This window comes from Panthera uncia, chromosome D1, assembly GCF_023721935.1.
Source record: "Panthera uncia isolate 11264 chromosome D1, Puncia_PCG_1.0, whole genome shotgun sequence".
Taxonomy (NCBI): domain Eukaryota; kingdom Metazoa; phylum Chordata; class Mammalia; order Carnivora; family Felidae; genus Panthera; species Panthera uncia.
Window position 1 is genome coordinate 81,579,056 of NC_064808.1, and position 142,923 is coordinate 81,721,978.

Genomic DNA, 142,923 nt, shown 5'->3' on the forward strand with positions numbered 1-142,923 from the left:
GCTTCCCATCTTCTCTTGAACTCAGCATCTTTTGCCCTCTTTCCCCTCTTCCTTGGGAGTGGCTTTCCTTGACCTGGTGCTCTTAGTATATCCATTCACTGGGCTCATCCCTGGACACAGTAAGGAGGGTTACACACTGGTATGACCACTTTTCCTCTCAGAAATGTGGATTTGTTCTCATTAATACAAATCCTGGTTACTTGAGGCTCCTGCTGGCGCCACCTGCTGGTAGCTGCTACCCAGCGTCATAACAAGTTGGGGGTGGGGAGCTGGGCACCCTAGAGACAGAATGTAGGGTGAAGTCTAGGGCAACCTGGACACTGGGCTCAGGATGAGTTTTAGGAAGGTGGGTTTCATGTGGACAAGTCTCCTTGGGACATGAATTGGCCAGTAGGAAGAGAACATTCTAGGGACATCTATGCTGGGAGTTCTGGTATGGGAAAGCAGGAGATCTCACATACATATAAACTATGGGTCAATGTGTGTCAGCCTTGTGATGCGTGAGGATATGGCATCCACTTGCCCTTATGAGCAGCTTAAGAGGATGTGGACTTTGGGGGCGTCTAGGTGGCTCAGTCAGTTGAGCGTCCGACTTCAGCTCAGGTCATGATCTCACAGTCTGTAAATTTGAGCCCCGTGTTGGGCTCTGTGCTGACAGATCAAAGCCTGTAGACTGCTTTGGATTCTGTGTCTCCCTCTCTCTCTGCCCCTCCCTCGCTCATGCTCTGTCTCTCTCTCTCTCTCTCTGTCAAAAATAAATAAACATCAAAAAAAGAGGATGTGGACTTTGTAAATATGTACAGATGTAGATATGACATATGTGTGGTTATATGAAGAGATTCTGCCTTGAATGTGTTCATAAGAGCATCCTGCATTTATGTGTGTGATTTTGCATATGTGTATGTGAGTCCTGACAGTGGGTATGTGTGCAATGGTGTATGTGTGTGTGTGTGTGTGTGTGTGTGTGTGTGTGTAGAATGGAGGTTTTAGTTGTCTTAACTTACCATATGGTAAAAGCCTGGGCATTCTTAAGTCAAATTCTTCAACCTAGACACAGGGCCCTGAGCTTGGGAAGGGTCAACATCTTCTCCTACAGTGTAAACTCCTGATCCCCCCTTCTCTCTACAAGTACTCCTCAGTTTTCAGTTAATACTCAGTTTTCTCCCCTTCTCTCTCTTTCTGCCCTTCTCTAAATACCCATAGTTCATGGGGTACAGTTAGGCTCTGGAATTCCTTATATAGAAGTTTCTCAGCTACCATCATCTCAGCTGACCTAGCTTCTGACCTCTTCTTGTCTTCTAGGTGTACATCATTTGCCTTGATGATGAATGGCAAATCATCCATTCTGCCCCTGCCCAGTGTGTTTTCTCAGGACTCATGCCTCCAAAGAACAGCAGCCTAGGGCAGAGAAAGGCCCCTTTTCCCCACAGCAAATGCTCTTTTCAAACCAGCCTCCCTCTTGTTGGAATGTTGCAGAGGCTTCTTGGTGCCCCTCCATTAACCTTGGGAAGTTGCCAGGAAAGCAGCCGTCATGGCAGCCTGCCCCTTTATCCCCCTTCTCTCCACATTCCTCCTTCTATCAACTCATTGTCTGGGATTCCCTATGAGACTCTCTTTTCAGTGCCCCAACTGGCCTTCTTCCATAAGATACTCCTGTCATGGGCTTCCCTGGGATCTGTGACTACCCCCAAGTCCACAAGATTTTCCAAGTTGGTTTCCTAGAAAGGGATTGGGGAAGGAGCTTAGCTTTTAAACCCTCAGAAGTCAGGGTTCTGGATGAATTATTCTCCTTTCCCAAATAATTCCTATCACCATTTATATATTTCTCCCATCCTACCCCCAGGAATACACCCTTCTCAAGCACATCCACCAGAATCTCCCACATATCTGAACCTTCCTAGATTGGGCAATCTTGTCTCCTATGCAGATAAATCTTTAGTATCTCACATTGTTCCCTAGTTTCTAACCACCTAGAAACAGACACTGGGCTGCAAGCAAGGTTAGAAGTTCAGCAGCATCTTCTAATTTTAAACCAGTGTTGTAGCAGCTGCTACATGTATGTAGCAGCTCATATCACGGGGGATATGAGGCCAGACTGCTCTCCTTACTGGGATTCTGAAATATTTTCTGTGCACAGTGCCTCTTGAATACCTACTATGGACTGGCCATTGTGTTAACCCTTTAGCTCACTCTAGTTTTCTGAACAACCCTACTAGTTATTAACTGTAAGTTATATGAAGGCAAGAACCATGTCTACATTGCTCGTCCTGTACCTAGCAGAGTGCTTGACTCATAACAGGTACTCAATACATACTTGTGAATGCCAGCTATTGATTAAATGGTTGGACATTTGTGGAATTCCCAATGAGGCTTAGGGAAGTTACACAAGTCACTTCAGGATATGTTGTTGGTGAGGTAAGTCAGGGATGGAACTCGGGTCTTCTAACTCTGAGTCCAGTAATTGCTCCTTCATAGCATATTTACCTTGTGGCCAAGCACCATGGAAACTTGTTGCTGTGGTACCCTCTGCCATGGGTGTTTTTTCCAAGAATAAATCCAGTTCTGTCTCCAGGCTCTCCACACCACTCTAAAGCCCAACAAAGGGAGGAATAGAGAGGAAAAGAAGGAGAGAGGATTGAGAAGTGAGGTCTTGTGATACAGGGGGCAGTGAAAGAAGGATGGGGACAGGGACAAAAGGGGAAGGGGTAAGGATAGGGTGTCACTGATGGGGAGTTAGAGAGGAGGCAGCAGAGAGTAAGGGGACTGGAGGCAGGGAGGATGGAGCTGACATTTCCAGCCGACCTCTGGCTCACATCTGGTCCCCAGCCCCTCTCTTCCTGTTTCCTGCACCTGGCAGAGCGATACTGGAGCCAAGGCTCTGGGGAAGGGGTGGAGGGGGAGGCAATGGAATAAAGATGCATTTGGCATCTCTTAGCTCTCCCACACAAGGCCCTTTTGTGTGGGGGTTGAGAACTAAATGTGGAGGGGTCCAAGAATGAGAGGTCTGGGGGTCGAATGTGTGCCAGAAATAGACCCTGTAAAGCCCTCCAGCTGTGGCTCCAGAATCTGTTCTCCTCCCCCATCCCCAGCCCATCCATCTGTGGGTCCAAAGCAGAAGCACAGACCCTTCCCACACTATTTATTGGACTACTTGTCACTCCCCATCCCCCCAACTCCTTGCCCATTGGTTTTATTTGAGCCAAGAGAGAGCTTTTGGCTTTGAGCTTTCTCCTCAGCTTTTTCTTGGGCCCAGACTTGTTTCTCACCACCTCCCTCCTTACCTTTCTAATTAACCCTATACGCACTTGTGTTACTCCTATTTGCCTACTCCTCCTTCTCACCTTTCTTAGCTGACCTATTTTCTCATTCCCCCTTAACATAGTCTCTGCTCTAAACATGGAAGCTTCTGCCTTATGCCACAGACATGCCAGCCATGTCATTTTATTACCACTTCTGTACACTCATTTCCCACGAATCTCTATTGAACATCCACTACGTGCTGGTACTAGGATACTAGAGAGCAGTAAACTAGTAAACTCTTTGCCCTCAGGGGGTGACAGACCAGTAGTTACCCTTGACTGCAGTGCCTTGTTTCATCCATCCTGTCTCTTGTTCTCCTTTTTCTGAGATTTGGCTCACATCTCACTTCCTCTACTTAGCTCTCACCTGTTTCTACCATCTCCACCTTCTTGAGGTTCTGCAGCAATTCAAGTCTGGGCCACCATCTCTCTCTAGGTTCCATGTTGACAGAGTTTATTAAGTGTTGCTCAGGTGGTCATGTTTATCTTTCCAACTACATACTAAGCTCCTGAGTGATAGGGATCCTGGTCTGTCACTGTTGTGTCGTCCTCAATACTTAGCACAGTGCTGACTGTGAATTGCTCTTCAGCGGCTACTTGTTAATTGGAGAATTCCTTCTTCTGGTGTTTCTTGACCTAGGTCCTTGATCTCTCCCTTCTTGCATTCTAGCATGACCTGTTTCTTGGCTGATTCCCCACATCTTTCTGATATTCTGCTCATGTCAACATTTTGCCAATTTCAATGATGCCAGCTGCTCTAGTCCATGACTCCATTTACCTCTGTGGAAGCTTCTATACTGTACTAGAATCCCTGAGAATTCAAAAGTCTTGGGGTAAAGCTAGGTCCAAATTTCCTCCTATATAGTATAACAGGAGCGTGGAGTTGGGCTATGGCTTGAGACTGTTTGGGACTGAGACAGAGCAACAGCACATAAGAATCTTTAGATTCTTTTTCTGCAGACCTTCGGTCTACTGTCCTTTCTGCAAATTGGGAAACCATAACTCAGACAAAAGAATGACTCAGAACACCAACTTCCTAAGGCCAGAGCTGGGATGGTTTGGCAGAGTCCTGATTCCTAGCTGTCTTTTAGACTTCTGTGTAAGGGGGGTCACTGCAGTTTCAGCACCTCACGGCTGGGCCTTTAGCTTTGTGTAGGCAAGAGTATACTCAGGTGGGCCAGAGTTGCCTAGGAGTCCTGTAAATAACATTTTATATGATGCAGTCCTTGGCAAGGTGAGAGGTTGCTGAAGACTGATGGCAGCATATTCTTGTGGGGCACCTCATAAGGAGGGCTGTCATGGGGGCACCTGACTTCTGTGGACAAATTTGATATAAAACAGAGAACCTCCTTTCTGCATTTTTAGATTAAGCCAGAGAAACATGAAACATGCCTTCTTTGAGATTGTTCATAGCTGGTCTGGAAAACCAAGAAGAAAGAGGAGAGGAATTTGGTATGGCTGAGGGGGCTATGTATCTGGTTTTCAGATAAACTTATCTTAAGTAGTGGATCTACTTTCTTCCTTGGACAAGAACTTGTTCCTTTGTCAGTCAGACAAGAAATGAATATAGTATGGCTACAGTTCCAGGAACTGGCACCTGTGCACACATATATGATCAGGGCATGTTGTGGGAGAATGTCATCTCCTTCCCATTCACTGGTGTGCTGTATCTAACATATGCACATGATTGATGACTAGTGTATAGTTAAGCAATGTCCTACTGCCCTTCTATAATAGATAGTTTCTCTTCCCATGCTTGGGGACTCATCTGGGTGAAATATCATAAAATGATCCTATGGTGATCAGAACAAGTGTCTTAAGCCATGAAGGACTGGATCTGTCTCTGGGCCAATCATTACCACCTAACCAAGATGTAGCCTTTAGGGAAAGTGGGAACAGACTAGGGAAAGTTTTGAACCTCTGAAAAGTTTGAATCATAATTCAGTTTGAATTTTATTAAGACATAGTCTTCAGGAATTTATTTTTGGAGAGGGCAAAGTGGATTGTTAGAAGAACTACTTGTGTCCAGAAAAACAATTTATGACCAGGGGCCACCTGCCCAAGAGGGATCTGGGAGAGAAGTAAGCCAAGCAAGGTGCCTACAAAGTTTTGCAAGCATTTTGAGCTGAGATGGAAAATTCTTATGATAAGAAGTTTTGAGAATCCTGTAAAGTTTAATCCACTTCTCCTATATCAGATTTTAAGATTAGATATTTATATTTTCGAAATCTAATTTCCTTTGCTTGTTTTCTTCTCTCCTTACAAGTTCTTTTAAAACATGCTGACTGGTCCCTGGAGTATTAAGAGAAAACAAGGTGAAAAGATTTGCTTCAAACATGGGCTAGACTTTTATAAGGGTGAAGTTTACATTCCTGTGTGCCTGGGACTAGTGGCAGCAGCTTGAATTGAAGTGAGAAAATTCTAAGATCTAGATAGTGTTTGCAAACCCTTTCTTTGTAGGAATTTTCTCTAAAGTTCATTTTTGTCTTGCAGTCCCTATCAAGATAACACGAGCATTCTTCTCAGAGCTAGAACAAGCAATCTTAAAATTTGTATGGAACCAGAAAAGACCCCGAATAGCCTCAGCAATCTTGAAAAAGAAAACCGAAGCTGGAGGCATCACACTCCCAGACTTCAAGACGTATTACAAAGCTGTAATCATCAAGACAGTATGATACTGGCACAAAAACAGACACTGAGATCAATGGAACACAACAGAGAACCCAGAAATAGATCCATAAACATATGGCCAACTAATCTTTGACAATGCAGGAAAGAATATCCAATGGAATAAAGACAGTCTCTTCAGCAAATGGTGCTGGGAAAACTGGACAGTGACATGCAGAAAAATGAACCTGGGTCACTTTCTTACACCATACACAAAAATAAACTTAAAATGGATGAAAATGGGGTGCCTGGGTGGCTCAGTTGGTTAAGCGTCTGACTTGAGCTCAGGTCATAATATCACAGTTTGTGGGTTCAGGCCCCACATTGGGCTCTGTGCTGACAGGTCAGAGCCTGGAGCCTGCTTTGGATCCTGTGGCTCCTTCTCTCTCTGCTCCTCCCCCACTTATGCTCTGTCTCTCTTCCTCTCTCTCAAAAATAAATAAACATTCAAAAAATTTAAAAAATGGATGAAATACCTAAATGTAAGACAGGAAGCCATCAAAATCCTAGAGGAGAAAGCAGGCAAAAACCTCTTGGACCTCTGCTGCAGCAACTTTTTACTCAACATGTCTCCAGAGGCAAGGGGAACAAAAGCAAAAGTGAACTATTGGGACCTTATCAAAATAAAAAGCTTCTGTACAGAGAAAAAAACAATCAGCAAAACTAAATGACAACAGATGGAATGGGAGAAGATATTTGCAAATGATACATCAGATAAAGGGTTAGTATCCAAAATCTATAAAGAACTTATCAAGCTTAACACCCAAAAAACAAATAATCCAGTGAAGAAATGGGCAAAAGACATGAATAGACACTTCTCCAAAGAATACATCCAGATGGTGAACACACACATGAAAAAATCTCCACATCACTCATCATCAGGGAAATACAAGTCAAAACCACAATGAAATACCACCTACACCTGTCAGAATGGTTAACATTAACAGCTCACACAACAACAGATGTTGGCGAGAATGTGGAGAAAGAGGATCTCTTTTGCACTGTGGTGGGAATGCAAACTGGTGCAGCCACTCCGGCAAACAGTATGGAAAACATCTTCCATTTGATTTTGTTAGATTGGCAGCGCTTGGAACCCAACCTCCATGCTGTGAGGAAGTCCAAGCAGCCTGTAGAAAAGCCCTCATGGAGAAGAACTACAGCTTTGCCTATAGCTTTGGATAACTAGCCAGCATCAACTTGGCAGCTATGAGAGTGAGCCATCTTGAAACACGGCCTCCATCCTCCAGTTGGTCAGATACCATACAAAGTAGGCAAGAGCTGCCCCCACCAAGCTCTGTCCAAATTGCAGATTTTTTTTTTTTTTTTGGAAATAATTGACTCTTGTTGTTTTAAGTTACTACATTTTGGTATGGTTTTCTATACGACAAGATAACTGATACAGTTCCCTAATTATATAAACACTAAACATGCTTAAACATGGTGCTTATTTTGGGTAAATTGCTTTGACTTAGAGTTGCCTCTCTTCCTCACAGGCAGCTGTCCTAACAACTGTTCTAACCTAGATTCTACAGAGATGTCTGCAACTGCTGAGGAAGCTAAATGATGACAGGTGAGTGAACTATTGTTTTTGAGTCCCACTTGCTCAGTGGATATGAGGAAGGAGTACGGATGGTGTCCTCTTCTCCTAGATATGAAGCTTCTGTCAGCTTCAAGGGCCTATGGATATATATAGGTAGGCAGCTAGATGTATTTTTTTTCATAGAGTAACTGATAACACTAGCATTTTGTATTTCCAAAAAGAAGGGATGCCATATACTCCTATACCTGATATACATACACTGCATTTATTACTGTCATTGATTATTAATCATGTACCTAGAAGCTGCTCATGAGAGAGGCTCCATTCTTCCCTAACATCCCTCTTGGACAGCTGGGGTCCATGCTTATCTCAAATACTCTATTGGATGTGTCCATGCCAGAGAGGGTCTGCCATCCTTCCTGGGTCCAGAAATTAGCCATATGCCAAGAGGTGAAGGTTTACTGGGACCTATTCCTCACTGTGACTTGGAACAGTATATCTCTTTTGATCTGAGATGAAACCAAACTGAGACATATCTGATGTTGATGATGATGATGATGATGATGATGTTGGTGGTGGTGGTGATGCTATTAACTTTTCCCTTTGTATCTCAATTTTATTTCCTTTGCTCTCTGTCTTCACTCCCTGTTCCACCCCATCTCCAATAGTCTTATTCAGAAGAAATTTAGCTTCTTTTTTAGATAGTTCTTTTGTACACATTCCAAACCCAACTCATGCTATCAAGCTCTTTATGGGTTTTTTCCCCCTCCTGCCAACCTGACAGTTTTAATTCCCTAGCAGAAACCACTACAGTGAGTAGGACAAAGAAGATTGCCAAGCAGATACAATCAAGATGGATGGTAAGAGTGGCTCCATATTTTTCCTTACCCTGCATGCCACTGGAAGAATGTTTACCTGAGCACAGATGCTTTTCACCCCTCTTTCTTCCTTATGGAGTTGGGGCTTGCCCTTGGGAATTCAGCATTTCTCTCTACCCCAGTTAGCTGCTTGGAGGTTTTGGAAAGGGAAGAATTCTCTTATCACTATTTCTGCAAATGGATCCCAGTAAGGCTTTACAGCCCCAGAACTCTGGGAAAGTGTGTGTGTGTGTGTGTGTGTGTGTGTATGCTGAGAGTGAAGTTGTTATTCTTTGGCATACTGGCTGGAATTAGCCCATCAATGGGGTCTCAGAGCTTCCAATTCAATTTATATTCCCAAGAAAGGCATCTAGGCAGAGAAAGAGAAACTAAAGCAAAGGCCCAAGGAGAGATGGCCTCAGTGTTATGCACCTTGAGTGTGTTTACGTGACCGGAGTGGGTGGGTAGTGGTAGGATGTTCTGGTTCTCCAGATTATATCCAGATGTTAAACCTTTACCATGGGTTTGGTACTCTGCGGTGGGGAGGGGGGATCCCAATTTTCCACCTCCTGGCTGACTGTGAGCTAAAAGGTCTCAGGTTTCAGAGAAAGCTGTTCCTCTAGCACTCAAGGCCAGTTTTGATGCATGTTGTGTGGATGTGTTTTCCCAGAAGCAAGTATCCTTCTTGCTCTTTTATGAGCTTCATGTCCTTTTAGGAGCTTCATGTCTCAGAGCCAGTGCTTTGTGTCCAATGAATGCTTTGAGAGGGTGAAATTCCTTAACTCCCCTTTGCTGCCCCTATGTCTTCCTTCCTTGGCCCACAGCCCATCCTAGGGAACTGTGCCACTCTCACATTGCTTTCACTCCTTGAAAGAACAAACATCTTCACTGCAGCCTCAGAACACTGGTGTGAGGTGATTGTTTATAGTAGATGTTTCCATGACACTCATTTATTTCTTCTGCAGATACAACTGTGTTGGGGGAGGGGATGAGAGGTTAGAGTAGAGAGACTGAGAAATATGGAGCCTTGCGATTGCCTCATCTGTCTTCCTCTGTAGGAGTAAGAAGTCCATCAGCCCCTTTCCCTGGGTCCCTCCATCCCAAACCCCTAAACTGCTCTACAAATCCATCCTGGCTTCATGATGCTGAGATGGGACTAAATTCTCAGATAGGTGAGCAGGGGAGGAATTTTATGCATGAAGAGGCAGCCTTTTTTAAGACAAGGAAAAAAAAAAACACTTTTATTGCTCAAAGTAGAGATTTACTAATGATGAGCAACAATGACCTGCACTGGGGGTGGTAGTGTGTGTACGTGTGTGTGGGGGGGAGAAGATTCTCTGACACTCCCTCAGCTGAGCCAATGACTCATTCTAAATTGGAGTGACTTTTGGAGGTCATTTTAGTCATCCCCCTGCCTTCAGGCCGGATGGAGCTTAACTTAACAATATCATGTTTGGGTGGAAGGGGTTGCGTTGTTGAGGGAAGAATGTCCGTGTGTGGAAAGGAGTGGCGCGGGGGCGGGGGGTATTGTGTGACCTCTTTGAAAAGATCTCCAAGTGAAGGACGTTCCCTAGCTTTCCCAGGCTGCCCTGCCCGTTCCTGGGTTTCCCCATCATTGAATCAGCATGGTCCTCTAGGGAACTGCTTTTTGCTGGTTGGAAACCGGATGTTGGGTTCCCTGGGTGGGCGGGGGCGACGTCCCTTCGGACATTTCTGGGGTAATTGAGATTCCCAGGGTCCCGTTAGCAAGCCCGAGAAGCTACCATTCCCTTCACCAGGAACTTGCCATGCAGTGTGAGCAGAGAACAGAACAGAGCAGAGACGCTACAACGCCTTCTCCCTGGCAATGCGCATGATTCTGCGGCTCTGAGCTCGCCACACTTCAACGCACCTTGAAATGGGCTCGTCTCTTTCGCGCCACGATGGACAGACTTTCGAGCCAATCGACCCCCAGGCTTGCGAGCAGTGTCCAATGGGAGGGCGGCGGGGGCGGTCCCGGAGGCCCGGCCCTGGTAGGCTTCACCGTGGAGCTGGCTGCGCTCTGCCTGGGCTAGTAGTGCAGGTGCCGCTGCGCCGGGGGCCGGGGAGGCTGCGCGCCGAGCCGAGCGTAGCCGGGGAGGGATGGAGAGCGGGCCGGCGGGGCTGCAGGAGCACCGGCGTGGGGCGTAGGCGGGCGCGAGCGGGCGTGAGCAGGCGCTCGGGCGCGAGAAGTGTGCGGGCGCAGGAGCACTTTGCGATAGGATGAGGCTCTTGGCTGGCGCGCGGTAGTACTATGATTTGGTATGTGGCCACTTTGATAGCAAGTGTGATCAGCACCCGAGGTCTTGCGGCTCAAGGTGAGTTGAAGTGCAGCGCCTCTCATCTGGCCCTCCCCGGCGTCAGCCCTTTCTTCTTCGTTTCGGGCTCCCCGTCCCCGCTGAGCGTTGCGCCTTTCCGCGGGCGAGGCTCTGGTTCGGGTGAGGAGCGCTCCGGAGCACTGCGGGGAAGCGCTGTGGGCCGCGGGCCGGAGGGGCCGGGTGGGAAGGGGCCCGAATCCAGGGGCTGCCTGGCACTCGGGAAAAGATCTTGGGATCCGGGTCGACTTTGTCCACCTTCGGCCTCAGGGTTTCATACCGGCGTGCCGAGCCAGGTGCTCTTTGCCGGAGCAGCCGCCTTCTCTAGCGCTGGGGAGTCGGCGGCTTTCCTAACTCTGGCTGCCGGGTAGTTTGTGGGTGTTTGGGTAGGCTGCAGCACGCACGAGCCCCGCGCAGCGCCACCGCTCCACAGACCAGCCTTGGGACTCTCGGCACCCACGGCTAGCTAGCTAAAGGGACTGGTTTTTCGACCCTGCGGGCGCCCCAACTCCAACTCGCATCCCTTCTGATCACACATCCTGGCAGCTAGGGGTTGGATTCCCCTTGCGGGGCTGGGGGCGCAGGCAGCCCCGAAAGAGAAGAGCAGGTTAAACGAGGGAGTCTCTTGGCCGGCTCAAAGGAGTGTCCGCTTTTGCCTAGCCCTGCCAGGCGCCCGCGCCTGTCTTAGCCTCACCTGGGCCCTGGCCAGGCAAAAGTTCCCTAAGAGCGGGCCCCAGGCGTGCGGACTCCACGTCGCCCTCACCGGCTGTGAGGCAGAGCTGGCTGGGTGTGAGGGTGGCGGGGTAGGGGTCCCCACTGCCTCATCTCGGAGCGGAGGGAGGTTTCTCTTTTTCTGGTTTCTCTGTCTGAGCTGGGGAAGAGACAAGAGGGAAGCCAGCGACTTGGTTGATGCGTGCGTGAGCGCGCGCGCTTTTGCTTTGGAGGCGGGCAAAGCGACCTACAAGCCTCTGGGTGGCACCCCAGGCTCTCGGCCCTTGTATGGAAGTAGGAGCGGAGCCCGGAGGGTGCGAGGACTCTGAGCTCACCGTTTTCACCACGCAGACACGACCCAGCTGCGGGCAAGTTCACACAGCTGGGAGGAGAGGAGTGCGGGGAGAAAGCCCGTCGGTGGGTGGAAGTCAGCAGGGAGGACCCGGCAAAGAGAGAACCCGCTCCCAGCCGAGCTAGGGTAGAGGGGGTTCGCTGGAGGCGCCTTTTACAGACAGGGTCCTCTCTTGTCTGAGGGTGTGTAGGGGGAGAAAGGAATGATTTGAGAAAGTTTCTAGAATGGAATGTCTTCCATGCTATTGGAGGAGGGGAGTGAGTCTGAAAACCGAACCAGAGGAAGGTGAAGGGAGGGTAATTTTATTAAATGGTACGTTGCCTTGGATGGTTTAAAAACTCCATTTGTCAGGTGGGAAAACTGAGGCCAGGGGAATTCAGAAGCTTATGAAATGGGGGTAGGTGTGAGATCGGTCAAGTTGTGTGTGAGAAATTGTTCTTAGCTTCAGCCTCCTCCTTTCCCCTATTTCCTTGTAGTCTTCCAATGCCCTCCTCCTCCTCCCCTCCATTTTTTGGTACGTTCCTGCTATGGGACTGTCGTTCCTGCTATGGGACTGTCGCTGAAAGCACCAAAAGGAGCTGCTGGGATCTTTGAATAAAAAAGAGACACTGAAAGGAGGCTCTGAAATAGCTCCTAAACTGGAGAAGTCAGGGTGAGGGAAATGGACTTTGTGCAAGTTTAAGCACAGAATAAAGGCAAATGGCAGCAACACACAGAATGGCTAGACAGAAGGAAGGACTTCCAAACAACATTGAAGGTTATTGGGCATGAAGGTTATACCCTCTTTCTGGGTGTGGAGAGGTCCTTCTGTCTGGGATGGCTTGACATGCACCCTTGAGCCTGCCACCTCTGTTGGTCTTGGAGTCCTTTTAGCTTAAAAAGCCAATATATATGGTAGTTGAGGACCTAGGTATAGAGTCACATGATCTGGTTTCATATCTTGGCTCTGCCACTTGCTGGCCCTGTGACCTTGGATAAGTTGCTCAACCTTTTAAATGTCACTTGCCTCAATGGAAAAATTGGATTAACAGTATGAGCTTGCAGGGTTTTTTGGTGAACATTAGTGCTGTAAAGAAATGAATGACTACCTGTTATATAGTAATTGCTCAATAAATGTGAATATTATTATTATTACATTCAGTATCTCTGGAGTTCCAGGCCCCTTCTCAGTTTCTTTCCCTTGGACCATTCAGGGCATTGGGAGCTAGAAGTGTGTTGAGGGAAGTTCAGAAGACTGCCTCTGTAGGAATCAAGTACCCTTTCACAGGCTGACCTTGCCTGGGCAGAACCCCTTTCTCCTCTGAATCCCAGGGAGGTATGCAGAGGGTGTGCAGACCTCAGGACTACTTGGACATTCTTTGAAAGATCTGCAAAACTCAGAGTTTGTCAGTGGCCAGAGAGGCTTGTGGGAAGGATGCAGGGAGCCCAGGAGCCAAGCAGGTCCTAGCATCACAGACTCTGGGGGGAGGGGGAGGGGATCTGTGTGGCAGGGTTTTGGCTCATATGGGAAATACCAGTCACTGTTCAAAAGCTGGCTCTGTGTGACAGCTCAGCTCTTCTCTGACTGGCAGAGGTGACTTCTGGGGAGATTTCTGACAGGGAGGGACTTTCAGATGCCACCTTTAGGGTTTGGCCAAAGTAGGGGCTGCTTTAGCAGAGGGGTAAAAGGGAATGGGCCCCTAAGCCAGTGTCGGGTTGGGACAGTTAGGGATGGGCTTCCCATCTGACTTTGATCATGTGTGTCTGGGAGGTGATTGAGGTCAGTGGAGAGGTTGGGGAGGGTAGGGAGAAGATAGGCATCTGGAATCTGGAAGATGGCGATTGAAGCCTCAACATCCTAGACTGAGGAAACTTGGGGCAGGACCTTGGGCCATGCCTAGATGACTCTGGACCTCCCATAGGGGAGAAGAAGTCTGGACCTTTATTCCCAAGGCTGCCTCCTCCTGTCAACCACAGATTCTGTGGTTGGACTATCCCTGACTACAGCGTCCCCAAATAAAGTGGGGTTCTGACTCAGATCCTGCTGGTAGAGTGCCTGGCCTTAACTCTCCCTTCTTCCCTTTGCTGATGAAGATGAGAGAGAGGAGATTTGGACCAGGAGGCTGCTAGCAAGACCCCATGGGCAGTCCATCAGCAAAGGACTCTGCTCAGCAAGTAGCCAAGTGGTGTGTGTGTGTGTGTGTGTGTATGTGTGCGCGCGCCTGTGTGTGTGCATCCCCCGCACACTTGCCAGAGACAGGGGTGTGTCTGGCAGCACACACCCTGGGAGAAGCTGAGGAAGGGATGTGTTGGAAAGGGCATGGCAAAGGGGCAGTGGGAAGAATCAGCTTTCAGCTCTTGACCTGAGGCCCAACACGTGCCAGACTTGGAGTAGGCAGGTCCCAGAGCTCAGTGGTTTCATGTTTGTGGCTCTGAGACAGAAAGCTGGGATCTGGTTACCCAAGGAGCAGAGGCTGCCTAGCTGGGGAGATGCTGAAACTCAGCATCTCTCTGCTCCTCCCTCTTTCCTGGCTCCTGGCACTGCTCTTCTGATGCCTGCGTTTTCTCTCCCTTCTGCCCGCCCAGCCAGGGTGCGGCTCTCAGAGCCTGGCCTGCTGCTCTCTCTTCTCCCTTGGCCCTGTCTTTCTCAGGCCTGCTGGCTGCTTTCTTCTCTCTCCCAGCCTTCCTGTGTGCTGGCAGGGGGAGGGAAGTGAAGGCCAGGAGATATGTCCTATACGGGGCTAGGCCTGAGATTTAATGCACTTTTCTTCCCCTTGAAAGTATCCTCTTTTCCTAGACACATCCTGTGACCTTCTCAGGCTGGGGCCCAGGGTTTCAGGGGGGCAGTTTTCTTCTGTCTGCTCCCTAGCATTGGTTAAGCAGCTTGTGTGAAGAGTGGATCTGAATTATGAAAATAGCTGTAATTGGTGTGAGCTGTCTGGAGATGTGTGCACATGCCTCTATGTGTGTGCATGTTTGCATGTGTGTGTATGTATACATGCCTGTGCTTTTATGTGTGTGCATGTGTGTGCACACACCTGTGTGTGTGTGTGCACTTGAGTGTTTGCATGCACGTGTATAGAATGCAGGATGACAGGGGGACAGTTAAGCTCCAGGCACGAGGTGGGGAGTCACTCCCCTCCAAGTGCTATAGTTGGCAGCCAGACTGTACTCAGAGCAGATGCCTTACTTTCCTTATCCCCCTGCTCTGTACCTGAGTCTAGACAGCCCAGAAGTTTCCAAAGTTGGAGGCTTAGCCCAGGGACTGGATTGAAGGATGCCTGATGTCCCTGAGAGAAAGCCTAAATGGGGGACAAACCCAGACAGAGCTCCAGGGGACAAAAAATGGGCCTGTCTTACTACAGTGGGCTCTGGCATCAGTTGCCTGTTAACCCAGTGCACTCTAGATAGAGTAGAGAAGGGGCTGGGTCCCTGGGGATATGGGAGAGGGTGCTGGGACTGCAGAGGCAGCTTGTAGCCTGGCCCCCTCAGGGGCACTGCCCACGGGTGCCAGCGTGATCTGCCCGAGGCAGCTGACCTATTTTTCTTAGGAATCTTCCTGCTTTTCTGTTCTCTCTTGCGTGAATAAGCAGGAGACTGGTGAGCAGAGACAGGGCCTCTGTAAGGGTTTTGGAGAACAATTCCATGTGAGCCAAAGCTTTGAGGGAAGTGGCAACCAGCTTAACTGTCCTTCTGAGAAGAGAGGGGATTGGGATAGTCCCCTCTGCCTGTCATTGTATCTCCAGCCCCCCCTCCCCTCCACATTTCCCCTTACCTCCCTCCTGGTCACAGGCACCCACCAGGAAGGTCTGTGGCAGACAGCTTGCACACAGGCCTGCCTTCACAAATTGTATAAGGTGAGCCATTGTCCTCATTTTCTGGCTTCAGAGTAGGGAATGCTGATACCTTACTGTAAGTAAATATGGAGCTTCAATTTCCCCCTTTCTTTCTTATCTTGTCTTCCTTGAGGAGAGGAGGGTGGCCTAGTGGCAGGCAGAGCTCGTGGTGCCCTCACCTGGCTGGGCTGGCCTGTCTGTTTGCTCTGGAACACATGTGTGCACATGGCCACATGTGAGTGTGCAGGGTGCAGGCCTCCGCCCAGGTGGCAGAGGTGGGGTGTGGCTTTACCTTTCTGCTGAGGAGCCATTAAAGGAGCAGAGTGGAGGTTGAATTACTGACTGCTTCCTGTCAGTGGCTCATGGGAAAAAGGCTCTTGGAAATACAATCTAGCTGAGAGCAAATTAAGGTTGCTAATAGCATCACTGCCTCATGGGCTTCGAGGGGAGCCCAGCCAAGAGGGTTAGGAAGGAGTCACCTACAGGAGGAAGGAGGCCTGCAGTTCCTGCCCCTCCCTCCTCCATGCCTTGCTGTTTGGAAGATGGGAGGGTTTGCTGGCTAGGGCTGGTCTGGGCTCACCTGACCTCTGACTTCCCACCCTGAGAGGTTTGATGCGGAGTGGGGGCCAGAAGGGCTGGGAGGACACTGATGGAGACCATGGAAGGTAGGGACATTTCTGAGAACCTGCTTAGGCTGGGTGCGGGGGCTCTTGATGGAGGCAGAATGATGGCCAGATGACTTCTAGCCCACCTGCCTTCTGGAAAGAACAAGGACATGGCCAGATGTTTTGGACACAGGCCTCTTGTCTATCTTATATTTGTAGAGTGTTCTTTGCTTTGGGCAATAGGGATTCTGTTCTCTGCTTTCTTCATGCCATCCCTCTGGGTGTGTACCTCTGTGGGAGGCTCCTTGGGAGCCTGAGTCCCCAGCTTCCTGGAATCTCCTGGAGCCTTCTGGCTTGTTGGGGAGGAGTGATTGGGGGACTATTGGGGGCTGTGCCTTTTTTGGACTAGCAGGGATTATTTTTAGGCTGGCAGATGGAGGTGGCGGTGGCTGTCGCTGGTATTATTAGACAACAGGCCTGTGGTTTGGGAGTCTGGTGCCCAGAGGATGAGGGGGCTGGGGACAAAGAGGCGGGGCGGGGGGGGGGGGGGAGGGGGCGGAGGAGCAGGAGGAAGAAGGGGAGGAGGAGAAGGAAGAGAAGGAGGAGGCAGCAGCAGCGGCTCCAGTAAGGATTTGTACTCATGAATGAAGGAGGCTGGTCCTCACCCGGTGGTCTTCCCTTATGGTAGCCACTACCGGATGTAGCCAGAGGTGCTGAGTAGTGCTGAGCCCAGAGCCAGCCAGAGAGCACCAGCTGTGTTCTGAAATAGACCCACCTTGTCATCCTTTTCTGGTCTTGGGCTGCATGGGTCTGGCTGTTGGAACCTAAGCAGAATGTGTAGTGGAGAAGGTCTGCCCTCTGACTCAGGGAGGAAAGTGTCTGGGATGTCTGGGATGCAATGTGGGAGAGGCTGTGGTACCTGGGCCTGTGGTTGGTCAGGATATTGTCAATGAGTGTGGGCAAAGAGGAGGAGGAGACACAGCAGCTGGAGCTTGACTCCCCTACTTGTACCTGAGTGACTTGGCTGAGCCAGGTAGCCTCCCAGTTTGCTCATTTGTGAAAATGAGCTGGTAGTATTTCTAATAGGTGGGCATTGTGAGCATTAAGTGAAATTTGTGTTACACGCCAGGCACAGAGCCTGGTATGTGGTAGGTATTTAGAGGAAGTTTGGTTGTTTGACAGCTGAAGCTCTCCCTGGCCTGGCTCCTAGAACTTCTTAGGCATTTAGTGTTTCTCATTCTCAGGTACCCTTCCTCCCCCAGCCCTGCTCTGGTGGAAGAGCCCCAGGCTGTAAGTGTGGGGCACAAGGGCTGTGCCAGAGCCTGGCTCCTCATGGTTCTATGTCCACAGGGGATCCAATGGCAACCTGGACTTGGCTGCCTGCTGGGCACCACCTGGCCTAGAGAGCAGGAGACCTGTACCCTATGGGCTTCCTGAAAGGTCAGCCAGACTGCAGGGGCTACCTCATCTTCCTTTGTTCTCCTGCTTTCTCTACCCTATCCTGGGAAAACAACTCCAAAGTGGGCTGGGCAGAGCCCCAAGATGCAGATTTGCTCGGCTTAGGGTATTGCTGTTTCCTGCCTTCTCTAAAACAGGTATGTGGAATCCAGGGCACCTCATGGGCTCCTACCACCCTCACTCCTGCAGATGCCAGTTTCCCCTCTGAGATTGTTGCCACACCTCTTTGGGCTGCTGTAGGCTTCTTTGGTGGGGAAGGGGCCTGGGGGTGTCTCTTCCTCTTGCAGCCCCTCCTCACTTCAGGTCACTTTCTATCCTTTCCTTCTCCTCCTCTTGCCCCCTGCCCACTGGCAGTTGCTCCAGTCAATCTGCTGGGGAGAAGCCCACTTGCTTCTTGAACGAATAGCCTCTGCTCTGTCTTCCTGATTCTGGGCTCCTATGAAGGCCTATGTCTTTGGGTCCTCTGTGCCCCAGAGTTCTCTTTCTTGCTGTGGGCTGGGCTCTTCCTGTGTCAGGTTTGCACTGTGTCTGTCTCTGTGTCTCTCTCCTTCCTGGTTTCTTGAGTCTCTTTCAAAGTCTTCAATTTGGGTTTGGTGTCCTAGGTGAGAGTTTCTCCTCCATCAAGCACCCCTTCCCTATTTACTGCCACCCTGTTTACTTTTGTTTCTTGCTTTGAGCTTTTCTAGAGAAAGTGTCTTATTAGACATGCTTTGGCTCAGGAAGGATCAGGCTTAGGAAGAAGTGCTTGTAGGTGATGGAGTGAGAGTGCTGTGTGTGTGTGTGTGTGTGTGTGTGTGTGTATGTGTGTTGAGGAGTTGAGGAAGGTGATAAATACTTCAGGGTTCAGAAAACCAAATGGGTTGAACCAAGTGCAGAGGCTGGGCCAGGAGCTCCCACGCCTCTGCTTTCTTCTTGGGAAACTCCATCTCTTTCTGCCTTGCTTATCATATTTGGGATGCTTATCTCACTGAGTCCTCTCTCCAGCTGCTTGTCCCTGGTTGAAAGGGTCCTTGTGCAGAGATGAGGGATGGGGCTGACTGGCTTGGGGGTGGGCCTTGGGTTGGGTGCTCAGTCCTGAGCCCAGGGGCTGGCTGGGGGTGGAAGTGGAAACCTGGAGCCAGCCCCAGTGCTGGGGGAGGTGTGAATGAGGCTGCCTCATTGCCAGGAGGTGAGAATGAGGCAGCACTGAGCAGCAGGCACTGTGGGAACCCATTTTGGAGCCAACCTACCTCCTGGCATTGCTCTCCAGAGCCCTCAACCCCAGTAGCCATGGTGCTACAGAGCCGAGCTTCACTGCTAAAAGTGGGCAACCACCTGCTCAGCAGAGCTGGTCATTTCCTTTGCCTCTCTGCCTCTTGCCTTAGGCTCTAGGGGCCAAAGCCCTGGGAAGGGGTCCCCTTCTGTGGAGAGCCTCTGTCCTGCACACCAGGTAACTAGGCCCTGGAATACCTCCTTCCTCTTCTCCCAGGCTCCTGTATTTCCTCCTTTACCCTCCTGGAAAGTCTGTGCTATACACACACAGTCACAAACGTATACACACTCACACATGCAGCACCCCTCCCCCCGACTCATCCTTGTCCGTTTGCTAAGAGCTAGTCATCTGCACACAGGCATGTATCCACATATACATCCTTTTGCCAAGAGCAGCCTCATATACACATTCACATATGCACACACACATTGCTCCCCCTGTTCACACATGGTGCCCACTGTTTGCCCATTCTTTCTGGGTCCAGGATCAGCCTTTGTGCTCCTGGAGGCTAGGAGGCAGGCTCTGTCCTTATCCAGGTGCCTCTGGGGCTGTGGGGGAGGTGCCTGCTGCAGCTGGGCCTTCTTGGAGCTTTCCCTGAGGGGTTGGAATTCAAACCTAGCCTGAAGCAAGGTTGGGGGTGGGGGTATTGGGAAACCTGCTGGGGCCTCTGGCAGGTGAGTGCAACACTCCGCTCTGCTCCAAAAATACTCTGTGATCTTAGCTCTTTCTCTAGAAAACAGTGATGTCACCAGTAGCCAATCAGCTTCTAGAAGGGCTTGCCTCCTCCTCCTTCCGCAACTTAGGGAGGAGAGAGAGAGGGAGAGGGGGATGGGGAGGGAGAGAAGGAGAGACACAGATGAACAGCCAACATGCAGACCGACACAGAAAGACGCAAACACAGAAACATAAGCACATAGAGGTATCTCCACACAGAAAAGCAGGCAGAATCCCTTCTCAGTGCATAGGTGAAAAGAAATCCACATATTTCCCCCAATACACACACACACAGACAAACCAAGAAAGACAAGTAGAAGCATCCACATAGAGGGAGAGCTAAAGAGGAAGAGACAGAGACAGAGAGACTTGAAGATTTGAGATGGAACAGCACAGAGACACATGAAGAAGGAGTAGGAGAGAGACTTCTGTCTCAGAACCAGAAGACAGAATCAGAGAGACAGACACATAGAAAGAGCCAAAGACACAGAGACATGAAGCAAAGAGAGAGATGAGAGAAGGAGACAGGCAGTAGCACACAGGGGTCAGAGATGCAGTAAGAGTCAGATACAGAAGCACCATGACAGATAGGCAGACAGACAGACAAACAGACACGCTGTTCTTCTGGGCATCCTTTCTGTGTTGGGAGGGTCCATCAGCTCTTGGCTTTGCACTGCTAGTAGAGCAGCTGCTGTCCTTGGTGCTGCCTGGAGCGGCCCAGCAGGGACTGGGAGGGGAGGTGAGTTTGGATGGGGAGAGCCGGGGAGGTCTCCTCTGTAATTGTGTTGGGTAGTGTGAGGGAAGCCAGGAAGAAGAGGCCTCTCCAGGCTGTCCCTTTCACTGGGAAGCAAGCTGGACAAGGTGACTTTGTGGGCACGGAGGCTTCATGCGGGAGGGAGCAGTTTCAGGCTGGAGGTGGGGGTGGCATGCCTCCTGTAGGGGCTCATGAACAGGCTGACCAGTGAGAGAAGCAGTGCCTGAGTTAGCCTGTCCTCTGTGTCCTCCAGCTTGTGGGTGGGGATGGGTCTCTCTCCACTTTGCCCTTCTGCTGCCAAGAGGATAGGTGCACCCTATCCAGCCATATGTTTTATCATCTACTAAAGGTGGGATGATTTCTCCATAGCTGGCTGAATTTAGCAGCCCCAGGATCCCTGCTCTGCCCCCAGCATACTGCTATCCTAATGGTGATGTCTTGGGCTTGGAATTTGGAGGGCTGGAGGACCCTTCTGTTCCCCTCTTTGTAGCAGGTGCGGTGGGGCGTGGGAGGGAGGAGCCTGGAGAGGCTAGTCAGGCCTGTGGGGTTTTCCCTCTGGTGTTGCCATGAGCAGCCTCTGCTCAGCTTGTTAGGGATTCCCCTGCTCCTGTATGGAGTACTCTTGTTTTGTGCTGTGAACATCAGGCTGAGCTGGGGGTGGGGCGTAGGAGGAGGCTGGCTCTGCAGCTCCTACCAGGCTCTGGTGGGAAGCATCCTGCACAGGAAGAGATTCCATGTTTACCCTCCGCTACAGCAGGCTTCTGTAACCCAGGCTGCAGGTCTCCACAGAGAGGCTGAGGCCCCTTTACTTTCTCAGTAGCCAGACTCCTTAGGACTGTTGGGAGTTCAAAGGAGGAGGATATGGTCATGGATCTGCTCTTTGGGATTGGGGAGGGAAGGTTTGGCATGCAGGACTGGAAAGAACTGCTTCTCTCTCCTCTTCTCCCCTTCCTACCTGTCTCAGGTTCATGGATAGCTGGGGCCCCCAGAGCTGTGGGAGGTATGAGCAGAGAGGGGATTAAGGGGGATAAAAATGTATTGGGGACCTTCTGGGAAGTGACTGGACTACTTTTCAGGAGGAGGGCTGGGGTGGGCCGCTGGCCTTGGGGAGGAAGTGGGAATGCAGAGGTCCCTAGACATGGGCTGCCTCTTGGGCGGCTGGGGCAGGATCTCCTTGTCATTTCCCTTTGTGCATCCCAACTCTGCTGACCCATTAGCTGCCCACGGCCTTCGAGAGGAGCCTGAGTTTGTTACTGCGAGAGCCGGTGAGGGCGTGGTCCTGCGATGCGACGTGATTCACCCAGTGACGGGACAGCCCCCGCCCTATGTTGTGGAGTGGTTCAAGTTTGGGGTGCCCATCCCTATCTTCATCAAGTTTGGCTACTATCCCCCTCATGTGGACCCTGAGTATGCAGGTAAGTTCTGGGCTGCAGGGGGCTGCTTGTTTCCTCTCCTGGTTTTTGCTCTCAGTGGTTATGGTCATGGCACTCTTCCTCCTGCCTTTCTATTGCTTCTTATCTTTCTCACTGGTCTGTTATCTTTTCTCCATAGTCTCTGCCTCTTTCCTCCCATCGTTTGCACTTTGGTAGGTTTTAATTAAGTGGTGGGGAGGAGAGGGAAGAGGAGGTGGTGCAGACACAAAGCATCACTGCACAGCTATGGATGTGTAGGGGCAGAGGCAGGAGTAAGGACAGGGAAGCCTAGAGAGCCCACCATGCAGGGGAGGAGAGCTTGGCAGAAGGGGAGCTCTGTGCAGAAAGAAGCTGAGTCAGAGCCCTGCTGCCCTTGGCCACGTGTGCTGGTGGCACTGTAGACTTTGTTCTGTCTGCCTTTGCCCACTCCCTCCCTCTAGCTCTGAAGTTGGGGCCTCATCCCATCCGTGAGCAGTGGAAGTAAATGTCTGAGGCTGGTCCGGGCAGTGCTGTGGCTGTGGCTTGCACCTGCTGTATGCTTCCTCTGCTGCTCCAGCCTCTCTCCTCCTGGTCCCCTTGGTGTCTTGCTCTGTGGTTCCACCTGCCAGAAGGGGCCTCACTGTGAGTCATTGCCAGTGCCTGTCTGCCAGCCTGCCAGGGAGGAGAGCATGGGACATGCATGCGTGTAGGAGTGTGTGCATGCACGTGTGCATATGTGTGCTGGAATTTTAATGGAAGACAGGAAGCTGGCAGGACTTTGAGGTCAGACTTCTGAGGTCTGATTTGCATCTCTCAGAAAGCTTCCATTTATCTCTCTCTCTCACTCTGTTTTTGGCCATTTGATGCTCTGGTTTTTAGGCAGATTGCCAGTGTTGAGACAGGATGAAAACTGAGAAGGTGGTGACATGGCATTGAGGGCTGGGCTGAGGTGGTGGGTGAGGGGAAGGTGGACCCTGAGGGCTGCTTTGTATCCTCATTTTAGACTCCCATTCTGCTTGCTCCTGCCTCAATTCTTACCATCTCATCACCATGAGTGAGACAAAGATGGCCTCCTAATGGGGAGGAGGATGGAGTTAAGGAGGGTAGCTGGGGGGCCTTTGCTCTGCTTGCCAGCCCTGTCCTCATTCTTGGGCTTATGGGCTCTGGCGTCTTAGCTCTTGGGGACACTGGGTTCTGGCTAGATGTGCAGTGCCTCAGGCATGGGCAGCAGCACCTGGAGGGGACCTCTCTACCCTGGTCCCTGGCCTGCCTTTCCTCTGCTTTATCATAGGGAAGACAGGCAGAGAGATGCTGGTGGTGGGGACCCAGGTGGGAGAAGGATGTCACTCAGCCTGAATTGAGGTTTAGGGCCTGCTCTAGAGTCCCATACCTCACCTTCTTCTATTTGCACCTTTGCTTCCCTCCCTCGCTCCCTCCCACTCTCTTTCTTCAGCTCTGCATCCCCCATGCCTTTCCTTTATCCCAAGAGATCTCCAAAAGAATAGGAGTATTCTGAGGGACTGAGGTTCTTCCCAGGGCCAAACCCAGAGTTACAGTTGCAGTGGGGCTGGGCCAGCCGAGACTGGGAGAGTGGCTCCACGGCAAGGCTGCGTGCCTTTTCCTTTCAGCCTACTGCCTGGGATTGGTGCGAGGTGTTATTTTGGGGTCCTATCATGGGAAATGGCTTGAAGGTTACAATGGGTCCTCTGCCTTTGGCAGGTGTCACACTGCTAGCCTCACCCTGATGGCCTCCTGGGCTTTTGTCCACTTTCTTCCTGCAGGCCGGGCAAGTCTTCATGATAAAGCATCCCTGCGACTGGAGCAGGTTCGCTCTGAGGACCAGGGCTGGTACGAGTGCAAAGTGCTCATGCTGGACCAACAATATGACACCTTTCACAATGGTAGCTGGGTCCACCTTACCATCAATGGTGTGTATGGGCTTATTCCTGGGGCTGGGCGGGTGGGAGATGACCCAGAAGACTGCTCTCTGAGGACCTGCTTTAGGCGAAGCCACTATTCCTGCCCCAAATCTCTGCCACAAAGAGGAGCCTCATCAGGGCCGGGCCCCATTGCATTAGTAGCTCTCACCTCCTACGCCCCTTCAGTTGTCTTCCTAGAGCCTTGGGTTAACAGAGGTGCATAGGAGGAGCAGCTCCCTGAGCACGAAGTGGGGTTTGCTGTGGGTGGTGGAGTCAGAGTTCCTCAGAGGGAGGTAAGTAGCTGGTTCTTGGAACCAGGAGGTTTAAGGCTTTGTCGAAGCCCAGTTTATACCCTCTGGCACCATTTCCCAGCCTTGGGAAGACCCTGCTAGTCCAAATAATGGCTTCTTGCTCTAGTGGGATTTCTGGAGCCCCACCATAACCATTTTCCTTTTTAGGTTAATATCTTGGTTCCTTGTTAAATATGTTCATTTGAGTGATATGTAATGAGTGTCTGTTGTGTGCCTAGCCTTGCACTAGGGGAAGAGAAATGATGGTGAGCCAACCCAGACATGGTCCCTTCTTGTGCTGGGTTTACTGTCTAAGAAAATGTAAGAATCCTGTGAAGAGTAACCGTTTTAATGGCTATCAGTTATTATAGTTCAGTTAAGTTAACTGCTATGTGTTGATGCTTTTCAAGTGTTTGGGAAAAGGCAACAAAGCCCTTTGCAGAGGCCCAAGTGACTTAGTTGAGTTCCCAGTGCTGGTGCAGGCTGGGGGCCTGATTCTAAGGCTGTGACCACACCAGGGGTTGGGCCCTCTGCGTGCATTCCACAAGAGAGTCTCTCTTATGTCCCTGGGAGTCCTTACTTGGGAAGAGATACTCTAGAGGAGCCAGGAGAAGCTGGAACTGTGGAGAAAAATCTGGAGAAGTGGCATATATGCTTTGGATGTGCCACACAGAGCTTGGGTCCTTGTGGTTTTGATATCTGTGACTATAGATGCTGTGGTTGGGAGAGAGAAATTGATGTTGTTCCTGGCTTGGAAGTTTCTCATAGTATTGATCTGCTCTGAAGGATGGCTCTCTCTGCCCTACCTTGTGGGGTTGGGTCATTCCTCCCAAGGGGGCCAGACCATGTTCCTTGGCTTGAGAACCTCTCCAGGGTCCTGAAAGAACAGAGTATTTTAGCCAGGGCACTGTTATCTGAGAAGAGCAGAGTTAACGATGGTGGTCCTAGAACAGTGTTGGTCTAGGCTGCCCAACCCATTAGATATAGTTGGCTCCCCTCAGTCAGTCCAAAGAGACTGATTGGAGGCTTACTTTAAGTCTTGGGTGGGCTGTCCCCACCACATAGCAAGCTTTTGAGTCACCTCCTTTTGATGCCAGCTGTTGTGTGTGCCGAGAATGAAAACTCATCTTAATATTAGCCCAAGCAAAACATAATTAGGAAGGTAAATCTGCTGCTAAAAGCTTCGCTGATTGAACACCGAGCCAAGAGCCCCCACGTTGCTTTCTTTCTCTCTTATGCCCTTTCTAAACTGGGCTATAATCTCCAAGAACCACCTTGTTTTCCCTTCATGTCCTCCTGGCAGTGCCCACTTCAGTGACCTGAGACATCAGGTGTTCAGTAGGCACTCACATGACAGGAAGGTAGAATTTAGTTGGAGATTGTGTGTTGTATTACATCTCTATATTAGTTTGCACGAGTGGGAATTGGTTCTGTGAGAATTCACAATGACTTAGAGTGGAATAAGCATGGGAGAAGGCCTTGAAAAGGTTTGGTTTATTTCATGCATTCAGTAGCTGTAAGATCCCAGGCAACTCTCTGGGCATCAACTCCCTCAGTTACCAAAACCAATGCCTGTTTGCAGAGCTGTTGTGAAGATCAGGTGAAATGCTGTGTAAGAAGGTGTCCTGCCCAGTGTCTGTGACATTAATTACATGTGGGTCAGATGCTGGCCATTCTCTTTCTCAAGAGAGAAAAAAGATGAAATCAAATGAAATAGTAGTGGCAGGGAGGTGGTATACAGGAAGGTCCTCAGACTGGAAGATGCAGAGGACTGTAGTAGTTTGAAAGTTCTTGTAAACTCACCAATAATTATCCATTCATAACACATCTTGAGTCTTGGCTTTTAGTATTTACATGAGTAACCTGTATATCCTGGGCCTGGAGATCAGGCTGGAGTGCTTTTTGTAGATTTTGTAAATAAAGGGAAGTAACACACACACACACACACACACACACACACACACATCTTGGATATTTGCTCTGTGGCAGGCTCTGGGGACACAGCAATGGGCCCAATCCAGACTCAGCTTTAAGGAAACTTCCAGAGGCAGTAAGTCCAGAGAAAATTGCAATATGGGCTTTGGGAGAACAAAGGAGGGAGAACTTCTTTGAGGGAAGGACTCCTGTGCAGAGACCCAACTAGGGAGGAGGAGTTAGCCGGGTGCAGGGGTATTCCATGCAGAGGGAACAGCATGCCCAGATGCCCAGATGGAGAGTCAGTGCATTCATAGAGGTTGTTTATAGAAAGTGTTGGCCAGAAAAGCTAAGAATGTTCCCTCATCTGCTCCAGGGTTTAAACTGGGGCTTTGCCCTTACCAAGGAGCCTGCCTCCCAAGTGGATAGATTAGAGCAGACACATTTGAAGGTGAAAGAGCTGTCTCCCTTTATTCCCTCCTGCTTTCACCCCCAGTTCTGAGGTTCCTTCCAGCATAAATATTTCCATCATGGAAGGAAAGAGTCTGGAGTGCCAGCATTCCATTGCTTCCAAACTAGAATGTTTAGTGTCAGGCATTTTCTGACAGAGATCACCTTTGGAAAATGAAAGGCCAGTGAAAAATTAGAATTACAAATGGTCTCAATCTCCTTCTGTGTTTTCTTAAAGACCAGTTGGGTGGAAACAGACCCAATTATTCCTTTATCACATAAAATACCCAAAAAGCCCAAGCCAAGTCTTGCTTTACATTGGTGAATTACTTGGAGGAGAGGCCAGTCTATTTCTAACCTGCACTATTAATTATAGAGCACTTGTAAAAAAGAATTAAGCCTAGAAATGCAGCTGGCAAGCTAACACCTAATTCTGTAAATAATTGAGAGTCAAACCATTGTTTTCCTGAAAACTCGAGATTGTTCAAAGCACTTTCCTGATTAGCACCTAAATAATAAAGTAATTATGTAATTAGTAATTAATTTGTCACTTCAGGACATAATTTAATTTATTATCTTTTCTTTTAAGCTTGACACCAGAGGTAATGAGGCTGTGGCTATATTTCCAGGGACAGGCCTGGCAAGAGGGGCTCTGTTGGAGATGAGCACACATTCCAGAGCAGCACGAGAGGCCTGGAAGCTAGAATTCCAGAATCCCTTTATAAGGATTTGGGATGGTTTTTGCCATCATTTTTATTATATTAGATGCTGGATGAGTATTGATGTGCTTGAAGGTGTCCATTGTGTGTGTTTTGTGTGTGATGAACTATGCTTCTTAATTCACTCAGTATTCACTCTCCAAGTGCCCTCTGTGTGCCCACACTGAGTTAAGGGCTTTGGAAATGATGGAAGAAAGTGGTGTTGCCATGGTCTTGTTACTAGGAAGTTTTATGTGTTTGAATTTGTGTTGGTCTGTAGGTGTGTGTATTTATGTACATTTAATTCATTCATCCATTCAGCAGACATTTGTTGAGTGCTCTGTTACAAGCTAGGAACTGTGCTAAAAGCCAGGCATGCAGTGTGATCTACTGAAAAGATCTTTGTTCTCAGGGAGAGTCAGTGATCAGTACTTTAAAGAAAATAAAATAGTCTAAGGGGGTAGAGAATGTTAGAAGTGCTATCTTAGATGGGCTGACCACTTAAGGCAGAGATAGCATTTTAGCGAAGATTTGCATGAACCAAAGGAGTGAGGTCTGGGTACAGAGAGGGCAGCAAATGCAAAGGCCCTGAGGTCGGACATTCTTAGCACATTTGAGAAAGACAAAGATGGCCAGGTTGGCTAGAGCACAGTGAAGGGGTATATGGTAGCAGACGAGGTTGGCAGAGCAGGGGGCAGACAGTACCAAACCTCAAAGCACTCTGACTGGTTTTCGGGGCAACGCTGTCTGGAGAGGTGACACCTATCTCAAAGCTTCTCTCTCTCTTTTTAAAATGTTTATTTTAGTTTTGAGAGAGAGTGTGAGCCAGGGAGGAGCAGGGAGAGAGGGGGACAGAGGATCTGAAGCAGACTCCAGGCTGACAGCAGTGAGCCCAACGTAGGGCTTGAACTCACAAACTGTGAGATCATGACCTGAGCTGAAGTTGGACACTCAACTGTGTGAGCCACCCAGGCGCCCCTCAAAGCTTCTCACTGATGCCTCAGATGTTTCTGGGGAGATGACAATGATGATAGTCATGGCAAAATAACCAACATTTCACACGTATCTACATTCACAAGATCCCTTTCACAAACCGTATCTCACTTATTCCTCACCTCAATACTGGAGGGGGCCAGATTTGGGTAAAGCCCAGAGAGGCTGAGTAACTTGTCCAGGGTTACCCAACTAGTGGCAGGCTGCACTGTAACTTGGTCTTGACCTTTGGGTACCTTGAGATGAGCTAAAAATGTCCTGCCTCAGCCAGGCATTGTGAACCCTAGGACTCAAGGTTAAAAGTGGGGCCCCTTCTTGTCACTTCAAAAGCAATGAAAGTCCAAGAGGTTAAGATTGATCTGATTGCCTCTACAAGCAGCTAAGACTGATGAGACTGAGTCTCTGAACAGTTGATTATCCAAACAGGATGGATATTGGTCAAAACTACAACAATGCAGGTGGTAGTGTGGGGATAACCTGGCATAATCAGAAGAAAATTAAAAAAGGAGTAATCTGCAGAGTGGGCTGTCTTTCTGTCTGGATGCCAGAAAAGGAAGAAGGTGGAAAATTTTCTCTGCCTAATCTGGAAGAGTGAGATTCCTTGTCACCATGGCCTGTGGTCTGTAGTAGGCCTAGATGGAGCTCAGGTGGGAGACATCCTGGAAATATGGGGCCTGACTGGGCTGGGGTTAAGGAAGTTGGAGTATCAGGGATGATCTTTAGGTGAAAGACTGGAGTGGGGGGTGATGGAACAGTCTGGAGCTAGTAGCAAGTGTGTGCTCTGCAAGTCATGGGAGCTGTGCTGTTTATCGCTTTGTCCTTAGTGCTGAGCATGGTGGCCTCCTTGTAGGTGCTCAGCAAATATTTGTTTATTGGGAATTAGCCAAGAACAATGGGAGAATATTAGAATTTGCACCCAGCCAGACTGACTTTGAAATTCAGGTCTCCTCTTCTCCTGTAAAACTCAGGCACAGAGGATTTTACTTGTGTCCCCCTTCCTTCCTTTATCCTAGCACCTCGCGGAAGGTTAAGTATGAACACAATGGCCATGGTGCCTAGCGTGGGTGGGCACTGCATGCAGGGCGGTAGCCTGGCTAATCCCACCCTGCATCTCTCTGCAGCTCCTCCCACCTTTACGGAAACACCCCCCCAGTACATCGAGGCCAAGGAGGGCGGCAGTGTTACCATGACCTGCACAGCTTTTGGGAACCCCAAGCCCATTGTCACATGGCTGAAGGAGGGGACACTCCTAGGTGCTAGTGGGAAATACCAGGTAAGTGTGGTTCTCCATTGGGGCTGCTGCACTTCTCCTTGCTTGCCCTTCCTTTGCCTCCTCCCTCTCCACGGTGGTCCCCTGCTTCATGTGACCAGTAACATTGCACAGCAGGCAGCCTTGTTGGTGTCTGTGGTTGAAGGGAGATGAATGGAGTGCCTGGCTCCATATCCCCCTAGTGCATGAGCCCTGAGGCTATCTCTGCCTGAGGAGATAGCCCCTGGTGGGGCCCCAGTGTGGGTGCTGAGCTCCATCTCTCTTTGGCCCCAGGTGAGTGATGGCAGCCTGACAGTGACATCGGTCAGTAGGGAGGACAGAGGTGCCTACACCTGTCGCGCATACAGTATCCAGGGGGAGGCTGTTCATACCACCCACCTGCTTGTCCAAGGTAAGAGAGATTTCTCTGGCTTCTTCATGCCTCAGACCTTTTACAGGGACTTCCATCCCATCTGAGCTGCAGAGGGGTTTGCCCAGGGCACGACTGGCACAGCTGAGGTAGGTGGAGAGATGGGCAGCTCATGAGGAGTGGGGTTGGGCTCCCCCTGAGCATTGTGTAGTTCATAGCCCGAGTGCCCATGGTGGCCTGTTGTGGCCATCACACGGGATGACAGGAGGCACCATGTTGATGGTTACTCTGTCTGAGTAGTGTCCTGCTGTACCTCCATCTTCCCCAGGGGAGAAGACCTCCCTTAGGTTTCCACCCTGTTAGTGACGGCTTCAATAAATAAAGATAGGAATTCAATCCAAGCCTCAGACATTTAAAATAACACTGAGGGCATTTGGCAAAGCTGGGGTCTGCATGGTCAGCACTGGGAAATGCCAGTCTTCCCTGCCTGGGGCCCCAGTATGCCCCAGAAGGACTAGCGTCAGGATGGCAGAATCTCTTTGTACTGAGCCCATCCACCCTCTTTGCCTCCCACCTGCTGCCTGCTGAAGGAGCGGGTGAGAGCTAGTGGTGGCTGTCTGGGCTGCCAGGCCTGCTGAGATACATGTTCTTTCTGCCTCCTTCTGACTTGGAGTGTTGAGTGGCAGCATGGACCAGAGGTCCCTTTGTAGATTGGAGAAGAGTTGCCCACTCTCAGGAGAGAGCCAAGTGGCAGCTGTGGCCTATCTGGAAAGCTAGCACCAGGGAGTTCTGGGATTTCACTCTCTGTTTACTCTGCTATCCCCCTGCCTCCTCTCCCCAAATCTGCCCTCTTGACCTCTGGTTGATAAGCAACACAAGCCTTTTAACTCCTTTAGAAGCAAGATTATTCCTTGCTCTGGATTGAAAAGAGTGGCCTTTGTCCCTCATACATGTCCCCTGCTCAGGTTCTGCTGGAGAGAAGGATGAGCAGGAAGGGGTATGTATGTCTATGTGTCTAGGGGTGAGATGGCTGGTTTGGGGAGCTTGTGCATGGAGGCAGGGTGCAGGTATACACCAACAAGAGTGTCCTGCAGCTGGATCAGGGGGCTGGGGCTCACTGTGGTCACACCCCAGGACTTTTTGCATCTCTGGGACCTGTAAGGAGAGTAAGAACGTGAGTGCTAGCAGTAGCTGGAAGCATCTCTGTGGCGACTGCCCAGGGTTGTGCTGTTGCCTCTTGAACCAGTGCTACCCTCCAGCTCCCTCCTGGAGTTTAGGCACTGCTTGCTGAGACCTCTCAGAGCTTCCTGGGAGGTCCCAGCACTGCTGTGCTCCCCTCCCATACCAGGTAAGGTTATGTTTATTTCCTATTCCCTAGGGCCTCCCTTCATCGTTTCCCCTCCTGAGAACATCACTGTCAACATATCCCAGGATGCTCTGCTCACCTGCCGGGCAGAGGCGTATCCCGGCAACCTTACCTACACCTGGTATTGGCAGGACGAGAACGTCTACTTCCAGAAGTGAGCATGCTGCCCTGCCCTCTCAGTGGGGTCCCCAGACACCAGGCCTCCCAGGGGCAAGGCCTCTAAGCAGGGGCTGCTGCAGGCTGCTCTTGGGCTCTAGGAGCTTGCAGAGGGGAGGTCTAATCTGTCCCTCATGCAAGGCCAGTGTCTGCACAGAGTGGCCTTGAGATGGGCCAGGAATATGAGGAGGCTCTGGCTCTCCTTGCCTCGTTCACAGAGAGGGGACTCCTTGCTGCCTTGCTCCACTGTCTCATGGAAGACCCTCTTCCCCCACCCCTCCTTGTCTCTTTGTGTGTTTGTAGTGACCTGAAGTTGAGAGTGCGGATCCTGATCGATGGGACCCTGATCATCTTCCGGGTGAAACCTGAGGATGCAGGGAAATACACCTGTGTTCCTAGCAACAGCCTGGGGCGCTCCCCTTCTGCCTCAGCATACTTAACTGTGCAGTGTGAGTAGGGATAGGGAGAGCAACACGTGGTGGGGGTTCCGGAAGATCCAAGCCACATTAGCCAGACTGGAGGCTGGAGGATAGTAAGAGACCGAGTGTCATTTGAGGGAATGTGGGCAGAGGAATGACAGGAAGCAGGGATAGCCCAACATGAGGCCAAGACTTGGGCTGGTCAATTGAGGTGAAACAGTGCTTGCTGGGTGTCCTCTATGGGCCAGGCATCACTACAAGTGTTAACTGATTCATTCCATCAGTCAACAAGCTTAGGTTGGATTCAAGGATCGGTAGACCTTTTGAGCAGTTGTCTTTGTATCGAATGCTAGCCAACTCCTCTCTCTGGATGTTGAATGAGATGGTCTCTGGTCCTTTTTTTTCTCAGGTATATGAGGGAGTGTAGGTGAAGCTGAAGTAGAGTTAGATTTCCTGCCAGCTCTATGCCTTCCCCCACTGTGGACAGCTGTTTGGAGTGAAGGGGACAGAACCCTCTTCTGGGGTGACTTGATCTAGTTCTGCCAGCATCTGGCTCCCTCTTGGCTTTCTTCTAGCTCTTCTCTAGGGTGGTCAGAGATCCAAATGGATGAGCTGCTCCTCATGCCAGAACAATTGAGGGCTTTTGTGCAAGTGCAATAATTCAGTTTGCTAATCTTGAATCCGGCAGTGTAGTCGATGCTTTCCCACCCCCTGGCAAGCTGATCATTGTGAGAAAGAGACAGAAGGATGAGTAATGAGGATTAATTTCTTTCTTTTGATTTGTGGATGGCCCTGTCACTCAGACAACAAAGGCCCTGCCTGGTTACCGTAGGTGACAGGCTTTTCATCACTTGAGGGCTAGTGTGGGAAGACTGCTCACCCGCAAGGGCATGCCGTGGCTGGGTGAGAAGTTCAATAGCCTAGAGATGCCCTGGTCAGCATGTGAGCTGAGAACAAGCAGAAGGACAGTTGATGACCCCAGGAAGTGGGGCTGGTCTCCAAAGCCACTCCACACAGCTGGGTGTTTGCACTTGTCTACTGCTGAGTGGGCGCTGTGGTGGTGGAGCCAAGCTGGACCTTTGAGCCCTGTCCAGCTTCTCACCTCACATGCTTATTGTTTCCTTCTCCATGCAGTGATTTTGCTTGTGGGGACAAAGGCATCATTTTTCCACTTCCATTGTCATCAACTTAAAAAGGGCTTTTAGCATGCTGTATGATGAGTCTAAGTTTTTAAGGGCTATGAGGCCCTAGGAAAGCTATGTGGTGTGACCCAGGACATCAAGCACATCCCACCCTGACCTGCAGTAGGAAAAAGGAAGTCAAGAAGCTATTTAAACATGACTTACCATGTGCCCCAAGCTGTGCTAGATGTGGAGGAGCTAAGGGCAGGGAAGAGTCCACTTGGAGTAGCATCTTGTCTAGCTATGTCACTTGGGCTAGAAGGTGGAGGGGGCAGAGAGAGAACCAGCAGGGGTAGTCTTCAGAAGGATGAGGAATGTAACCAAAAGTAAGGCCCCCATCCATGAAGCCATGGGCCATTCTGTGCTGAGAGGGGTGTGCGGTTTCTGCGTCTTTCCCCAGTGCCATCACCCACTGCAGCTTGTCCCTTTTTACCTCCTTTTTGCCTTCAGAGGGAATCCGGGGGGTGAGATTTTCAGGTGGGTGAGACAAGGATCTTTATTTCTGCTAAAAAGCAGCGTTCAGAGTATTTCCCATTCATAAACCCTTTGAAAATCTTGGAGGAAAAAAAAAAAAAAAAAAACTCTACATACAAAAGAAGGAAGCTATGTCTAAATATATAACTCGGCCTGATATTTATGTAATGCTGTTCTCTGAAGAGCTCCAAATGCTTAAAACATACCAGCTCATTCATCCTCACTGCCTCACTGGAAGTTCTGGATCTTTCTCCTGGTCACCCTCAGGGGAAATTGGGGAGAATGGAAAGGTGATGAGTCACCCACATCACAGGATGTGCTCCTTTTGCTGCTCTCCTGGGAAACTTTCATCCATTCTGTGGCCAAAGCTGATTCCGTATTCCAGCTGCACAGAGGGGAAACTGAGGCCAAGAGGGGCTGGACAGCTAGCAGAATGGAGAGGAGAGGAAAGAACCACTGGTGGTCATGTCTCTGAACACAGAATGTAGAACTGACGTTCCACTTTTGGTTTAGGATGTGGAGCGAGAGAGAGCTGCTTGGTGTCCAAGAGACATTTGGGATGAGGAATGGTCGGTGGAGGATAGGGTCAAATGTTGACTTTGAGTTTGGAGTCTAGGGGCTGGGGAACTGGACATCCAGGGTCCTTAGTCTGCAGTTCAGTCCATGTGTAGGAGCATTTGAGGGGTGTTAGGGATTTAGGCAGGTGAAAACATGCCTTTGGGTGCCTCCAGACATTTGAAACAGAAGTTCTTAAGAATACAGTAGGCTGGGCAGATGAAAAGCCGCCAGCAGCCCACACTGCACTGGGGCAGCCTGATGTGGCCTCCGGGCTTTGTCCGTCTTGTTCCTCATGGTGGTCCAGGTACCTGGCACTGTTGTGAGCACTGAGGACATAGGCAGTGTTTACTGAATGGGTGGATGGGTATGAATGGCAGTTCCTTGGAGTAGGAGTGTCTGTATGAGACCCCGGGGGTTTATGTGGTGGCTTGGCCCCCTGCCCAGATCTCTCACTCCTTGACTGCCCTCCTGCCTTTCTTCTCTCCCACCCCATGCTACCCCTCTACAGATCCAGCCCGTGTCCTCAACATGCCCCCTGTCATCTACGTGCCCGTGGGAATTCACGGCTATATCCGATGCCCTGTGGATGCAGAGCCACCAGCCACCGTGGTCAAGTGGAACAAAGATGGCCGCCCCCTGCAGGTTGAGAAGGTGCTGAAAAGATGCATGTGCGGTCACAGTGAGACTCTCCTGATGCTGAGCTGCTGCCTCTGAGGGTCTGGTTCCCTGTAGGATTCCTCTAGTCCTACCAAAAAACTCTGAGAAAGCAAAGAGCTGCTTCCTGTGGCAGGTCTACACTCTAGTAGAGCTTTTGCCATTCTCCCAGGGAACTTAGACAACCCCTTACCCCACACTAGCTGGTGCTGTGTCCAGGTCTGCGAAGTTAGGTCTGGTCTGGTGGGGGCTGGGACCGAGCTTCTGTCCCCTGACCATTGCTCCCTGTTTTGCTGTCTGTGCTCTGACAGAACCTGGGTTGGACCTTGATGGAGGATGGCTCTATTCGGATTGAGGAGGCCACAGAGGAGGCTCTTGGCACTTACACCTGTGTGCCTTACAACACCTTGGGGACCATGGGCCAGTCTGCTCCTGCACGGCTTGTCCTGAAGGTGAGGCCCAGGGCTGAGAGTGGCCTCCATGGGAGTGGGCAAGCTGAAATGATTGACTTCATGGCCTTGCTGTGCTCTCCCTAGGACCCCCCGTATTTTACGGTGCTACCAGGCTGGGAGTATAGGCAGGAGGCTGGCCGGGAGCTGCTTATCCCCTGTGCTGCTGCAGGGGACCCTTTCCCTGTCATCACTTGGAGAAAGGTACCTTCAGGTTCTGGAGCTCTTGGGAAGTGTGCTGGAGGGGCAAGACCTGGTAGTGCTCTGTTGTGACCGGGCCAGGTGCTGAGCAGTGGGGCTGACTTCTAGAGTGATGGGTGCTCTGGAGGAGGGGCAGTGGGGGTGCGGGCTGAATGTTCGGGCACCACTTGCTCCTCCTGTTCTTGAGCCTCTGATGTGTTGGTGGCTTCTCTTCTTCCCTGCTGACCCGGCTCCTCCCCTGCCGACCCGCTCCTGCCTTCCTCTTTGCCCCCTTGTTTGGCCAAGGTAGGGAAGCCCAGCAGAAGCAAGCACAATGCCCTGCCCAGCGGGAGTCTCCAGTTTCGAGCCCTGAGTAAGGAGGACCACGGGGAGTGGGAGTGCATCGCCACCAACGTGGTCACCAGCATCACTGCCAGTACCCACCTGACCGTCATCGGTACGGGGGCTGTGGGCAGGAGGGCTGTGGTCTGGGCACCGGACACTGTCTACCCTTTCTGGGCATCTTTCTTGAGCTGGCCCACCCCTGAATCAGGAGCCTGCCATGTGTAACCCTAGCCCTCTGTGGACTCTGTACAAGGGAAGGTGACATGGGGTCTGTCCTGGGGAGATCTTTTTCTGGCAAAATGTACCCAGCAACACCCCCCATAGAAATGAGGCATGTGTGTGGGCAGTAGCGACTGTGTCTAGGCCTAGAAGGGGAGCTGGAAGAATGGAATGAGGGGGATCTGGGAGGGGACCAGTGTGCTGAGCTCCAGCAGCTGGGCCTGGCCTGGAGGTTACTGGCGTTCCCATTTCCTGGGTGCCAGGGGTTATGTTCCCACTTCTTTTGCCTGAGGTGTGTGTCCCTAAGACCTCAGCTTGTAGCCTGCCCCTCTGGGGACTGATAGCTAGTTGTAACAGTGGCCAACACTTCGAGCATTTACCACCAGTTTTAGGCTCTGTCCCAGTTGGTGCCCTATCATTTTTAACCTATGAGGTGAGAGCTGATATTTCCCCAGTGTACATCATTGAAACCAAGGCTGGCATGGATCACACACCTTGCCGAACATCACATCACTAATAACTGCTGGGTCCCGGACTCAAACACAAGTAGAAGTTCTTTTTTTAAAAAAAAAAATTTTTTTTAACGTTTATTTATTTTTGAGACAGAGAGAGACAGAGCATGAACGGGGGAGGGGCAGAGAGAGAGGGAGACACAGAATCGGAAGCAGGCTCCAGGCTCTGAGCCATCCGCCCAGAGCCCGACGCGGGGCTCGAACTCACGGACTGTGAGATCGTGACCTGAGCTGAAGTCAGACGCTTAACCGACTAAGCCACCCAGGCGCCCCGGCAAGTAGAAGTTCTTAATAGTTGTGTTGTGCTGCCTCTCACTTTGATGTTCGGGTGGAATATGGCTACCTTTCATGAGGCCAGAGAACTTTATAGGAGAGGGGCTTTTTAGCTTGGACTGTGACCTTGAGGGAGAGTGTTTCTGTATTTGCCAGGTGAGCACAGGATTTTGGCCTGGGATGACGAAGGTTCTGGTTTCCCTTTGGCCATGTTCCTGATGTTCGTGCCATATCTTGCTAGAAGGACTCTATGGCACAGTGGGATGGCTTTTCTTCTGCAGTCCTACTGTTCAGGGCATCAGCTCCTCAGCATCCCTCACCATTCCGCGCTCCACTTGAGGCACTGCATTTTGCTACTACGCAGTGCCACTGTGGGTGCCCAGCTCACTGGGCCCAGTTCATTTCAGTCTGAGAGCACTCCACTTGGTCTCCAGGCACCAGCCCCCATGCCCCGGGCAGTGTCCGGGTCCAGGTCTCCATGACAACTGCCAACGTGTCCTGGGAGCCAGGCTATGATGGAGGATTCGAGCAGACATTCTCAGTTTGGTACGGACCTCTGTGAGTCACCCCCGCATGCTTTGCTCTCTGCTTCTCCCTCCCCCAACCCCTGACTTCAGTCAGTCCCTGGGGCGGGTGGACGTTATGAGAAGGATACAGTTCTTTGCCTGCTAGACCTCCAGTCAGTGAGGTGTGTTGACATAGTGACTAGGTCTTGTGGGGAATGGGCACGTCTGTGAGGGATTCGGGGCATTCTGCGTTCCTAGCCTAAAAGGTTTGGATGCCAATTTAGGCTGTTGCCTGAATTGACCATCACCCTCTGCTGCTCTCTCTTCAGCTTATCTCACTACCCCTTTTTGTGTCCTTGGTTTATGCTTCTTTTAGGTTCCTCTGTCCTCTGGAGTCTGGAAGAGACTCCCAATCTTCAGTGGCATTGAGAAACAGCCCAGCTGGAAGCGTAGAATCTAATTTTTATTCTCTCGCTTTCCCAATGGTTCCAGAAACTGACGTGAAGTGGTGCTTGCCTTCTGGCCTTGTCTTCAGCATCTTCATTTTCTCTAGGACCCTGTGTTTCTATTGTGTTTATATCTCTGCTATTAATTTGGCCAGATGTAGTGATTTGAGATCTTTGCTTAAACCTTGGGGTAGGTAAGGGATCTTAAAGATGCATACATAAATCAGGCTGAGGTCAGGAGGCACAGAAAAGGTGGAGAGAGGGGCTGTAGTGGACTTCCTTCCCATCACGCAAGGGTTTTTCTCCCCCACATTCCTATCCTGAGCCAAGAACTGGCCACCTGCAACATGGGACATCCTTGAGTGGGAAGGATGAGCCCTCTCACTTCCTCCTTTTCAGACCTGCCTCATCTGGCTATGTATTCCCAGCCAGGCTCGATCAGGGCCTAGGAAGGAGGAAATATTCCTGTAGAGGGAAACTCATGGAGATTCAGGGAGAGCCCTTGATACACTAGTCAACATCAAGGGGGGTTAAGAGGAAGCTGCCCTCTTTCCCATCATGATGTTTTGGTGGGTACATCCTGAATATTCTGGATGTTTTGAGTTCTGACTAGGCAAACAACCTAGATGATGAGTGTGGGGAACTCTCTGAGTTGCAACCAGAACATCCTCCACCCCTTAATCTCTGTTCCTCCCAAGGCAAGGTGGGGGGCTGGGCGGGGGAGGGCTCCTGACAACCCTGCCAGGTGACTGCTGCAAGAATCATGGTGCTGCTGGGCAGCTGTGTGTCCAGGGAAGGGCCTTTGGCAAGGCCAAGCCATCTTTGGGGATGTCCAAGTGGCAGGTCTGGGTGTAGATTGGGGTTTCCCTCACTGCTTGCGGTCCTGCTCCATGCTGCTGCTCATCTGCACCGCTTTATCACACTTTGCTCACTTGCTTTGGTGCCCGGGGCGGTGGGGTGGGGGCGGGTGGGAAGGGTAGTTGCAAAGTTTGGGGAGGTCTTCTTCCCTCCTGTTGTTCTGATTGCCTCTGACTCTCCACGTATTGACTCAGACATTTGGCACTGGCCTCTTTTTGCTGTGCTTTTTGCTGCCTCAGCTCAAACTCCTAAGCATTCATGGTAGTGAGCATTTAAACCTAGAGGGAACCCCGTGAGCGGGCATCCACTAAGTTGTAGCTCAGGGCTGCAGGAAGAAAGCTGCCCAGGGTCTCAGTCCCATAGGATGATGTCTCCTCCCCGTGGTGATCCCAGGGCACTGCACCTGGAAATAGCAGGGATGGAGAGTTAGGTGGGAGGTGTAGAACAAACGCTAACCTTCACCCCTAGTTCCAGGGTCCTCCATGCACAGTGTGACCTTGCCCTTGATTATGAGTTCTAACTGTTAAAGCCTTAAGGATCCTGGTCCTCACTGTGGGGAAATCCCTGCTCATTTTTGTCTTATACCCTAGGCTTCTTCAGGTGACTCAAACCTTGTTGGACTGAGTGAGCCCTCTGGGTTACTTTACTCCCTACTTTTCACTGTCCCTGGGAGGGTGGGCAGCTGAGGTCACCTGGATTTCTTCCCTAGTCCTGCCATTGCTGAATTGCTCATCCTCACTTCCCCACGATGGTACCTGCCTTGTTCCTACTGTCCTTACTCTCCCAAGGCAGATGTACTCTTAGGGCTGTGACCAGGATAAAGATCCCCCGCCCCCCAGTGCAATTGGTAGTTTGACCAGTATTGTAAGCCTCACTTATATCTAAGGGTTCCTTTTAGTAGAGGTGATGCCACTGGTGGCTGGCGACCGGCGTTAAAGACTGGCACAGCCAGAGTTGGGAAGGTCATCCCACCTTGGTCATTTCCTCTTTCTATCCTAAAACCAGGGAAGGCCAGGTCTGCCCAGTGCCACCTCCTTGAGGACCTTGCATGCATTCTCGTGTCTCCAGTGTAACCCACCCCACCTCCTTGTCCCCGATCCTCTCTCTTTCTTTTGGCCAGGATGAAGCGGGCACAGTTTGGGCCCCATGACTGGCTATCTTTGCCAGTGCCACCGGGACCCAGCTGGTTGCTAGTGGATGCCCTGGAGCCTGAGACAGCATACCAGTTCAGCGTCCTGGCCCAGAACAAGCTGGGAACGAGCGCCTTCAGTGAGGTGGTCACTGTGAACACTTTAGGTGAGGACCCCGGGCTGGGATGTCTTGAGGATATTTCCTGGAGGATCTGGGTAAAGACGGTAATGGTGATGATCCTAGCAGATAACATTTACTTCTTACTATGTGCCAGGCACCTTGCTACATGCTTCAGGTAATCATGTCATTTGATCTCCCAAGAAGGACTTCTCATCCCATTCTTTGAGTTTTGCCTGGACCATAGTGCCTTGACCCACATCAGAGCACTTTGGGCCAGGTTCCTTTCAACATTTATCCTTCCTTGGTAATCCACATGTTTGCATCTTCCTGTGGCTTCACAGGGCAGGCTAGGAATCCTTCTTCCTCCTTCTGCACCCTTGCCTATTCTTTCCTCTGGCCCTTGGCCTCATTTGGTGGCTGGTGTGTGGCCAGTTCTCCCTGTCAAATCTTAGTCATGCTGACTCTTCCTTCCTGGACCCAGTGGCTTACTGCATTCCACCTGGAGAGTGGCCGTCAACAGGTGGCACCCCTCCAGCCTGTTCCTGGATCCTTTACTGCCACTAGGGGGTGCAGCAGTGATGGGATGCTTACCCCTGCTCTGGAGCTTTCCTCCTTGGCCTTTTTATTCCCCACCTGTGCCAAGAAGGCAATTGAGAGTAGACAATGTGCTATGAGAAGACAATTCTAGCTCCTTGGAAGAGAACATAAAATACATTTTGTAGTATCTTTTTAAAGATACTATCTTATTTAAAAGATTACATTTAATTCTCCCATCTCCTAACTCTCTACACGACCCCCCCCCCCCCCCCCCCCCCCCCCCCCGGGTTTTTTTTTTTTTTTTTTTTTTTTTTTTTTTTTTCCATTTGAGACACTTCATTCCCTCATCTATGTTTTTAGAAGTGCTGAGAAAGTAGGTTCTTGTGGCTGTGGGCCACTTCCCTTGGGTGAGGAGGGCTCTTTTGTGTGACACCCTTGTCCTTGAAATGACTCCTGCATGGCAAAGTGACCATTGCCTTGGGGCCACAGTGCCCTAGAGACACATGCTGAGCCAGAAGGCACTTTAGAGAGGTGAGGGTACAATGATCTCGGCATCGCCACATACTTTCCCTCTCTCCCCTCTGTGCCACAGCATTCCCTATCACAACTCCAGAACCCCTGGTGCTGGTTACCCCACCGAGGTGCCTCACAGCCAATCGGACCCAGCAGGGTGTGCTCCTGTCTTGGTTACCCCCTGCCAATCACAGCTTTCCCATTGACCGCTACATCATGGAATTTCGTGTCGGGGAACACTGGGAGACGTTAGATGGTGCCATCCCGGGCACTGATGGAGACTTCTTTGCCAAGGATCTGTCACAGGTGAGGTGTCCAGCCTTTCCTTGCTGCTGTTCCCAAATTCTGGAAGTGTCATGACTCTCTGGAGTCACTGAACGCTTTGAGTGAGGTGTACAAGTCAGGTGTACAAGGTGTACAAGGTGTACAAGGCTGAGCCATGTGCTGCCCCACACCGTGATTCCTTTATTCTCAGATCTGCTACCGAGGTCTGGGATCCGTAGATCATGGCAACTGGGGTCCTACAGACTCAGGACCAGTGTTTGGCAGTGGTGACTTTTATTGCCTTGAGGGCTTTTTCCACATACAGACATAAGCTGGAGCCAGGCAGAGCAGGTTAGGAGCCCAGATTGTGTAAATAGACAGTGACCTCATCTCCCTGCTAGGGGTCTAACTTGGGCTGGGTGAAGGATTTCCCAGAAGGATTGTCTTCTAGCTTTGCCCAGGGAAGGACCCCTGCTTTAACAATTTAGAGTCCTTAGAGGAATATACATACATACATACAAATATATATATATATATATATATATATTCCAGCTGACCCCCTGCTTTAAACTTTGATGTCACTCTAGCTGGAGAGAGGAAACAGCTTATTATTACATGGATATAGATAGCCTCATCTATCTTTCTGTCTTCCTTCCCTGGACACTCATTTAATGATAGCATTGGGGCTCCTGAGAGCCTGTGTGAGCATCTCTTTCCAACTCTGCTTTCAGTGCCCTCACTTTTGTAGATTGAAATCTGCCATGGTAGGAGTATTTTTATCATGGAAATTGGCAAGTGCATTTTTCAAATCAGGACTTTTTTCTTTTAACCTGAGAGCTGGTTGTTCAACACTTGCAGTATGCCACTGCTTTGGGTACCCCATTCCATGAAAGGTCATTGCAGGGTGGGTGTAGTGGTGGGTCAGTGGCTGTCTCAGATTTCTGGGCTGACAGGCTATTATCCCTGGGACTGTAGGACACCTGGTACGAGTTCCGGGTTCTGGCCGTCATGCAGGATCTGATCAGTGAGCCCAGCAACATTGCCGGTGTCTCCAGCACAGGTACTTGGGCTGGGGGGTTCTCTTACAACTGTGGGGGGTAAAAGCCACGTGGGAATCCCCCAGTGAGATAACTAAAATGAGGAAAGAAGGCTGAATTGGAAACAACGGAGAGCTCTGGTTGAAGCTTGAGTTGTAGTGTTTCTTAAGGCCCTCCAACCCATTCTTCTGCATCCATGATGGACAGGATTTCTCCAACTAAAGAGCTGCATTTATGACACTTTCTAAAAGATAGCTGCAGAAAGAAATGTCGCTAATCTCATTATAGTTGTCAAAAATAACTTGACTTAAGTTCTTTTGCTATAAAATCCCTGTTTCCTCCAGTGTTGTCCTCTATAATGGGCTGGGGCAGTGAACTGGAGAGACAACAGGTCAGCACATATTTATTGAGTGCCTATTATAAGACTGCTTTATAATTATGGTGGTTTTATTTGGAAAATTACTGTTTGGTGTTGTTTCCCTCTACCCCTTCGTCTCCCTAGATTTTTTTCAGGCTAAATACAGCCAACTCCCTAGCATTTTCCCCATTTATCTTTTTTTGTCTTGGCCCTGGTCCCATTTATACACATCTTTCTCCGCTACAGTTCCTGCCTGAACACAGAAGAACCCTTCCCTTGCCCAGTGAAGTGGCTCCCTAGGTCTGGGAAGAGGCTTTTGCTTAGTGATCAAGCAATGGCACCATTTCCATGGGCATTGCTCACACAAAGACCTCTGGGACCAGTTGGCTCAGAGCTTGGCCAAGAAGCTCATGCAGTAGTACTCACAGAGCTATAGAAGCACCAGAGCAGGCAGACTTGGGGGAGGAGAAGGAAAGACTGAAGAGGCACCAGAGCCCTGGGGCAGTGGGGTGTGACTTCTGCATCATGCTAGGCACCGTGGACCGACCTTTCTTTCTTTCTTTCTTTCTTTCTTTCTTTCTTTCTTTCTTTCTTCCTTCCTCCCTCCCTCCCTCCCTCCCTCCCTCCCTCTTTCTTTCTTTCTTTCTTTCTTTCTTTCTTTCTTTCTTTCTCTTCTTTCTTTCTTTCTTTCTTTCTTTCTTTCTTTCTCTTCTTTCTTTCTTTCTTTCTTTCTTTCTTTCTTTCTTTCTTTCTTTCTTTCTTCTTTCATACAAAAGTCCTGCTATGGACACATACCTCTGTCGTGGCTTCCCTCTAGAGAAGAGACTCAGAGGAACAGGGAACAGAGTTTGCAGGATAGAAGATGTGAAGGTTTTCATCAGTGAACTATTCTGTGTACAGGGAAGATTCCTCATGAGTGAATGAAGGTGCAGCAACCTCAGCCCCCCTCCCCCCATCTTTAAGCCTCCCATTCCCAAAAGCTGTAGCATTCATTTGCCAACTCAACTCATCAGTGTGATTTGGGTTATTTTCATCCATCGTTATATCACCATAACAATGGGTTCCAGCCAAATATATCAGACTGCACAGAACCTAAAAAGTGGCACTTACTGTTATAACTGACTTTGAAGTAGGGTACAGTAGATGGGGTGTAGTCCTGGCTCCACTAACAAGCTGTGTGGATTTGGGCACAAAGTGAAACTCACTTCTTTACCTGTAAAATGAAGTGGGACCTGTGTTGAATGTCTATGCTAGCTCCAGTATTCTGAACTTGAGATGATCAGTACATGCTAACCTTCCCTGTAGAAGTTGCTTAGTTGTGCTATAATGACTTAGAAATAGACAGATCTGAATTCTGTGGTCACAACCTCTTCTCCCTGCTATAGCATTTTTCCCTCAAGGTACCTTCACATCTACACTCTCATTTTGTTAAGATGACATAGCAGAAGGCAGAAAATACCAACAGGAGGTCAGAGTAGCAGTGTTGTGGTTTGGGCACTGATCTGTAGTATCTATGTAAGCAACTTGCACAAACTCTGCCATGACAGTTTCTTTACCTTAGAAAATGAGAGCAATAGCATGTGCTCTGTCTCATTTGAGGGTATCAGGTAATATGCGTGAGAGCCCTTTGCAAACAGCAGTAGCCAACTATAGATTATTATTGAAATTATTACCCTTATGGGGTAAGGTATAGATGTGATTTCTTCTTTACAAGCTCTGTAGCTATCACTTGACTCCCATAAACTAGTCTTTTCTGTCTCTTCCCCATCTATACAAACCTCTTCAAGTGCTAGAGTTGAACATGGAGCCTGAGCTTTAACATTGTCTGTTCTACAGAGGTAGGGAAAAATACTTGGGAGGTAGTTGTCAGTGTAGGTGGGGGCTGTTATGGGAGGGAGGTAGGGAGTCATGTGTGTTCCTCGCCCCTCCCTGCAGACATCTTCCCACAGCCGGACCTGACCGATGACGGGCTAGCTCGGCCTGTGTTGGCTGGAATCGTAGCTACCATCTGCTTCTTGGCAGCTGCCATCCTGTTCAGCACCCTGGCCGCCTGCTTTGTCAACAAGCAGCGCAAGCGTAAGCTCAAGCGCAAAAAAGGTGGGTGTTTGCCCCCACCACCCTGCTCTACCTGGCTCAGTTTCAAATGCTCCCCATTGGGACAGAAGGTCCACTTTTAGCATGGTCTCCCTCGAAAAAAAGGGAAATTGGAATCTTATGGGTAGAACTACCAGCAGGACTTGATCTGGAAGAGGGAGTAAGGAAGAAGGATGCTGGGGAGGGTGTGCTGGGGCCAGAATGAGAGAGAAGGCAGGTGTAGTGGTGGGCACAGGACTCTGGACTGGACCCAAAGATGCCTAACATTGGAAGGGCTTGCTGTCCTATGTGGCTTTGCTCCAGCCCCTGAGGACACCTGAGATAAATTTTGTATCCCTGGCCTCAGTAGGGTCTCTTCCCCTTCTTTTTCCTTCCAGATCCTCCACTCTCCATCACTCACTGCAGAAAGAGCTTGGAGTCTCCGTAAGTGCCCCTGCTGTTGTGACGTATGGGCAGAGGGTTGAGGGTGGAGACAGGCAGGTGGTTTGTCTCACTCAGCCCCAAGACAAGTGTTTCCGAATTGTTTGCTGTTAACTGATCTGCACGGTAATTTTAAGTTGTCCACATTAACAGAGGGAGCAGTAGAGTGGACAGTCCAAATTAGCAGATAATCTCCTTAGCTTTGGAACGTGTTTGTTATTTTTTTTCATCCTAATAGATTTGCGTTCATAGTGTGTTTTGCTTAAGTTAATATTAAGATGGGCTTGCATTGCTTGAACACCCTGGAAATGAAGGTGACTGGACAGAGTGTGGCAGACAATAAGGGCAGGACAGAATAAAAGTAGAAATGTGGGTGTTCATTCAAAAAATGGCCAGCACACATTTAGACAGTGGAGAGTTGGCCAAGGTATTTCATGCCAAAATATGCAGCCCATCTGCACCCCTTTTCCTTAGTATTATCTTAGGTGTTTGTGGTTGTTTGTTAAGAGAAGAAAAAGAAGTGCAGGAGCAGGTGTGCCCTGCCTCACACTCCGGCTCCTTCACTCACCCCCACAGCCTGTCATCTGGCAAGGTGAGCCCTGAGAGCATCCGCACTCTCCGGGCCCCATCGGAGTCCTCTGATGACCAAGGCCAGCCAGCAGCCAAGAGGATGCTGAGTCCCACCCGGGAGAAAGAGCTGTCATTGTACAAGAAGACCAAGAGGGCCATCAGCAGCAAGAAGTACAGCGTGGCCAAGGCTGAGGCTGAGGCTGAGGCCACGACACCCATTGAGCTCATCAGCAGAGGCCCTGATGGCCGCTTTGTGATGGATCCCTCTGAGATGGAGCCTTCGATGAAGAGCAGGCGCATCGAGGGCTTTCCCTTTGCCGAGGAGACGGACATGTACCCTGAGTTCCGCCAGTCAGATGAGGAGAACGAGGACCCACTGGTGCCCACATCTGTGGCTGCCTTGAAGTCCCAGCTGACCCCTCTGTCATCCAGCCAGGAGTCCTACCTGCCACCACCAGCATACAGCCCTCGGTTCCAGCCCCGTGGGCTGGAGGGCCCCGGCGGCCTGGAAGGTCGGCTCCAGGCCACAGGCCAAGCCAGACCTCCCGCTCCCCGGCCCTTCCACCATGGCCAGTATTATGGGTATCTCAGCAGCAGCAGCCCTGGGGAGGTGGAGCCACCGCCCTTCTACATGCCAGAAGTGGGCAGCCCCTTGAGCTCTGTCATGTCCTCCCCACCCCTGCATACTGAGGGGCCTTTTGGCCACCCCACCATTCCTGAGGAAAACGGAGAGAACGCTTCCAACAGCACGCTGCCCTTGACTCAGACACCCACAGGAGGGCGCTCCCCTGAGCCCTGGGGTCGGCCAGAATTCCCCTTTGGGGGACTGGAAACCCCGGCCATGATGTTTCCCCACCAGCTGCACCCCTGTGACGTAGCCGAGAGTCTGCAGCCCAAGGCTTGCCTCCCTCGAGGACTGCCCCCCACCTCCCTGCAGGTGCCTGCGGCCTACCCGGGCATCCTGTCTCTGGAGGCGCCCAAGGGCTGGGCAGGCAAGTCGCCGGGCAGAGGCCCCGTCCCAGCACCGGCCTCCGCTAAGTGGCAGGACAGACCTATGCAACCTCTGGTGAGCCAAGGGCAGCTAAGACATACCAGCCAAGGTATGGGCATACCCGTGTTGCCTTACCCCGAGCCGGCTGAGCCGGGGGGGCACAGCGGCCCCAGCACATTTGGCCTGGACACCCGGTGGTACGAGCCCCAGCCCCGGCCCCGGCCCAGCCCCCGGCAGGCCAGGCGCGCCGAGCCCAGTTTACATCAAGTGGTGCTACAGCCCTCCCGGCTCTCGCCTCTGACCCAAAGTCCCCTGAGCTCCCGCACCGGCTCCCCTGAGCTTGCCGCCCGGGCCCGGCCCCGCCCGGGCCTCCTGCAGCAGGCAGAAATGTCGGAGATCACCCTGCAGCCACCGGCCGCTGTCAGCTTCTCTCGCAAGTCCACGCCATCCACCGGCTCCCCTTCCCAGAGCAGCCGCAGCGGGAGCCCCAGCTACCGGCCCACCATGGGCTTCACCACTCTGGCCACAGGCTACCCCTCCCCTCCGCCAGGCCCTGCAGGGCCTGCGGACAACCTGGATGTGTTTGGACAGACGCCTTCCCCTCGAAAGATGGGGGAGGAGCTGCTCAGACCAGAGCCCCCCCCACCGCCATTACCTACTTCAGGGTGAGTGTGAGCTGGTTTCTCCTGCCCACCTCCACCTGGTCATCTTCCACCCCCCATTCCTTACCTGCCCTCCACCCCTTCCATCAACCCAAATGACAGGGCTTGTCTGGACATGGTGCAGCATCCCTTCGGGAGAGTTCTGGTCTTGGCATCGACAGGGTGTGGTCATGGGGTTGAAGGTGGGGCTTACCTGCCCAGGTACCCTGCCAGGAGCATGAGGGATCTCCTCTACCCAGCCCAGAGATCTCAGGAGGCCCCCAGGGTAATGCGGAATGGACACACGTGGGCAAGGAGAGGAGGGTGTGGTGTGTCCGAGTGAGGGGTCACCTCAGTTACTCTTAGAGTGGAGAGCTCTCCATATCCCCGTGATCCTGGCTTTGGGGGTGGTTCCAGAGTTTACCCAGAGACCTTGTATCCAGTCTCCTTCCCTTCCCTGGGCTGTCCTCCCTGCTAAGCAGGACCCTGAAGCCTCATTTCCCTGGACCACCAGGCCTGGGGCTCCTCTTCCCAAGCTCCTGCCCATAGCAGCCTAGAGAGCGCCGGGCCCCTCCCACAGACTCTCCAGGGGGCACTCCTGGAGGCTGGGAGCAAAATCTCAGGCCTGTGAGCTGTGTGCCTGGAGCCACATACCCTACCCCAACCTGTGTGCCTCACAGGAAGCGGCAGACAGACAGACAGACAAACAGACAAGCTCCTGCGACCAGCCTGCCTGAGAGGGCACACACTAAACTGTAGCAGCTGGTATTCCAGGTACCAGAGTCAGCCTGGATGCCCGTCTGTACCTCTCTTTCTCTCATCTTTCTTCCCTGGCCCTCCTCTTCCTCCTCCTCCTCCCCCTCCCCCTTCCTTCCTCCTCAAGTCTGGTTTTCTGTCTGTCTTTCTTCCTTCTCCATCTTCTTTGGGTTGGCCCGACTTGCTCCAAAGGGCTTACCACATCTCTGTAGTGCCCCCGGTCCCTCCTGCCCTCCCTCCCACTCTCTCTTTCTCTCTGGTTCCGTCCTTTGGTCTCTTTTCTTGATGTGGCCGCCTGTGCAGGGGAGCAGAGTGTTCCAGAGGAGGCTGGTCTGGTGGTAGGCAGGATGGGAGGCGGTTGGAGAGGAGGGAGCCCAGCGCCCTTCCCCTGCCCCATGCACTCCCACCCTCTCTGGTACCTGGAAGTACAGCCTCCCCTCCCACTCCCCCCTGCTCCTGGCAGGTGGAGAAGGTGGAGGAGAGCTCTAGCTAGGACGCCAGGCGTGGCGCGCCCACGGGACCCCGTGCCTCTGTCTGTGCAGGAGATGCTGTGCGCCGCAGCCCTGTCTGTGCTTTGTGCAGCGCCCATCTGCCTCGTCCATCGTGCCGTCTGGTTCTCTGTCTCTCTCCTCTCCTTCCCCTCACCCCATTCTCTGGCCTCGCTTGTGGTTCTCTGGCCCCTGTGCTCCTCCCCTCCTCCCCTCTGGGTGTGCGTGGGTGGTTCCCCCACGGCCCGTGTTGATAACTGCTTTGTTTCTGATTGATCTCAGCTATCTGGGCAGTGTTGTCGAGACAAGCCTCTCCTCAGCTCAATAGGTAAGGGAGCTCCGCGGCTGGGGTGGGGCGGGGGGGTGGACAGGCGGACGGGGCTTCGGCAGGGCCATCGCTTCCTTTACAGGGGAATCCAAACCATGTCCCCTCACCCCCTCTGTGGGCGGCAGCCTCTGCTGCTCTGTTCCCACGGCTTCTGGGTTCCCCACATCATGCTGCTCCAACAGCCTCACCAGGCCACGCTCGGGCACCGCCTAGCTGCAGCTTCTGATTCCCACCCCACATGCCAAGCCTGTCCCAGAGCCTCTCTGCAGTTTTCCTCACTCAGATCCCTGCTGCCAACACACCCAGGGCCTCCCACAGAAGCCCCCTGAGACCCTGCATGTACCCCAAGGGGCCTAGAATGCCTAAATCTGCTTTGCATCTCTGCACCTCTGGAAACGTCAGGGCCACACTCATATCCAGAAACAGACCCCCTTCTGCCCTCAGGCATAGCACCACCCCCTTCCTTCCTAGACCCCGCAGAGACTCAGATCTTCCCCTCAGGTTGCTGGTCCCTCACAGTCTTCTTGGGATCTTACTAATATTCTCAAGGAGCACAGGGTTGGGGTGTGGCCCAGTTCCTTCCCTCAATAGCTGGGTCTTCCTTAGGACCAGGTCACCTGTAGTCCTGTGAGGGCAAGGGCAGGGAAATGTCACCACTTCCCATGTTCCTTGCCCTCTATAGCCCATTCTTGGTTGTTACAGGACTGAGATGTAGACCTCGCCCTCAGGCTTACATAGCTTCCAAGGTCCCTGTAGTAGTCACTCCTGATCTCCTTGGGTCAGAGCTCTAGGGTCTTGGGAGGATCTTCCCAGGGAGAGAGGACAGGCTTCCCCTGGGCAGGAAGAAATTGAGCAGTAAAGCACTGCGCTCTGCTCTCCACTGAGGTTGGTCCTCTTCTGGCATTCTCCCAGGTGGAAATCTAGGAACTTGGGCATTTTAGAGGGGTATTGAGTCCCTTACAGAGGCTTAGGGTCACCTGAGACTCACTGTCTCTCATGGTGACTAAGATACTTCTTTTTTCCATGGACGCCATTGGCTGTACTTCTGGGAACAAGCAGTGTGGAGTCAGGAGAGCCTCCTGGTTTCCCTAGGTGAGAAGCATCGGCATCCCTTGCCCACCTAGTGATGTCAAGGGAGGCTGATTATCCGAACTCAGAACTATAAATCTTCAGTCATAAGAGTGGCCTCCCATAAGGAGGACTGGGATGCTGTGCCATTTCTTTATGATCTGTAGCTATAAAATTGTAGCAGCCAAGAGGCCCTGGGATCGCGTCTGCTGCTGGTTGGGTGCCACAGTGCAGCCATTAGTACTGGAGAGAGCAGGGAGGGTGTCAGGAAGTAGTTATGAGGCTTCCTTCATGAGGAGCCTCCTGTGGCCTACTGGGTGGGTGCTCCAGGGGATGGTGACTGGACCATCCTCCACCTTCATTACTCTCTCTCCCTGAACCCTAGTTGTGACCCCTCTGTCACGCCCAGAGAGGTGATAGCACCAAGACCAGTTCTCACTCCACTCTTGGAAAATGCCTGGACCTCATTCCCCATTGTTACTGCCACTCCCCTCACCCAGCTGTTGATCCCTGTCTCCACAATGTCCCCACTGCACCAGGTCTGAGAGCTGAGCTATCATACTCTCACTGCTGTGGCAAACCCAGAAACCAAGGGCAGCGACGAGGGAGATTTGGTTCCTTGGGGCCTGGCCAGTATCCCCAGCCTAGGAGAATAAAGTGCTCCCCGCAGCCTCGGAGTTAGACCTTGATGGTGCTGGGCAGCAAGAGCCACCGCTCACTCCTGCTTGCTGAGAGCTCCCTGGGTGCGGTAGCTGCTGGGGCCATTGGGAAGCGTCAGGCTCCTCTTCAGACGCTGTCTTCATGCTGCGCCTTTGCATGTGTCTCCACTCGGTCTTGCTTGGAGAAGATGTGACACGTCTTGTCTACGTTCGTTCTCGCTCTGTTCCTGTTTCCTTCAGTCTCTCTCCTGTTCCTTCTCCCCAAACCTGCAGTTGTCTTCCCGCCTCTCCTCCTCCTCTCTCTCTCCCCTTTTTCTCCTCTTCCCAACTCCCACCTCAGAGCGGGGAGTTGTATTGCGTGGACCTGCCCCTTCTGTGGCCGTCTGGGAGGCTGGTGCTTCTCTCGGCTCCCTCTCTCATACCAGTAGCAACCCTCTTCTCACACCACCCTTGAATCCCCTGTCCTGTTAGTGCCGACTTTGGTCTCTAATCAGGTGGGTCTGGGAGGATGGATGGGCCCCCTTTTCCTGGTGAACTGCAGGAAGGAGCTCCCATTTGGAAACAAATCTCTCCTGAGTTCTGAGGCCAAACACTGAGTTCTGACCCCACTAGAAAGTGGGGTGGATGCTGGGTGGATGCTGACCTTCACAATTCTGGCTTTCTGCTTTGTATATGGAGAATGAAGTGACCTTTTTCCTGGCTATGCCTCATATGTGAGTGGATTTCCTCAGCCTCTGCTCTAGTCTAAGGTCAGACAAGCAGAGTCTGCTGTCAGGCAATCATGAAGAGGATGAAAACGCTCCTTAAATCACTGCCTCTGCTGACTGGGACAGGCAGCTGCAAACTGTGTTGGAATGGTCAGCCCTCAGTGCAGTAAGAGTGGGAAATGTCCCATGGATTTTAACTTTTCTGTCCTGTGGCTTTGCCTGCTTTTTGAACCTTTTTGACTGTGTCTTTTCTTCACTATTCTGGGTAAGCACAGAGCTAAGCAGCCAAGGCCCCTGGGCTAAATGATTGTGATTTGGGTTTCTTATGGATTTTATGAAAAGAGAGAGAGAGAAAGTGAGAAAGTAAATTCCAGGCATTCTTTGGTGGTTCTGAACTGCAGAGAAACATCAGTGGGACAGAGCACTGGAGATTAGGGGAAACCCCATATGACAAGGAAGATCCAGAAAATCCCTTAGGCTTTTAGGCCTCATATTTTTACTTCCTGGGAGGAGGAGAGCCCCAGAGTTTGCTGGATTTTAGAAGAATTGAGTTTGGGAAGAGAACTGTGACCTCCATTTCTTGGAGAGCCCAGGGTTGGATGCTGTTCTAACAGGGTAACCTACTGGTCAACCTCAAATTCACGTACCAACTTTATTCCAGGGATAGGATGAAGTTGCTTAACCCAAGCTTCCCACTGTCTTGAGAGACACCATCACCCAAATGTCATTATCTGATAGTTCCTGCTGTGAGCTTGACTGGGGATAAGGTCACCCTTCCTAGAAAAGAGAGGCAGTTTGATTCCAAAAGGCTTTACATGATGCAGGTAAAGTTTGTTGGACCACATTCCATGTGTCTTTTCTGTATAATTTGCTTAAAATAAAGATCCATTTTACACCCCACCCCTTCCAGACACACTTGCTTTTATTTTATTTTTTTCTCCTGCATCCATAGAGTGTCTTGGTACCTTGAGGAGCCTTCTGTCATGTTTCTGTGTTTGAGCCCTGAGCCCAAAGCAAAAACAGGTGGATAGCAGGTGTCCTGGAAGGGCTGGAGCTTGGCTGTTTCACAAGGGAAATTTGGCTTATCCTTCTCAATGGATCATTACCATTTGGGAATTTTTGCTTGAAGATATAACATCAGTCAGCTTTTTCCAATCCCTGGTCTGTCTTACCCTGACTGTGCCACTGAAACAGAGATTGTCAATGACTATAACAGCAGGGCACACTGATTTCTCAGGTGAGGTATGGAAGCACTGTTTTTCTTCTAGATAGATTCTGTACCTGTTTTCTTTAGGAAGAAGTTAGAAGAGCAGTTTAGCCTAATGTTAAGAATCTTGGCTCTATCACATAATAACTGGATTATCAGACAAGCTGCTTAACCCTCCACATTCAGTTTCTCCCTATGGAAAAAATAGGATCAGTATAGAATTTACCTTTTAAGGTTGTTGCAAGGATTAAAGAGAACTATTGTAAAAAACATAGATCAGTACTTGCATGGTAAGTGGTAAATAAATGCTATATAAGGGAAATGATAAAAGTAATGATATGTTAATTTTCATATATCTCTGGATGTTTTACCTGGCTTGGAGAATCCCTAGGAATTTTTGGGGGCACCCTGAACCAGTTTCTCTTATGCCCTCATAGGTCACCCTGGATTATGTCATTTAAACACTGCTCTCTGGATCCACTTGCTTGTCATATGCCTCTTCAGACCATGCATCATTCACCTTGTGTGGTCTTTCTGAAAAGGCTGGCCAAGACCAGGGGAGAGGTAAACTGAATGGCGGATTCATACCTTTGATTTTCCTTTTAGGCAGCTGAAGAAGTTCTAGTCAAGGATGAGAAGGGGGTGAGGACATTCTACCAGCAGTGCAAAGTCATGCTCCCTCATACCCTGGCCATCTCTACCCTTTGCCTGCCTTCCAGATTCCCTGGCAGCAGCACCTGCTATATAGGATCTCTGTGGGTAGAGTTTAAAAGAGGAGGGGATGGGGAATTGGTGGGTTGGGGCTTTGGGGATGGAAGACTGACTTCTATTGGTGAGTTGGACTTCTCTACGAGATGAGACCATGTGTTGCCTGTGTGTGCATGTAGGTGGGGCCCCCTAGCCCTGTGCTATCAGGGGGAAATCTACAAGTTGTTTCTGACCTGAAATTTGGAGGAGAGTCTTGATACTTTATTTACTAAAAGACTGTGGACTGATGATATCCATCAAAGAAGATGGAGGTTTCTTCATTGCCAGTTAATTCAGGAAACCCCAGAGACCAGAGGCTTATCAACAATTAGTCTGTAAGTTTTTTCTTCCTTCATCCCCACAAATGTGGCCAATACTGGGGAGATGGGGCTGCAGACCTCCCATCCTGCTGTCATTTGTTGTTCGATCTCAAATTGCTTGTTGCTCACCACTGGGGACTTCTTTTCCCCTCACAGGGTTGGCTGTCCTACTCCCTTTAATCAGAATTTACTCAAAACCAGTTGTGACGGAGATGGAAAAAGGAGATGTGGGGATTGAGGAAGAGTGTGATTCACCTCAGTCCACCATGGTCCTAGAATGTCCCTACTTCCCTGATGGTGTGCTAAAGCCAGCACCGGCGGGAAAGAAAGAGCGACTCCTCTCTCTCTCCCTTTATTCCTCAGGCTCCGAGTTTGGCTTACTTTGAGAAGAAATGACATTTATAACATACAAGTCTTCTAGATTTGCTTTTATGACTTTTGAAAAATTCTCTCCAGTATGCACAGATTGTCACAGAAAGTCCATCCTCCCAGCTACCTTTGGTTCCCTTTGTCACATGGGCTGCACAGGCTCCAGTCAAATTGTGGACTTCGTTCTAACCTCGTAGTTGATCCATCAGGCAAATGACAGCATCCATTCTGCAGCTGGGGGAGAAGGAGAGACTGATATACATGGTGTCTCTCCCAACCCTGGTTTCTCTACTGAATCTTAAAATGTAGAGATTCACTAGACACTTGCTACTGATGGCAAGGAATTTGGACACTAACCATCATAATCTATTTTTACCTTCTTTTATTTGCTTACATGGCTGATGGCATCTGAGCCTAGATTGCAGAGGGTCAGGGAGACACTCCTGCTGAAATGTTGGTAGATGGCAAGTATCTGTTACTTTTAGCTGCTAGGGCTCCGCCTGCCTTTTATAGATGGAGAGGAAGAAGCCCAAAGAAGCTGGGTTTTATGTACCTCCATCTCACTTGATATTGGGTTTCTCATTTAGCCCTGGCCTTCTCTTTTTGGAGGAGGACAATTAATTGGGGTGGGATTACTCACCTACTGCTTTAATCTGCCTTTTTACTTTTCACTTAAAGGTCTTGGTTGTGAGGATTTCTGAGAGCTTTGGACATTGAAGCTGCTTTCTTCTCTGACCTTCCTCCTCCATGTTTGAGTGATATGGGCTGGGGCTCACTATTAAAGTTTCTTTCTCCCTCTCTTAGGTCTTCTGGTTTCCATCTGAGGTAGTCCTCCCACTGCTGGAGCTTTCTACTGGGTTTTCTCCCTTCCAGGAGCAATCAAGAGGCTGATGGATGTCAAGGAAACATTGTGGATATCTGGGACTCCATAGAACTGTACTCTGTCCTCCTGTGGGTCGGCTATGTGGTTTTCTTCCAGCCCCTCTTCAAAAGCTTCCTCTTCTGGGAGCTGACCTGTGCCTCTCTAATTGTCCCTTCCAGAACACATCCACCTGCACCTGGGCATGCTGCTGCACCTGAGAGGCTGGAGGCTCTGAAATACCAACGGATAAAGAAGCCCAAAAAGTCATCCAAGGGCTCTTCGAAGTCAAAGAAACGATCCGGTAAATGGCGGATCCTCTCTTTCCAGTTCTCTCTGCCTTTATTATGGGATTGTTTGGCTCAGGGTCCCAACCTTGGGTTTTCTCTAGAATTAAAATTTTTTTTTTCAATGTTTATTTTTGAGAGAGAGAGAAAGAGAGAATGACACAGAGTGCAAGCAGGGGAGGGGCAGAGGAAGGAGACACAGAATCCAAAGCAGGCTCCAGGCTCCAAGCTGTCAGCACAGAGCCCGATGTGGGGCTCAAACTCACGAACTATAGATCATGACCTAAATAGCATGTTTCTTTTTTTAGCATAAATACTATAAATAGCATATTTTCTTTTCTTTTTTGTAATATGCCTTTTGGAAATATCCCTATCTCCTTATATATTTCTTCTCTATTATTTCAGACCTTTTAGTTGGACATGGGAATTATGGGGTCCTACTCAGTGCTTAAGGGACATTGTGGCATGGACCCAGCCTCTGCTGGATGACCAAACTTTTCTCAGTGAGATAGAATGAAATCTCCTTACCTCATATAAAGGACATTTCCATTGAAATATGTCTGTTTATCCACCAGTGAGAGATGGCTTCTAAGATTGTGCAAAAATAATTCAGCCCTTTTTTACACTTAGAAAACTATTTAATATTTATCATGTACTTTTTACCAATAGTTTTAGGAATCTTATGATAGGCTGTCAAAAAAAGACAGCTGCACAGTTTCCTTGCAGATCTTTAATAACCACTGGAGAGTAACTTTCTTTGGAGACTGGGAAAGTGTCCTGTAGAGGCCCCTGGACTCTCTGGAAGACAGTGAGCACTTGTCTCTCAGTTAGCCTTTGGGTGGTGCTATTATCCTATTAGTTTATAGATGGGAGTCCTGAGACAGAAAAGAGGAAGAAGCTTTTTTTTAGGCTTTGGGTGAGAAATTGAGCCCAAAGCTGAATGTTCAACCTATTTAAGCTCATTGCAGTTGAAGTCACATGTACCCACCTACGTACATATCTATTTTTTTTTTAACAAAAAGAGCCACATCAGTTTTTTTCCCTCTTGTTCTGTTACAGTGTCCTGTGCCCCATAATATGTTGATGGCTCCCAAATGTTTTTAGCCCCAGTCTCTTCCATAAGCACAAGTCTCATATTTCCAGTTGTCTGTTGAACATGTGCTTAGATGTTTTATAAGCCTTTGAAATGTCCAAAATAAAGTTATTGATTATCCTCTCCAAATCTGCATCTCTTCACTTCTCCCCCAACCTCACAAATGGCACTGCTGCCTACCTCACTGCTTGGGCTCCTTCAGCCTTGCTTTTCTTGCTCTCACGTGTCCTGTGCAATCTACTTGGTAAGGTCTGTGGGCCCAACTTTTACAGTATATCCTAAATCCACCTCAACTGCTAAAACTAAACTCTGAGTTACTCTCATCCCCACCCTGATTATTGCAGTGACTGCCTCACTAGTTATCCTGCTCCATCCTCGCTCCTTCTATAACATATTCTACACCCAGAAACTGAAGTGATCTTTAGAAAATGTAATAGCATCCTCTTTCAGCCATGGCAGTGTGCACACACACATGCACACACATGAACACATGAGCACACACCTGATTAAAACCTTCCAGAAATTTCCTGCTGCAACCAGAGCAGATTTCAAACTGATTACGATACTCTTCTCTGTCTTTCCTGTCTCTGTCCTCTGTTCATTCTGCTTCATCTGCAATAGCCTTCTGTCTTTGAAATGTGGCACATTGGCTCTTAACCCAGGGGTTTCACATTTTCCCTTCCTTCTGTTGGTAACACTTCTCCCTCGGAGCTTCAGAAGGCTCCATTTAAGACTCAGGCATGACTCCTTCCAAGAGTAGAAGTGTGCATCAGTCATTGGCTCTCACATGGCCCTGTTTTCAGCTTTCTTTGTGCTGCTATCAGTATCTGAAAATTTCATTTCTGTATTTTTTAAGTCTGTAATGTTTGTTTCTTCCTCCTCACCCCACATTTAAGTATAATCTTCTAGAAACCCAGCGCTTTACTGCCCTTTCTGCAGAAGGCCCATGAGGCACAGGAGTGGCCCTAGAAGTCTTGGAAGCGCCAGGCCTGGTTCTATTGCAGGGATTGAAATCTTGGGCAAAGTCCATCATTTCTGGGGGGGACAGGGGAGGGGTGAAAAAATGAGTCCCAACCCATTCTTAGATTCCTTGATCCCCAACACCTAGAATGATGCTTGGTACCCAAGTGGCACTAAAAAAGAAATACTGATATTACTGTAATAAAAATAAAAGTATTTCTAGTAACTACTAGATAACAGATTTAAACAAATATACTAAATATTAAATAAAAGATTAAAAAATGCCAATTGACTAGACCTATGCTACTATCCTACTTTCTCAGCTCAGTACAAGCAGGGAGCAAGTGTATGTGGTTGGTTACCCATATAACCAACATGGGGATCTCTGCTGTAGTGGCCTCCAGGCCCTGCTACACTCAGCGATTCTCACTGTCATACTAGAAAGCCAGGATAGATGTCCCAGCAGATGAAAAAGGTGAGTGTGTGAGGTGACAATCTTCCTTTTCACCCACTTTATTTTCTTCCCATTTGTTTGGTGCACCTGTTCCCTTCTCTCTAGACGGTTCTGCCTCCCAGGCTCAGCAGCTTCCAGACTCCCAGGTTCTGTGGCCCGATGAAGCCGTCTGCCTCCGAAAGAAGAAGAGACACTCTCGGCCTGACCCTTTTGCCCGCCTCTCAGACCTGTGCCACCGCCAGCTTCCGGAAGACCAGACGGCGATTCTCAACAGCGTGGATCATGATGACCCTGGCCATGCCACCCTGCTGTGACACGACACAACTCTAAGTGTTCCCTGAGTGGCAGTGCTGGGCTGAGGGGCAAGGGAGGATGAGGGTGTGCCAGCAGGCGGGCAGTTTCTGGGGCTGCTCTGACCTTTGTTCTGTTCATTCTGCCTCTGGCCAGAGTGGAACCTCTGAATCCTGGCCATCCGGTCTCACTTTCAGGACAGAAGGCCAGGGGCAGACCTGTAGGTAGAGATCAGAAAGTGAACCAGGGACAGGGAGAGATCTGCCTCCTTCCCACCTCTCCCCTCTTCCCTGGCTTGATTTTTCTCACCTCTTCAAATATCTTTGGAAGTGAAGAAGAGGAAAGCAATGGCTTTTACTGCTCTCTGCTTGTGTTTCAGTTTCTCAAATCCTGGAAGAGGGCTGGACTTCCATCCCATCTTCCAAATCTACATATATATAGATATAGATACAAATGCATATGTATGTAGTTTGTGGGCTTCTCTATGTATATATATGTACATTGAAGCAAAGTGCTGTTTATTTCTGTGGTCAGTGAAGGAAGGAGGTAGAGGGCAGCAGACTGCTGGGGTTTGTGAGTAGGACTGGCTGAGAGCCAGCTGGGCATCTGATATCCGTCCTGGGTATTCTTCCTTCTGAAACAGAATTCATGGCTTCTCAGCTGAACTCTACCTTCTCCTGTCCAGAGCAGAAATGGGTCTTCCAATGCTTCCTAGCTGCCTGCTTTGGGGGTTCAGCAATGAGTTACCACAGAACTAAACACAAGCCTTTATTTCTTGGTTCCTGGGTGAAGAAAGGGTAGCCAGCAAAGGGCCAGACTGGCATCTTTCTTCCTTCCACAGTTTGTCCCATGCTGTGGAAGTAGAAGCTGCTTAGCAGTGGGGCCAAGAAGCAGGTCCTGATGCACAAACTCGAGCTGATTCGTCAGTCCCCTTTGGTCCAGCCAGGGCCAGAAGCCCTGTGGCCAAAGTGCTTCCCGTTCCGGAGCCATCTGTTCTGAACACCAAGCTGCCGCGGCTCTATTTATATCCTGCCTCTGGCTCGGCACCCTCTGGAGCGCTGCTCCAAAGGCACTGATTGGATTCCTCCTTTCCTTTTGTGGGAGCTAATTCCCCAGATTGATTAATTGCCACTTGTGGGGAGCCCGCCTGCGTCTCCTTTCCATCTCTCCACGTGCTGCCTGCAGACTCTTCTTTGCCCTGGGCCCTCCTGCATTCCGTGGACCCAAGCTCCAACAGGATGGGATCACATGAAGCTAGGGTGCCTCAGATTTCCAGATTCTGGGGCAACTCTGGATCCCCTCTCTTCCCTCAGTTTTATTTCTGTGGAACTGGCTGAGGCAAAGGGATGAAGGTAGAAGGGTGATAGGTAGGGGCCTGGGCTCTGGTCCTTTTTCTGCCAAAATCTTGTCCTAGTTCAAACTATTAGCACCCAGAAGCTTCTGTGCAGTCATCTTACAGTGACTAAAGATGCATCTCCAGTAAGATAATGGTGCTGCCCAAGAGCAGGACAGAAGGTCCTGAAGATGGATAGGGGTGCATCTGCTCTTTCCCTTCTTCTTATGCAGGAGCCTGTGTTCTGACTACCTGGGAATAAAGGTGGCTGTCAGGTTCCTTGAAGTATTTCCTTCTTGGTGCTGTTGTCTTGGTGGGTTTGGGGACATCTACCTCTCCCCAGTTACCTGCTTGGATGTTGGCCAGGTCAAAGCTCTAGAGGCTTCTGCTGGTCTCACTGCAGTTGCTACTGGTTTAGGCCACATGACCTCAGCAAGGGGGGCTCTGAGCGCTAGGGAGCTTCTCCCTGCTGGGAACTTCCATCTTAGGGAATGGATTCTTCTCTGCCACACAAGCCCTGGTGCTTCCTTTCTCTTGCCTAGAGAGTGGGGACCGACTCCACTTTTGGGGTCTGGCTACATGCCACATAACCATGGTTCCTTTCTAAGGGCAGTGAGTCATGGTGACAGAGGTGGGAGAGGGCAGTCTCTGGCCCTCATCTTGTTGACTGCCCCACTGCTCTGGACTGGGCCTTGGGGTGGAGCTTCGACCTTCTGGCCAATGCACTTCTCCTGGCATCCAAGACCACTTTACCACCAGGTGGCAGTTCCAGCAAAACAGAAAAGCGGAGGTCGGGTGACTGTCTGCTTTTCAGAGGCAGCACTACCTCTGCCACTGTGCCCGATAAGTGACTCACTGAGTACCTCTCCTAGGGCGTGCAGGGAATGGACATGGGTCTCATACCAAGTCAGTTTGAACCCTCTCTGGGCATGTTGTTTGCCAACCAGGGTGGATCGTGGCTGAAATGTGAATGTGGGATGCCAGGGCTGAAGGACTTCAGGGTGAATTGGGCCAATCTTTCTGAGCCCTGCGCTTGGAATTCTAGGTCCTGAGCTTACAGAAGAGGAGAAGATGGGGTGGAAGGCTTTGCCATTTTAGGGTGTCCTACAAGACTGAGAGCCTATCTCTGGGCTGAGGTGCCTCAGATTACAGCTGTGCTTTCCCAAGCGAGCCATCTCCAGGGACCCCCAGTGAGCCATATCCAGGGCTAACAAAGGTGCTGACTCCTGTCTTCTCTTCTTCCTCTGGCAGTGCACCTTACCTCAGCGCATCAGACCAAATGGTTGGAGCTGTGCTTTTTTGCTGGCCACTGAGTGGCAACTATGCTGGGACATCCCTAAGGCTAGGGAAAGGACACCTAGCCAACTTAACCTTTTGACGGCCTCACACTCATTTCTCCTCCCAAGAGGGCTTCCTTCTTGTGATGGTGTCCTTGAAGGCCAGCAGCCTCCCTGCAGCCCTGGGAGCTATTTCAGTCCTTCCTTTAAGGCTGTGGTGGAAATTGGCAGAATACAGTCCCCTTTGTCCCTCTGATGGAGGGTAAAGATGTCACAGGCACAGGCTTCCGTGCTGGGTGTGTGCGCATGCGTGTGAGGGCGTGGTTGTGAACATGTGCATGATGGGGGTATAGCCTTTTCTTGGGACCAAATGTCCTTTGTACTCTGCACTTGAACAATGGCGATGTGCACTTTTGAGCTTCCTAGGACTTTTGTGCTCCACTCTGTGGGTGATCAAACGTCCTCCAGACTTCCTCTTTTATGGTCTGGTAGCTTTGCAGAAGAAGCAACTCAGATAAAAACCTATTCTTGTGTCTCAGACTTTTGCCTATCCATTCATTCCACACCTTGACTGGAAACTGATTGTTTCAGGGTTAGGTGATTCTCAGACCAGGGAAAGGATTAAATGATTCTCAGAGGAGCCTGAGGCTGAAAGCACTTAGGGGGATCTGAGACTACAATTGTTTGAGGGGGAATAAATGAGCAATAAGGAGAAGGTGAATCCTGTTTCTTGATTGCTGGCTGACCACACTGAGTGGGTTTCATGGCTTGTGTGGGGCCATGTGTGTGTATCATTGTTTGTGGCCCAGCTCAGCACATGCTGGTGAGCCCTGCCGCCATATCTCCCTTGTGACTTTCCTTGAGAGATGGGGGGTATGAGAGGCCTTGGGAGATTCCACTTTCTCTATAGGCAGTCTGCTTCATCCCACAGGGCTGGTGAGGTCTGTGCCCCATTTAGAAGAGGGGCCTATGTCCCATGATCATGCTCTAGGGGGCATCTCAAGCAGGGGTAGACTGGGGTGAGTAATTATTAATATTTTTCAGTGCTCTCTGTCTTTATTTTGATTTGGGATCTAAAATATTTAGGATTAAACTGATTCCAGTTGTATCCCTGTGTCCTTTTTATGCAGAAGACACTGGGTAGGGTTCAGATGTGGAATTTCCTGATGAGTTTGGTTTTTGTTTTAGCTCATTTGAGTTTTTGCTGAGTTGACAAAACAGTAGCTTCAAGGGAGAAACAGACTTCACCAAGTCAGGGTGACTTTGCCACTCCCCAGGATTAGAATCCAGGGCTGAGGTGTGCGTGGCTGGAGCTGTTTCTTCCAGTTTTGTTAGAAAAGCCTTCTGTGGGGTTGGGGTGGGCTGGGGCGGGGGAGAATTGTACATAAAGTACATTTTATTACTACATAGAAACATAAGGAAAGAGAAGCTAATGGTTAATCTTGAGCTTGCTTTGCTTGCATGTAAAGGAGCTTTGGGCGCCATCACACGGATTTCTGGGGAGCAGCAGGAAAGAGTCAAAGGGTAGAGATGGGTGGGAGTGAGGGGCAGCTCCCCTGAGTGCATCCCTACTGCTTCCCTGGGGAAGAGTGCACATTTTCACCAGCCATTCTAGGCCAGCTCTGCCTTCTTACCTTCTCCAAAATAAAAAGGAGGCAGGCTCTAGCAGGCTATAGGCATGGAGCCCCATGGGGCTATGCTTATTGCTTTGGGGAGAGAGTCTAGATCTAAACTGCGTGAGGGAATTGATCAGGTGGGGTGTTTTCAGGAAGGGGATTTAGAGAGTTGGAGCATAGAAAGGAGGTCGAATTCTTTAGCCAAGTGTCTATAAGGCTGGAAGGGGAATAGAGAGCTAGGTTGATCATGGAGTAGAAGGTGGGGATCCTGGGATAGGACAGTAAGGCCAGAGCCAGGGGACATCAAATCTTACCTTTCTCTGTGGAGCATGTGATAACTTAGTTACTCCTAAGGGTGCAGTATACAAGTCAGGGGTCATCCCAAGAAAAGAAAGAGGAGCAATTGCCTGGGATGGGGCAGGCTGGGGAGTGGTAGCTTTGAAGATCATTTGGGGAATAGGTGTGGAAGACTGTTATAGTCATTGAAAAAAGACTGTGGAGTAGGACCTTAGCGCATAGGCCCAGACTGGATCTTGGAAAAGATCTTCCTTCATGGCTGGACTTCCTTACTTCTTCTAGAATTAGCCTATAACACTAAGTGCCCAAACCAAACATGGACATATTCTCTGTGATGTATTTCAACTTCATCTGTTTGTTTTCAGGGGTTCCTCAGGCCCAAAGCTGGGAGACTTGTCTTGAGATCCCCATCATATTGCTAGCTCTGTGTCAGTAGAGAAAGAGGAAGACTCATTCTCATGAGCTTCATGTGTTTGTGTTCATAAGCAGCAGTGGCAGGTGGCCTTTTCCTTCTCTCCCATGATCTTAAATTGCTTATAAGACATTGTTGCTAGTGGTGGACAGGAGGGATTAGGTTGCTAGTGGTGGACAGGAGGGACAAATGCTTTTGCATTTGTCATCTTTTCTTCTTGGGGCACAGAGACTGCCTTCAGACCATGAAGCCACCCAGTGGCTTCATACCTAGAGGTTTTGTCCTCCTCACTTTCTCCTCCTTTGACAAGGTGAGGCCACCAGTCTGATTGCCATAGAAGGATGAGAGAGTTTCATCCTGAAGTGAGACCAGCTATTCCTTTGTCCTCTTTGATGTCTTCCTCCTTTCAGATCAAGAGGCAGAATTAAAAATCTCTTCTTTAGAAGAAGTCAATAGGGACCAAAGCTCAGGTTGGACTTCAGCCCTCTTAGCACCTTGATGTTTGGTTAGGGAGGGGTATCCATTGCCATCCCTCCCTCAGACTAGTTGTGAAACTACACTGGTCCAATCCTTTATTTCTGGCTCCCCCCACCATCTGTACTTTCAAATAAGTCTTTCATGAACAAATATAACATCCCCACCAGATGTTCTGTGTTTGGGGGTGCTGAGAGGGTAGAAGTGTTTTCTAACCTCATTTTAAGCTGATCAAATAATTCCCAATAGATTAAGTCTGATCCAAAAAGACAGACCTAAACCTAAGGGTTTCTGGGTAAGATAAGGAAAAAATAAGCATTAGTGCACATATCATTAATGGCTCACCACACCTTATAGAAGGAAGAGTCAGAGTATCTTGATTAATAAATACTTGGGTCGGACCACAGCCAGCAGTTGAAATCATGTAGGTATTCCCTTCTGTGGTGGTTATGTAATAGCAATTAGGGCTCCTGTATAGGGCTGATAGAATAATTGCCAGTTTTGGAGCACTGGCTGGGAGAGCTAGATTGGGGAGTTAGAGTGGTACAAATTCTCAGTTCCTATCCCTGGTCCCTTGGCTGTTTGCCTTTCCACTAGATGGGAACGTGAATGGCTGTCTGGGCCTAATGTTCTTTTTGGTCTTGAAGAAGTGTGCTCTGCCATTCCCACCTCTTCCTGGATTTCCTGGATTCATTTTAGGAACTAGGGCAAGCTTTCCACCTCCACCCCATATACATACCAGTTAGGTCTTTCCTTCCCCACTTCTTTATGGCTCCAGGGATCCTGACCTTGTGCATGGTTTATGATGGGGAGGTGGTTGGGTAGGGAAGGGAATCTGGGAGGGGAGACAGTTTGGGCTGGGAGGCGTGGTTACATTTTCAGCCTTAGAAATACTGAAAGCATGCTTTTGGGCGATGTGTGAGGTTTTCACGTAGTAGATGAAAGGGGCAAACGTTGACCCTCCTCAGGGGTGATGAGGGCTTAGGGGCTTTTTGCTTCCTTTGGTCCTAGGACACCTATAAAACTTCATTTCTGATGGAGGGGAGTAACCCCCCTCATGGTTATGTACAATCCTTCGAAGGCAATTGTCAATCATTCTATCAATGAATATTTATATTGCCTACTATGAACAATGAGAGGTCTGTCATGAGTAGACAGTGTCCTGGCTGGGTCAGAGAAATGGGGCTGTCTCACCTGTCCCTCTGCAGTTGCCAGACCATCTCCTTGGTCGCCAGCCCCAGCCAGCTATCTAGTCTGTGTTCCTTTCCTGGGCTTAGGAAGTAAGGGTATGTGTGGGTGTGAGAGTGTGTGTGCTGTATGTGTGTGGGTGTGAATGGGTGTGGTGTGTTTTGGTGGTGTGTGGGTGTGTGGTGTGTGTTTATGATGCAATATGGATGTTTTTGTTAGGTGTGTTTGTGGTGTGTGTGTGTGTGTGTGTGTGTGTGTGTGTGGTATGTGGTGTGTGTGGTGTGGGATGTGTTGGTGGTTTGGGGTACATGTGTGTGGTGTGTGGTATGTGTGTGTGTATGTATAGGTTTGTAAGGACACACTAATTTGCCTGAGTAGCATCAGGCCTAGATGACCCTCTTTTTGGTTGACTCTTTGATAGGCAACTTCTGTTTAGGTAGGAGGGCGAAATTAGTAATATACCATCTTTAGTGTATTTTTTATGGAGATTGTATATAAAATTATATAAGTACATAAAATTTGTTCTATTTTAAGGAGAGGGAAACTTATGTAAGGGGAGGGTGGGTACAAGGATCAGATGTAATAGTTGAGTGTGGGAAGCTTCAGGCAAGTGGGGCATCTGGGGAGTGGGAAGTGGTAGGACAGGAGACTCAAGCTGGGCAGGAGGAGTGGGGCTCATGCCCTCGGCACACATATATAAATATACAGAAAACCTATATAAAGTCTATCTAGCTAGCTTATCTATATATCTATATATCTATATGAAGTCATAGTTTGCTTTATTTTTGTACCTGTGCTTAGAGATGTTTTGAGCAGGACCGTCTTCCCCAGGTGGTCTGGAATACTAGCTCATGCCTTGATGCCCCCACCTTCCCTATCCTTCCTCTATGCTTCTTTTCCTTTGAAACACTGTTCAGAGTAGCTTGGGTCTTTCTGATGGAAATGTGTGTATATGAAAATTTTTTAAAATAACAAAACAAATAATCCACTTGCAGAAAGGACAAGTGAACTGAAGGTTGTCAGGAAGCTGTTGGATCTGATAGCCCCAAAGAATCAGGACCCAGTGTCTCTTGTCACTGGGAAAGGACAGAGGCTTGAACGCTTTGGCACAGGTGCTTAATGCAGTGAAGATGGGGAGCTGAAGACTGTGAATCTCTCCTCTTACTGCTGGGGTTGGTACTCAGTTCCTCTGAAGGAATCTGGCTCAGCAGCCTTAGAAAGGAGAAGGTTGTGATTACCTGCAGGCTTACAGCAGTACTTGTTCTGGTTGTAGCACCTTGATTCAAGCACTCCTGGAAGATGTGGCAGTGAGAGGGAGGCATCTTGAGAGAGCTTTGCCAGGCTGACTGTATGGGCTCAGTTGTGGAGAACAATACCCTGGTCATTCTTGCTGCAGATTCTTGGAACTAGTGTGAATGTGATATCTAGTATAAATACATCATATATGCTTTTTCAGTTATTATTTTAATTGGAAAATAAGGTGTCATTGAAAATGGAATGGTCCAATCCTGTGACACTGAGGGGAGGATAAGGTGTGAGAGAAGAACTCTGGGCATGATGGGGAGGATGGGGCTGGGTGGAACCTCCTCCACCTGGCCTGGGACTTACAGAGCTGAACAGTATATTAGAAGAATTTCACTCACAATTGGAGATTTTGGAGAGTGGGAGCTCGCTTGCATTGGAGCAGGACACTTTGTGTGGCCTGAAGTATACCTCTTTGAGAATTCAAGACCTCACATATGCTGCAAGGGCTCTGCACCTTGCAGCCTCAACAATTGTCTCTTGGGTGCTAGCTTTTTCTTCTGACTTGCCAAGAGCTCAGAGTGTTGTGTTTGAAGCTGGTAAAGGGCCAGATGGTACAGGCAGCCAGGAGAGACTTGTGGCTGAAATCTCTCTGCTCTCATCCTGCTCATCAACTAAAAAAAGGCAATACTAACCCCTCCTCCCCAACCAAAGTGTCGTGTTATCTAAGAGCTTTTGTCATTAGAGGGACTCAGATGCCTCAGCCTCTGGAATGGCTCTCTTACATTTTTGGGGTATTGTGGGAAGAGTAGGTTGGGATGGAGTTTGAGTCTGACTCCTGGCCCTATAATGTGAACCTTATAGGGCTCTGCCATTCACTCAGGCACTGTCATAGAATCCCTGGGATTACTTGTTCAAAACACTTCTCATGTTCCAAGGACACTGAAGGAAAATGGGCTCTGTCTGCGGAACTGGAAGTGCTCCAATACCGAGTCCAATTGGTAATGTGTCCACCCTTGACTAACTTTTTCTGCAGTCTTCCAGGGAGGCCAAGGATACAGCCGGATGTTTCTTAGTAAGATTTTTCAGGGAGGTTGAGCAAGAGACAAAGCAGCACATTCTCTGTCCTTTCCCACTCACACCCTCCACCTTCTAACCTACCCAAGCCTTCACACAGAGTGCTTTCCATTGTTGGCATTGTTGGTTTTTTCTTTCTTTCTTTTTTTCTTTTTCTTTTTTTTTTTTTTTGACTCTTAAATCAGTCATCCTTTCTTTCTACATAGATCCTGTCCCATTTCTGGTACTCATGCAACCAGCAGAATATGTCACTTTAACATCCCAGGCCCTTTAGAGGGTTAGTACCATCGCTAGATCTGCAGTTACTCTAAAACTCTACTTCTTCTCACATTATACTCAAGTCTTGATCCTTAGAATCCTCAGCAGCATCAAAGTACACAAGGTCAAAAGTCACCTGCACATTCCCATTTCATTCTTTAACCTCCAGTTGGACTCTTCATTTATGGAAGGAAAAGTGACGACAAGGGACATAGCCCCTACCTTGAAATTTTAGAGCTTGGGAGAGGATGTAATGCTTACCTCTACCTTTTCCACAATCCTGGCCATAAGCCCTCAGAAAGATGGTGAAAAGGTAGGTAGACCTTAGAGGGGGAAAGGATAGATAGCCCAGTGTAGATCTCCAATTTCTCTGAAGAACGAGCCTTTCACAAAGGCACATGGAGCAAAATGGGTTGAGATCTGATTATATATGGAATAAAAATCTCCTGTCTTTGAACCTCTCAGTTCATGGGACAAGTTGGTGGGATGGGTGCTCTGATTAGGCCTGTGAAGCTCATAGCCCCTGCTGGGAACTTGAGCTGTTCCATATGCTTGTGCCATTATCCTTGGTTCCCATATGGTGGAAGGGATATTGAATTTTGGTTTTTCCCTTTCGGTAGCTGGTGGCGGAACCTGTGGAGTTTTCTTCTGCTACCTCTGTCTGCTACATGGAACAAGAGCTTGGAGTAGACCAAGTCATTGAGAATTGCTCACCCACAGATTGGGGTGGGTCATATCCTTTCCCCCTTTATTATCAACCAGGAGCTTGGGGAAGAGGAATTTGTCTGTTGCTCTTTGGCTTTTTGTTAGGCCCTTCTTCTCCTCTTTGCTGTAGGTGACCATGCTGCGCCACTTCTTACAATATAAAAAGTGGGAGGCGGGGGAACAGGAGAACTACACAGTGCTCTTCCTGTCCATAAGGTAAGGGATTATCCACAATGCCAGACTGTGGGGGTCTCTGCTATTGTTTAGTAAACCACAGTGCAGTGTCCAGGAACTGGAAGGGGACACTTCATAGAATGATCTTGATTGCTGGAACTTTAGATGAAATCATTGGTTTAGGGAGGAATAGCAGTTCAAAGCTCCATTTACCAAGTCGTATGCATCAATCGCAAAAGGTCTTAATGTCTCATTCATATTTAATTTCCACACTACCGTCTGTGGGGCCAGAAACTGAGGGCACAGATGGCATGTGCTTTCCCCAGTTGCTCCTTTTCCACAGCCATTGACTTGAAGGAACCATCCTGCTTCCTGTCAGGGATGCTTGGTTCCCTTCACCTTCAACTTTTTCTCTTCCATCAGGAGAGATTCTGTCATCCTGGATATACTTCTTCCATCGCACACCTGGAGGCCATTTTGTATGAGTTTCTTTTCCCTGTTTCACCCAGTGGTCTGTGGACACACAGAGGGTGGGGGTGGCTAGGCAGTGGGAGGGGAGGGGTCCCAATGCAGCCCCCCCAAGACCTCTTAAAAACTCCATACCTCCAGATGCCCAGTAGCCTCTTGTATAGTTATTTTCTGATGAATCTGGATGTGACTATCAGTTTCGTCATGGGAGTTCTTGCTCTCATTTCAAACTCTTTTTTTTTTCCTTCTTCAGCTTTCTTTGGGAGTTACTCCCCACCCATGCCAGGTCTTCTTGTGAAGACCATTCAAACCTCGTTTCCATTTCTTGAATGTCAAGTATTACAACATAACTGCGCTAGGGTGCTTTATGGTGCTGTTCTTGAAGAGGCCAGCTGGACTGAACCTCCTTCGTCCCACTGGTTCCTTAAATCTTGCTGTATTTTGTCTTCTATTTTATTTTTTTTTCCCTAGGGGTTTGGGGTGGGAGACATGGGGTAGGTTTTGTGTTCTCTCCCTCTCTTTTCTTTATGTATGGACTGGTTAAAGTCAGTTATCATGGGCAGCTGACTTCATGGTATTGGTTGGCTGACTTTGGTTAATTATTAAAGACAAACCAACAAATTGTACAGCTGCACACAGAACACCTTTAAGTGTGAAATTGAATGGCAACTAGAGGCTTACTTTTTGAACTTCAGGTATGTAACTCAAAAGTAAATAAAAACACTATTTTTTCAGTAAGCTTTTTTTTTTCTTCTAAGAGACAACTTAGAAATCAGACTATAAGAACATTAAATCGGTGCTGTACCAAAGCCTTATATGAACATATTTACACTCTGTATATCCTGTCTCTGGTGAACTTCCTGCTCTCTCACCCTCTTCTCAAAAGCCTGGGAATGCCAGCGTGTGCCAAGCCTGGGGCTGGGTCTTGGGGACCTGTGAGCCAAGGGGACACCTTGGAGCAGAGGATAATGATGAAGATGGGACACCGTTCTGCTTCCTGAGTAGACTCTGAGGGGAAACCAGGCATTTGTGTGTGTGTGTGTGTGTGTGTGTGCGTGTGTGTGTGTATGTGTGCGTGTGTGTGCATGTGAGTTTGTATGTGTGTGTGGGAGTGCTTATGGGTGCACAATGCCAAAGTGAATGCACTAACTGGGGGTCTGAAAGGGAGACCCAGGTTGGCTCTGGGAGTGGGCTGGTTGTAATGAATGAGAGGGGGAGTGTGTCTTCTCCCTTATTTCCTGTCTCCTTCCCTTTCCTCTCTGTCAGGGAATGGAGGTGTATGGAAACAGCTACACTCTTAACCAGGTGCTTTTCCCTCAAAATCTCCAGACACTAAGCATCTATAAAAAGCCCATCCAAGGGGCAGGTACCTCTAACTACAAAATCACAGACTGCCAAGATGGGGAGGAGCTTTTCTTCTTTCTAGTTCTTGTTTGCTTTCTTGGGGAAGGGGCGTCCTCCTTGTCCTCCATTCCTAGACCTGGGCCTGTTCTAGCTGCCACCCTCCAGGTGGGCTCCAATTGGCTGTCCTACTCCTTCTTCCCAATCCATAAGGAAGACCTGCTTGAGAGGACCCCTAAGCCACGCCCACTCTGTGGCCCTAAGCAATAATGCCCACCCTGGCTACCAAGGACCCTTTGGCCTTAGACTCTTGCCAGTTAAAAAACCGAGTGACACCCCAAACTAGATTAGGGAGAAGGTCTGCAGCCTGTGTTGGCTCAGGCTGCCATGCCAGGCTCCACTCGCTGGTATTTTCAGGCTTGCTGGATACTAACCAACTCATCGCCAGTAACACTGCATGTTCATATAGTGAGTTAAAATCGAAACAAGCAAACACGTACATAAGCAAACAAAAAGAGGAGAAAGTGCACATCGAACGACAAGATGTGTAGCCAGTGAAGGTATCCTGGGAGTGTTGCAAGTTAAAGTAATTAAAAGAAGTTTAGTATTTAATTGCTCCTCATGTAACATTACTCTGCTTCAAAAATGTTTTGTATTTTGATATAAATAAACATTTGCTAAAAAAGTTTATTTTCTAATTTTTATTTATACTTAGGAAGTATTTTCTTATCTTTTCTAATCTCACCTCTGGCTTTAGATCTCCCTAATTAATCCTAAATTTTTAAACTCATGGCTCAACCTGATTTTGGAAGGATTTGAGGCTTGGAGATTAAGGACCAACTTCATTCATTGAGCAAATATGTACTGAGGTTATATTACATGTGAGTCCCTGTTCCATTCAATAGGAATCTGTCAGTGAGCAAAATAGATAAGGTTTCTATTCTTCTAGGGCTTTTATTCTAGTGGTGGGGAGACTGAGAATAAGCAATTATTGCAATAAGAATATTACATAGAATAGGGGTGTCTGGGTGGCTCAGTCAGTTAAGCATGTGACTTCAGCTCAGATCATAATATCACAGTTTGTGAGTTCAAGCCCCACGTCAGGCTCTGTGCTGACAGCTCAGAGCCTGGAGCCTGCTTCAGATTCTGTGTCTCCCTCTCTCTCTGCCCCTCTCCTGCTCACACTCTGTCTCTCTGAAAAATAAATAAACATCAAAAAAATTAAAAACATACTAAAGAATATTGTGCAGAATATAATAAGGTGATAAGTGCTTTGGAAAAAAAAAAGGGCAGGATAAGGGGCAGGTGGCGTGCAGAGGGAGGCTGTTGGTTGCAGTTAAAATAGATCATCCCGAGAGGCCTTCTTGGAAAGATAACATTTGAGCAAAAACTAAAAGGGGTAGCTAGCTCAGGGTCTAATAACCTATAAAGTTCTTTAATTTGGTAGATTTTGTTTTTACAATGCCCAAGAGCTGTATAAACTAGGAGAAAATATGTGACTTTTCAGTTATGTGAAGATCATTTTTTTGTTTGTTTCATTCCATCTTTGTCTAACTGAGCCCTCTCTCTGATGGAGGCTGGCCCTGGGCAAAATGTCACATACAGGAGTCGGTGGTGCCATGACTCCTCTGTACCGGAATTATGTCTTTCCTTTCACTTGAAAGGATTAGCAGGCTTCCACATCTCATTTCATCATCCCTAGGGGTGATTTGGTGGATTTGACTGCCTAAATCAGCATGCTTTCCCTGCGTTGACCCACCATCTTTCCTGTTTCTTGGTATCCTTCCGTGTGTTCTATCTCTGCAGTACTCTCGTTATCTATCAACTCTTAGCATCTATAACTCTTAGGATGCATATTTTTAATTTCACTGGGTCTTTAGGTTGGAGGCAATACCATGATATCCCTATTTATGCTCAGAGTCCTAAGTGAAGAAAACAAACAACCCACCACCCAAGCAAAAACAAAAACAGGGCCATCTACAAATTTAAACACATTTGCCATGGTATAAAAAGTCTCCATATAAGATTCCCTGAGCGTCATGAGATGGGACTGTGATGCTAGAGAATCTAGTATCTATGTAACTTGCTTTGGCCTCAGTTACTAGTCACAGTTTTGCATTCCTACCTAGTTTCCCTTTGGTTTCCTCTGCCCTCCCTTTTTCTTAGAAGGCCATAATGAAAATCTTTTTGATACTTCTTACAGACTCTGGTCTTAATTTTCAAAAGCAATAGATGAGGAGCACCTTGGTGGCTCAGTCGGTTAAGTGTCTGACTTTGGCTCAGATCATGATCTCACGGTTTGTGAGTTCGAGCCCCATATTGGGCTCTCTGTCTGTGCCGCTCCCCTCTCCCCTCCCAAAATAAATAAATAAGATAAAGAAACTTAAAAAAAAAAAGCAATAGATGGTCACTTTTCAGTCTCTTATTTACATGAGAGTGGCAACATTGCTCAAACCCACCCTGGCAAAGTCCAGCTGCTCAATTTCTCCAGGTTAGTCTATAAATCACAGCAGTCCCCTTAATCCTCTCCTAGCCCTGTGAATGTGACAGGAGGAGCTTGCAAGCTGAAACAAACATTTCTGTTACATTTGTCAGCTCTGTGGCAAAGCTCAGTTTAAAAAAGAATTAAGTAGTGAGGAAAAATTAAATAGCTTAGGTCAGGAGGCCCTTCTTTGTGTTATATTCTGTTATTTTAGGGACTTCAATGTGTTTTTAAAATTAGCCCTAACTTCATGTTGACCCAGTGCTCCATGCTTTAAACAAGTCTTTCACATTTGGTGCTCATGGTAACTTTATGGCTTAAGTAAAATAGGTGTTTATCTTTCAGAGACAGGAATGAGAGGGTGAGGACTAACAAATGAGCCAACCAATCAATGTCCCTTTTTTTCTCTTCCCCTTCCCCTCCATCCCTCCTTCCACCTCCCGAACCCTGCCACTTCCTCTCCTATTCCCTCATTTCCTCCCACCCTTCCATACCACTCCTCATTCCACAAAGACTTTAAGGCAGCAAGATATTGCTTAGAAAATAAGAGGCCTCAGACATTAGTCCTGGTCCCACACTTTTTCCCTTAAGCTCCTTTCAGATGGACATTTCCCAGTCCCCGGATACCTGTATTCTCCCTGTGAGGTTATATAGACCCGAGTCTGGTAGATGAGACTCTGGAACCCTACTGAGCAAAACCAATACATTTGTTAGTGGAGATTCAGCTAAATTACAGTGACAAAGAAAGGTGGGGAAAGACCATGTGGTAAGCAAACTATAAGCTTCATAAACCTGAAGAAACTACTGATTTCTTGGGTCAAGACCCTTTGTGTTTAGGTTTTAGGAAGAAACCAGGCTGTTCCTGGGTGGTAAAGGAACCTCTGTCCTCATACTGACAGTGTGGTGCATGGTGAGCCCAAGTTAGACTTGTTTTTTTATTAATTTTTTTTAACATTTATTATTTTTTGAGAGACAGAGCATGAGCAGGGGAGGGGCAGACAGAGGGAGACACAGAATCCCAAGCAGGCTCCAGGCCCCGAGCTGTCAGCACAGAGCCTGATGCAGGGCTTGAACTCACGGACCATGAGATCATGACCTGAACTGAAGTTGGATGCTTAGCTGACTGAGCCACCCAGGCGCCACCCAAGTTAGACTTGTAAACTAGTGGAAGTTTCCTTTGGTATCCCCAGTGTTCCCTTTTTGGGCCCTTTCCTTGATTTTCATTGAATCCTTTACCTCTACAGACAGGGGCCCTGCACCCTTCTATCTGTGAACATGGTGTTAAGGAAGGATCTCAGGATGCTTTAGTTTCTTCATCGGTCAAGGCAGGTGGGCAAGGTCTTTCCCTAGGACCCTGAAATCTCAGATTGTAGCTCACTCTGCTCTTGAGAAACTTTCTCCTTTATGTCCTCAGTCCCAGTCTATAAACTGTCCACATTTACAATGGTTTACTCCCCATCCCTCGTGGTCCCCCTGCCCCCTTGGAAGAAATCCTGTCTTGGTTCTGCCATTGAGTATCTGATGAATTTGGGAAAATCAGTTGACTTTGCTGAGGGAGCTACTCTTGTCAGCCTCCCTCCTTCAAGAAACACTGGGTGTGACGTGTGCATTCTCTGTGTTGGCGCTTAGTCTCAAACACACTGGTCATTCTCTCCTGGGGAACTCCCTTAGCAACACCAGATTGAGCCACAAGGTTCTGCAGCTCATCCAGATGGCATTCCAAGGAGAAAGGACATTCTCTCCTTGCTGGCAATCCCAATCTCTATGACAGGTTATTTTGGAGCCCTTATTTTATTTGGCTTTGATTGGAAAGCACACCCTTTCTGCCCACATAGGGAGGAGATAGATAAGCCTCTTAGAATCTACAGATGCTCTCCATTAGGCAGTCACTCTGGGCTTGAGTCTTCCCCTTCTCCCCCCTCTCCATGCCTGTATCTCACCAGTGCAGAGGCATGGGTCGGGGGTTGGGGTGCTGCCACTTCCTTTTGGTAGGTTGTGGTGAAGTAACTGATCCTCTTGATGACTGCAACTACCTTGAGAAGGAAAGGTACTTTGCTCCCCTTTATCCTCAGTTTGGGGTCTTAGTTGCCCATTTGAAGACAGCAGGAGTATTGTCTGTTAAGTGCGCCTTAACACTGTTACACTAGCTCATTGTGTGTTTGCCTTTCTTATGTGTAAGCTCCTTGGGGATTGGGTCCTATCTGACCTGTTTACTGCTGAAGTCTGAGCGCCTGTCACAAAAGAGAGGTTCAATAAATACTTATTGAAAGAATTAATGGCTGGTCAGAAAATGCCTATTTTGTTTGGCAGCATTGAATTTTCTGGTCATTGGTAACCTTGGTAAGAGTAACTTCAGTGTCCTGATGGGAGCAGAAACCAGACTGGACGGTTGAGGCATGGGGGATAAGCATGAAAGACAAGTCTATGAGCCATACTTTCAAGAAGACTAGTGTTTCAAAAAATAGAAAATCTGAGGTATAGTAAGGCCAACAGATCAGCAGACAATTGTCACTGAAAAGATAGTCTGTTAGTTATGCTATTAGGGGCCCCACAGGGATGCACCAGAGTTTGGTCAGGAGGCAGAAGGAGAGGGGAGCTGAGGCAAGAATCTTTATTGTAGTTTCCACAGGAAGGAATGAGCAAAACAGGGGAATCAGGTTTAGGATTGGCTAGTTCGAATAATTTCAGCAGGCTCCAGGGCACTGGGACTGTTCCTAATTGTCTGGTCCCTGGCCCTGGGGTCATTAGGGCAGGGGGATAATGGCCTAGAGTGTGAGAGCCCGATAAAGGAGCTGGTTGAGGTGTACACACTGGATTGGTTGGTTTGTATTTGAAAACTGCACTTGTGGGTAAATTATCTATTATCTCTAGGTATTGGCTAGCTCTGGAAGGAGTAGTCCCTTCAGGCTTGACAAGGCCCCCAATGTCAATGCATCAGAGTACAGGAAACAAAGACAGAGTTACTACACCTCATAGCAAAGGGTAACAGCAAAAATGGGATGGTAGTGAGGGCATGATGTCACAAGGGAAAGTTTCATTTTTAAGTCAGGGGATGTTAAAGTGTGTTTTATGCTGCTGGAATGAGCCAGTGGAGGAGAGACTCATGATACCAGAGAGAATGGTGGTAACAAAAGTAACATGGTTCTTGATTAAATAACAGTAAAAGGGGATCCAGACTACACATGAATGAACAGGCCTTTTGAGAAAAGGTGGGATATGTTATCCCTTGGGATGGGAAGGAAGAAGATGCCAGGATGTGATAGGAATGGAAGAGAAAGCTCTTATTTGATGACTTGTGTTTTCTTATGAAGTGAAAAAACCAGGTTATCAGATGAAAGATCAGAGGGGTTGTGGTGGTGGTGGAAAAAATGTGAAGAATAAGTTAACTTCCTTGAAAAATGCCAAGAATTGCTGGGCTATTTTGTGTATGAATTTGAGGTTCATGACAATATATTGTGTTTTATCCAGACTTGTGGATTTTCTAGGAAAGAATGATATGGAGGGAGAGGGACAATATAGTTGAGGGAGATTATAATAGTTATAATAAATCATAGAATCCAAGGTCAATAAGTAAATAAGATAGAACAGGATTGATAAATATTAAGTGATGGGTCCAATGGTTTGGAGTCTTGATTGCTACTTGGTTTTTTGTGGGGAGGGCAGTGTTGAGCCACAGTGCTTGAAGAATAGGAGCTTGTGGTCTGGTCTTGGTAAGAGTGTATTCACAATTTAAAGGAGGAACAATTCTGGTGCTGATCAGGTCTATGGTGTCACTGTAGATGGATGGCTCAGATAGAGTGAGAGAAAATTCACTAAAGGTGAGGAGCTCAAAGGGACAGGAAGTCAGGGTAATAGATGGCTCACCTGGACAAGTCATCACTGAGAATGATGCTGGAAGTTGGGAGGAGAGGAAAACTGGGGCAGGTACTGAAAGTTTCAGTGAATGAAAGGGTCTTCAGGATGAGAGATGTGAGCAACAACAAGAGGGAAGAAGTGGTAGATTTGCAAGGCACACATCTCAAATGATTAGGTTTAAAGGAGAGAAATGGTCTGGAACCAATAGATAGAGTCTCTGCTTTGCCACAACTTACATTCTGGGGTAGGGAGTCAGCCAATCAGCCAATCACTTAATCCATCAACGTTAAATTGTAGTGGGCATTATGCAAAGAGAATGACTCATTGGCTGCTTTAGATTGGGTGGTTAGGGAAGACCTCTCCAAAGTAACATTTGAGTCTTGTCTCATTGGTGATAAGAAGGGACCAGCCAGAAAAGAGCATTGTGGGTAGAAGATGCAGTTCATGCAAAGACCCTAAGGCAGGAATGAGTTTGGTATGTCTGTGGAACAAAGAGAAATGAGATGTGAGTGTGCAGGAAAGAGTGGCAGAGAGGCAGAAGATAAGGCTGGAGAGATATTCCATGGCTTTGCAAACCTGAATAAGGAATTAGATTTTGTCTTTTGGTGATGGAAACTCATTGGAGAGTTTTAGGCTGGGAAAAGGCATGCTCTGATTTGTGCCTTAAAAAGATCCCTCCACTGCTGGTGGAGAGTGGGTTGTAGAAGGGCAAGGGCAGAAGCAGGGAAAAGTCCACACGTGTAGTCCAAAGTTGAGAAGATGGTGTTTTAGATTATGGCAGTCATAGTACAGATGGAAAGAAATAAGGCCAATTTGGGATATGTTTGTAGGGTGGGCTGACAGGCTTGTTGAAAGATCTAATGTGGAAGGTGAGGGAAATAGAAGAGTTGAGGATGACTCCTAATTTTTTTTTTTTACCTGAGTGAGAATGAGAAGACAGAGGAGGAGGAGATATGAAGAGGAGGGAAATCAAGAGTTTGTAATATCTCATGATTATTAAACATTCAACTGGACATGTCAGTAAGCAACTGGATATATGAGTCTGGAATTCCAGAGGGAGACAAGGACCAGAGATCTGGATTGGGCGATCATTCTTAGACAGATGGTGTTTAAATCCTAGGAAGCAGGGAGATAGAAGAGGTATGTAAGAGATGTACTAAAAGCCACTGAGTGAAGAACAGTAAGGTAAATACAGAGAAGTGACTACAGGTTTGGGCAGCATAGAGACATGTAATTGATGGTGTTAACAAGGGCAGCCTCAGTGGAACGGTGGGGACAGCAGTCCAAGCTGAAGTGGGCTATTGACTAAAATAGGGTTAGGAGGCAGAGGGAAAGTTCTGATAACATGGGATAATTTGCTGACCACTAAGTGGAAGTTTCCCAGGACATTGTTTAAAGGTTCAGGAGCACAGTGGGTGCTATAATGTTCTACCTGGATCCTCTGTACTGGACAGGTGCATCCATCCTCCAGCTTCACTGGTGGTGGCAGCTAATGGCTCAAGTTCCCTGTTGCCAGAGAAGTGCTCTTGACTGACACAAGACTTATTGCCAAGAGGTTATATTCCCCTCCCTGTGAGGTGACTCACAGCCAAGGACTAACAGTGACTGACACAGGGATACAAAAGACCACCCACTTTCCTTAAGAGGGGGGACCTCTTTGGTGATCTCCATGGATCAGTGCAAGACTAGAATTCAGCTGAGACTACATTCCTCTTTTGCCAAATCTGTCTAGCTTTTCTTACCCCCTTATGTGTGTGTTTTTTTCCCCTAAGAGTATTTATATCACATATCACATACACCCAATTGCTTGCCTTAGACTCTGAACATAGGGAACCCATTCTAAGACCTGCTGCCTGGAGAATCTAAGGATGACATTCTGGCGTTGGGTCACTTACCATCTTGCTGGCAATAGGACCCCATCATGGTGCTGGATACAGTGCTAAGAGCCCCCTCAACCCCAGGCATGTGCCAATAGTGTAAATTGCTAAGATATCACCTGTGCTGAACAGAGGCAGGGTTCAGGTGAAGAGGATAAACTGGTTCATAGAATATCTTCTATTTGAGAGATACTGGGAAGCTAATACTTATAAGAATGTGAAATTGAGTGGCTGTTGCAGAATGCTATTGATGCCTTAAAGAGAGAAAATGCAGGATCAGGGCCACCAATCACCAGTTTAAAGCAAAGTGTGAGTCAAAGTGCTTCCTTTGCACCTAGAAAGAGACTTTATCTCCTGCAACAGAAGGGCAAACAAAACTGAAGACAAGACCCAGGACTTAATTGTGAGATGGAAAGAATTTTGGAGAAGGCTGAATTTCAGCTTGATGAGTCTCCTGTGCCAAAGTCACAGATTTGAGCCCCTGAGATCCAGAATGGGAATATATAGATGAATACAATGGAAAACCCTAAACCTCCACTTTCCTCTGAAACAGAAATGGCTATTTCCTCTTGCTAGAAGATAGAAGCCCTCCTTGCTTGAAGAATATGCAGATGTCTCAAATGAGGCAGATGTCTTACAAGTAGAAATTCTTGACTTCCTTAGTAGGTACCTTATTCTTCCCTTCTTATCATTAGAAAAAGAATGAGAGTCGAACCTCCATGTGACCCCACTGGGCAACTGTTGCGTCTGCTGAGAAGATAGGGATTTCACTGGGGCCTGGCTAATGTGCCCTGGGCAGGGGCTGGGAGAGTGTGCCTGCAAGTAGATCCTGTGGGCTAGAACATAAAACTCTTTGCAGGAGAATTTGTTGACATGGGATCACTCTCCTATGACATAGGACTTCACAATCCTGCAAGAGCCCTGAAAAGTGATTCTAGTAGCTTATGGAATAATCTTGAAAACTAGATGAATGTGATGGCCCCATGAAGTGAAATAGATATGTCAGAACTCCCTGTGGAAGAAGGGGTCAAAAGGTTTGGAGAAGTAGGCATGCTACTATGGACCACTGTATAGAACCAGGAAACCCACCAGCTGACTGTGAGGGTTGGAGGACTCTCCCTCCATTTACCTAGGAGAGAAGGATGTGTTGGTGAAAAGCAAAGCAGCATGGGTGAGAGGCTCACCAGTGGCTGTCCTCTCCAGGCTGGGGCTGGTGATTGATCATGCATTTTGAGAACAGAATGTTTACCAAAAACCTGTAGAAGGTATTATTATCAATGGTGAAACATTAGAAGCATCCCTTTAAAGCCTAGAATAAGAAAAGAAATAACACATCCATTATATTATGAAATATTGTACTGGAAATCCAACCAGTTATAGTTGAAAAAAGTAAAAAAAGAAGAGATTTAAAAATTAGAAAGTAAAACAGTATTTTCATTGTTTTCAAATAATGTGAATAGCTACATAAAAAAATCTGTGCACATCTATGGACAAACTATTAGAAATAGTAAGAGAACTAAGTGAGATTGCTGGATTTAAGATGAGTGCTGTTTCTTTATACTAGCAACAGAAAATATAATTTTAAAGTTACTTTTATAAGAGTGATGACAACAACAAAATAATATACACAGGAATAAATCTAACCTTCATAGATGAAATGGTAAAATTTAATTGAAGACATGAGAGAAAGCTTAAATAAATGTGAACCACAGACTGAGACAGACAAGTATCTCTGTCTCCTGGTGTTGGTGGCTGGATTTTTCTGATTGTTCTTTTCACTGAGGATGTGGTCCTACAGGGGTTCTGGCTCTATGTGGTATGTCAGGACCAACACTTCGCCTTATGCAGAATTATGGCTCAGATCTTGCCCCCAGGTGTTAAAACCTCAGCTCTTTACTTAAGGATTGGGCCTTTCCCTCCACATCACCCCCACCCCACCCAGCCCCACTCAGGTCAACCGTAGAATCAGTTTAGGCTTAGGATTCTAGTTTCCAATTCCCTTTAGTTTTTGGCTACTGGCAATTACCAGTACTTTTTCTTATGAACGCAGCTCTGCTTTCAGAAGTATACGTTCTTTATTTCATCCAGCATTCTAGATTTTTTGAGGCAGGAATCTTTCTAGGTCATCTAGTCAGCCTTTGTACCAACACTGACAGTCTCCAATTTTTCTTAGTTTTTGTTTAAACTATGCTGTTTCTTTTCTTCTAAAGAGCCTATTTATATATATTTTTATTTTCTTTTAATGTTTTTTAAAATTTGTTTTTGAGAAAGAGAGAGAACAAGCAGGTGCCTGTGCAAGCCTGGGAGGGACAGAGAGGGAAAGGGAGAATCCCAAGCAGGCTCCATGCTGTCAGTGCAGAGCCTGATGCATGTTAGAACCCACAAATCATGAGATTGTGACCTGAGCTGAAGTCAAGAGTCTGACATCCAGTAGAATGAGCCACCCAGGCATCCCTATAACTATGTTACTTAACTCAATCTAATGGTGTTTGTTTTTCCAAGGAACATTCAACTCATTCACATTGAATAACAACTGTTACACTTTTTATAGGATTCTATCTTATTTTTTATTTTTTATTAATTTTATTTTGTGGTCTGCTGGCTTTTCTTTTTCTTTTTCTTTTTCTTTATTTTTGCTTGTTTGCTATGTATTTTTCGGTTGCTATTTATTGTTATTTTGCCCTTTTATTAAATTTGGGAGTTTATTATTTTTTTCAGGCTTTTATTTAAATTCTAGTTAGTTAACATATAGTGTAATATTGGTTTCAGGAGTAGAATTTAGTGATTCATCACTTACATATAGCACCCAGTGCTCATCATAACAAGTGCCCTCCTTGATACCCATCAATCATCTAGCCCATCCCCCACCCACCTCCATACATCAACCCTCAGTTTGTTTTCTATCGTTAAGTGTCTCTTATGGTTTGCTTCCCTCTCTCTCTTTTTTCCTTCCCATATGTTCATCTGTTTTGTTTCTTAAATTCCACATATGAGTGAAATAATATGATATTTGTCTTTCGCTGACTGACTTATTTTCTTTAAATTTTTAAAAATGTTTATTTATTTTGAGAGAGAGAGAACATGGGGGAGGGGCAGAAAGAGGGGGAGAGAGAGAATCCCAAGCAGGCTCCATGCTCAGTGCAGAGACTGACATGGGGCTCGATTTCACAACCGTGAGATCATGACCTGAGCTGAAATCAAGAGTTGGATGCTTAACTGATTGAGCCACCAGGCACCCCCTGACTTATTTCACTTAGCATAATGCACCCTAGCTCCATCCACATGATTGCAAATGGCAAGATTTCATTCTTTTTGATGGCTGAGTAATATTCCAGTGTGTGTGTGTGTGTGTGTGTGTGTGTGTGTGCGCACGCGCATCACATCTTTTTCTATTAAAGATTATGTTCCTTTCCCTAGTACTCAACCGGGTCTATCTTTCCTTCACCACTATTAAATGGTGGTAAATGCCAATTTCCCGCCCCCCCCCCCCCCCAACCAAGGTTATTATCTGGCTGTTTCCTACTCCTGCTTAAGATGAGACTTTAGAACATTTTTGCTTCCCTACTTTCCTTTTCCCCAACCTGAAATGATAGCTTCAAATATTTTTACTTCTATTTTCCCATCCTGACACTTAGGTTTTGCTAAGAGAGTTTAATACATTTAATCTAAGCTATTATTAGACTTTATCCTGCAATAGGTCTCTTCTGTTTTAAGAATCCTTATTTCTTAGATTATATATTCTCAGATGCTCATTTTCAATGCACATTTGACTATATGTGCATATTTAGCCAAAATGATATCTTGGAATGCACACATGTACATATATAGGAATTAGTGTGTATTTATTACTCACTACATTATTCTACATTGAAGTCTTTGACTTAAAAAAATTTTTTTTTGACAGTAAAGACTTTCCTCAAGTGTTTTTCTTATATGGGCTCATAGGTGATATAGTGTCTAGACCATGCCTATCTGCAAATCCAATTTTTGACTCCTTTTGACAGCAACATAGCAGCAGGGAGTTTTCAACCCTCTTTCAAGACACCAAATGAAGCCTCTCAGCTCCCTGATCATCTCTTATTCTTCTGGGCTTGGGGAGAGAGAAGACTCAGCTCAATTGTTCAGCTCTTCCTCTGCTCCTTGCAGGACTGAGAGAACAGGCACAGACTCATGGGCTATTATCACTTCCCCTCCCTGGGGCTCAGGTATCTTTGTACACCAAGAGTCCTCCAGGGCCCACCAAGTTCCTCTCCTGCTCCTGGGATTTTCCCAACACTTGTACCTAAGTCAACATTTTGCAGAGGAAGAAATGGAGTCTAATGTTAAATCTTGAAAGTGGTCAAGATTGTTTGTGAGAACGTGGCAAAGGGGATGATCATGGGTCCAAGAATAGAATATTGGGAAACACCAACCTGTAAGGGAAGGCAGAGAAAAGTGGACCTAAAATGACAGATCATAAAGGGGAAGAGAACCAGGGAGTAGAGAGTCTCAAGGAGGAAATGGTCAATAGAGTCAAAATATAATATGTCTTCACAAGATGGGGTGAAATCACATTAGCTTCCCACTGAAATCATCCATGTCTCATTTGCCAAATAAGCAGGAAGGAGGCAAACATGAGTGCTGTGGTCCATAGTCTAAAGAGAGCCACATATTGCATACATGGGTGCTAGTTCTTTCTGTTTTAGGAGTTTTTGTTTCCCATGAGGATGCCTAAATTTCTAAAATTTCAAAGTGTAGGGATCAGGGACTCTCCATTTTCTCCCTCTCTGCCTCAATATAAATTATTGGATGTGATTAGATGAGTAGAAGGAGCAGCCTCTGAGTCCTAAATGTAAAAGTATATACTGAGATGGAGAGGGAAGCAATGAATGATGCTACACTGTATCAATTAGAGTTCTAACAAGAAACAGATAATTAGAGGAAGGTTTACTTATACAGGGGTTGTTTTTTTTTTAATATATGAAATTTATTGTCAAATTGGTTTCCATACAACACCCAGTGCTCATCCCAAAAGGTGCCCTCCTCAATACCCATCACCCACCCTCCCCTCCCTCCCACCCCCCATCAACCTTCAGTTTGTTCTCAGTTTTTAACAGTCTCTTATGGTTTGGCTCTCTCCCATTCTAACCTCTTTTTTTTTCCCTTCCCCTCCCCCATGGGTTTCTGTTACGTTTCTCAGGATCCACATAAGAGTGAAACCATATGGTATCTGTCTTTCTCTGTATGGCTTATTTCACTTAGCATCACACTCTCCAGTTCCATCCACGTTGCTACAAAGGGCCATATTTCATTCTTTCTCATTGCCATGTAGTATTCCATTGTGTATATAAACCACAATTTCTTTATCCATTCATCAGTTGATGGACATTTAGGCTCTTTCCATAATTTGGCTATCGTTGAGAGTGCTGCCATAAACATTGGGGTACAAGTGCCCCTATGCATCAGTACTCCTGTATCCCTTGGATAAATTCCTAGCAGTGCTATTGCTGGGTCATAAGGAAGGTCTATTTTTAATTTTCTGAGGAACCTCCACACTGCTTTCCAGAGCGGCTGCACCAATTTGCATTCCCACCAACAGTGCAAGAGGGTTCCCATTTCTCCACGTCCTCTCCAGCATCTATAGTCTCCTGATTTCATTTTGGCCACTCTGACTGGCGTGAGGTGATATCTGAGTGTGGTTTTGATTTGTATTTCTACAGGGGTTATTTTTATAAGTGTGGGAGGGATGTAGGAAGACCACAGTGAGGTAGTTCAGGCACAGGGGGCAATTAGTGGCTGACTGACACCATCCTATGCCTGAAGGCAAGAAGAGAAGGAGAGGTCACCATAATTGGGAAGAGAAGGTGTCATATGGAGCAGGCCACCTTGAGAGAGCAATGAAAAGGGAGACAGCAACCTCCAGATGTCCTCACAGGTATGGAACCAAGGGAATAAATACCATGATCTCATTTTCCTTTCTTCCTCCAATATCCTGACAAGGATTTCCACAGTCTGGAGCCAATTAGAAGTCACAGGATACAGGAATCCATATAGTAGAAGAGAGGAGTGAGGAGAGGGGTGAATAATGGATCTTGAGGGCAATCAGAAGATATCTGGTACTAACATGATCTGCCTACAAAATGTAGGACTTAGATTTATGCTCAACTAACAGACTCTGTTACGTAAGATAGGAACCAAAAAATGCACATTGATTTGACAATTTAGAGTCTATTGACAACCTTGTTGAAACAGGTCTAATGGAAAGATTGGAAGAAGAATCCAAATTGCAGTGGACTAGGTTAACTGGGAGATGAGGAAATGGAGAGACTCATAAAGACTTTCAAGAAGCCCAATATGATAAGAGGAGGTCTAGAATGAACTGAATCTAGGAGACTGCAGGATGTAGTAGATGTCCTCCATTCTTTATCCCTTCTTGTGTTCAGACCCTTTGCCATATAGTTTTCTAGTGCCGTCCTTCTTGAACTCTGGAACTGATCAGGTATCTTGCTTTGGCCAATGAGATGGATATCAGCAGATAATGCACAAAAACTTGAATGATCCTGCTTTAGGGCTTCTCTATTGTGTTTCTGCCATTGCCATGAGAACATGCCCTTGGTAGCCTTTATGAGATTATGAGACATAATTGCCCCATTGCTCTAATTGCTCTAGTTGAATCCAGCCGATGTTAGAAGCCAGAGCAGATCAACTCGTCCCCAGCTATTTGGATGAGTCAGGAGAGGTATGTAGTTGACACCTAACCGATTGCAGATAGATAAGGAACAAACACTTATTGTTTTATGCACTGACATTCTATGGTTGACTTTTAATGTATTTATTATAATGTATTTATTATTTGTAATGTATTTATAACTTATACACAGGGTAAACTGATAATAAACTCTTAAAAGATTGGAGGCCTAAATGTAAAAAATTTATCCTCACAAGTGCTAGGAAAAATATGGATAAATTCCTACATAATTTGGAGGGTAAGAAAAACTATTTTTACTATGACTCAAAATCCAGATGCACTTAAAAATTAATAAATTTGACTACATAAAAATTACAAAATTTTTACATGGCTAAAAGATCATGTAAAGCAAAATAAAAATGAAATAAAAAGTGCATAAGCAAGACCAAAATGGAAAATGATAAAATGGGAGGAAGTATTTTCCCTCATAGACAGAGAGCTAATATATGTAATGTACAAAGAACTCAAGAATCAAGTAAGAGAAAAAAAAAAAAGAATCAAGTAAGAGAATTAAACATTCAAAAGGTAAATGGGTAAGGCATATGAACAGTTCACAAAAATATTAATAGCTCTTGACAAATGAATAGATGCTCTATTTTTCTCATAGTTACAGAAAGGAAAATTAAACTACACAGGGATACTGTTTCTCATTTATCTGATTGGCAAAAGTTCTAAAACTTGATAAAACACTCTGTTGGTAAGACCATGGGGAAATAGGCACGCTCATATATTCCCAGTGGGAGTAAAAATGGTACAACCTTATAGAGTGAAATCCAGTAACATCTAACAAAACTAGAATACATTACACATTGAAGCTGCAATCTTCTCTATGGATTTACCATGAAGCTATGCCTCTGACAACACAAACATGCACAATGTTATTAATTTTGGTATTATTTCTGATAGCAAAATATTGGGATTTGCACACTCAAAAGAGATGGTTCAATAAACTACACAATATAGCACTGTAAGCTGTTAAAAATGAAGAAGATCTTGAAATCATATGGAATAATTTCTAGGATGTATCATTAAATTTTTTAAAAGTGCAAAGAATGTGTATACATACACTTAATATAATTTATCTATTGCCTCATAACAAATTATTCCTAAACTTAGTGGCTTGAAGCAACAATAAATATTTATTGTCTTGGCTCTTTTTAAAAAAAAATTAATGTTTATTTATTTTATGGGGGAGGGGCCGACAATGGGAGAGGGAGACATAGAATCTGAGGCAGGCTTCAGGCTCTGAGCTGTCAGCACAGAGCCCGATGCAGGGCTCAGACGCACGAGCTGTGAGGTCATGACCTGAGCTGAAGTCAAATGTTTAACCAATTGAGCCACCCAGGCACCCCGCCTTGGCTCGTTTTTTAAAACAACCTTATTGAGATATATATAAAAAAAAAACTGCTCGTACTTCATGTGTACAGTTGATGAGTCTGGACATAAGCATAGCCTTGTAAGTCCATCACCTCCAAAAACTTCCTTGTGTCCCTTTGTTTCTTGTTTTTGTGGTAAAAACTTAACGTGAGATCTACCCTATTAACACAATTTGTAATGCACAATACAGTATTGTTGACAATAGGCCTTTTGTTGTACAGGAGATCCTATCCTACATAACTAAAACTCCATCCATTGGAACAACATTTCCCCATTTTCCCCTTCCTCCAGCTCCTGGTAACTACTGTTCTATTCTCTGCTTTTATGTGAGTCAGAAATTTGGGAGAAGCTTAATTGGTTGGTTCTGGCTTAGGGTCTGTCATGGAGTTGCAGCCACAATGTTAACTGGTACTACACTCATGTAGTCTTTTCTGGGGCAGGAAGATCTGCTTTCAACATGGCTGGCAAGTTGATACTGGCTGTTGGTGGAATGCCTGTTACTGTTTATGTATACTTCTCTACAGGACTGCTTGGATGTTCTCCAACTTCCTCAAGATCAAGCAATCTGAAAGACCAAAGCAGAGGCTATGATGTCTTTTATAAACTAGCATTGTGTTCATACAGTCCAGCCATAGTCAAAGCACAAAGAAACTGTACAAAAACATGAATATCAAGGAGCAGGGGTCTTGTGGGTGGAGGCATTTTTAAGGCTAATGTGTGTACACGTGTGTGTGTACACTTTTTAAGTAAGAAAAAAGGGGAAATAAGAATAGATTTTTGAATCTACTTCTGGATTAGATGATAGCAGTCCAATTTTAAAAAGTCAGACACATTATAAAAGTGTATTTTAAAATACTTTGGAGATCATGTTAGCAATAAAGAATAGAATAATTTGGATTCCAGAGAGAATGGAGCCCTTCTGAGGAAAATTGGTCGCTGCCAGTGGTTTTCTACTCTGGAGGCATTTATTAATTCTAAGACCAGTCCTATGTTTAATCCTGGCCCCCTCAGATGGACAATACTGGGAAACAGAAGTCAGGAAGCTTTAGAGATCACACAGAGCTGGTGTGACAGGTTGGAAACTCAAGGAGCCCCAAATAAATGATAAGTTCTTGCCATAGGGTATTTTTCTGAGTTTGGGGCTGTGCACATGAGGCTGGGAAGGTAGGCAGTTACTTGGAAAATTTCAAGAGGCAGAGGGAAATACCCCATAATCTTTAAGGAGATTGGGGCCTCCTCAAATACACAACCTTCCTTTTCCTCAAGGCATTTGCCAGATTTTGAAACTATATGGGGCAAGGAGCCTGAAGAGCTAAACTTGCAACCTTCAAAGAGCACAACTACATTTCTAGCAGAAAAATATATTGAAGAGCACACTGGACATGGCAGAAGACAGAGCTAGGGAACCAGAAGCCAGGATAATAAGAAATATCCAAAGCTGAAGTGCAGAATCAAAAAAGAAAGGGGAAAAGAAAGGAATGGAACAAAAGAGACATGTGGAACACAAACAAAAAGGTCTAACAGAACATATAATTGGAGCCCCAAACAGGGCAGAGGCAATGAATGGGCAGAAGCAATATTGGAAGAGATAATGTCAGAGAAATTTTCTAAACTGGTAGAAGATATCCCACAGATTCAAGATGCTCAATGAATTATAAGGAAGATAAATACAAAGGAAAACACACCAGGCACATCATAGTCAATCTGCTAAAAACCAAAGATAAAAAGAAAAATCTTAAAAGGTTCAGAAAAAAAAAAACCCATTATCTTTAAAGAGCAACAATAAGATTAATGACAGCCTTTTCAACATAGACAATGGAATATCTTTAAAGTGCTGAAAGGAACAGCCAAACTATAACTCAGTAAACAATATAATAATTTAAAATATTTGGTTTAAAATAAAATAAGGAAAGGATAAAACTAGATGATACAAATCAAAATATATTAATCTTAAAGCTATCTAAAATATATTGGTAAATACATTGACTTTAAATGGACTAAGAAATACAATTAGTAAGGCAAACATTGTCAAACTGGATTTAAAAACCACAACCATTGATATTTATAGGAGCATATTATATAAATAAATGGAAAGGTGGGTAGGAAACAATAAAATTTAAAAATATATATCATAGAAGTACTAACAAAAAGAGGGTTATTAAAGCCTTATTAAATCAGACAAAGCCAATTTTTTTTTCTAATAGGAATGAGGATTTTTATTGGCTTACTATCTAGATTAATCTTTTGCTTTTTTCTCCCCCTGGAAATTTTCGTTGGCCTAAATCTAATGACTTTATCTTAAAATTTTTTATGAGGGCTTTTTAAATTTGGGGGTTTTCCTTTTGAAAATTTAATTTTACCATCTTCTCCATCATTCTGACTCCGTTTAATCAAATAATGCCACAAGACCCCAATGGCCTTGTTTATTCTAGTAGTACAGATGTAGATAAAGTCTATTTTATTTATTTTATTTTATTTTATTTTATTATTTTTTTCTTAAATTTTACTTAGTTAATATACAGTGCAATATTGATTTCAGGGGTAGAATTCAGTGATTCATCAGTTACATACAATTCCAGTGCTCATCACAAGTGCCCTACTTAATACCCATTACCCATGCAGCCCATCTCCCACCACCTCCCTCCATCAGACCTCTATTTGTTCTCTATCATGAAGAGTCTCTTGTGGTTTGTTTCCCTCTCTTCTCTTCCCCCACTCCCACCCATCATTGCGAATGGCAAGATTTCATTCTTTTGATGGCTGAGGAATATTCCACTCTGTGTGTGTGTGTGTGTGTGTGTGTGTATATCACATCTTCTTTATCCATTCATCAGTCAATGGACATTTGGGCTTTCTCCATAGTTTGGCTATTGTTGATAATGCTGCTACAAACCTTGGAGTGCATGCACCCCTTTGAATGTGTATTTTTGTATCCTTTGGGTAAATAACTAATAGTGCAATTGTTGGATTGTAGGGTAGTTCTATTTTTAGTTTTTTGAGGAGCCTCCATACTATTCTCCAGAGTGGCTGCACCAGTTTGCATTTCCATCAACAGTGCCAGAGGGTTCCCATTTCTTTGCATCCTCACCAACACCTGTTGTTTCTTGTATTGTTAATTTTGGCTATTCAGACAGGTGTGAGGTGATATCTCATTGTGGTTTTGATTTGTATTTCCATAATGATGAATGATGTTGAGCATCTTTTTCATGTGTCTGTTAGCCATTTGGATGTCTTCTTTGGAAAATTGTCTATTCGTGTCTTCTGCCCATTTCATAACTGGGTTCTTTGTTTATTGGGTGTTGAGTTTGATAAGTTTTTTTTTATAGATTTTGAATACTAACCCTTTATCAGATATGTCATTTGCAAATATCTTGTCCCATTATGTAGGCTGCCTTTTAGCTCTGTTGAGTGTTTCTTTTGCTGGACAGAAGCTTTTTATGTTGATGAAGTCCCAGTAGTTCATGTTTGTTTTTGTTTCCATTGCCTTCACCAAATAAAGTAAGAATATTTTTGGTCATTAAGGCTGTTTTAATGGTAATAAAGTGGACAATTTAATAGGAAGACAAATAAATGTTAAATTTGTGTCTAATAGCATACTTTCAAAATGTATGAAGTCAAAATTGATGGAACTAAAAGAAACAATAGACAAACAAAATCATAGTTGGAGATTTTAATACATTTTTCTCATGGATTTATAGAACAAGGAAGGAAAAATTAGTAAAGATTTAGAAAATATAACAAATAATCAACTAACTTGAACTAATTGACAAATGTAGACCTCTACACTCAACAACTGTAGTGTACATATTCTTTTTAAGTGCTCTTGGATTAGTTACCAAAATAGACTATATACTGGGCCAGAACACTAATCAAAAGCCTGAAATCAGACTAGTGCTTTGGCTAGAGTGGAATTAAATTATAAATTAGTCATCATAATATTTCTGAAAGTTTCTCAGTTAAGGATCAATTCTAAGTAACCCAAAATTCAAATAAGAAATTACCATATAATATAAACCAGAAACCATTTTAGTTATATACTAATAAAAATGCTTGTGAGACACAACTAAAGCAATGTTTTGAGGGCAATTTTCAGTTCTAAATGCAGACATCAGAAAAGAAAAAAAATGAAAATCAATGATCTAAGGCACCATCCCTAGAAGCTGAAACAATAGCCATAAGCTAAAGCTAAAGAATGCAGAAAAAATGAAGTAATAAAGGAGTGTGTTATTGAAATTTAACACAGATACACACATGAAAATTGACAAAGGATAGTTATTTGAAAAGATTAATAAGACTGCCAAACCTCTAGCAAAGATAAGCAAAGACAAACCTCTAGTGAAGATAAAAAGACAAAAATCATATATTAACATTATCAGAAATAAAAAAGAATTCACATCAAATTCTACAAATATTAGGAAGATGACAAAAGAATATTGTGAACATCTTTATGCCAATCATTCTGACAACTTAGATAAAATGGATACATTCCTTGAGAAATACATTAGAATTTACACAAGCAGTAAAACAAATCTGAATATTCTTGTATATGTTAAAGAAGTTAATTCTATAATTAAAACTATCCAATAAAGAAAACTCCAGGTCCAGATAGATGGATAACAGATAAATTCCTCCAAACACATACAGAAGAAATAAATCTCAAATGAATTCTTCTAGAGAATAGAAATAGTGAATGCTTTTAAATCCATTTTATGATTTCAGTTCAACGTTGATATCAATATCTGGCAAAGAATACAAAAAAGAAAATACAGGCTAATATCTGTTTTTATCATAGATGGAAAAGTTCTAATAAAACTATATATTTATATTTAAGGTATATAGTGTATAAGGTTATAATATACATGTATGATATGTATGTGTATATATGTATATATATCCTGAACAAGTGGGATTTGTCATAGAATTTCAATATTGCTTTAACATCTGAAAATCGTGGTGCCTGGGTGGCTCAGTTAAGTGTCTGACTTTGGCTCAGGTCATGATCTCACGGTTTGTGAGTTCAAGCCCCGCATTGGGCTCTGTGCTGACAGCTCAGAGCCTGGAGCTTGCTTCAGATTCTGTGTCTCCCTCTCTCTCTCTGCTCCTCCCATGCTCACGCTGTGTCTTTCTTGGTCTCTCAATAATAAATAAACGTTAAAAAAATTAACATTTAAAAATCAGTCAATAGAATGCGCTATAATAATAGAATAAAAGAAAGCCCATATGATCATCTCAACAAACAGGAAAACAAATTGGTAAAATTCAACACACTTTCATGACAAAAACTCAGCAAACTAGGAGTAGGAGGAAAAATATTTAACTGGGTGAAGAGGATCTACCAAGGACCTAGCACCAGCGTTAATGATGAAATAGTGAACACTTTTCTTGTAAGATTAGAAACAAGGCAAAGATTGTTTTTACCATTTTTATTCAACATTTTACTGAAGATACTAGCTAGAGAAAAAGGGCAAGCAAACAACAACAGTGCAGCAACAATGACAAACAACATGATTTCATATGCAGAAAATCCAAAAATATCTGTGTGTAACTATTATTAATAAGTGAATTTTACAAGTTTACTGGATACAGGGACAATAGAAAAATTTCTCTTTACAACCAAAAACTAGTTGAAATAGAAATGAAGTGAAAAAAGAAATACAAATGAAAGTAGCACTAAGATATCAAATATCTAGAGATAAATCTAATGAGAGATATGCAAATCCTCTATACTGAAAACTGTAAAACATGTTGATAAAATTAAAGATTAAATAAATGGAAGAATATAGCATGTTTAAGGATGGAAATCTCACTTTATTTTTATTAAATTTTTTTTAATGTTTATTCTTGAGAGAGAAAGACAGAGCATGAGCGAGGGAGGGGCAGAGAGCGAGAAGGAGACACAGAATCTGAAGCTGGATCCAGACTCTGAGCTGTCAGCACAGAGACTGATGCAAGACTCAAACTCATGAACTGTGAGATCATGATCTGAGCCAAAGTCATACCCTTAGCCAACTGAGCCACCCAGGCACCCCTGGAAATCTCACTTTAGATAAAATGTCATTTCTTTCCATTTTGAGCTATAGATTTAATAAAATACTAATAAAAATTCCAGAAGTTTTTTGTGGTAATTGACAATTTGATTTTAAATATATATAGAAATGCAAAAGACCTAGAAAGACAACATAAAAAAACATGAAGAAGAATGAAAAAGCAGGAGGACTTACACTACCAATGATAAAATTAAAATTAAGGAAGAGTGCTATTGGTGATGATGATGATGATGAAGAAGAAGAAGGGGAGGAGGAGGAGAAGGAGGGAGGGAGAATAGAAAAAAAGAACCTAGAAATAGCTCTACACATACACTGCCATCTGTTTATAATGAAGACACCACTCTTATTCAGCAGGTTAATGATTATTGGAAGGGAAAATATAAATGAATCTGGGTGTATAACTCATCACCCAATACACAGAATTAATTTGACATGGATCATAGATCTAAGTATAAAAACTTCTAAAATGATAAATATTTCTAGAAAAAAACATAAGAGAATGTCTTCATGATTTGGTGGTAAGGCTATTTCCTGAAACATGAAACAAAAGCATAATATAAAGAAAAAATGATAAACTGATAAAAGGATCAGGGACATTAGTAATCCTGCCTGAATTAGGCCGTTTTAGTTTTCCATTGACTTTAACCATAGGCCATGACAGTAATAAGATATATCCTAGTGGGTCTCCTATATTCCAGACATACTCTTCCTTACCTTCACTTACAGCTGCACATAATTTGCTGTAAGGTCCAATTTCCTCTTGGCAATCAAGATCAATCATCCCAGCCAATACAGTAACTACCTTCTGTGCTTCTTGATTCAAAGGCATGAGGAACCCAAAGTGGCCAGGTGGCAATACTAACTACCAGTTCATTGGAATCATTGTTGTGTCCTCTGGTGGAAGCATTCCTCCCTTTGGAACAGTAGAGCACAAGGTTATGGGGATAGAAAGCACTATTTTGCTAGTGGATAACTTGAAGTAACAGTGAGTAGTGCCACTGCCAATTCCATCCCTTGACTCCTGGACCTATGAATCCTGGTTATGAGAGAAATAGCACAATACATTGGACACTGATTTAGAACATGTACCACTTCCTGTAGAATAATGTTTCAGGCCCACAAGGTATTGCCATCTATCTGGCAATCTAAATGAGTCTTCAAAAGGCCATTCCACTGTTCTATCAAACCAGTTGCTACAGGATGGTAGGGAACATGGTAAGATGAGTGAATACCATGAAAATAGGCCTGTTGCTTCACCTAATTTGCTGTAAGTTCCCTTGATCAGAAGCAATGCTGTGTAGAATACCATGATTGTAGATAAGGCATTCTGTAAGTCCATGCATGGTAGTTTTGGCAGAAGCATTGTGTGCAGAGAAGGCAAATCCATATGCAGAGTAAATATCTATGCCAGTAAGAACAAAACATTGTCTCTTACATAAGGGACATAGGCCAGTATAATCAACCTGCTGTCTGCTAGCTGGCTGATCACCTGAGGGAATGGCACCATATCTTGGTCTCAGTATTGGTTTCTGCTGCTGGCAGTTTTTGTGGCTGTAGCCAGGTCAACCTTTGTGAGTGGAAGTCCATGTCGCTGAACCCATGCACAGCCTCTGTCCCTACCACCATTGGGTGATGACAAGGGTAGCTGGGGAAAGAGACTGACTAGTATCGACAGAATGGCTCATCTTATCCACTTATTAATAAAATGCTCCTCTGCTGAGATCACCTCTGGTGAACATTCATTTGGGACATAAATATCTTCATTTTTTTTCCCATCCAGAGAGGTCTAACCACATACCTCTTCCCCATACCTCTTTGTTACCAATTTTCCAATCATATTCCTTCTAAGTCCCTGACTCTCCAAACAAACCATTTGGCCACAGCCCATGAATTAGTATATAATCACAAGTCTGGCCACTTCTTCCAAGCAAAATGAACAACCAGGTGCACTACTTGAAGTTCTGCCCTCTGGGAGGATTTCCTTTCACTACCGTCCTTTAGGGACATCCCAGAAAGTGGTCATAGTGCTATAGCAGTATACTTTCAGGTTTTGATGACTGATTATGCATAATCATTGTAAATCAGACCTGGGTCTTTCCCTCTCTGTCAGCTGATCATAAAGAGCTCCCCATGAGGCCATAGGTATGTGCTGGCAGAAAGAAGGTAGTGTAGCCAGATGAGGGAACTTGGATATTTGGTCCACTTCCTCAAATAACTCTTTTTGCCTTCAGGAGTAGTTTGTGCCTGATTTCAACTATACCACTTCCATTTGATGATGGAGTGCTACTGTGCTCACACAACATTATGGCTTGATGGTTCAGACATCACCCAGTTCATGAAGGGCAGCTCAGGCTGCATGGTAACTTGGTGGCCCACGGTTAAACATTCATTCTCTACTAGGGCCCTGTAGCAAATGAAAAGCTGTATTTATCAAAAACAGAGTAGTTATTCATAGAGCATGGCAAAGCTTTGCTCCAAATCCTAATGGCTCCCACTGTGATTTACCAATATATGTCTGCTAAAGGTTTCAAATAGCATCCCTATCTGCTACTGACACTTCAGGCACTATTGAATCTACTGGATCATATGGCCCAAGTGGCAGAACTACTTCTGGTGGCTCTTACTATCAGGTATTGAAAAAAAGCATTAGCTACGTAAGTTTCTATATACCATATATCATGTACAAGGGATTGTTTTAATTTTCTCAAGTAATGAAACCACATCTGGAACAGCAACTGTAGTTGGAATCACCACGTGGCTAAGTTTACAATAATTCACTGCCATTCCCCAATACCCTTCTGTCTTCTGCACAGACCAAATAGGCAAGTTGTGTCAAGATTTGGTGGAAATCACCATCCCTGCATCTTTTGGGTCTTTAATGGTGGCACAAATCTCTGTAATCCCTTAGGAATGTGGTATTGCTTTTGGTTTACTCTTCCCAGGTAAAGGAAGTTCTACTGGCTTCCACTTCACCATTCCTACCATAATAGTCTTCACTCCACAGGTTAGGGAAGCAGTGTGGTGATTCTCTCATTGCTGAGTATGTAGGTCAACCCAGTAAAAGGTTGTAAGCCCTTTGAGAAGGCTGGAAGAAAGATTAACAGTATGTGCTTTTGGTAGTGTAGGAGGGTCCTTCCTCAAGGGGATCTGGACTCTCCTTCAAGGATTTCTGGGTCTGTAACTGGCTCAATTCAGAATTGGTCAAAGGGCCATGATTGTTTTTATGATTCAAGTTAGACTTCTGTTCATTTGACCTAGAATTCTCCTACTTATATATATCAGGCAAGTATTTAGTACACTAGTCATCTGTTTCACTTCTAAGGACACCATGAGCAACTAACCAACACTAAAGGTCTCTGGAAGTCAGACTCTTCTTACTACTGCTTTGACTCCACTGTCCATTATACTAATCATGCCATCTTGCTTTTGATGATTAAGTGTTGCCACATGGCCCCTGCTACCCGGAATCCAAATATCCCTATTGCATTTAGATTCTTCAAGTAAGTGGTAGCAGTTCCCACTTTAATTTCTGACCCACAGAGAAGAGTGACCCAAGAGCTATTCAAGGATGTTGGGGCTCCTCTCACAAATTTATTTCTCATAATCGTAGTAAAAGTTGTGTTCTCTGGACCCTCCAGGGGTGGGTGAGCATGTCTTACATGATCAATACACTCTAGCATTCCAATCTCCCACAACCTTTAGATGCCTTCCTCTATAATATACCAAGGCAATTCTGGCATTTCAGATTCATTTTGTGTAGGTCATCTTTTGATCCATGTTTCATCCTAACAGTCAAGCAAACCATTAGAGCCCTTTCTAACTCCCTGAGCTCCAATATTAAATGCAGAATCTCTGAATAGCAGGCCCATATCGATAAATGTGGCCAGACCAAACTTTGTATTCCTTCCACCATTATCTTCTATTCTTCATATTTATCCACAAACATGTTCCCCAAATTTATGTCTGCATAAATTGGAAAAATCATGTTGTTCTTTTGGAGTGTAGTGCAACTCCTCATCAGTCATACTTTGTACCTCACCTGTTGCAGACTGCTGGGATTTGAGTGTAGTTATAAATCTAAGAGCAAAACAGGGTAATAAGGATGGGTCCTGAGTAGAATCAGCAATGTCTTTCAAGGCAAGTACCTCAAGCAAAGCAGGATCAATCTCTTCAGATGAGACAGAAAGACTTCTTCCACTGGCAAAGAAGAGTAAAAACTATTTAAAAGTCAAATGTTTCCAGCCTTATTAGGATTTTTCCATATGCCTCCATACCAATTTTCAAGATTCCATTATTTTTCAATTAAGATCTTCACTTTGACAGCAGCAGACATGATCTTATATATAGAACATTCTGAGGAAACCACAAAAAACTATTATAATAAATGAATTCACCAAAGTTGCAGGATACACATTAATATTAAAAAATCTAATTTATTTTTATACACTATAAATGAGAAATCCAAAAATAAAAATAAGAACATAATTTCATTTACAATATCATCAAAAAGAATAAACTACTTAGGAATAAACTTAACAAATGAGGTGCAAGACTTGCACATTAAAACCTGTAAAACTTTGTTGAAAGAAATTAAAGAAGATGTAAATAGGGGCTTCTGGGTGGCTCAGTTGGTTGAGTGTCTGACTCTTGATTTCAGCTCAGGCTCATGATGTCATGGTTCATGAGATTGAGCCCCACATTAGACTCTGCACTGACAGCATAGACCCTGCTTAGAATTCTCTCTTTCCACCCCTCCCCTCTTGCACTCTCTCTCAAAATAAATAAACAAATATTTAAAGAGGAGGAAATAAATGGAAAAACACCCCATGTTTATGGAACAGCAGATTTAATGTTGTAAAGATGACAATATTCTCCAAATAGATCAACATATTCAGTGCAATCCCTATCGCAGACTTTTAAATTATTTTTGTAGAAATTGACAAGCTGATCTTAAAATTCCAATGGAAATTTGCGAAGCTCACAGTAGCTAAAACAATCTTACAAAAAGAACAGTTGGAGAATCAAAATTCTCAATGTCAAAACATACTACAGAGCTACAGTAATCAAGAGAGTGGGGTAACAAGGTGGTAATATATGCCTCTCTAAAATAATTTCCATTGCAAATCAAGATGATAAAAGCTGCTACTTTCTAGAAAATGCTTTTTTTTCCTTTGCTGTCTTCTTCCTGTATGCCATCTCTGTGTTATACCTCAGCAAGGATGACATATATCAACTCTGCAGACCAGATTTGTCAGAAAGTAACCGGTCCTAGAAACTGATCCTGCTTGTGCAGAGAGGTAGTGAAGTGAAACTTTGCACAAACCATGCTTCAGTTCACCTCAGCAAATATCCACTGAGGGTTGAGGTTGACAAGGTCTGGGATATTTATGTGGAGGGCTGAGAGGGAAAGTCACCAGAAAATAAGTCCTTGTCATATGTCCTTGGACGTTTAGAGAACATCAGGCTTAGTGTCACACCCACTTGAGACAACTATCTTTCAGGTCTGGTTTGAGTGGGCAGGAGAGAGAGCAATGGTTGCGTTGGGAGCAAGCTACACACCCACCAATGACAGGACAATACAGGTAATCCTGGGGGATCAGATAAAATTGTAAAATGGGGCTCCTCCAAAAGGCCTACCTGGACTCAATAGTGAGGTGTACAACCAAAGTCCAGGAGACTGAGTGGGGAGCCAGAAGCAGCCAGGTAATGCAGAGGCATGGATGATTAAATGAATCTCTAGTGAAAGATCCTGTGGGGAATCTGTGAGGGCAATGCATGACTACCAATGAGAGCAAGAGCCAAGTCTGCAAGTCTGCCATGCCCAGATGCCACCAAATCCTGATACAACAGTCTGTATAAGAAAGACCTTTCTTGTCCCCTTACCTCTCTTTCCTGTCCAAGGATAGGTATATATATCAATGGAAAGGAACTTACAGTCCAGAAATAAATTCTTACATTTATGGCTAATTGAGTTTTGACAAGGGAGCTAACACAGTTTAATAGAGAAATAAATTGCTTTCAACAAATGGGGCTGCGACAATTCAATTAGAAATGTAAAAAGAGGTTGGATTCCCTACCTCACACCATATCCAAAAATTAACTAAAAATTGATCATAGACACAAATGTAAAAGCAACAATTGTTAAAATTTTAGAAAAACACAGGAATAAATCTTCATGACAAGGTAATAGGCATGTTTTAGAAATGGCACCAAAAGCACAATCAACAAAAGTAAAAATAGGTAAATTACACTTCACTAGAAAGTCCAATTCACCATTTTGTGTGATGAATGTTAAGTTCATTCATCATTTTTTTTTCTTCAAATGATACCATCTAGAAAGTGAAAAGGCAACTCACAGAATAGGAGTAAATATTTGCTAATCATTTACCTGAGAATACACTTGTACACAGAATATATAAAGAACTTAAAACTCAACAAAAAACCCCCAAATAATTCAATTATAAAGTTGAAAGGATCTAATTAGATATTTCACCAAAGAAAATATACAAATGGCTAATAAGCACATGAAAAGATGCTCAGCATCATTTATGATTAGGGAGATACAAATCAAAACCACAATGGGATGTCACTCCACACTTCTAGAATGGCTAAAATTAGAATGACAGACAACACTGCTGGCAAGGATGCGGAGAAATTGGAACTCTTACACATTTGTGGTGGAAATGTAAAATGGTGCTGCCTTTTAGAAAGCATTTTGAAAGTTCCTCAAAAATAGAGTTACCATGTAACTCAGATGTTTACCACCGTTAATTAATTAATTAATTAATTAATTACAAATTAAACTATTCTTGGTTACCAATATATCTCCATTCATCTGGCTAAACTATAAAAATAACTTAAGTAAACTTAATAAAAAAAAAAAAGAAAAAGAAAAAGGTAGAATCAGGGAGGCTTACACAAGGGATTTCAAGAGTAACAATAATGTTCTCTTTCTTAAATGTGTTTTCTTGTATTGTTATTCTTTAAACTGTACGTAAAGTATACTATAAATATTCTTTCATATGGATTAAATATTCAATAAAGAATGACATACTGAGTATTGGCAAGAACATGAAGCAAATGTTACTTTCATATATTGCTTATGGACAAAAGTTGGTACAACCACTTTGCAATACTCTTTGGTATATACTAATACCAAACATAAGTAAAGCCTATAACCTAGCAATTCCACTTTCTGGTATGTATATACTCAAGAGATTTAGTGCCTATTTCAACCAAAAGATAGGTATAAGAGTGTTCATAGCAGCATTAGTCTAAAAAAGCATCAAAATAGATATAGCACAATGTCCATCAATAGCAAATCTGATAAATAATTTGTGTTCTGCTAATACTATGCAAAACTTAACCTGTGCTGATAGAGGTCAAAATCCTGGTCACTTTGTGGGAGAGTGTTACTTGAGCCTCCTGGGGTACTGGAAGTTGTTGAGGGCGCACAAGTGTGTGTGTGTGTGTGTGTGTGTGTGTGTCTAATTTTTCTGAACTGTGCATGTATTTGTATGTTCTACTGTGAGCATTTTATAACATAGCAATAAAAAAGTGAGAATAGATTTATGTGTCTGTTTTATTTTGGAAACATAAACACAGGATGTATATCTTAAAAAACTTATGAAAATCTTACTTCTGAAGTAAGAACAAGGTTGAACAGATAGGAGAGGAGATGGAACCCACTGAGTATATCTTTTCATGTAGTTTTAACTTTTGAATCACATTAATGTTTTTATATTAAAAAAAATTACATCAGTCAGAGTAGAAACATAACTTTTAGGGGACAGTGGCAGAAACAGAGATGTTGTCAAGTAATTTCATCTTCTATTTTACAATTTCCAGTCTTCCTGGGAGTTAGGTTGGGGTCATATGAGTAGTACTGGCCAAAAAGCTTTAAGAACAAGCCTTTGGGCTGAACCAGAAGAGCTGATTTTATTCCTCCATGTGTTCTCTCACCTTGTTTCTGTGACTGTGAAGGGTACATGATGAAACCTTGGAGCCACAGGATGGAATTCTTCCCAGATCTCTAAACACCACATGAACCCTGAAGAGTTGCTCAACTTCTGTTAAAGTTTTTGAGAGTGAGAAGTAAACTTTTTTTTGTGTGTGAAATTTTTTATTTTAATTCCAGTTAACATACAGTGTGATATTAGTTTCAGGTGCACAATATAGTGATTCAACAGTGTCCTACATCATCCTGTATAAGAAGTAAACCTCTTTAAAGTTATTTATTTATTTATTTATTTATTTATTGAGAGAGTGTGAGCAGGGGAGGTGTAGAGAGAGAGGGAGAGAGAGAGAATCTCAAGCAGGCTCTGCACTGTCAGCATTAGAGCCTGACATGGGGCTTGAACTCATGAACTGACAGATCATGACCTGAGCTGAAATGAAGAGTTGGATACTTAACTGACTGAGCCAGCCAGGTGCCCTGAGAAGTAAACCTTTCTAATTTCGGAACTAGCCTGTTAGCTCAACATAGCCTAGAGTATTCTGATTAATAGAGAAGATGTAAAATTGAGATGATTTGTGGAGAAGGAGGAGACACAGTGGCTATATGAGGGGAATTGAGGAGAGTGAAATGTTCTTTATATTCTTCAAAAAATAAGAATGAAAACCTTTATAGAATATTAGAGCTAGAAGAAAACTGCAGACTTTATTCAGTTCTTTTCATTTTGAAGACAAAAAAAATTTAACCCGAGAGACAATCGAGTCAAGATCACACAACAAGTTAATGGTAAAGACAGGATTACAACCCTGGTTTTTAGGATCTTGAGAATAGTCTCAGGGTTAGGCTACAATTACTTTTGAGAGCAGCTGAACATTTTCTCAGGATCCTTTGGGTATACTGAACTTCCAATTTCTTGGTGAAGGTTCTAGATGGGAATAGCAGCCACCTGAGCCTCTATCAGGCTTCAGACTTCAGCCCCAACTCTGAAGTCATAGCACAATCTCCTTTTCATTTCTATTTTACTGTCCTTCCCTAGGCAGTCCACTTGAAATCATCAGGAAATATATATATATATATATATATATATATATATATATATTTTTTTTTTTTTTTAATGAGAAATGGCGCTTTCACTCTTATCGTTTGGGTTATTTTTTTTTATGATTTGAATCACTGGTGTAAACAAAGTAAAAAAAACACGAAAATATCCTTGTTGAGAATTTTGTTCTTCCATCTTTGATTTTTTTGGGGTGGACAGATTCTTTCCTTACATGTAAGAATAAGAAGTACCTGTGGTATTGTTTGCATAAATGTCTAGAGGGTTCAGATCATTTTGTTACAAATTTATTCTTTTGATTTATAAAAATCTCTTTATGCTTCAGCATTGCTCAAAACAGGGTGACCAGACATAACCCCCCTGCCCCAATCAAATCTCTATGATTTTGATAATTTTGATATTTTGATAATGATCTTCTTCAGGTTTATATTGGTTATATCTTGTTTTTCTTTCCATCCCCCCATCTCTCCATTTCTGAGCCATCACTAAGGCAGATACTTACTGACCTCTTTTTTCCATCTCCACTTTGACTCAGGAGATTAAAGGAGGCCATTGTCACATCATCATTGGTCAGCCAATCAGGTGAGCACCTCCCGTCAATGACCTCCTTGTTCCAGAGGTGTTCTTTAGCAGTTTCAATGGAAGGAGGGAACCAAGAAGGAGGCCTGGCATAAGTCCAAAGATGATAATTACAACATGGATTGTGTACATTCTTGCCCGAAAAGGTGCAGGGTTCCCCTTCCCACCAAAAATCAGTTCGGTAGGTGGAGCTTGGGATAGCTACCTGGAATTGTTTCTCATCCATCTCCTCCCTTCTGAGCCCCCTACTGCACTTCCAAAGAGATCTTATAACATAACTTTGAATAAGAATGGAGGAGGAGGGCTGGTTCTCTAGGTATTCTGAGGGCATTAACTTACCAATTTGTTACAGGACGTTGAAGTTGTAGAAAGTGAGGCTGTATCTGTAGTACAGCACTGGCTGAAAAAGGTGAGTAAGATTTCTCTATGACTCAGGGTACCCCAAATTCTAGACCGCTGGCCTCAGCGGGTGCAAGAATCTGGACTCCTTTCCTCCTAAACCTGGGAAACTCAAATTCATTGCCAAACACCTTACCTAGAACTGTGTCTAATTCACCAAATTTCCTAGAAGATGCTGGGGCTTGTGTCTTCATCAGAGATGTGTTGGAATCATCACTATCCCCACCCTGCTTCTCAAGGATACTGGATGAGAAGTTTCAGATGTGTCACCTCCAGCTACTGGGCATCTCAGCAGTATCTTGGGATAGGGCCAAGGATTTAATGAGTCCCCTAGAATTCTACAGATAAGCTTGCTATGGAACTTTGAGAGATAGAGTGTGTAGGAGAAGACACACAGCATGTGTAGGGAAAACAGGGAGAAGGAAGAAGAGATACAGAGCAACACTTTCAGGGGAAATTACTCACCTTTCAGACTGAAGAAGAGGCTTCCCAGGACATAAAGGAGAAGATGTTGACCAACTGCCCTCCCACGCATGGCCAAGATGTACATGTGACCAGAGATGTGGTAATTGAGAGTTTGAGGCAATCATCCTAGGGGAGTGGGCAGATAGGCGGACATGCACAATGTCCAATTGAAAAGGGTCTTGGGCAAGTGGGTGGAGCTTGTCCAGGCTGGGTTCCACCCCTCCCAGGGAGTCCTTGCTGGACAGTAGTCACATGCACCCTACCTGGGTTTCCTAGGTGAAGCACCATCTCTCAAAGTCTGATTTGTTGGCAAACCAGAGTCAAGAGGTCCTGGAGGAAAGAACGAGAATCCAGTTCATAAGATGGAGGTAAAACATCTCATTTGCCCTGAGCCGCGTTGTGGGGAGGGAGGCACAAGGGCCCCACCTTCAGTATTCCTGGCCAACACAAATTCACAGCTATTCTTCTCCAGAGATGTTGACTTTTTGGCTGAGAAATTTTTCAGTCTTTGGGGTCTTAAGTGAATATTTTTGCTATCTTGAAAGCCCAGCTCATTCCTAAGTTTTAGCATGACTTGAGGGGTTGCAAAACTGGGCTTGCTCACCGTTTCTTAAATGCTTCTGAATAAATTTTAGACTTCTGTTACTTTTGCACTTGATTTGTTCAGAAGTGGCTGTACTTTAAAGAGCAAAAAGAAAATAAGCTCTTAAAATGCAAAAGCCTGAGCCCTCATCTGCAGCTGAGGTGAGAGGAGGTTTCTCAGTGCCCAAGGCTAGAATTCTGTGCTTCACATTATGGTGGCTTTGCCAGCCTCCCGCTGTGCCTGCTGGAGCACAGACCACCTGCATCTGCCTCTCTTGGCTCTGAAGGGCTGAGACCTGAGGTGGAGGGAGATGGGCCTGGAAGCCAGCTCATTCTCTCTGGCATGAGTGTCCCTATTTCCTTCAGGACTAGGGTTCACTCGGGGTCTCTTTTCCCAGCCAAAGAAATGTGGGATTAAACAGGTACTCCTGGAAACTGTGGAACAGCTCCCCTCTCATTTCTGTACTCTTTTCTTCCTTCCCCTGCCTCCATCACCAGCTTTGTTCACTTCTACTAAGGAGGACATATTTCTCAAGAAATGTATTTTTGCTGAGGGATATCCAGTTTTCTCTGTTTACCCCTTACAGTGCCATTAGCATTTTAAAACAGGATTCAAATGCTCAGTAATTATGTAATAGGGAAGGGTAGCAAATAATGGAATTTGAGACCTCCTTGGGAAAGACTTTTTGCATGGGAAACGTATTCTAAAATCATAAATGTTGGGGACTGCATACAACCACTGCTGTGCATGTGGGAGACTGTCCCTGCCTGACATAGCTGCACTATATGGAATTGTAAATGTTGCAATTTCTTGGTCTGGATAATATGAACATCATCTTCAGATATTTTTTAAACTTTAGCTGTATGGCATAACTAGATTAAAGCTTTGGAGACAACCTACAGTCAATTATCCATGTATAATTTTTCCACTCTGGACTTTCTGTGGATTTTTTTTAATCCATAAACTGTGACTGGTTCCCCTACAATCCACTAGTTTTGGTATTATTTTATTAGGTTCAGTAAATATGTAGTCAGGGAATACATATCCCTTCATTAAGCATCAGTGGATACTCATTTATTTGGTAGATGACCACCAGATGTTTGCTAGGACCTCTAAAGAGAGAGAAAATAAGATGGAGTTCCCCGTTTCCAAGGGATAAAAGTGAACTAGGTGGATAAGGTATGCGAATGTTAGAGAAAATGTCAGAAAAGCCATGAAGAGGATCTATAAGAGCATAGCATGGGAGACCCAGCTTGTACAAGCTCTAGGCATTGCTGCCTGGAGTAGCCAGAAGAGGTTTCTAGCAGGACATTTGCTTGGACTGACCCATAAGCTGGGCAGGGACAGGAAAAACAAGAGCAGGAATGAGGGGTGTGTCAAGAGATCACGAAAGCCTTGGCAACTTAGCCAATTCCATCTGGCCTCCAGTGCCCAGTGCTGTGGCCCCTTCTCTGAGGTTTCCTGCTTTCTGCCTTGGGCTGGGAGTAATCTCTTCCTTCTCTGGAATTCTTTTATCCTCTCTTGCCTCTCTTTGGACACTGACCCAGCTCTACCTTGTGTGAGTGGTAAATGAGCACATTTATCTCTCCCAGACTTCAAGTCTTCACATTGAAAGCCCCAGAGCACCTAGAACAAGGCAATTTTAATAGACGCAAAAATGGAGGATATAGTGGACACACTGGTTTTGCTGGAGTGAAGGACTTGTGGGGGGAGAATTAGAGTTGAGCGGGGCATGAATTACACCACAGAGAGGAAGGCAAGTCAGCATGGTGAAATAAAACAACAGCAGCAATGAAGGGTCTGCAGCTTCTTTGTGACAGAATTTTCTACAATTATCTCTAAACCATAGTGAATATGGCACAATGTAGGTCATAAAGAGCTGATAAGAAAGTTGGAGAGGAATTCAGAAGGAGTGAATTCCATGTCTTACAAGGTTACTCACCTGCTGTGCAACTCTACTAAAGGCACTTAAACTTTCTGTTTCTTCGACTTTCCCTAGGACCATTTGCTACCTACCCAGGATTATTGAGTGGCTCAGGGGTACTTGATAGTAAAACAAAACAAAACAACCCTTGTGTGCCTCATGAAAGAGGAGTGAAGGACAAGATCAAAATTTAATGGCGACAGAATATTGTTTATATGATTCCAACTCATTCACTATACTTAGTGATAAAGAAACTCAGGAACTCCAAATGTTTGAATGGTGTTTTTCAGCCATACCCGTATCTTCCAAGTGCCAAGTGAGGTGAGGGAGGATGTTATGCGAGACCGAATAGAGCAGGTGAGACGAAGGTAAGCCATTTGGGACAAGTTGATTTGTACTCCTAACTGGGGGCAAGTGGCGATTGGGGGTGGCTGTTAGCCTCTCCTCTGTGGGTCTCCCTGGCTCCAGACCACACCTGGGTTCCATGGCCATGCCTGAAGCCCTTCTTGGCTGAGTGTCTCTTTGTGGGACTTTGCTCCAGGACCCGAATGGGGCAATGGCTGACGCATGGGCTGTGTGGGCATCTCAGCTCCACGCCATGATCTGGATGTGCACTCTGGGTAAGCTTTGCCATCTGGCAGCCTCCCCTTTGCTGTGTTCTTCATCTGCAGCCTATGCAATCTTACGGATGAATCATCTCAGGAGATTCACAACAGAACTTCCTATGCAGACTGCTGAGAGCTACAGGTGAGAGGGCCAACAGGTGAGGAAATGATGCTGTCCTGGGTGTGAGACAGGGTCCTGGGTGGAAGTTTGATTATAAAGTTTAGCTTTTCATTTTGGTGAGGAGGCCTACACTTGGGGCCAGTGGGAGTGGTGGTGAAGTTACCTTAGGCTTCTGCAATGCCTTTCTAAAGCTTCTGAAAGGACTTGAAGTCAAGTTCAGATTTGACCTCTCTGACACTTTTAGCTGTGGTGTCACAGTGAGTGCTTCTAAGCCTGGAACAGGTAAGGGACCACCTGGGGATCTTGTGTTAGTAGGTTGTCAGAGGGCCTGCTGCTCTGCATTTTTAACACCCCAAGGCATTGCTGCTGTTGGTCTACTGACCCTACTTGAACCACAAGGTCACAGAGCACTGGGGTCAGGAGTGAGGGCATATATGTTTTGACCCTTCCACCAGTTGGGACTTGGCTTTGGGTCCCATGGCTTCTTGGCCTGCATTTGGTACCTGTGGTCATAATAGTGGCCATTTACATGGCTCTGGTAGGTGGAAGGCCAATGACAGTCGATGCACTACAGAGGCCATCCATTCAGGAAAAGGTTACTGCACCCCTGTCAGGTGTGAAGACTGAACTGGATGTCATAGGGGACTGAAGGAGTGATTTAAACACAGTAGAACCCCAACATACTTTCAAGGAAGGCTATGGAGATATAGTACTGGCATTTATGGAATTCTTATTGTATACCAGCTTCAGCACAAGGCATTGTCAAGATTTCTCATCTGATCCAAAAGAACCTTAAGAGGAGGGCATTGTTCAAACCCACTATACAGATGGCACAGGATACTGGCTTTTAGTCCAACACCATGTGCCTCAATTTTTTCAGACTTTAGAACATTGCCTTGAGGACAATGGCTTCCAGCATTTAGTAAATGACATGATGTGCCATGTCAATTGTTTACTCATATTAAAGAGATGAGGAATCTGGGGTGCTTTCAGGGTCTTCTGAAGTTTGAAGAAGCAGATTTCAATTTGTATTTTCAAAATAGGTCAATTCAAATGGAAAGTTTAAAGTTTGAAGAAAGCCAAGTTTCAACCCCAGCTTTGTCTGATACACTATCGTCCTTTCCCTCCATGGGTTTTTCTGCTCTAGGTGCACCTCAATGAATTTTGGGGTTGTGGGCTTTGGAGGCATGATCATCAAGCCCTGTAGCCATCCTGCATATCTGTGATGCACCCCTGCATTTCTCTGATGCAATCCTCTGCTTCCCAGGTTCATGTCCTTTAGGGTGAAGGAACAGCCTGTGTCAGAAGAACGTCTATTACCCCTTGACCTGAGAAGCGACTACACCTGGGCAGAATCTGGTGGGTGAGCCTTTCCTTGTGACAGTGCAGCACTGGAATCTTCCCGCTGAACTGCTAATAAAGAGACATGGTATTTAATCACTGTCCTGGTCTCTGGTGTGAGTGCTTTGCCATCCATTCATTCATCAGGCTCTGAGCACCTCATGGGCTTGGCTCTGGGGACTCACAGCTTGCAGCTTTTTGTGGAGGCAGATGACAGGCCAGAACAGAGCTGTGTCAGCAGGCCATGTGGGGTGCTCCTGGAACACTAGAAGGGTGCTGGGCTAGGCCAGGACAGGAGGACTTCTGGGGGAAGTGTGCCTTGTTTGTTTCACTCAAGTATTTATTTTATCTTTATTTCTTCTCTAGCTCTCTTCCCATCTTTATGTAGATCCAAGTTTCTGACTTATTCCTTTCCCTTTCTGAAGAACTTTTAATAGTTCTTGTAAGGCAGGTCTACTGGAGACAATTTGCCTTGAGTTTTGTTTGAGAAGGTATTTCTACCTCACTCATGAAGGACAATTTTGAGGGACATAAAATTCTAGGGTTTTTTTTTTGTCTTTAACACTTTAAATACATGCCCCACTCTCTTCTTGCTTGCATGGCTTAAGAATGGATGTTACATGGAATTTTTATCTTTGCTCCTCTTTAGGTAAGGATTTTTTCCTATTCAGGCTTCAAGAATTTTTTTTCCGTGTCTTTGATTTTCTGCAGTCTGAATATACTATGCTGAGGTGTAGAGTAGGTGTAGGTGTAGAGTAGGTGTAGGTGTAGAGTTTTGAATGTTTACCTTGCTTGGTTTTCTGAGCTTCCTGGATCTGTTGTATGGGGTCCACCATTGCAAAATTTTCAACTACTATTACTTTGACCATTTTTTTTCTGTTCTCTTCAGTTTTCTCCTCCTGGTATTCTCATTATGCATACATTGTACCTTCTATAATTGCCCCAGTTTTTTTCCCCATTCTGTTCCCCCATTTTTTCCCATTCCTTTTGTTATCTTTACTTTTTAGTCACAGAACTTTTTGTTGGCATTTCTATGAACTCGATGTTTATTTCCTTGGTTCTGTCTAGTCTACAGATGAGTCCATCAAAGACATTCTTGATTTCTATTACAGGATTTATTATTCCTGGCATCCCCTTGTGATTTTTCTTAGGGTTTTCTTTGTCTCTGCCTACATTGCCCATCTATTCTTGTGTATCGTCCACTTTTTCTATCAGATTCTTTAGCATGTTTATCATAGCTTTAAATTCCCAGTCTGACAACTCCCAACATCTCTGCCTTATTCGAGTCTGGTTCTGATGCTTGCCTTGTCTCTTCAGGCTGTATGTTTTTTTATTATTTATTATTTATTATTTATTTTTTTTACCTTTTATCATATAGCATAATTTTTTGTTGAAAGCCAGATATGCTGCATGAGATAAAGAAGCCCAGACAGATAGTGTGAGGTTTTATGTTTATCTGGTTAGGAGTTAGGCTGCATTTCCTCTCTCCAGCAGCTGTAGTTTCAGAGACTAGCATTTCTTTTTGTCCCCTTGCTTTTGTCTTCCTTGTTGTTAGGTTTCCCCAGAGGTTCTTTCTTAAAAAGGGTCTGAGACTTATAATTCTTTCAGCTGAACCTCCCCCCCCCGCCCCCCCCCCCCCACTGCCCATTGTTCTATAGGTGACTAGTGATGTGGTGGTGAGGTCTGAGAGGAGAGGGGGAAGGTTCTAGGGTCCTCTGATCAGGTGTCAGTCTCTTAGGGAGCCTGTGCCCCTGGCTGTGTCCGTCTCACCTTTTCCCTCCCCCCACCTCCACGTTAGGAGAGGCAGGAAGGCCAGAGAGGGCCACAGTTGGATGTTTTCCTTCCCTCAGGGTAGGCTCTGGAAAAAAACAGTCTACCTTGAGAACAGGCCTTTGTTAAGGAGAACAGAATGCTCTGGACGTGTTTCAAAATGGCTATTTTCTTCTCCCTTTGCTGAGGTGGGCAAGAAGGAGGGGTTCTAATCTTTACTGTGAGAACCTGGTTGGGCTTCTGGAGGGAAAACTCAGAAGTGGAGGGCCTCTTAAGATTGGGCCCCTGGACTTACTAAATCTCAAGCTTGTCCACATTGAGCCACCAGCAATTCATCAATTACATTTAAGTTTCCCTACTCTGATGCTGTTTCCTAGAGGCTACTGTGTCTAAGATGTAATTCTCCATAATAACCTGTCTCTCTCTCCAATTCTCTGGTCAGCATTTTGCCCTTTGACCTAAATTCTCTGATGGATCTAGGAACTATTGTTGGTTTTTGGTTTGTTCGGCTTTTTTTTCTAACTGTAAGATTGGGAGTGACAATTGCAAGCTCTTTACATATTAGACTGAAAATTGCAAGTCTTATTCAGGTCTTTATTGAGTGTCTGCTAACGTGGACTGAGCACCTACTGTGTGCCATGTACTATCCAAGCAGCCCTCTGATATAGATGCTATTACCACATGAAAGGAGACAACACAAGACCGAGTATCTTGAGTTACTTTGGTGACATCAGAGTGTGAGAACATGGCCTGGCTTCTGGCTCCCAAAACTTCTCTCTCAGCCATACTGTTGTACTATGTGTGGGCCTGGGCTAGGTCTGGGGAATGAAACAATAAGTGGGACCCACCCTCTCTCTGCTCTCTTCAACTTCATTTTGGTAGGTTTTGATAAGTTTTAAACAGTCACAATTTTCACAGTTACTATAAAGGAGAAGTAATATATATAATGGGAACTTGCCCTAATCAGAGAATAAAACAGATTTATTTTTGATTATTTGAAAATCATCATCCCCATCGCACAGACGAAGAACTGGAAGTTCAGAGAGGTTAAGTAGCTCTCCTGATGTCACACAGCCATCCAGTGCCCTTAACCACTCCATTGTGCAGCTAAGCTGGGGGAAGGGTCATTTTGGTTGATTGTGGTAGTGAGCCTTGGCCAGTAAGACACTGTAGAAGGGAGAGAGGTGGAGGTAGGACACGTCCTTATCCACCATGCCCCACTACTCCCAGAGGTCAGGAATGCCTGCACTCTCCCTCTCCATCACCTTTCCCTTCCAGCCTGCTTGCCTGCTTGCCCCAGTGGGGAGGCAGAGGGCAAAGGACAAAGTAGGAGTTGACCAGCCAGGGGACAGAGGAGCAGAGCTAGGCAGTGGTAGGTGAGAGGGCTCTGGGATGAGGAGAAGAGTATGATGTGACAGAGAAAATGCCAAAAGGCCACTCTGGCTGGATGGGAGCAGGAGGAAGAAAGGCCACAGAGGAAGCTGTTGAGAGGGGGCCAGGGCCAGGCCATGTGGTCTGGGGGCCTTGTCTTAGCAAAGATGAAAAATGCAGGAATGTTGGAGGAAGAAGGGGATGACATATGTAGAGGCGGGCTGAGCTACAGGGTGGGAGCAGGGACCTCAGGAGAGGTCTCTTTAGGGAGGCGAGGGGATGTAGAGGAACAAAAGGATTTGAACAAGACAGACATGACTTGGTGATGTGTGGCACCAGAAGAATTGGGGAGAAGAAAAGTCCTGGGGGTGCAGCTGTCTGTGGAACTGCCACTTACTCAGATAGGGGAGTCTTGGTTGGGGGAGATAAGTTAAGTTTGGGTAATGATTTAGGCCCCTGTAGAATATCTCAGTGGTGATGTCAAGCAGGTGGATGATGGATAGACAGAACTGGGCTTGCAGTGGGGAGTCGACAGCTGCAGGAGGATAGAGGTAGGCAAGAAGTAAGCAGGACTTTTTCAGCAGTCCTGGATGTGACCTTGCCTTCTCAACCCCTCACTCATCATCTTGGGAAGGCAAGGAGTGGTGATTACCTTGCCAGGGCTGCATTTTGTGAAGGGACAAAGCCCTCTTCACTACCCACCTACGAGGCTGTTTTGCCAGAAACCACCAGATGGCGCCATTTCCACACAAAATCATTTTCTGAAGGTGAACTGGTCTTTGAGTCAGACCGTGGGTGCGTGGCAGGATTTCAATTTTAGCATGATTTGGGAAGTCCAAACAGATGGAAGGCCTTTGAGTATCTTAGTTTAATGATGGGTACAGTTCACATCCACATACATGAACTATATAGGGGCTATTCATTCAAATAAAAATTATTGAGTGTTTACACCCAGCATTGTGCTAGATAGAGTATGGAGATACCCAGATGAATACTCTGTCATATATCCTCAGGGAGCTCAGAGTGGTGGAGGGGCTGACATGCAAACAAATTTTCAATGTTGTGTGTAAATGAACCAAAAGGGTATATATGGTAAAGCAGAAGAGGGAGTGATTTTCTCTGCTTGAGAGAAAAGGTGCAGACTTCCCAGCACCTTCCCAGACTTCCCAGAGGTGACATTTAAGTAGAGGATTTGCCAGGCTGTTGTAGTGAAGGAGGGTTCTTTTAGGCAAAGAGAATACTCAAATGGCAAGGCATTCAGAATGTTTGGGGCATTGGACCTGGGCCTGAATGTTTGGAATGCAGGATATGGTGGGGAGAATAGTGGGCAGGGAGGTTGAGTAGTGCATAGGTGGGGATCCCACAGGTGGGTGCAAAATAAGCCCATGAAACCTGCTGCAAGACGCCAAGGAAAAGATGAGCCAAACCTGCAGTGCTGGTCAGGCAAGGCTTCTCTGTAGAGAGGAGAGGTACATAGGGTTCCAGCTTTAGGCACTTGGAAAAGAGGGGAGCCCACTGCACTCAGAAAGAAAAGGAGACCTACAGTTTTGGGCTCTGACTTGGGAGGTAATGGTTAAGGAGCTCACAAGCCCCCACAGCTCTCTCACATACAAACATCTGGAGTTTGGGGAAAGAGGGACCTACATTAGTATTATAGCCAGAGCTCCTTCAAACCTAGGGTGGAAATGAAATCATTAAGTGGCTCAAATGGAGTTTTGTTCTGTGCATGATTAACCCCAGGAGGGGAGTTTGGGAACAAATATGCCTCCTCTACCTGTATTACAGGGGGACTGAGCCATGGTAAATTAAAAGAAAATCACTGGCAAATTTGGGATCAGTCAGCTGTGACCAAGCCATTTGTGTAGTTAAATGGAGCTGAAAGAGCTAATAAAGGCTTTGTGGGTCATGGATCTTTCTGTGAGGGGAGGGCATGGGAGATAGGGGTGGGTGGGTGGGTGGGGGGGTTGGTCTAGGCTGATGCTTGTAGAAGTTATACCTGGGACTTCTTGGTGGTGGTGGTGGTGGTGGCGGGGGGTGGGGGGAAGTTGGCCTGTTCTCAGCATCCAGGAGTGTTTCATGTCCTAACGGGGAACTTGTTAATTCTAGACAGAGATAGTGACACAGACCCAGCCTTGGGCCTCTGGTGTCTCATAGAGGACAGACTTGGTCTTTGCAAAGCAGAGGCTTGGGACACCAAAGGAGAGAGGAGCCAGTACCTCCTGAGTCTGTCAATGCAGAATGCGGTCCATATAGGGGGTTTAGGATCCACATGCTGTAATGAACAGTACCAAATGTGGGGAAATGCAGGATGAAGACCCAGCCAGTGTCCGAGGGTGTCCACTGAGAGGTGGGGTGGGGCTCTGGTCCATCCCCAGAGGAGAATGTAAGGCACCCAGTAGACAATGCCAGGCAGATGGGCTGCCAAGGAGCAGATGGGGAGGGGCTGGGGAGGAGAAGTGGAGACAGCAGGGAGGTGTTAAAAAACAATTCAACCCAGTCAACTAGAAGATCAAATTGTCTTTATTAAACCATTGGGTAGCCTACCATCTAGCTAGTAGAGAGGAGCTTCCCAGGAGCTGTGCAAAATGGAAGGTTTTTATAGGAAAGGGAGTGGGGCGATAAAATTATTAGGGAAAGAAAAGGATTGTTTCCTAGTCAGGTTGAGCCCGGTTAGGGGGAGAGCAGGGAGGGGGTTCTATCTTGCAGGCTGCCTCATCATCTTTGGGGGGGGGGGCGGTTGGAGAGGGTCCAGGTGGCAGATTACTTCAAAGGCACTGATAAGAAAATTCCTGACTGACTGGTTAAGACAGCATTTCGGAGGGAGGTTGAACTGCAATTAGATAGGTTCAAATCCCGGTTTAGGGACTGTAAGTGACTTCTGTAGTTTTCCATTTAACAGAGGAACCCAGGCTCCAGCTCCTGCAGGCACCTTCCTCAGACTCTGGGACTAAACACCACGATGTGGCTGCAGGTGTGGAGTAGGGAGGGTGCAGTCCAGAAGACAAAACAGGGACCTGGCCTGGCCCAGGCCCCTTCTGGGTGACTTAGCTGAGGATGCTAACGTGTGGCCCCCCGCACCACAGGGACTGGTTCTGCTTATGTTTACCTTCCCTCCCCAGGTGCTCGGCCACCTGTGCCCATCCCCTCCCCCCCCACCCCTCCCACCCCCCTCCCCCCCCGCCCGCCCGCCCGCCTCCGCCACGTCCTGGAAGGGTGGGGGCCGACCAGGAGACCTTCGCAGAGCCACCAGACGCAGTGTTCGACATGCTTTCCAATTACTTGGCAGGCTCGGCAGCGATGCTCGAAATTCATTTCGCATCCTGAGAGGGGAAAACAAAGGCAGGGGAGAGCAGCAGCTGCTCTGGGTGAGTTTGGGAAACTTTGCTCCCAGCCAGGCGGAACTGAGCCAGCGGGGCGGCCGCAGGCGGCAGGGGGCGCTGCCGGTCCTCTCTCCAGCCTCACCCCTAGCCCCTGCCTCACGCTCGGCAAGCCTTGGCCCTTCCACCTGTCTCCCCCGCCCCCACTCCCGCCTTGACTTGTGCCCTGTCTCCCCTCTCCCCCTGCTTCAACGTCTGCCCCCAGTCTCTCCCTCTCTCCCTTGCTCCCCCTTCACCTCTCCCCCTCCCTTGCCCCCTTCCTCTGCCTTGCTGTCTTCCCCACTGCCTCATTCCCCGTTAACCCTACTTTGCTCCCTTCCCCCTGCCTCATACCCCTTCCCTTTGCCGCCCTTCTGCCCCTCTCCCCACCCCTCCCTGCCTCCCTCCTTTTCCCTCCTCTGTCTCCCCGCTTCTCCTGCCGCATCCCACTTTACCCTGCCTCTCTCCTTCCCGCTCAATCCCTTCAACCCCTTTCCACCTCGACCTCTCCCCCTCTACTTCGCTTGCCTCACTCCTGTTCAACTCCTATCCCTACTCCTCCTCCAGTGTTCTGTTCGTGGGACCTGGGGATCCTGCAGCACGGCAGGAGGAAGTGCACTTGGGTTTTCTCAAGGAGTGTGGAGACCAAGGCTTGCAGCCAGAAGTCCCCATGAGTGGGTTTTGTTGGAGTGAGGGAGGCGGTGGTGGGACTTTGAGGGGATGATAGCAAAGGCAGCAGCTGGTTAGTGGAGAAGGTCCAAACCAGCAGCTTGTGAACAACTCTTTGGGCATAACCATTGACTGTGGTTACTGACCAATTTGTTTCCTTACTGATGCGCTCCTTCACAGTGTGCACCTGCAGGGGATGGTGTGTGCCTCTACCCCCTACTGAGTGTCTGATATAGGTGCTCAGTGAATACTGATGGAAGGAATATGTGGCTGCGTGGGTCTCTGGTGCCCAGTCTGGGCCTCCAAGATTTGTGTTAATATTTTCTTAGTGTGCACCTTGGTTCAGGGGCCTCCGCCACCATTGCTGGGGGCCCTCATTTGCGGTGCCCTTCCTAAGACACCTTTCTGTGGGTGGGCCTGGAAGTCCTGCAGATGAAGGAATGGGTCCCTGAGAAGTGGTTTGGTCGGTGAGAGGCCATTACAAGGAGACCAGCAGCTATAGTAGTGCCTGCCTTATAAGTGGGATGCATGGAAGGCCTGGTGAGAAACTACATGTGGCATATTTTGATAAAGAGGATGCATTTACTAAATGTGTGTGCACATGTTTTTTGTTTGTTTGTTTGTTTTTTGTTTTTTTTTGTAGGCAATATAGCATAACTGCTGAGAACAAGTGCTAAGATTGCTTGCACTGGAATCCAGGCTCTACTGTTTAGAGGATGTGTGCCCTTGAGCAAGTTTCTTAACCTCTCTGTGACACAGTTTCCTTGAATATTTGGGAAGATCAAGTGAGATCACCCCTGTCAAGTGTGCGGCGTGTGCCTGGCACTTGGGAAACTGTCAACTGTCAAAACGTGGTGGCCATGATGGTGATTATCTCCAGGAAGAGCCATCCATCCTGGTTCAACCCCTTTCTGACGGTGATGGATGGTTGGCTATTATTCTTTACATTCATAAAATACTCTCCTCAGCACTTTGCAGTGAGAGGTGGTGATCTAGTCACTCTGTGAAAGAATACTCAGTCCCTGGTCTGTAGGAGCTGATATTGGAAGTTGAAAGATTCTGGGTGCATCTAAAGATGCTGGGGGAATACAGACAAACAGTGAAAATAAAACTCACAGCCCAGTGCGTGAGGCTGTATGTTGGAGATCTACACTCAGTCAGGTCAGGGATTGCACCTCTTCAAGAGAGGCAAAGTTTGCCTAGAACAACCAAGACCCAGCTCTGCAGACTCTCAGGACATGGTCCCTTGGGGACGGGCTGGACTCCGTGACTCCCCTCACACTCTGGGAAGTGTCTCTGGATCTTGTGCCAACTGAGAAAAGGCACTGCTTCCTCTGACCCCAGGCTACCCTAAGTTTTGAGGAGAGCAGCCCCTCCGTGGCCTGGATCAGGAGGGGGGAGGGTGTGGCATGTGGTGGCCAGCAGGTGATGCTGTTGATCCAGTGTTGCCAGCTGCTGGTCCCTAGATGGTGCCTCCCCCTCCCATTCAACCCCAAGCTGCGGATTTCTCAGCTGTGTGCCCCGTGTGCACCACAAACCCTGCCACCGGTGCTCCGTTGCCCCGGTGCACCTGCACTTGGCTCCTGTGTGTGTCCTCCTGGTGGGGCAAGCTCCTCTGCCCACTCAGGGCTGCCTGGTTTGGGAGCAAGCAGAGGGCTGTAGCCTTAGTTTTCAGGGTAGAAAGAGCCTTGCTCCCCAACTGCAGGCAGAGGCCTGGGGAATGCAGTCACTTGGCCACTCTACAGAGCGGCAGCCCCTTGCTGCATACCGCTTGGGGCTTCTGGGATGCCCTTCGAGGAGGAGTAGAATGAGGGGGAGAGTATGCAGCGTATGTGTGGACAAAGGAAGGAGAATCACTGTGAATCAGTCCTAGGGATTCAGAATCCCTTTTTGGGACCAAGTCCACTTTCTGCAGAGCTGGAAGTAAAGCACTGCTTCTCCAGGTTTGGTGGGCAGCCGAGTCCCACCAAAGCATGGTGGCACTTGTTAAAGATGGAGATTTCTGAGCGCCACCTGATTTATTTTAAAGGGTAGGCTTTGAACAGAACCCAGGAACTTGCATTTTTATCAGATCCACGCAGGTGATTCTGAGACAGCTGTCCTCAGGCCATGTGTTGAGATGCACAGGGATAAAAACCACTGCCATTTCTTAATAAGGAGAGCTTGGGAACTCCAGGGTCAGCACCAGCAGAACATTCTACTCACTTCAGCTGCTTACTTCACCTGGTCTTTGGGGGCTCCTTTTACCAATTACCCCTGTGTCATCTCAGGGCTGCTTCTTCTGCTTTGTCCAAGAGAATTAACAAAAGGGAAATAAGCAGAGAGAGAAACAAGTCCCAGAAAATTGGGTATGTCAGTAATCTTATTCAACTTGAGCCCATGAAATACTCCTCCCCTTCCCTTGATCCCTTCTCTTTAATCTTTCTCACCTAGGATCTCTTGGTTTCTAGCTTGTTCTGAGTCCTTCCTGAAGGGTGTGTGGGTGTGTGTGTGTGCATTTTGTTTCCCTGCTCTCCTATTGTCAGCATCAAATAATGCCTTGTGAAACAAAAGGAGTAAAAAGGATGCTTTTCTTTGTGTTTGCACTGTTTTCGCTCCATTTTCTCAGGACCCTTGGTCGACTGTCTGTGAAGCTACGGGGAAGGGGCAAGAGAAGAGGATGGAGGCAGCAGCCCTGTGTCCATTGCTGGGCACCAGCTGTGTCAGCATGGTTGAGCCATCTCACTTCTCTAGACTTGGGTTTTTGCCAGCTGTAAGAGTATCCTCTCAGTGCTGGTGTGACACTAGATGTGTGTCATGGGACAATGTGTGTGAAGTCTCCTGAGCATTGCCTGGCAGAGCTGGTGTTCAGTGGTGTCACCTACCCCGACCTCTCCCTGTACTCCTTTTCTCCAGAGTTCAGAAGGGCAAGCGTTCAGGCAAATCATTCAGTGTATCTAGGCCCAAGCTTACCTCTCTGGAAAATGGGACTGTTGAAGCACCTGCACCCAGAATTGGTCCTGGCCAAATCAGTGGAGTATGGATGGATGTTGTGACGTGGCTGATCCCTTCTCTCCCTCCTGCTTTAAGGGCCTGGCAAGACTTTGATGTCTGCCTGTTCTTTGCTCTGTCCAGTCCTCTGAGACCTGCCTGCTCTCTTCTCCCATGCTGGGTTTGGGTAGCAGATCCCAGGGGCTTGGCCTTGAGAACCACATAGAATTGTGGTTCGATAAATTGTGTTGAGGGAATCAAACCTTGGATTGACTGTGTGGCCCTGGGCTCATGGGTAAAATGGGAATAATAACATCTACATGGCAGGAACAGAGCAAGTGTATGTACACCTTTGAACAGCACCCTGCACCCTTACAAAGTGGTGACTTATAAATGTGACTATAACAGTATGACAGTATGACTCTGAAGTGATGGCCTTTTCCTGCCTCCACCTCTCTGGGGACTTTTTTAAATCAAAAAAGCTATGTTTCTATCTAGGCACCACTCACCCTGTGCTTTGAAAGGGTGGAGAAAAGGCTCAGAGGGAATGTTGTCAAGTTCCTGATGGGTGAAAAAACATCGTTTTCATTTCCGCAATAGGAGAGGATAAAGCCAGGTTGAGGCTGCCTCTCTACCAAATCCCCAAATCTGAGACTCCTTCTGGTTTCTACCCCAGGAACCCTGAGGGTTTGCACCAGGAAGTTCAGTTTGGACAACTAATTTATTTGCTTCCTCCAAAAGCAGTTATGGACATGTGTGTAATTCTCTTCATGATGTTTGTGCATCTCTGGACTTCCAAGAGTGATTTTACATTTATTTATTTTTTGAGAGACATAGAGACAGAGCACAAGCTGGGGAGGGGCAGAGAGAGAAGGAGACACAGAATCTGAAGCAGGCTCCAGGCTCCAAGCTGTCAACACAGAGCCTGATGCAGGGCTTGAACTCACAAACCGTGAGATCATGACCTGAACCGAACGAAGTTGGATGCTTAACCGAGCCACCCAGGCACCCCTCCAAGAGTAATTTTAGATGATGAGGCTCGATCTTCAGAGCTCACTTGATCTGTGCCTCTGCACCCAGCAGGAAAGATTGATGACCCATCCCAGACAGGTGCAGACCCTGCTTCTCCAACACATCTATGGGCCTCACTGCTAGCCTATTCCTCTCTCCTACAACTCTGTGGATCTTCTATGCTTCAGGCTGAAATACCCTTCCTACCTCCATTTTCTGTTCTGAACTCTGCACTTGCCCTTTAAGACCAGCTCAAATGTTTCCTCTTGTTTACTTGCTCCCAGCTTGTCAACAAAGATCAAGTTTATTTCTACATCTTGCTGTGTATATCTGTATTTAGCACATTTTTTACATTATGTATATTTTTAAATTTTCTTAATGTTTGTTTATTTTTGAGAGAGACAGAGCACAAGCAGGGGAGGGGCAGAGAGAGAGGGAGACACAGAATCTGAAGCAAGCTCCAGGCTCCAAGCTGTCGGCATAGAGCTTGATGTGGGGCTCAAAACAACCAACCGTGAGATCATGACCTGAGCCAAAGTCGGATGCTCAACCAACTGAGCCACCCAGGCACCCCATATTATATTTTTAAATAGTTCCTTTTTTTTTTTTTTGGTAATGGGTCTGCCAGACTTGCTAGATTGTAAGATTCCTTAGGGCAATATCTAGGTTTTGTTCACTTTGTTCACTTTAGTAGGTGCTCGGTAGAGCTTGATTTGATTCAGTGTAGTGTAAATCACCCCACTGGAATGCAAGCCTATTTGTTTGTTATGTTCTGGGACCTGGGCTAACTCAGACCCTGTCTGTATTACTAAAGGTTGCATGTTTCCATGGCCCATTCCCCTCACCTCCAATCACTGTCTGCACTCTGATGTGTAAATTGTGTGCTTCCTTCCCTGAGTGAAACCTTGCTAGGGTGTAAGGAGGTCCCCCCAGAAATGAACCCTGGTTATGAAAACATCTTTCTAAAGTTTACTTGGATGATGGTTCCTATAGTGATTAATAGCTTCAGGGGTGATCTTTTGGTGTTGCTATTTCTGCTTAGTACTGAACACAGAGGCCTCTCAAGGAACACAAAGATGGAAAGAAAGGATAGGCATAATGCAGTTTTTACAGACTTCCTCTTCTTGTGGGTCTCTTTCTCTCTCCATTTGTATCTTTCCATGAAGCTTACCTTTGGCCTTACAGTCCCTATCTGGATGCTTGCTTCATTGCTAGGAGTAAGTCCTCACCCCATCCTTTGTGATCGGGGTACATAGAGAACAATTACAGGGGGATCTACCACTCATACAGCTGTGTTTGGCAAAGAGGCAGAAGAATTCCCCCAAAGAAGGACACTTGGTGAGGGATCCTGTGCATTTTAGCCACTTGGTCATGACTCCCTGAATATGAGCCCAGCTCCCTCCTATTCTCTCAACTCTAGGTCTCCCCTAAAGCTGCCCAGACATGAAAGGTTGGCTGTAGGAGAAATGGCTTCCTGGAACACTGCCGGTTTGTCTTTGACTCTAGGAGTTCTCTTTGTATTGTCCAAGATCATAAGTTACAGAAGTAAAACCAATGAATCACTGAAGTAGGCATTAGTAAACGTTTATTGTGCATATGCCAAAAAGACAGTTTGCAAAGTGGGACCACTCAAACCAGAGCATGGAATGAAGTTTAGGAGTGTATTGTTAGAAAACAGCTTATAGAGTGAGAAGGCAGTGACTTTTTTCTTCACAGTGATTGGTTACAATATTATACTTTTCTTAAATTATAGAGAATTGGTTAGTGGTTATATCACATTAAGCTTGGGAACCAGTTTAAGTTTTGCTTATGATTTCCAGAGGCATAAGCGAGAAATGACCCAGGTCAAATTAGTCTTGCAAAAATAAGCTCAATTAAGCTTTGTTTGTATGACTAAACTAGTTTTGTCTGCTCAGGGAATTTTCAAGGCTGGTCTCTGTTGTTTTTGATTTCAACAATTCCTCCTTTACCACTGTAGTGTTATTCTTGTTACCACTGGTGGTGTAGTCAGACCCAAGAATCACATATTCACTGTTTCCATTAGTTGAGTCGTAGGGCTAGAGGGTTATAGAGTCACTATCTTCATCATTTATATGGTTATTGTTGATTTCATGCAGTTGTCTGATACTGATGGATACCATATGATATGTGAGTGACTGCTGACAGACATTTAAAACCCTCAAGAGTATACAATGCACTGGGAGGTCAATATGATGACTATAAGGAGACAATAGCCAAAGGCTGAAAAATTTTCTGGAGCTGAGAGTCCCAGGAGCCAAGATTTAACCAACAAAATAACTTGAATGGGTTGTAGGAAATTTTTATTTTTATTTTTTTATGTTTATTTTTTATTTGTTTTGAGAGAGAGGGAGAAAGAACATGAGTGGGGGAGGGATAGAGAGAGAATCCTAAGCAAGCTCTGTGGTATCAACACAGAGCCTGATGCAGGGCTTGATTTCACGAAATGTGAGATAATAATCTGAGCCGAAATCTAAAGTCAGATGCTTAACCAACTGGGCCACCCCGGTACACCGGTCGTAGTTTTTTAAAAGTTACTTACATAGGCACAGCCATGATATATCAGCAAGCATGTATTTTCACATATTAGTACTTAGGACAGGATGAATATGAGGATGTTTTATTTCAGGAGGTGATGTTGCGCGTGAGCTCCCATCTAAATTAGGCCTCTATGTAATGTGAGCAACAGGCAATTTAATGAGAAGCATTTCTATAGGAACAAAAGAAAACTAAGGTTAATATTTGGAGCAAATTATAAATTAAGTTTCTGAGTTTTGAGAACATCCAGTTGAGAAATCTAAATGTTGTGTTCTAGGCATCTTTAGAGTGAGGACAAACAGTGACCATCGCAAAAATTTTCCTAGTGTGTAGTGTGAATGGTGATCTTTCTGAATGGCCACACAGCAATAGTCACAAAGGCTGTCCACACGTGAACTGTTGTGGTGACTTCTCTGAAGTTTATAGCAAGTTGTCCAGCTTTAGCTTGCATGGCTTTGGGAAAAGGGCAGTGTTGGTTTCATAGTGATTCCAAGTCAAAAGAGCGGGAGAGAATTGGAAATGCCAGTTTGGAGAGTTCTAGCCAAATATGTGAGGAAACTAGAAGAATTGAGGATCCAGTCCAGTTTACAGGCAGAAAAACAAGACCTCAAGGACAGTTAACAGCATTGGATCTGATCCACAAAGGTGTACTACTGAAACATAATTTTTTCTCTATAATCACCCCGATTTCTATCAAAGACAACCACCATACGACTGGTTTGCAAATTAAGTCTAGTTTCAGTAAGCTTGGCCTGATTATTTACTCAAGTGTAGCAAGAATAACAATTGATCATATAGGTTCTTTTAAATCTGCTTTGCTAGAGATTTTCGTAAGGAATCTCAGATTAAACTTTCAAAAGCCTCTTGAGGCTAAGAAGCCAAGCCAAGGACTTGTCCAATCGTGTCCTGTTACAAAGAGAACAGATTCTTAATTGAAGTTATGCAAATACGTATATTGTCATTAAAATCAAGAATATTTAATAAGAGTTTCTGAATTCTGGAGGGATCAGGTAGGGAGAAAAAGATAAATGTTTCAACCTTTGTAACAAAGATACACTTTACCAAATTAAGTTATAGCTTAAAAAAGAGGACAAAAAAGGGTCCTTTAAATCTGAAAACAAAACATTAAAGAACCAGCAATGTTTCAAATGAAGTCATAAAAATTATAATCATCTTTAACAGTTCACTCAGTCTTATGTAATTAATTCTTGTTTTGCTTCATCTTGGGTTAGCTTTATGAATCAATCAGTTTTCCATCAAAGTTTTAGAAACTCTTTCCCAGTTTCATGTTATGATCTTGAAGTTATCAGAAGCCTGCATTTTAGAGTACTTCTAGGGGTGTTTTCCATAAATCTCTTTGAAGATGAAGTGCTTTTGCAGGAACACTTTTGTGAAAACATCAGAATAGAACAAAAAATGTCTATAAAATAATGAAAGACTTAAAGATAGTTGTGGTTAAAAATATGGTTAGAGTTCACCACAAAAACAAGATACAATTGGGGTGCCTGAATTTAGCGTCCAGCTCTTGATTTTAGCTCAGGTCATGATCTCTTGATCATGGTATCAAGCCCTTGCTTAGGATTCTCTCTCTTCCTCTCTCTCTCTCTCTGCCCCTCCCCAGCTTGTGAGCATGTGCTGTCTCTCTCTCTATTGAGATTTATTTATCTCAATAAATAAATAAACTTAAAAAGAATTAGAATATTCCCTCTTTTTTAAAAGAAGGATTTTTGTTGACAAATACATTTGGTTTTTTGGTGATGTACAATGTTTAAGGTAATAGCTGGAATTATGATTGGTAATGTTCTACCAGGACACGTCAATTTTTTTTTCCTAGAGAATTTAGTTATTTGGCAATGCTTCCCATGGAATGTAACATGTGCAAAAGTTACATAGTTGTAAAAAATTTAGTTCTTTTAACAGAGAAGACTCTGTTTTCTTTTTTTAAAAAATTTTAAAAATGTTTTTTTTTAATTTTTGAGACAGAGAGAGACAGAGCATAAGCAAGGAAGAGGCAGAGAGAGAGGGAGACACAGAATCCAAAGCAGGCTCCAGGCTCTGAGCTGTCAGCACAGAGCCCGAAGTGGGGCTCAAACTCACAGACTGCGAGATCATGACCTGAGCTGAAGCCGGAAGCTCAACCGACTGAGCCACCCAGGCACCCCAACTCTGTTTTCTTAAGTAGTCAAAGACCTGGTAAAGACAAAAATGAATCTTTGTTTTCTAGCAGATTACACTAATGGGAAAGAAAGATCTTTGTTTACAATTTTTTCTATTAAAAATTTTTAAAAAATATTTGTTTATTTATGAAAGAGAGAGAGAGAGAGACAGAGTGCGAGTGGGGGAGGGGCAGAGAGAGGGAGACACAGAATCCGAAGGAGGCTTTAGGCTCTGAGCTCTGAGCTGTCAGCACAGAGCCCTATGCAGGGCTTGAACTCACAAACCGTGAGATCAGGACCTGAGCTGAAGTCGAACACTTAACTGACTGAGCAACCCAGACACCCCTGTTTACAATTTCTCAATAAGAACAGACCAACAATCTAAAAATATTTGTGATTTTAATAGAAAAAAACAAATTCTAATTTTATCAGTATACTTTTTATATTAACTTCAATGAATTTATTCCAATTTTAGCTTGATCACACATAAAATTCCTTTCTCCAGATTCTTTTTAAAAAATATTTATTTATTTTTGAGAGAGAGAGAGAGAGAAGGGCAGAGAGAGAGAGAGAGAGAGAGAGAATCTGAAGCAGGCTTCAGCTGTCAGCACAGAGCCCAATGTGGGGCTTGAACTCACGAAGTATGAGATCATGACCTGAGCCGAAGTCGGACACAACTGAGTGAGCCACCCAGGTGCCCCTCTCCAGATTCTTTTTTCCACAGACCTTCTAGAACTTTCTACATCCACGTAGCTTTTGTCATTTTTATTTCCTTATTTTGGAAAAATCATTTTACTTAAGGACAACATTAGTTTCTTTTTTACTTTTTTCCTTCTATTTTCTTTTTTCCACAAAACAAACCTATGTCCTTCATATCTTTCCTTATCCAAAAAACACATTATTTTTTCCTTATCCACTTTTGATATACAGTAAAACCTTGGTTTGTGAACATAATTCATTCCAGAAACATGCCTGTAATCCAAAGCACTTGTATATCAAATAAACTTTCCCCATAAGAAATAATGGAAACTCAGATGATTTATTACACAACCCAAAATATTCATATAAAAATGAATATAATACTTCAATACTGTAGTATGATACAAAATAATAAAGGAAGTATAAAATATAAAGAAAAATAAAACAAATTAACCTGTACTTACCTTTGAAAACCTTCGTGGCTGGTGTGAGGGAGACAAGAGAGAGGAGCGGGGAAGACTTTCACTACCACTAACAGAGTCACTGCTCTCCATTGGCTCAATGGAATCTTTTCTTTTTGTGCAACTTTAACAAGGAGCCCATCCAATGACACTTGCTTTTGCCTCCTTTTGAGGATTTTGCAGAGATGTGACATTGCATTGTTGTTAAACAGATTCATCACTTGTGCTGTTACAGCCTTATTTGGGTGGTGATTTCTGCAAAATTTTGCACTGCCTCCCACATTTTATACACCTCCCTAATCTCATTTGAAGTGAGGGATTCCTCTGCCTTTTTCTCATCTGCAGATGAGATGCAGACATAGACTTCTTATAAAATCTTGTAATTTCGGCCACTCGCATATCTCGTTCCTATTTCTTGATGATTTCCTTCTTAACTTCCACCATAGTCATCTCCTTCTTCTTACTGCCTTTCTTTTCAACTGTTTTCCTACATGGGGACCATTGTTTATGATCACACGGATGTTGACTACAGTACAGTATTAATAAGCTCTTGTCATATACTGTATTTAATGTAACTGGCAATAAGGCAGCAGAGGAAAGGGTCTAAATCTGCAGGCAGCCTGACCTAGAATGAAGCAAAGCATTTCTAAGTTACTCTTGTATGGCAAAATAAAGGACTGTTCATAGGTGCTTCAAAGTGACAAAAAATATATACTAGTGCCAGTTGTGGACACCTTCCAACATTCTGAAAAATCACTGATTTCTGCCAAACACCATGGCCTGAGACCAGTGATCATATGAGCATGGAGCATGGGCGAGGATCAACCACAATCCTGTAGCAAAAGAGAGAGAACCATTGGCTCAGGGGTGATCATGTGACTTTTGGTTTCATATACTACTTATATCGCAAGACAGCGCTCATTTATCCAGTTGAAATTTACTAGAAATGTTTGTTCATCTCACAGAACACTCACAGAACAAGTTACTCACAATCTAAGGTTTTACTATATAGTCATTTTCTTTCACCCTTATTATTTCCAGTAGTTTCATTTTCACAAATTGATTATAAATTTTGGCTATTAGTGATTTTTGCTTCCCAGCAAAAACTGGGAAGCAGGCAGTTGTGAACTGTCATACATTAGCTTCCTGTAGTAGATTAGCAAATTTGTAAATACATTTTATAATTTATAGAATTATATTCTTCTTTATAATACATTTTTCTATGTGGCACAAAACATGCTTATTAATTAGTTGTCTGTTTGTAAAAAATTGAAAAGCTAAAAGTAGATACACTTATGTTTAGCACCTACTGTTTATCTTAATTGGAAATAATTTAGATATCAGTGAATATCCATTGTTCAGTTTGTTAGTTTAGTATAAACTCTTGTTCATATTTATTTGAGTTGCTTGCTTTTAACAATAATGCTTGGATTAGATACCAAACAGCTAACCTCATAAGTTAGTTTTCTTATTGTCAAATTTTGAAGACATGCCTGTTGTATTAAGCTAACAAACTTAAAGTAGTTCTTACTTAAAGTAGTTCTTACACAACAAGGAAAAGGAGAGAAATTGGTGGCTGGACAGGGAACAAGTAGTGTCTGCTGGAGACTTGGGGAGACAGTGGTGTATATGGCCACGGGCATGGAGGTCTGTGCAGGGTGGGGTGGAGGTAGGAGAGCAGTCTGTTCCCTCACCATTTGGGTGCTCTTTATCACACAGAGGCAAAGGGAGGGTGAGGGGGCACTGTGACAGGAATTTGTCTAGGGGAGAGGGAAATGGGCTTTAGTTCCAGCTATGGTAGAGCATTGTTCTGTGACTTTGTTCTATGAACTTCTCTGATCCTTTTTTAAAAATGTACTTTTAGAGTGCCTGGGTGGCTCAGTCATTATGCATCTGACTTTGGCTCAGGTTGTGGTGTCACAGTTCGTGAGTTCAAGTCCCACATTGGATGAACTGGAGCCCTGCTTAGGGTGAGCATGAACTCCACTTTGGGTGAGCATGAGCCCCACTTTGAGTGAGCCCTACTTCTCTCTGTCCCCTCCTCCCCTGCCCCTCACTCACTTGCACCCTCTCTCTAAAAAAATGTACTTTTAAAGGATAATTATATTTGTTGGGACTAACTCATAGGGTTAATATTTGTGATGATGATGCAACAATGGTGACAGTTGTACTAACAGTTTTAGGTCACATCTACTAAGCATTTGCTGTGTGCTCAATTATATCATTTACTTCTTGAAACAACCTTGTGATGTTCGTTCTATCCATATCATCACTTTACAGGTAATAAAACAGAGAGGTTAAGAAACTGGCATGAAGCCATATAGGTTATAAAGGGAAAAACAAGATTTTAACTTATATTGTCTGGCTCCTAACCTGTGCATTTAACAATTAAACATACTGCCTCTAGGTAGTTTAGATTATTGTGAGGATGAAGTGCAGTAACAATAATGACCACTGCTGCTGTTGTGTTGAGCACGTTTTATTTCCTAGTACTCTTTTAGGATCTGAAGTTATAATAGTGGGGAAAAGAAAGCCCTGGCTCTTACTTCTAGTGAGGACAGTGCTAGACTATAAACAATTTGATAGATAGGTGATAGATAGGATGGATGGATAGGGTAGGTAGATAGCTAGATAGCTAGATAGATAGATATAGAAGGGCTGGGTTTGAAGGAAAGAAAAGCAGAGAGAGGACAGAGAATGCCTAGGAACTGTTCTTCTATTTTACATGGTCTCAGATGCCCATGCTGCAGAGGTAAGATCTGAAGATGGACTGAATGGAGTGAGGAAATGAGCCATGGATATCTGGGCAGAGGGGACAGTAGATACTAAGGTTGGAACACATGCAGGTTGGGGCTGGGCATCTCCCAGAAATAGCTGCTGTGGCTAGAGAAGAGTGAGCAAGAAGGATCCAGGGAAGTTCAGCATGAACTGGGATATTCAGCACCATGGAAAAGACAGGGAGGCTGGTGTGGAGCATGGAGTGAAAGTAGCCCAGTAGGAGAGCAGCGAGGTGTCCTGGGTCAGGTGAGGCAGACCTTAGACTGATTATGATTCTGGTCTGCCTTCTTCCCAAAGTGAAAGCCTAGGGCAGCAGTGGAAGGACATGATCAGCTTTGCAGCTTAAAAGATCTCTTGGTGTCACTGTGCTCCAGTTTCCCCATCTCTTGAATGAGGACGTGATAGCTCTGCCACCAAACCTTGTAAGATATTGTCGAGATGAAGTAAGGGGATGTTTGGAGCTGTGACCTCTGATACAAAGGCAATCTGCTGTCAGGATAATTAGGCCTTCTCCTGATTGTTGCATGGCTCCCCATTTCTACAGGCTTCATGGCCAGATAGTCTCAGAACTCAAAGAGCACTTTTCTCATAGATTGTCTCACTTAATCTTTACACTCCATCCAGAATGGTTAAAGTCATTATTATTACCATTTAATGGGAAAGGAAACTGAGGCTTAGAGAAGTCAGAGAGGTTAATATTACACAACTGGTAAGCAGTGGGGGTAGACTTTCAACCAATACCTTCTGATTCTAAATTCAGTTCCCAAAGAGAAGGTGTTAGGTGTTTGTGCAGGTGGGGTGGGGAGGTCAGGTATTGATTTAAAATGTGATTGTATGTAGGCAGACATGGACTTACTTAGAGTGACAACTGTTGTTTTGATCACACACACAGTTCCTGGAAAATAATGTAGTATTATAGACAGAACAGATTAATATACAATAAAAATTGCTGAAAATACTCCAGCCAGATGCTAGCTATAACAGAGAAAACTTAGGAAAATAAGGCAAATCATAACATACCAGCTGATGGCAATTAAATACAGATGACAAAAGAATAATATAGTTCAGCTAAGATCTGAGACCCTTGCTCTGAGTGTGACAGTGGCCACAGAGATGATATGAGCGCACAGTGAGGAACTGGGCAGGTGGTGGTACTTCCACTAACCTAGAAATGCCCCCAGCCCCAGCCCTGCCAGGAACAGTTCTTAGGAAGCCAGAGGAACCAGGAAGGTGTGGCAAATAGTCTCCAGGAATCTCATTCCAAAACCCCAAAGTCCACTCTATGAAATTTTAAAGGAGTGCCTGGTGTTCTTTGAAAATTGAAATCTGTAGGGCTTTTGCTTTGGTTTTGGAAGTGCCAGCAGGTTGGGGAACTCTGCAAGTGTTCCACACATGGTGGGTGGTTGAACAAAGAGCACTTTTGCAGAGGTCACTTCAGGTAGCCCTCAGCCTCCAAGCAAGACTCCCCTTTATTAGAGCCAATGTGCAACTTTCCCATCCTCAGATTGCAGAGAACCCACTTGTGTATGTAGCCTTGATTCTTTCTTCCTCATCCAAAACCTCTTTGTTGAAATGGAGGCTCAGATCTTCCCTCATTCATTCTCCATGTCCTGTCCTGACTTCTGTGGTTCTCAGAAAGCTCACTGATGCTGACTTTGCATGCTTATGGGGAGAAGAAGTGAAATGGGAGTCAGGGTGAAGAGTGACAGAAGGAAGGAGCAGGGCGTGAACCATCCAAGCTTCTGTTCCTGTAGCAGTTCAGGGGTCACAATGGTGGGGGAAGAGTCCCTCGTGTGTTTTTATCAGCATTACTATGCAACATTCCCAGCCTGATTTGTCTTTGCTTTGCATTTTATCAATACCACCAGCAGATCCTGCTGTCCCTTTCTGTGGGTTTATTAATATTGCCCTCTGATCTATGGGTAGCTGCCACACTTTATATTCCAGCCCCATCCTGGCTTCTCCAAACTCAGACACCATATTTAATTAGATTTTCTCCCTGGCTCGGGCAAACAGAAATTGAACTCCCAGTATATCTCTATTGCTCTGGAGCCTGCGTCTGACAGAAGTAGACAGCTCTCTTTCCCTCTCTGGCTTTCCCTGCCTTGTCCCCTCCATTCCCATCTCTGATATTAATATTCCAATGTGAGCTCATGTCTAAGTTAACTCTTTGGCTCCAAAGTCTGAAATTCATCCTCACATCATCCATTGGCATTCAAAGGAACAATGTGCTCAAGGGTTTTGCTGCTGTGACTTTTTGACTACCCTCCAGGTTGGCCAACCTGAGTGTTGACAGGTGATGTGGAGTGGGCCAATGCAGGGGGCTGAAGGTTGTCTCCTTCTGTATGCCGGGGTTGAAGGGGAGTTCTTCCCCAAAACAGGAGTTAAATTAAATGTCCTTTCAAGATGATGACTTTACCCATGGAAGAGTCTTAGGGAAAAACCACCTACTTTTTCTGTGTTACAATTTCCCCATCTGTACATTCGGAGGGAAATGTAATTGGATTTTGTTGAAGTTATGAGAAAATGGAGACCTCTGATTTCACTCTTTGTCAACAAACTGTGGGAGAGAGAGGGGTTAAGAAGAGACTTGGAAGGAGTTGGTCCTGGGCCAGCTTTCCTGTGCCAAGGCAAGCCCTGGCAGGCAGGAGTTGGACAGCCAGGCTCCCAGGCTGGCATTTACCACTTATTTGCTCCAAGACCTTACCCACATAACCAGGGACCCAGCAAGTTCTCCATAAATTTCTCCCACCACCCCATGATATTTCTCACTCTCTCTAGACATTCATTTAATATGTTTGAGACTTAGTTTCCCTATCAATTAAATGGAGATAATGGAAGCTGCACTGTGCATGTCTCATAGATGTGACACTCAAATAAAACCGTGTGAATGTGTTTCATAAGCTGTGATCCTCTCCGTTAAGATCAGACATCCCCACTCTCAGTTAAATCTCCATTTGCAATTGCTATTGGAGGAGAATGGGGCATGGGCAGTGTAAAATAGAGGACATTAAAACACAATTTATTTGGCTTTGAGATGATTTTTATTTTCTTTAGCCAGGAAATTAACCATTACAATTAGTCTATGTTGTCTGAGCACTTAGACTGGTATCAGAAAAGATTTACGCTGAAAAAAAAAAAAAAGAAGAAAGGAGGGGAAGAAGGCAGGAAAGAAGCAAACAGTGGATAATGTGGTTTACCTGGATCCCTCAGGTAATGTTTGAAATGGCTTCATACCATTCTGTAAAAAAATGCATTTACTTTACATTATAGTGGATATTTAGGAAATGTGAGTGTGCTGAGCTGGGGAGCATTCCTCAGAGACCTGGAGGAAGAGCCTGTCCTGTCCACAGGATCAGGGTAAAAGCATCATCCTCCCTCCACCCCCATCCTCAGAGCAGCTCCAGAGGAGCAGCAGGAAGGGAGAACTCTTCCCTAGTTTGGTGCCCACGGATAGTGCAGTGAAGGGCACATCCCAGCTGAAAGAAGACACAGCACACATCCTTATCAACTAACCAAATAGGGAGTGAGGTGGACATGGCATTGGGTTGGAGTCAGAGGGACATGGGTTGGAATCTTGGCTGTGCCACTTATTAGCAATGTGACCTCTAGCAAGTTGTATATATCTCTTTGAGCCTCAGTTTTGTTTTGTTTTTCTTTTTAAACCTGCATTACAGGGAAATAATACCTGTTTAATGATGTTGTTGTGAGGATTAAATGGAATAATGCATTGGAGGCATTAAGATGATGCCTAGCCCATGCTGTCCCTGGCCTCTGTGCTTGTTAGTGTCTTTGCTCTCTCTGTGCCTGAGTACCCAGAGGTCCTCAGAGGCAGGGCTCAGGATGATAGGTTGGTACGTGCTCTGATCAGATTTTCAGAGAAGCCACATTTGTGTTTTGACTCTGAGTTTTAACTAGCTGGGAGCCGGTGCCAGTGGGTCAAGAGAGGGTAAAAGGTTTGAGTGCCCAAGGCAAAAATAAATGTCTTTAGAGATTCCCATGGAGCAGGGGCTTCAAACTTTATTTTTATCAGCACACCCCTTAGGATCTCATTTCTTCAGACAAAAGTCTTACTTGAAAGCCCACATATACATAACAGGTAAAGGTGAGACAATTCTGTGTGGTGGAGGCAGGTGTCTGGAGCCCCAGGTGCTTAGCCTGAGAGGTGCTGCTGCATAACCCCTGAGGTGGGGCATGTCTTTTAGCGCAAACCTACCTTCTTGGGCAAAGTCCTGTGAACTTGTTTGGGATACAGGACTGGTTAATGGCAGAGCTGACTCTAGAACCAAATCTGAATCCAGGGATTATCTCATGAATCCTTGATGTGTCTTGGCAGAGAAGTTCTTGCTATTCCCTACTTTGGTTGCATTGCTGCATATATTTAGTAAGATTATTATAGCTGCTCCAAAATTTAAGGGGTTAGTACACTAGAAGTTTATTTCTTGTTCATGTGACAGTCCAATATGGAATTCCTGATTGACATATGTCATTCCATAGGATGATGATGCAAGAACTCAAGATCTTTCATCTTGTGGTTCTTTGATTTTTAGAAGTCTTGCTGCCCCTTTGTGTAAATAGCAGAAAACAAAAGAGAGCAAGGTGGGGGCTCAGACAGTTTTGAGAAGCTGTGCCCTGGACAAGGCACCCACCACTTTCACGCACATGCCATTGATGAAAACTCACATGTTTCCCTGTGCTTTTTCAAGGTCTGGCTACCGAAGAACTAGAACAAAACTATCCACTCCCACCACACTTCCCCCAGGATACAACGGGGGAGTGAGGACAATGACAGCATTTGGCCAGTGCTAATTGGTGGCTACACAGCAGCCATGAAAGAGGTGAAATCTTACAGGGCAGGCAACATGAAGATGCTGCACCCTGCTGTAGGGGCGTTTGTTCCTTGATAACACTCTGCTTTACTCTCCGGGAGAGGTGTCCCTGTCTGTTGCTCTGCAAAGCTCCTGCTCTGCCCTTTGTACACCATCCTCCATGGCCACATTTGAGGGGAGACTGTCCTCGTGGGAGCTGCACAAATTTGAGAGCTTACTTCCTGCTGGTGCAAGTTTTCCACTCATGGGCTCCTTTGGGCCAGCTAATAGTTTCTTTGGTCTTCAATTATCCTAAACACTTGGGCAGGTTTATGAACTATTTGCTTGCATTCAGTTTCAAATGCTAGTAATGGCACCTAAAATTCTTTCCAAGATATAATTCCCAAGTGTGCTTAGTTTTTTTCTTCTTCTTTGCCCCTACGCGTGCCTCTCTCTCTCTCTCTCTCTCAGTAGCAGCCACCAGGAGCCAGGCTTGGAAGGAGAGTTCACTTGCCAGGACTCCTGTAACTAAGTATCACAAGTGGAGTGACTCAAACACAGGAAATGGACTGTCTCACAGTTTTGGAGGATGGAAGTCTTGAAACCAGGGTGTCAACAGGCTGAGGGAGAATCCATTCTGTGCCACTCTCCTCACTTCTGATGGATTGCTGCCAATCTTTGGTGTTCCTTGGCTTCTGCTGCATCACCCTCAGTCTTCTTCCATCGTCCCAGGGAGCTCTTCCTGTGTGGGTGTCTCTGTGTCCAAATTCCTCCTTTTTATAAGGATGCCAGTCATATCGACTAGGGGCTGTCTAGCCCTAGGCAGTGGACCCCATCTTTACTAATTTCCTTTGCAAAGGCCCTTTTCCAAATAAGAGATGTGAGGGGTTAGGACTTCAACATACAGATTCTAAGGGGACACAATTCAACCTATGGCAGAAGGACAGGCAGCCTCTTTGATATTTGTTACAGGGCTGAGATCCTCTGCTTGAGAGAGGGTTATTAACGGGCCTTTGTTACTAAAATCCCCTTTCAATTTCATCTCTATTTCATTGCCCCCCTCAGCTGCCCTCCCCAGCGACCAGTCTGTTTCCTATGAGTTTTTTTTGTTTGTTTTGTTTTGATTTTTAGATTCCACAAAGTGAGATCATTTGGTATTTGTGTTTCTTTGTCTGACTTATCTCACTTAGAAAAATGCCCTCAAGGTCCAACCATGTTGTTGCAATCCACAAGCAACTTCTGAACCACATGCTTCCTCCCTAACCTTTTCAATTCTTTGTCCAGATGTCAGTTTCCAGGTGAGCCTTCCCTGAACACTCTATTTAAAATTATGCTGCTGCAGCATTTCTGATTTCCCCCTTCCTGCTTTTTTCCTCATGGTACTTATCTTCACCACCTTGTCATGGGGTATGTCATTTTTTAAGTTTTATGTTTATTGTCTGCCTCTTGGCACTACATATATAGTCCACGAAGACAGAAGAGGTTTTTGCCTGCTTTTTTCAGCAAAGTGCTCTCAGTGTCCAGAACAGTGCTCGACACCTAGTAAGCATTCAGTAAATGCCTGTTGTATGGATGAATTGAAGGCATCTGGTCCTACTTGAAAGCCTGGGGCTGAGAGCGTGTTCCCAGGGGCTGAAACAGTGTTTTAGGTCAACAGGTAGGCCAGTGGTTACTCAGATCTGGTTTGAATCCTGGCTCTGTGGTTTTCCGTGTGTGACCTGAGGTAAGTAATTTCTTCTTTTTGTTTTCTAGTTTTCTCATTGGAAAATGGGTGTAGTAATAGCACTTTTGTCATGGGAATGTTAGAAGGGTTAACTGACAGAATGCACAAAGAAATGCTGTGCAGAGGGCCTGGTATGCTGGATGCATTCAATAAATTTTGGCTTTTACTTGTTACAGTTGTTAACAATACCAGTTCTCACCAAAGAAAACCTCTCTGCCTCTTCTCATGTCTCTTTAGTGTTGATGTATCTTGAATTTGACCTCTCATCTCAGAGGTCATGAAATGATAGCTCTGTAGGTAAGGATGTAAAGGATGGCCTTTGCTTTGAAATACTGTTTTATTCCTCTTTGTTTCTTCCTGGTTCCTTGGAAAATGATTCAGTCTTATGTACAATTGTGAGACCATTGGACTGACCAATAGCAAACCTGGTCTCCAGGTGCTGTTCTATCCCCACCCAGATGGACCACTCTGGTCCTGGAGTCTTATCATGTTTCTTGCTTCATTTCTTCATTGTGAAACAAAGGGGCTTCTTCCTTGGTAGAATATTTGTAGGGCATTCTGACGCTGGTGACTTACAAGGGTTGTAGTACAGATGAAACTGAAGGGGCTCTGAGTAGCAAAGGCCCATCAATAGTTTCAGTTAAACCAAGTGAACCAGGTGAGGTTTATAGTCCATTCAGTCCTAACTCTTCCTGATTCTGTTCTCCATGGGTTAGTGAGAAATACTTCTCCTCAGTTATTGTCCAGTTGACCAAGTTTCTAGGTTCTGCATGCTATTGTGCATGCCCACTTATTTTCTCCCAATGTCACCTGAACCTGGTTCTCCTTTGGCCTTAGGAAGGCTTTACTATGAGCCATCCCAGACCAATGGGATAATCTGCAGTTTTCCCTCCATGCAGGAGAACCAGTGGGAAGCAGGCCTGTTCCTCTTGGTTCAGGAGGGCTGGAGTGTGCAGGTGCAGAGACAGAGGGTCAGAGAGAATGTCAGAGTGTCAGAGTGAAAAGTTGTTAAGTAACTCTGTTCTCTCTGCCATCCTTTCTGCATACAGGAACTAATTCAGGGCCAGGGACGATGGGACTAGACAATCACATTTGGAGTGTGTGTTTATTAATGAAGGGAACAGACAGTAGAGGAAGTGTAATGACATCATAGTGTGTCTGATCTAATTATGCTAGTGGATTTTTATGCCTCATCACAGGGAATCCCAATTGGGCTTCTGTCAGGAATTCCCCAGAGGATCTGGAAATGTTTTTGGGAAGCTTCTTGTGCTATTCCAGGCCACTGTCAACCCCAGCCAGGGGGATGGCCAGGAGGTGTTGCCCTGGAGGCTAGGAAAAGCCCTGGCAAGAGAAACAGGCAGGGTACTGGGAGACCTAGGGACTCAGGGAGCCTGTGGTTCCAACAGGAGCAGCAGAAGCCTGGGGCTGCTGGGTGGACCACATGGTTGGACCATCCCTCTGCTGGCAGGAATGGCAACCTCTCCACAAACCAGTAGGCTCTGCAAGAGGGACCTCACCCCAGTGTCAGCCTATCTACCAGGCCACCACCTGCTCCTTTCTGCTCTTTTCCCACCCACAGACTTTAAAGCACACTTTTAACCCCCACAAGAGGCTCATGTAACCTGACTAGTATCCAGTTTTGTGGCTGTGCCTTCAATTTTTGCCTCTTTTAGTTCTCCTCACCATCTCATTCTTATCTCCCAAATGTGTGTATATTGTCATGACTGGGCTAGAGTTCATTTATAGCTGGGCAGATAGCATATTCTTTATTTAAGGCATTTTGCAAAAACTCAGAAACCTAAATAACCCTTTTCTTACCTCACCAGCTGCCTAAGATTCCACACTTCATTTTTTAAAATTTTTTCTTAAATCATAGATTTATCTTAAAGAGCATCTGAAAAACTGTGTAGTGCTTTAAGCTATTATCCACCATATATCTATCTATCATTTCCATCAAGGGGAATAATTTCCAGATCCTTTCCTGAGGGGAGGTATTGAATGAAGGTGGTAGGGAGAAGGGATGATGAAAACCTTGGAGGGAGGGAGGGTGACTTCTAAAAGAGAAAACGGGGAAGAAGATTGAGACTGGGGTGGCTATATGATCATATTTTTTCCTAGAGCTGTGCAGGGCTACATTTCCAATGGTCACTTTTAGGACACACCAGTGTATCCATCTGTGTGGAGGCTGGGCCTGCCCTTCTCCAGAGGGCTCTGCTCAGAGCTGTGCATTTGGACAGAACACCGGCACTGCTTGGCCAGCCTGCATCTCTGCCCCAGCAGAGGCTGAGCTCCAAGAGGTCAAGGCCACGACTCTCAGTGTGCAACACAGAACAGTACGCAGACCCTATGGTCGCTGATTTCAGGGCATGTCACGTATGTCCCAGAGGACTAAAGAGAGGGGGATGGAGCATTGGGGTGTGCGGAAAGCAGCTCAGAGTTCTGGCAGAGTTTCCAGATTCATGTTTGAAAACCATTAAGTGTATTTCTAGGGAGCACTGGATGCTACACGCTGTTGAATTTTAGATTCAGAATTTAGAGCTGAGAACAGTCACTGGCTATATTAGTTTTTCCTTGCTGCCATAACAAAGATTCACAGACTTAGTAGATTAAAACACAGATTTCTTTTGGGACAATTTTGCAGGTCAGAAGTCCAACATGGGTTGTACTGAGTTAAGACAGGTGTCAGCAGAGTTGCCTTCCTTTCTGGATATCCTATCTGCCTCTATTTGCCTTTCCAGCTTTGATAGCTCCTCAGGCCCCTTCCTGTTTTCAAAGCCAATGCCCCAATTGACCTTTCATCCATTGCAATGTCTCCCTTTCTGACCACAGCCAGGAGAGTTTCTTTGTTTGCAAGGACTCATGCCATTAGATCAGGCCCATCAATGTACTCTCCCCATCTCAAGGTCCTTAACCTTACTTACATCTGCAAAGTGTCTTTTGCCTTGTGAGGTAACATAGTCACAGAATTGGGGAATTAGGATGTGGACATCTTTGAGGCCATTTTTCTGCTACCACCCTAGTGGTACCTAGACAAACCTAGAGCAAGTCTGTAAGATAAGCTGCCAGGAAGGCCTGATCCCCACAGAGCAGAGACTCTGGGGAGGGGAGTCAGTAGGAGCACTGCATAGATGTAGTGTGGCACTGCTCTACCTGCACTTTCTGACTATGGGCACATTGGAAGAGACCGGCCAAGTGTCCATCGAATCTGTCTGGACAGGTTGGTTTGAACTTCCTTACAGCATGGTGACTGGATTGCCAGACCAAAGTTGTATCACCTTTGTGATAGAGCTTCAGAGGTCATGCAGTGTCCCTTCTGCCTCATACGATTCATGATTTCCAACTCACTAAGGCCCACCTGTACTTGGAGGGTGGGGAAGCTGACTCTACCTCATGATGGCTGAGGGTCAATGTTCTGAGGGAACACGTGACATCAACAAAAGTGCCATGGCCATGGCTATATTTCAGAGAACAAACCTGCCACAAAGGGCTTGGAAAAGCTGGTTGCTTCTTACACAGTAGGAGGTATGATTGAGAGAGTTTGTGTGAGAGTATGACCTGTCAAAAAACTTCATTTTGATAAAGTGACTTGGTCCTGTAGCAAAAATGTTAGAATGGGGTGTGGCTGTCTCATTCTGTGGCACCATAAAGCCTCCTTGCAGCTGCTTAGAGAAAAAGGTGTGAGAGTGATGGAAGAAACATAAATCACATTCACTTTAGAATTATGTGTAGGAAAGCCTGTTGTGTGTGTGTGTGTGTGTGTGTGTGTGTGTGTGTATGTGTATTTGTGTGTATTTTAATAAATGAAACTTACTGGAAGCAAATGGATCAGAAGCTATTAGGTTCTTGAGGTATTTGTGTTGCAAAAAGCAAGGGAATGAGCAAGCGAAAAGCCATGAGTCTCAAATTTCCCATTTAGCAGGAACCAGCATTATGTTTCTCCTAGCATCTGCGGAGGCATGATCCCTAATGTCTAGTTAACATGTGGCCCAGAAGGATGGTAGACAGGGAATACCTTCCTGATGGGCAGAGGTAGGGGATCATGGAGAAAGTACCTGCCCAGTTATGTATCAGACTTGCTTCAGACTGGCCTCCCATTCCACCTTTTTCTCTCAGATGGGACTATTTAATGTGTTTATTATGGTTATTGTAGTTACCTTGTCCCTGTTCCACTATGTTAAGTTGGATTTGTGGATGGTAAACAACTTACCTTTACTTCATAAGTCACCACACACAGAAGCCAGAGCCAGACCAGATGGAGGGGTCTGTGGTTAGCTGTGGCCAGGGGCCTGTGGGTAGGGATAATGTACACCACTTCCAGTTTCTTTCCTAAAACTTTCCTCCCTTCACTGGCTGCCAAATAGCTTTGGAAGGTCCAGTTTATGACTCTAAGACCCTGAAAAGTGGAGAGACCATAGATGGAGAGACCATGGTTTCTGAATGACCATAAGCAGAAGTGCCCTCCTGGTCCATCACCACCCCCCTGCTATTGGTCCACAGTAGACTGGGATATGAGCAGAAATTGCCTTTGGGATTTTTATAAACAGCAGTTAGTCTACCCTAATACAGGCTGTTTTCCTGGCATATCCTTTGAAGAAACAGTAAATAACATTTGTAAGCAAGTCCATTTCTTTAATGGACTGGCACATCTATTCCCTGCCTTTCCCATTCCTGCCAGCCATGGCTGACTACTTCCAGGGTGTCCAGATGACATAAACTGAGTCAGTCAGATCACCTACCATGGGCATTTGCAGTGGGAGTTTAGTCAGTTAGTGTTATGCATTATGGATGAAACGGGTCCAGTAGGGCAGCCATCAGTTGCTGCTGTGCCCAGAGGCAGAGGATGGGACTGCAGAGAGAGCAGAGACTGAGGCACCATGTGCCTCAGAGAGTTGGGGAGCTGGGGCTGGCCCCTCCTGTCCCAGCTGCCCTTTCCTGGGTTCTAGGAGAGATTCCTGATCCATATAATAAATTCCCTTTGATTCTAGTTTCACTAGGTTTCCTTTTTCCTAAACAACTATGGACTGAGATAGAAGCAACATGGAAGAGCATTTGTAGTGTTTCAGGTGGAGAGAGTGCATCACAAAACATGTTGTATGTCATGGACTTGAACTTGTGACAATAATTACATATAATTATATAAGGAATATGGAATACACACAGACATAAACAATGGTTATCTCTGGAAGGCAGAGAGAAGATGTAGGCAATTTTAGAACTTTCTTGTGCTTTTGGTATTTAAAATTTCATGCTGCCAACTCTGAACCCTGAAAATTCTACTCTCTGCTATGATTGGCTCTTCTGAAGACATAGTTGGTCAGGTTTGAAAGCTAGCTTTTACCCTTTAGTACCTATTGAATTCTTTAGCTTTTATTCCATCCTTGTACTGTCTGGCCTGACCACATCTTCTTCCCTGGAGCTAGGTGGCTTGGATTTGTCTCATTCCTTAAAGCAGAGATGATTGTCTTACTTCAGCCCCATGACTGTTCCCTCTTCTTCCAGCTTGCCTCCTAGATGTTTGATATCTCAGAGGCCTAGCCATGACATTGCAAAAGCAGCAAACTCCCCACAGGAGGAAGAAAAATGCCCTCAGAAAGTGCCCTCTCCTGGCAAAATCCCTGGAGATCGTAGCCAGAGTCCCTCCAGGAAGGACACAGGTGGTCTCCTTGTTTCAGAGGATTTAGGATGTTTGCCAAAATGGAAATGTCCCACCTCCATGTACAGTGCTGTTGGTTGAAACTCATATTTTGAAGATGCTGATAAATTTTTAATTTTATTGTTTGTTTTAATTATCATGCTCTTATTGCCTTGTAGAAATGTTCCTTCCCCCCTGCAGAAATGTTAGCCCAAACACAGTTGCATCCTTGGATTAGTCGGGAGAAGGGGCCAGAAGGAGTGAAACCTACTGCAGGCAGGAAATGAGTTTAATTCCTGCAGTCTATAAGGGCCCTGGATTTGGGAAATGTCTCCACCACTAGAATGGGCAGCCCCTGAGAGGGAGCACAAAACCTTGAGGAAAAGGTAGCTGACTATTGCTGTAGAAGCTACCATATGCAGTCTCAGAGATGATTGTCCTCAGGAGGAGGTAGGGATGTGTTTTCAGTCTTCCTTTTGGCAGATGGGATTTACTTAGGAAATTAGAAGTTGCAGCTATGTAGGAATCCATAGTTTATAGTCACTGAAGCACAATTCAGAAATGACTTTGTTGCTTTAAATGATATCTCTGTTTACACATGAGGCATCTTGTATAATTCATGAGGATTTTGTATCATTTACCAGTAAGTATCGACAAACATGGCTTTCACATTCTTGTAAATTTGCAGGTCCTAGTGATGCACTGCTTTTCCTGACTAGGGCAGGATTTTGTGATCACAGAGACTTTGTGATGAGCATGACAGCTCTCACAAATCATGAATGCCATTTATAACAATTATTGGCCTCAAAATAAACCAAAGAAATCAATATTAATCTCATCTATACCCTTATTCCTACTCCAGGGAATCAAGGCTCTAAGAAGTTAAGTGTTTTATCCAAGATTATGGCATTGTGGGGCCTGCAGTAAAACTCAAAACTGCTTGGTTGCTAGGTTCATCTTGTATTTCTCTAACACAGGGATAATGGAACCCAAAGCCACAGCAACACAACACAGCATCTTGTTGCTTGAAAGGTAAAAGAAAAAACTTCCTCCCCTGCATGGTGGGAGGTTTCTTCATGCTTCAGTTTCCTAGTCCTCTTGGATTTACTCTTGTTAGACTGTTAGGTGGTGACATGGTGAGGAGAGAGACATCAGGTAAGTGTATCCAAATCCTCTGAATATTTTGATACTTATTTTTATATAACAGGATTTGGTGGGAGATTTGCTAGGGAAATCCTGGGTTGGCATGTACCAGTGATTGTCAGAGTCTGTAACATGTGATGGTGGGAAAAAATATCGAGAAGGATTAAGGTAAACACCTTGAATTTTGTCCTATGGAATTACTGTTCAACACTTAATCTTACATTCATTTGGTCGGTGTCTTGTCTTTCTGATTCCCCCTCTACTCTTAACCTCCCCCCCCCAAATTCTCCTATTGCTAGGGGTGACACAATAATACACATGCACATACATTTTCAGAGCACATACATAAGACTGTATGCTCAAGGCTTTCCCTCTTTATGGATTCTTTGAAATTTCATTGTCTCATCAGAGGACTGAATCCAGTGAATCCTTTACAATTAGATTTCTATGGATCAGAGATGGAGAGAAATATCAGTATCACAACATCCACTTGCAAATATCGTTTGTTAATCTGACAAGCCAGGGGGATTTAGGGCTTTTTGAGTCAGACACTGAGAGACTGAACATTTTCAGTCTCCAAAACTCAGGAATTGGGCCCAACAGTCCAGTAAGATCTCTTCCTTGCTGTGTAAATTTGTGGTTTCGCCGAGGGTCCTTCTCAGTGCAGGCAGAGGCCTCTGTCAAAAGCAGGCTGCATATGGCAACTGGCCAAGGCTTGGCTCTGTTCCCTTCCCTCCCCCGCTCCTCCTTTCTCTTGGGGCTGGGACCTCTTGGGACTTATCAGGTGCACCTCATTCACTGGGCTCCACTGTATGAGATGGGGCTCAGCTGGAGGCAGCAAGTGCGGGTGGAAAAAGGGCTGATTGAATTTCATTTGGGACCAGCTCCAAGTCCTGCAAGGCTTGCAAATGTTTAGGGGGTGATTTCCATATCACTCTAAAGTTGCTTGTCTCTCTCCCAAAGGCAAAGGCTGCTGCCAAGGGTGGAGGGCTTAAAGCTGGAGGCTGCCCTAAAAAATGGGGAAATGAAATAAACTCCATTTCTGGAGCTCATAGTGTGTGTGTGTGTGTGTGTGTGAGAGAGAGAGAGAGAGAGAGAGAGAGAGAGAGAGGAGAGATATGGTCTTTGGCTCCTTGCTAATTCCTTATATTAGAGATTAAAGGGCCGAGGAGAAGCCTAGGGCTTTGCTAGGCATTTGGCCAGAGACAGAAGCACACTGTGACACTCAGAGAGGGGATTCTTGGAAGAAAATGGGATGTTGTAAAGTGGGAATCTTGGATACGATGGAAGGACACACAGGGCAGGTTGGCAATGAGTTGAGAATGACCCTCAGAGAAACTATGCACATGAGGAAATTAAGCAGAAGGAGCTAGGATGAATACATTTGCAGTTGGATCTGTTGGAGTCCCTTTAGGCAAATCACTCACTGGCTTTGTGCCACATAGTTTCTAGGTTGTGGTTGGAGATAATGATCTTCTTGGAACTCTCTAGTTTGTGATTCTGTAGAGGAAGGAGATACCAAGATGAATAAGCTTCTGTCCTTGTTCTTGAGGAGCTCTCTGCTGCCTGGGGAGACAGGTATGAAGCCTGAAAGAGGCTGTGAGGTATGTGATTTGGTTATTTGGTGGGAGGAAGTTTAGGTGACTCCTAGGGTCCTTTTCAATTCTAAGGTTCTGAGTTTCTACAAAACCGGGACAGTCATATCATTGATTCTTTCATTTGTTTATTCAGCTTTATTATTAAGTATGTTTAATAATCCACACCCTGGGGATTCAGTGACAAGACAGAAATGCCCCTACACATATAATGGAGTGCAGGGTTCTAACAGATGTTGACAAGACAGTTGCCAGGGCATTTGGTCTAAGAAAATAACAATCTATATGGCACACAGACTTAGACCCTCTTATCAGGGGTATTAGGATGTGGCTTTCTAGAGTAAGGGATGTTAAATTGATATTTGACAGTTGATTGGCTAGTTAACAGGGGCTGAAGGAAAGGGGACATGAAGAAGGTCTTTTCTTGATGCAGGCATTGCATGCATGCAGGTCCTGACACAAGGGAGAAAATGACATTTTGAGGGATCGGAGAGGTGTCCTGGTGGCTGGGAGCAGAGAGCTAGGGAGAAAGTGAAGTTGAAGTTGGGCAGGGAAGGGAAAAAGAAGCTGAGTTGTATCTGACTTTCTAATGGATTACCTTTATCCTCAAAAGGGGGGAAATGATAGAAAATTTTAAGGAGACTGTGACTCTGTCAGCCTTAGATCAAAAGTCATTCTTTCTTAGAGAAGGCCTGGCCATCTACTCAATTTACATTAGGTTTCTCTGGTTAAACATTATCAAGGAACACAGATCTTTTCTTTCAGAGCGCTTACCCAACTTTTTAATAGTGATTTTCATGTTTATTTTTTTAATGGCTATCATCACTAAAAATGCAAGGTTCGCAGTGACTCTTCTAACCAGTCCATATGCAGTGTTTACACAGTGGCTGACACATTGTGGAAATGTAATAGTGATTGAATACATGAATCACATTGACTGTGTTTGGGGGTTTCTTTCCCTGTATCGCGGGCAACTCTTGCAGAAGACCAGGTGAAATGAGGGCAGGTTCAAACAGATGGGAGGTGGCGAAGAAGTGGGCAAACACCGAGCAGCACCCAGGAGGTAGAAACAATGGGGTCTTGTGATGGGTTACATAAGACGGAATGGGGAAGGTTTGCTCAGGGTTCAGATTGAAGCAATTAGATCAGTATTGTTGCCATTTATTGAGATAAGAGTTCCAGAAGAGGATCCCAATGGGAAGAGATAATGAGTTCAGTCTGGGGCATGGCTGTCTCAAAGGTTGGCTTTAGTGTTATGTTTGACTTCTTTTTTACCCACTGCATGTAAGGGGTCTGGTCTCAGATGAAGAACTTTTCCCCCATTCTGTATGTCATGCTACATTTCCACCTACCTCTCATCTGTTGATTGAGTCTTTTGTCCATGTAGAGTCTGATGTGAGGAATTCTCTTTTTTCTGCTTTTCAGATGGTCACTCAAGAAGTAGTGTGGGAAAGACCACACAAGAGTGCTTCAA

The 142,923-nt window shown here is 45.8% G+C and overlaps 2 protein-coding genes and 1 long non-coding RNA gene across 6 annotated transcripts; all 3 read left to right on the top strand.

Moving 5' to 3' along the window:
• Positions 1–21,445: 21,445 nt before the first annotated feature.
• Positions 21,446–57,519, top strand: IGSF9B (immunoglobulin superfamily member 9B). Its single transcript, XM_049654068.1, has 19 exons — positions 21,446–21,772; positions 23,530–23,676; positions 29,134–29,285; positions 29,556–29,673; positions 31,010–31,151; positions 31,457–31,602; positions 34,294–34,436; positions 34,751–34,891; positions 34,976–35,092; positions 35,375–35,525; positions 36,852–36,963; positions 39,348–39,523; positions 40,608–40,834; positions 41,768–41,852; positions 44,123–44,284; positions 44,659–44,704; positions 45,278–46,927; positions 54,594–54,715; positions 57,311–57,519. The coding sequence occupies exons 1-19, from the start codon at positions 21,478–21,480 to the stop codon at positions 57,517–57,519; spliced, it is 4,341 nt and encodes a 1,446-aa protein (XP_049510025.1). The 5' UTR covers positions 21,446–21,477.
• Positions 57,520–74,930: 17,411 nt separating this feature from the next.
• On the top strand, positions 74,931–81,774 carry LOC125938745 (uncharacterized). Its single transcript, XR_007462801.1, has 3 exons — positions 74,931–75,049; positions 76,619–76,835; positions 81,577–81,774. It is a non-coding gene; the product is annotated as an uncharacterized LOC125938745 (long non-coding RNA).
• Positions 81,775–101,343: 19,569 nt separating this feature from the next.
• SPATA19 (spermatogenesis associated 19) lies at positions 101,344–106,853 on the top strand. 4 transcript variants are annotated; one of them, XM_049654089.1, is made up of 7 exons: positions 101,344–101,494; positions 101,666–101,722; positions 102,185–102,277; positions 102,454–102,545; positions 104,975–105,052; positions 105,326–105,447; positions 106,678–106,853. In XM_049654089.1, the coding sequence occupies exons 1-6, from the start codon at positions 101,417–101,419 to the stop codon at positions 105,420–105,422; spliced, it is 495 nt and encodes a 164-aa protein (XP_049510046.1). In that variant the 5' UTR covers positions 101,344–101,416; the 3' UTR covers positions 105,423–105,447; positions 106,678–106,853. The 4 variants fall into 4 exon arrangements, with proteins under 4 accessions (XP_049510046.1, XP_049510040.1, XP_049510062.1 ...); XM_049654083.1 differs by having other exon boundaries at positions 101,345–101,494; positions 105,326–105,431; XM_049654098.1 differs by having other exon boundaries at positions 101,348–101,494; positions 105,356–105,431.
• Positions 106,854–142,923: the final 36,070 nt, after the last annotated feature.

Excerpts from the sequence above, each read along its gene's own strand:
- IGSF9B (XM_049654068.1), top strand. The coding sequence starts at position 21,478 with ATGCAGAGGTCCCTAGACATGGGCTGCCTCTTGGGCGGCTGGGGCAGG. Across the intron at positions 40,835-41,767 it reads TTGCCAAGGATCTGTCACAG|GACACCTGGTACGAGTTCCG; the intron begins GTGAGGTGTCCA and ends CTGGGACTGTAG. Across the intron at positions 44,285-44,658 it reads TAAGCTCAAGCGCAAAAAAG|ATCCTCCACTCTCCATCACT; the intron begins GTGGGTGTTTGC and ends TTTTCCTTCCAG.
- SPATA19 (XM_049654089.1), top strand. The coding sequence starts at position 101,417 with ATGATAATTACAACATGGATTGTGTACATTCTTGCCCGAAAAGGTGCA. Across the intron at positions 102,278-102,453 it reads TACATGTGACCAGAGATGTG|GTGAAGCACCATCTCTCAAA; the intron begins GTAATTGAGAGT and ends TGGGTTTCCTAG. Across the intron at positions 105,053-105,325 it reads ATAGAGCAGGTGAGACGAAG|CCTCCCCTTTGCTGTGTTCT; the intron begins GTAAGCCATTTG and ends GCCATCTGGCAG.